Source organism: Psammomys obesus, unplaced genomic scaffold (genome assembly GCF_907164565.1).
Source record: "Psammomys obesus unplaced genomic scaffold, mPsaObe1.curated_primary_1811, whole genome shotgun sequence".
NCBI lineage: Eukaryota > Metazoa > Chordata > Mammalia > Rodentia > Muridae > Psammomys > Psammomys obesus.
The window spans coordinates 30,658,663-30,781,120 of NW_026596051.1; the positions used below are offsets into that span (position 1 = coordinate 30,658,663).

General features: G+C 37.6%; 1 protein-coding gene across 1 annotated transcript; it reads left to right on the plus strand.

Moving 5' to 3' along the window:
- Positions 1 to 14,548: 14,548 nt before the first annotated feature.
- On the plus strand, positions 14,549 to 119,171 carry Slit2 (slit guidance ligand 2). The gene is made up of 29 exons (XM_055624092.1): positions 14,549 to 14,622; positions 16,592 to 16,663; positions 17,115 to 17,186; positions 29,195 to 29,266; positions 31,708 to 31,851; positions 31,963 to 32,126; positions 33,001 to 33,024; positions 36,409 to 36,559; positions 41,727 to 41,801; positions 43,188 to 43,331; positions 46,723 to 46,866; positions 48,616 to 48,782; positions 49,976 to 50,108; positions 53,530 to 53,598; positions 55,692 to 55,763; positions 56,598 to 56,669; positions 58,096 to 58,167; positions 60,676 to 60,839; positions 66,137 to 66,261; positions 66,379 to 66,476; positions 69,310 to 69,449; positions 85,909 to 86,002; positions 92,084 to 92,221; positions 92,313 to 92,553; positions 93,750 to 93,880; positions 108,718 to 108,872; positions 115,624 to 115,912; positions 116,151 to 116,362; positions 117,434 to 119,171. The coding sequence occupies exons 1-29, from the start codon at positions 14,549 to 14,551 to the stop codon at positions 117,673 to 117,675; spliced, it is 3,750 nt and encodes a 1,249-aa protein (XP_055480067.1). The 3' UTR covers positions 117,676 to 119,171.
- Positions 119,172 to 122,458: the final 3,287 nt, after the last annotated feature.

A 122,458-nucleotide genomic window follows, 5' to 3' on the forward strand; every position in this document is an offset into this window, starting at 1 on the left:
TTTATGAAAGCCTTCCTCTACTAAAGTATGAGTTCTAAGAATGCAGTAACGAGTTCTATTCTGACCACCAAAAAGTAGCCAGTAACAAATACTTTGGCACAATTAGGTACTTGATAAGTAATTGATGAATAACTATAGGAAGTGAATGTGTACACAATTAAGAAACCAAACAAGCATTTATTGCTGACTTACCTATGAGAGAGCTGTTTAAACAAGAGTTGTAAACAAAACTACAATGTATTCAGCCTTTTCCTTGCTTGACATAAGCATAAAATCCACAAAAACTTAAATAAATTTGATTTAATAAAAGCTCTAATAACATAGGCTAAAAGAGACTCGACAGCTGAAAGAATTCACCAGTGAAACTTTCTTTTTATACCTACTGCTTTGAAGTCCTCTCTAAGTGTTATAGCTCCTTTACCTGCATTCTTTGATGGCAATTCCAATGTGTTGTAATTACTCTTCCGAGAGATGGATGAATTCACCACCTTAAAGATGATGCATGGACACCTTTCTTTGAAGTCATATTTCTTCTCTAATGCAGGGCATAGACATTTAATCCCTCAGACTGTCAATTTAATTTTGTGTGATTAAAAAAATGAAAAAAAAAACCCACTCAGAAATGTTAAGGAGTCTTACTAGAAAAATTTAACCATGAAACAGCTCACATGGATTTAATTTTAAACTTTCTTAAATGTAAAGCTCACTGTCACTTCTTATAAAAATCTGAAAGAGAAATAGGTATAGCTTTGGTTTGCTAATAAATTATAAAACAGAAAACTGGATAGTCAGGAAGAGAAACTGGCAAATAACTGAGATAAAATGACAACATTAGTAGAAACTTCCTGATAAAGAAGTCATAGAAAGCAGGGGTTGGAGTGGTTCTTAGATATGAGAATATATGGAAATGAAGCCTCTTTCATGTTAGTTTGTGTCCTGCTAATGTCATTTTTTCTATTTGTTTGTTTTATACCACATTTCATTTAGATAAAGCTCACTCTTTTGTTCAAGATGTCCTTAAACTTTTACTTCCCTTGCCTCGGCCTTCCTCGTAACTGGGTTTATATGTATGTATGTGTATGTGTATATATATATATATATATATATATATATATATATATATATATATGTGTGTGTGTGTGTGTGTGTGTGTGTGTGTGTGTATATGTATATATATTATATATGTATATATATATGTATATATATACATATATACATACATATATTGAAAATATATACTTGTCTCATACAATACAACTAAACAACAGTTTCCCCTCCTTGGACTCCTCCTAGTTCCCCAAACCACCACACTTGTCAACATCCAGTTCTGCTCCATTTTCTTTTCAGAAAAGAGTAGACCTCCAAAAGAGGACAGACAAACAGAACAGCTGCAACAAGATAACGTGAGGGAAAAAAACAAAACAAACAAAAAACGCTCATATCAAGGCTAGGCAAGGCAAACTAACAGTAAGAAAAGAATTGCAAGATCAGGCAAAAGAGTCAGAGATACCCCTGTTCCCTCTGCAAGAGTCCCTCAAAAATGCCAAGCTAACAGCCATATAACACAGAGGATCTGGTGCAGACCTTGCCGGGCCCATGCTTGTTGCTTTAGTCTCTGTGAGCCCATGTGAGCCCTGCTTAGTTGATACACGGGTGGGCCATGTTTTCTTGTTGTTCTCCATCCCTCTGACTCCTGCAGTCTTTCTTTCCCCTCTTCTATGGGGGTTCCTGATCTCAGAGGGGTGGAACCCAGTGGAGACTTTCAATTTATACACTCTCTCCACATATGTCTAGAGGTGGGTCTCTGAACCCACTCCCATCTGCTACTGGAGGGTGATGATTGGATAAGGCACTGATCTATGCATATAGCATAACATCATTAGGAATCATTTCATTGACTTTTGGTCTATTTTTGTTTGTTTTCTTTGTTTACCAGTTGTGTTTCCTTCTACCCTAGGTGTCTGGTCTCTGGTTCTGGTCATCCAAGTGTCGATATAGGCTCCCTCTTATAATGTGGGCTTTAAGTTAAATCAGACATTGGTTGGCCACTCGGGAGAGTCCTGCGTCCCAACACATCTTGCAGGCAGGACAGATTGTAGGTCAAAGCTTTCTTTTTTTTTTTCTGACTGGGTTGGTATCCCAGTTTCTCTTCCCGTAGCCCACAGGGCATCTTCTCACGGCAAAGAGGCTAGAAGGTAAGGGTGAAGGTTTCAAGCCCATAACAGTTTGCCTTTCTGTGTACAATGAGCTGAGTGGGAGTTGTCCTCAGCAATGTGGCCCTGCTATCAGTGTTCAAAGTGTGACTTTCTGTCCTAGCATCCATCTGGTTTGTTTATGGATCTCCAGGGGGAAATTTTTCTGGTATCACATCTAAGAAGTAACTTCTTAGCATTTTGATACATTTCAGTGGAGTGTGAAAGGTTACCATAGAATAAAAGTTCGTTCTTTTCTAAGCTCATTCTCATAAGTTCTGTTACAAATTTTGGTGTCTCATCTAGTGTTTTCAGATACTCTATACATTTTAGAAGATGCATGTGATAAAGAGGGTTGTAATGAATTCAGTGTTTTCAGGCTGGAACAGGTCTTCGGAGTGGCTTCAGCGTTCCCAGTGAGGGTCTACAGGCTCTCTGAGATAACATAGTTTCATGAGCAGTGCTCTTGAGACAGGTGAAATGCAAAGGGATTGTATTTTGTGGTCAGCATACTGCTATTTTTAGTAGTATAAATTATGGAAAGGGTACACACTACCTTGAGCATTACTTTAGTTTGCTCTCCTTTTCCTGGGTTATTTGCACATATTAATTGGAGCAAAAGGAGAAATAATTCTAGAAGTTGAATACCTGTTCATAATCTATTTTATATGCTTAGAGTATTTAAGTTTCTTATCTCTCCATTTCTGTTCATGTCCTTTCTTACTATCATGTGGTTTGTCCTTTTTGCATGCTGTTTCTGTATTTGCATACCCCAAGATTTTGATTTCTTTAATTTCATTGATAGTACTCATGCAGTGTCGAGTCGAGTTATTTAAAAATCCTTTTAATGTTTTACATGAAGTATTATGTCATTAAAATGTGCTCAACGTGTGTTTAGTCCATTCTGCATTACACGGTTTTTAAAGGTTACAAGTTGACAATCACAGCTTAGACCTGTAATCTTAACATGTGGCAGGGTCAGGCAGGAGGAGTGCCACATGTTTCAGTCCAGCTTGAACTACAGCAATTTAAAGGCCAGATTTGGCTAGAGTAAGACCCTGTCTCAGAGGAAAAAACTAAAACAATTATAAAAATATTCAACATACCCACGAAAAGCTTTATGTTTACTCTGCACTTAATATCTTAATTGCTTAGTTTTGATTTTTTGTAACTAGCTTATTTTATTCTAATTATGACATTTAAAAATAAGTTATGTGGCAATTGTGAAGGGTGTTTGTTTTTCTAATTTCCTTCCCAGCCCATTTGTCTTTTGTATACAGGAGGGCTACTGATTTTTTTTTTTTGAGTTAATTTTGCATCCAGCTACTTTGCTGAAGGTGTTTATTGGCTGTAGGAGTTCTCTGGGAGAATTTTTTGGGTCACTCATGTAAACTATCAACAAGGACCATGCATGGAGAGGACCTAGACCCCGACTTAGATGTAACCGATTGGCAGCTCAATCTCCATGTGGATTCCTGAGTAAAGGGAGCAGGAGCTGCCTCTGTCATGAACTCAGTTCCCTGCTCTTTGATCACTTGCCCCTGATGGTGCAGCCTTACCAGGTCACAGAAGGAGAGGATCCAGCAGTCATGATGAGACTTGACAAGCTATGTGCAGATGGCAGAGGAGAACGCCCCCTTTCAGTGGACTAGGGGAAGAGGATGGGGGGAGAGAAAGGCAGGGTGAATCTAGGAGTTCAGGGAGGGGCTTCAATCAGGATATATAATGAATAACTTGTGAAAAAAATTAAAATTAAAATTAAAAAAATTAAAATTAACTATAAAGATAAATGAAATATGCAATTATTAAGTTCCTCACAGTATATATAGAATAATTTATATTTACACCTTAGAAAATAGCCAGTGAAGGCAAATGATGTAACTTTTAATGTCATTTGTTGTGAAGTAAATAAATAGGATACAATTGTACTTTTTATTAATTTTAAGAAAAGGATTTACTGTTATTCATGCATATATATGTACGTCTCTGAGCATATACCACGTGTGCACAGGCAACCGTGGAGGCCAGAAGAGGCCTTATGGAGTTACAGGTTGTGACAACCTGCCTGAAGAGGTTTTCAGGAACGAAACTCTGGACCTCTCCAGATACAGTGTCCCTTAATTTTAAATAAGCTAATAATATCCAAGAGAAATTATTTTCACTGTGGAGTTATTTTCCTGTGCTGGAAGAAAATATCATAGAATTGAAGACTGAGGTTACTTTAGTTTATAATGTTAAACCATTTCTTAGTAACTAGAGACTTGGTAGGATTTTGAACATTTATTATTTTATATCTACAGACAAGATCAACTAACCTGTAACATGATTTGCCTCTGAGTTTTATTATTGTAATCTTTTGTTATTTGGACAAGCTAATATAGAAGTAGTGTGTATGACATATATATATGTATATATATATATTCTTTAAAAATCATTTTATGTAACAGCAAACACAACAATGAAGATAATTACAAAAGATTCTGAGGAATACTTCAAATGCAAAGGTTTTGTTACCTGAAAACAACCCAGATGTCCATCAACAGAGGAATGGATATAGAAATTGTGGTACTTTTACACAATGGAATACTACTCAGCAATTAAAAACAAGGAAATCATGAAATGTGCAGGCAAATGGTGGGATCTAGAAAAGATGATCCTGAGTGAGGTATCCCAGGATCAGAAAGACACACATGGTATACACTCACTTAAACATACTAAAATAAGTGCACCTAAAGAAGATAAAAATGAAAGAGGCCCTGGAGTAAGATGATCAATCCTCACTTAGAAAGACAAATGGGATGGACATTGGAAGTAGGAGAAAACAAGAAACAGGACAGGAGCCTACCACAGAGGGCCTCTGAAAGACTCTACATAGCAGTGTATCAAAGCAGATACGAAGACTCATAACCAAACCTTGGGCAAAGTGCAGGAAATCATATGAAAGAAGGGGGAGTTAGTATGACCTGGAAAGGACAGGAGCTCCACAAAGACCAAATATATCAGGGCACAGGGGTCTTTTATGAGACTGTTTCTCCAACCAAGGACCATGTACAGATATAACCTAGAACCCCTGCTTGGATGTAGCCCAGGGTAGCTCAGTATCCAAGTGGGTTCCATAGTAAGGGGAACAGGAACTATTTCTGACATGAACTCAGTGGCTGGCTCTTTGACCTTCTCCCCTTCCCCAAGGGAGGAGCAGCCTTACTAGGCCACAGAGGAGGACATTGCAGCCAGTCCTGAAGATACATGATAAGCTAGGGTCAGATGGAAGGGGAGGAGGACCTCCTTTATCAGTGGACTTGGAAAGGTGCAGGGAGGAGATGAGGGAGGGAGGGTGGAGATGGGAGGGAATGAAGGAGGGGCTAAAGCTGGGATACAAAGTAAATAAGCTATGATTAATATAAAAAATAAAAATTATTTATAAACACAGTTCTTTATAAATAAAAAGAATTAGACTAAAATTTTAAGACAATTAGAAGAAACAGAAATATAAACAGAGACGGATGTGTTAATCAAAACATGAATTGAGCAGGTTCCCTTTTTATTTTTAATAATGTCATTTAAATTTTTTAAATTTTATTTATATATTTATTAAAATTTATTTTATTTTTAATAAATATTTTATTTTTAATAAAATTTATATTATTAAAATTTATTCACTTTGTATCCTCACTGCAGCCCCCTCCCTTGTCTCCCATTCCCACCCACCTTCCCTCTTCTCCTGTGCCTTTTCCCTAGTCCCTTGATAAGGGAGGACCTCCTCTTCTATCTGACCCTGTCTTTATCAGGCTGGCTGCATCATCTTCCACTGTGGCCTGGCAATGCTGCACACACTCAGAGGGAGGTGATCAAAGAGCCAGCCACTGAGTTCATATCAGAGACAGCCCCTGCAGGGACCCAAGTAAGGGTACTTACTAGGAAACTAAGCAGCCAATGGGCTTCCTTTGATCAGGGGTCTAAGTCCTCTCCATGCATTGTCCTTATTTGGGGTATCAGGTCTCTGCAGGACCTCCTGAACCCAGGTATTTTGGGTCTGTTATTCTCCTTGTAGAGTTCTTGTCTCCTCCAGGTCTTTCTGTCTCCCTCTTCTTCCGTAAAGATTCCAGCACTATGCCCAAAGTTTAGCTATGAGTCTCAGTATCTCCTTAGATACCCTGGTGGGTAGAGTCTTTCAGAGATCCTCAGTGGAAGGCTCCTGTCCTGTTCCTTGTTTTCTCCTACTTCTGATCTCTATCCTGTTTGCCTTTCTGAATGAGGATTAAGTGACTTCCATAGGATCTTCCTTGTTGTTTAGCTTCTTTAGGGCTATAAATTTTAGTATATTTATCCTATATTTAAGCCCCAAAGTCTTTGAGAAGATGTGCTGCCTAGCCTGGCATCAGGGGATGAGAATATGCTCAATCCTGATGTGACTTGATGTGCTGGGGAGGGTTGATACAGGGGAGAGGGAGGCTTTCCTTTTCTGGTGGGAGGAGAAGGGAAAGGGGAAGGAGACGAAGGAAGGAGACTGGGAGGAGAGGAAGGAGGGGCACCCTTGGGATGTAAAGTAAAGAAATTGAAAGAAAAAAAAAGATGTGCATGTAATACTATCTTTCCATATATAGTGTACTTGGTTGGTATAAAAAAAATAACCACTTTGCCTGAGACAATAAGGTGAGACATTAAGGTTGAAAGGACACATGGACTGCCTTCAGGCAGCTTACAAGGCAGAAAGTTGAAGCTTTGCCCAGAGTAATTGAAAGCCTCGTGAGAGTCATAAATTCCATCTGCAGAACATGGGGAACAGAGTTCTTGATTTGGCTGGGGAGAATCAACTCCTATTCAGGTGTGAACATCTGCTTTCCTATAGAGAAAACTGGAAGTTTTTAAAGAAAGGAGAAGTCATGTAACAACCCCAGGAAGGTGAGAGAGCTCTGTTTTTTTGCAGGAAACTGAAAGTTTGCAGTTGCCAAAAGGTACAAGAGAAGCTAAATCCTGAGAAATTGCTGGATCATGACAGTCCCACACTGGAGAATTGTTTAGGCAGGAGAGTAGCAGAAGAGTTTTGCCTGTTGTAAAAATCATCCTAATGTTTAAGGAAGAAGGAAAAGAATCAATAGGCTGCCTTGTAACAGACTCGTCAAAGGATGATAAAGGCAGACCTGAAAGCAGGTACTGATGGGATGTTATCCCAATGGGTCACTCTAGCGCTAATGTAGTCGATTCCCTTAACTGGCTAACATGACACAAAACAAAAGGAAGAAGTAAAAAATATGTTTGTAGAATCTGACATTAAAAAATGGGAATATCTGGGACACAAAGTATTATTCATTCTCAGAAGGAGCAAAGCTGCTACTTTAAAAAAAAAGCAGTTACATCATGGATTTGTGGTTAATGAGCTACAGAGATAAATGTTAAGAATTTAGGTAGTCTGAATGCTTATAGTGATCACACTACAACTGATCTTTATAAAAGCCAAAAATAGTAATTGAAAAAGATCCTATTGCATGGGGAGAGGAAAATGGAAGAAGCCACAATCTACACTTTCAATAATATTGTGGAGTACTGATGAGTAAAATTATTTAAACAGTTATTTACATATTTAAATAATTAGCCAATCAGAGATATAACCCAAGGCTTGATTCATGGTAATTATCCAAAAGACTCCAGTTATTATTTTTAAAACAAAACAACAGACTCTTTCTATTGATAAGATTGTAGATTTGTGGATAAATGGATACTACTTAGGTAGATAGATAGATAGGTAGGTAGGTAGGCAGATAGATAGATAGATAGGTAGGTAGATAGAAATAAAAAATATATATAGAGAGAGATGAAAATTTGAGTGTATTGATTTTGTGACTCTGATTTTTTCAAGTTTTTTTATTTTTTACTAATTACACTTTATTCCTTTTGTATCCCCCCATAAGCCCCTCCCTCCTACCTTCCCAATTCCACCCTCCATCCCCCTTCCTCATGCATGCCCCTCCCCAAGTACACTGATAGGGGAGGTCCTCTTCTCCCCCCTTCTGATCTTAGTCTATCAGATCTCATTAGGAGTGGCTGCATTGTCATCTTCTGTGGCCTGGTAAGGCTGCTCCCCCCTCAGGGGGAGGTGATCAAAGAGCAGGCCAATCAGATTATGTCAGAGACAGTCCCTCTTCCCATCACTATGAAACCCACTTGGACACTGAACTGCTGTGTGCTATATCTGTGCAGGTCATCTCCATGAATAGTCCTTGGTTGGAGTATGAGTTTCTGGGAAGACCCCTGTGTACAAATTGTCTGGTTCTGTTGCTCTCCTTGTGGGGTTCCTGTCCTCTCCAGCTCTTACTATTTCCCACTTCTTACATAAGATTCCATGCACTCTGCCGAACAGTTGGCCATAAGTCTCCGCCTCTGCTTTGATAGTCTGCAGAGCAGAGCCTTTCAGAGGCCCTCTGTGGTGGGTTCCTAGGTTGTTTCCTGTTTTCTTTTTTTCTGATGTCCTTCCTCTTTGTCTTTCAGAATGGGGATTGAGTGTTTTAGTCAGGGTCCTCTCTTTTCATTAGTTTCTTTAGATGTACAGATTTTAGTAGAGGAATATCGAGTGGCAGAGAAACACTTAAAGAAATGCTCAACCTCATTAGCTATTAGAGAAATGCAAATCAAAACAACACTGAGATTTCACCTTACACCCATCAGAATGGCTAAGATCCAAAACTCAAGAGACAACACTTGCTGGAGAAGCTGTAAGAGAAAGGGGAACCCTCCTCCACTGCTGGTGGGAATGTAAACTTGTACAACCACTCTGGAAATCAATCTGGAGCTTTCTCAGAAAACTAGGAATAGTGCTTCCTCAAGATCCAGCCATACCACTCCTAGGCATATATCCAAAAGAGGCTCAAGTACACAAAAGGGACATTTGCTCAACCATGTCTGTATCAGCTTTATTTGCAATAGCCAGAATCTGGAAACAGCCCAGATGCCCCTCAACTGAAGAATGGATGCAGAAATTGTGGTACATCTACACAATTGAGTATTATTTAGCAATGAAAAATAAGGAAATCATGAAATTTGCAGGTAAATGGTGGGACCTGGAAAGGATCATCCTGCGTGAATTGTCCCAGAAGCAAAAAGACACACAGGGGATATACTCACTCATATAGACACATAACATAAGATAAACCTACTAAAATCTGTATATCTAAAGAAACTAATGAAGAGAGTGACACTGATTTTTATCTCTGTAAATTACAACCTTGTTTTGGTAACAATGTGGCAGAGTTCCTTTTCCTCTTACACCTATGCCAGTTGACTCTATATTTGATGTGATTTTGCATTTGGGTATGCTTTACATAAACACAAGCAGCTTTTATTCAGGAGTTATATTGTCATATAGACACTGATACACATATTCATGTCCACACATATTCTGTTGTCTTGGGGTCGTTTCTGTACTATTAACACTGAAGTTGAGTATACAACTAGCAGGGGTTATAGGGGTTGTACACTAAAATGACATCAGAAAAAAATGAGATAATTCTCAGGGACAACTAATAGAAACAGCTGATGATCAGTTAGTATGGGCACAGCTCTAAAAGAAACATCTTAACTATATGCAAAATGCAACTTTGAAGCCCAATATTAACTCAGTGTTAGCAACATTTATTAAACTAAGAAAGATCTAGTGACCAAGCTTATGAGAAAGAAATAATATGTCAGCCTATCACATGCTTGGTTGCTTTTAGTAGGCACACATAAAGGAAGTCAGTATCATAAACCAACCGCTATAATTTTCAAGTAACTTTCTAGAAATAAGATAACAACTTTAAAGTCACCGCTAATGGATGAGAAACTCCCCAGTGTAAAGAGAACCTAGTTTCTGCCCTCAGATACTGGTGTTTACTGTGTCCAGACCTCCTTGACTGCACTGAGCAATCTAACTTTCAGAAGATAGTCATTGAGCCTTCCCTCCTTTTGCCTATTAAATCCATGTTCCATTCTCTTGCAGCTGTTTTTACCACTCATGTTAAAAGCAGATGGAGAAAATACAAAAAACGACTCAGTTTTATCGCCATGTATAATCAGCATCTGGGCTGCGTATCACAGGAACAATCAATCCAAGTTCATATCTTACTTAGTATCATAAAACCCTTTTGTAGTTTCTAAAGTAAAGCAAAAGCTAAACATTACTGAGTGTGATTATAGATCTCACAACCAGCTTTTTTCAATCTTGATGGGAACTATATATGTGTGTTTATTATAGTTACAAAATTATCTAAAAACTATATTGCTAATTGATTTCTAAATATTATTTACTACCGTATATAAATCTCACACTAGAGATTCTGTCAGGTGATGGATTTATTGTTTTAAATAATGGGTGTTGATGACCAGTATATTTGCAGACATTTCCGTGTTCAAAACATATTTTCATTTTTTTTTTACCTTTGTACAAGGAAATACAATATATTTTTTTATTCTCTACTCTTACCAGTGTATTGTGGTGAGCATTTTTTCATATTTTTTTTCAAAACTTGAAGCTAAAACCCATAGTGAAGATGGCTTTCTAAGGCCCCTAAAACTAGTCATGGTGGATTCAGATTTAATCCTACTCTGTAAGTGCAAAGTTCATGCTTTTAGGGAACAAAGTAGTATTTTAAAAAAGCCTTTTACTTATGTATACCAATCCATATAAATACCTATTATAGAAGGCTTCTTAATATTTGAGATGTGGATGTTATTTTGTGTTGCTTTTTAAAAATAATTAAACTTGGAAAAACATTGAGAGAGTAAGAAGTGAATGTTAAAATAGACTAATTTGTTCTGTATCTCAGAAATGTATGCATAACTAGTTTGGCAATTTCTTAAACGTTCAATTGTGTGTTTTGTAGAATCCACACATATAACATGTAGCCCATCCTAACCACTGCATAGTGTTTTATGTCACAGAGCAGCAGGCCAGCAAGTGACACAGTGGAACTTCTCTGTTCACAGCTTCGCCTACACACAATTCCCATGTCCTAAAATCGCCAGGTTCACGGGGCAGCCTTCTTGATTCTTAAGTCTTTGAAAAAGCCTGAAGTTCCTGTGATCAGTTGCTGTTAGGAGGCACAGAAGGGTTGTGATTTAGGACATAAAATAGAAAGAAAAATGCAGAGCTAGCTCAAGTGAGGGAAGAAAGATCATTATTGGCTAAATTTCCTTGTGAGGACTTTGGACTTGTCCCACACAGTACAGTTAAATACCTCATCTCACTCAGCATTTAGCTAAAATAGCCTCCTAGTTTTAGGGAAGTAGTAATAGCCACACCTTTACATACATATGTATATACGTATGGTATATATGTATATATAGTAGAATACTGTAAATTGTGTAAATCCATAAAATAAAAATTATACATGAATATATGTATATTTCTATAAAATATAATTATAAAATGTTGTGGATTCAGGCACATAAATCTTGGGATTAAATTTATCCTGGAAAGTTTACATGAAATGAATCATCCTTGCCATATTAAGGCATTGAATATCTTTCCTATTCACTGTGCTAAATCTGTTTTTATTTTCTAAAAGAGAGGTAGCATACTCTCTCAAGGACTGGCATTTGGAAGGCTCTTAATTATGCTGCATTTTATCGTAATCATGCAGATGTGTTTTATCCATTACACTATCTGTTTCGATAATCTTGAAATGGTTTTAATTAGATTCTTCATGGAACAATGGATTCAAATGCGCACTCTTTGAAATTCAGCAGACTCTTTGCTAATATAATAAGCACAGGGCAGAAGTTAACAGAGCTAAGAGACATAAATATAGCTTTCCATTTTCTTAACCTGGAAATGCTGATATTTTTCTTATATTTATGGTTTGGTCAAATATTTTTTGCTTATTCTTTTCTCTGTTTTTTAGGAGATAATACATCTTTTATTAAATTTACTTATATATTTTTTTAATTTTTATTTTTTTCATATTCATCACAGGTTATTTACTTTCCCAGCTGTATCCCCCTCTCTCATTTCCTTTATTTATTACAATTTATTCACTTTGTATCCCAGCTGTGATCCCCTCCTTTATTCTCTCCCAATCCTGCCCTCCCTCCCTATTCTCCTCCCATGCCCATCCCACCACCCAGTCCACTGATAGGAGAGGTCATCCTCTCCTTCCATCTGATCCTAGCCTATCAGGTCTCATCAGGACAGTCTGCATTGTCATCCTCTGAGGCCTGGTAAGGCTGGCCCCACATCAGGGATAGGTGATCAAAGAGCCAGCCACTGAGTTAATGTCAAAGACAGCCCCTGTGCCCCTTACTAGGAACCCACTTGGAGACTGAGCTGCCCTGAGCTACATCTGTGCAGGGGTTCTGGGCTATCTCCATGCATGGTCCTTGGTTGGAGTATCAGTCTCAGAAAAGACCCCTGGGAGCAGATTTTTCTTATTAGGGGTCACCATTAGAGATGAATGTTGCTTAGTTTATAAAATGTATTCTAAATTTTCTGTTAAGTTTAAAAACAAAAACAAAAAACCTGTCACTCTACAAAGCTAACGGAGGTACATAACAGTTTATGGTTTGTCTATTAAATAAGGAAGGGATGAAAATGAAATGTTTTTGTTTGTGTCTGTCCATGACAATATGTCTCCCCATATAAGCATCAGTCTTTTTGATTAAGGAGTGCAATCATGTTTATCCTTAATGGACTGCTGAGACAGGGTGATTAAGAAAAAAATTAGCTGCTAAGTGTAAATAGCAGTACAAGCTTTTTCAAATGCCTTTTGTAGTTATGCCAAAAGTAAGCCCATAAGAAAAGCCAGAGACTCTATCAAGCATGCCATTTAATGTTCAGTGTCTTGCTACGTAAGTTTTAAGTGAGCAGTTTTCAATGTGAAATTTACATTATGGTACATCACTGTAATGAACAATACTATTGATGTCACTGCTTACATTTGAGGTATTACAATTCCATATAAAATCTAATATAATTTCATCATATATTCTCTTTGTTTTATACATTTTATAATACTGAATATTCAATTTCTGAAGGCTGTATTATGATTTATATTTGTGATTGATTAAATATAAATATTTTGAGGAAATTAATATGGATTGAGCATAATTTATCATAACAGTGTGTACTTATGGGCTAGAGAGATGACTCAGCACTTAAGAACACTTCTGGTATCATCATGAATAACTGATATCAAATCATAGAATCCATGTTGCAAGTGGAATGTCCTTCAAATGTCCAGAACTCCAGCTCAGATGGATCCAGAGCCCTCTTCTATTCCCATAGTCACAAGTGTGAAAATCTGCACACATCCATGTGTATGTATTTATGCAGACAAATATTCACTCTTAAATGAAACAACAATTTTAAAAACAAATTTTAAAAGCATACTAAACTGCTTCTGGAACAATTAGCAATTATTATAAGTATTCTAGATTTTGAGACAACATTAAACCATGATGAACATTAAACATTCCATGGAATACCTTAGGTCCTAAAGAAGAATAGAATTGATTGGGATAAATTTGTGGATTAAGAATACTTTTCATCACTTTTCAACTCCAAAACAGCATAATTTCTTAATATCTGTAAAGAATGCATCAGTGAATGACATTTATTGATCCCTTTACATTATTTTCAACAAACTAACATGGTATTATGAAACGTATTATGAACAAATTTTTTATTCTGCTAAAACAACTCAAAAACATTTTTACTTTTTATCATCATTATGTTATTATGGTTCCATAATTAACTGATATCTAAAGTTCCCTTGGCATTGACCAATTATTTCAAACTTCTTGTAATTCAACTTTAAGAATGGATCAAATCAGAAACAAACACTGTTTTTAAACCATCATTGCAAAAGGCACTGATCAATAGTACAGTAAAATAGCTTAGTCTTTGCTGTATTTAGAGCCTGTGAAAAGTATTATTTCTTAATACTTTGGCAAATAATTCAAATGCTAAGCCTGTGTGTGTGTGTGTGTGTGTGTGTGTGTGTGTGTGCGCGCGCGCGCTAGCAGACAGTCGACATCATATGCTATCTTCAGTCACTCCCCACTTATTTAATATTTACCCTAAATTTATTTCCTTGTATATGTAGGAGGTATGTGCAGGTGTTAATTCATCAATCCAGAGTCCAGATGAAGGCATTATATCCCCTGGAGCTAAGGAAACAGTTGTGAACTACCTGACAGGTGCTGATAACTCAACACAGGTCTTCTGCAAGAGCATATACAATCTTCATCACTGAGCCTTCTCCCCAACCCCAGCCAACTCCTTATTTTTAGACACAATCAATCTGGAGTTCAAAGTTCAAATTAGATTGTGGTCCAGCAACCTGGAATATGTGCCCATCTGTCCCACTCCAGCCTTTTGTAGACATATGCTGCCACACTCCACTATTTCCAGAGCTGCTAGGGATGCGAGCTCAGACTCTCATGTTCGCATTGTAGAGAGGTTTGCATTCGGCCTGCTCTCCTGGTATTCAATCCATATTTATTAATGTAGATGTTTTCCTGTATTCTGAGATAAACCTGCCCTTTAGAAGATAGCAACCTGATAAGGGGAAGGCAAGTATATACAAATACAAACATGTATATACATTTGTATGCCAACATATACATATGTAGACATATGGAAAAACACATATATGCATATATATATACTCATATGGACCTTTCTACACTTAAATATGTTCTATGAGTGCATATATATGTTCAAACGAGTGCAAATATATGTGTATATTTTTAAATCCAAATATGAAAATATTATTTACTCCAAATAGTTTAATATAAACATTTAACATCAGAGAATTTCCTGGAACTTTTAGAAAGGTAGTACATACAAATTTTTTTACTCAGTTCTAATTCTACAAAGGCCAAAGAATTTAAAATAATAGAAAATAAAGAGGTGCCACATTTAGGAGGAGCTGAAACAGTGATGCCGGTGAGGTGGCTTCTGGGGCTGTTCCCCTGGTATTTCCCTCTGGTTATTTCACCCTTTCACCCAACTCTCAATGTCTTAACCCTACCCCAGTGGTCCAGTATTCACTGGAGTCAGCTTCAAGGATCCAGAGCAGAAATGATAAGAAAGACTGTGAAATGACTTTTAGGTGCTGATAATATGGGAAAGAGCAAAGATGAGAGATAGCATAATTTCGGTGAACAAAAATATTTCCTAAATGACGTGGTCCAAGCTTCTCCTTTCTGTGGTTAGTGGCAGGGTGTGTGTTTCTCATTTTTCTCCAATAGCAGAAGCTTAGCATAGGGAGTACCCACAAGCTAATTTTGCTGTGATTTTTATCATATCATAAAAACATTCCACCTCTGTTTGGCTGCACTTTTCTGGCATGACTTTTATTGCAGTCACGTATCAAGTTAGCAGATGTGTACTGTCTTCTGAAGATATTTCTATTGTTTATAGTAGATTTTAGAATTTTGCCTCATAAGTGGCTTCAAAATTAATTTTGTGAGCATTCCAGTTTTTCCCGCTGGTGGTGCTTGCTCTCTTTAGAGGGTAAAGGGTTTAAAATTCACTATAGATCAGTATCTTCATATTTGAACTTACAGTTATTTTAAAAAATATTTTACATCTATGACCTGGAGAGGACAGGAGCTCCACAAGGACCAAATACATCAGGGCACAAGGGTCTCTTATGAGACTGTTTCTCCAACCAAGGACCCTGGATGGATATACCCTAGAACCCCTGCTTGGATGTAGCCCATGGTAGCTCAGTATCCAAGTGGTTACCCTAGTAAGGGGAACAGGGACTATTTCTGACATGAACTCAATGGTGGGCTCTTTGACACACACCCCCCACCGCCCCAAGGGAAGCAGCCCTGCTAGGCCACAGAGGAGGACTTTGCAGCCAGTCCTGAAGATACCTGATAAACCAGGGTCAGATGAAAGGGCAGGAGGTCCTCCCCTATCATTGGACTTGGAAAGGGGCAGGGAGGAAATGAGGGAGGGATGGTGGGGTTGAGAGGGAATGAAGGAGTGGTATACAGCTGGGATACAAAGTTAATAAAATGTAACTAATGCTAAAAAATTTTTAAAAAACTACAATAAAAAAGTATTTTACCTCTAAATCAAGTGCCTCTGTATATATCCTTTATTTACAGCTTATTAAAATATGCACCTAAATTTGTTTCTACAAATGCTTCCTACTCTATGTAAAAATTTGGACCAACTCAGGACTGATTAGTGACTGAATAGTACTTTCATTTTATAATTACCCTACTTTATTCCAATCTTGCTTCACATTTAAAAGGCAGCATGTTTAATTTTAGTACTGATTTCCAGAGGAAAAGAAGAAAAGATCTCCTATGAAAAACACTAACTTCCCTTTCTCATGTGAATCTTAGGTTTGAATTTAATGTGTCTAGGAATTTACTTCTGAAAATTTATTTTTAAACTTTCGTTGCAGACGTTTGGAGCAGAACTCCATCAAAGTCATCCCTCCAGGAGCTTTTTCACCCTATAAAAAGCTCAGAAGAATGTGAGTTAACAGTGTTGTACAAAATATGCCATTTTTAAATTATGTAGGTCAAGACTAGGCAAGGATAATTAAGCATGGATATTGAAGAGATTGACAACTTAATAACATGTGATTGCCAGTTGTATAATAGCACTTTAATCTTACTAGTGAAACCTTGTAATTTTTAATGTTCTCTGTAATTTAGTTTATTGATTTCCACAAAAAGTGGTCATGACATCTTTGGTACGGTATTGTCTAATTAAGGCATGCCATCTGTACTTATAACTTAAGCAAATGGATAGTGGCTGTTTTACAGAATGTGATTCATCTGTATATTTTAGGATTGTCCGATGCTTCATTCTGAAAGTTGCACATGTATGTTCATAGAGAGCATGTACAATGAATGCCCTTCTTCTGTAGCCGGGCTCCTGTCAATGTATGTCATTTAACCTAACCTTGTTTCTGATTGCAGCGACCTGAGCAATAATCAGATCTCTGAGCTGGCACCGGATGCTTTCCAAGGATTGCGCTCTCTGAATTCTCTGTAAGTCGACACAGCTTTGCTGGAGGAATCTAGATTTTCTCAACAGCCTGGGGCATCTATGTTTTCAGATCAAAAAAGAAAAAAAAATATCTCTTTTTTATGATGAGTTATGAATCCTTTATCTTCAGTTATTATTAACGGATTTCATCATCTCATGGAGGCCTGTTGTATATCATTAATCCTAGCCAGTTTTTAGGGTATAATTTGTGGGTTTTTTTTTTTCATTTTGTTTGTTTGTTTTTCTTTAAAGGTTTGTTATTAAAATAAGAAGAGCAGTTGCTTTGGGAAATTTGTTTTTTTTTTTTTCAGCTATAATTAGGGGACAGTTTATTTTGAAGTACTCTGGACAGCTCTAGATTTATGGTCTCTTAGTCTATAGCTTCATGTGTCTCAGCACAGTACAGTGTGGGTCCTTTTAGAGTGACAAACCTTGCCCAGGCATCACTGAGAATTAGTAAGCAGAGCCCTGAGAGCCATCCTTTGAGCCTTTCCTCAACACAGGAGGATTGTCTATCCCCAAAATAGCCTCATAAAAAGCATTAGTTATGAAGCTCAAGAGGACTTTCAGGAACATAGCTATGCAAATTGGAGAGCAACTAAAATAAGTTACTAAAGGTTACCATTATTACAACTTATACAAAATTTTCTAACTGTATCAAGTAAAATAATCTTTAGTTGTTTTATAATTTGTATGTAAAGCTTGGCTTGCTCACTTGTTAAGGGTTTCAATCGATAAAAATTATAGCCAGCCTCTCAGGTTTCAGAAATCAACCCCTTTCTCCTTCTCCCTAGAGTATCTTGTAATAAGTAGAGCAAAATCTGGTTTCACATGTTTTTTTCCTACCTCATCTCTTAAGATCTCTGTAAACATCTTCAAGTATATATTTAGGTCAGTTTGATTGATACATCAACTGGAAATGTGAAACACCTCTACAACACCTCTACAAAATGTTCATTAAAAAACTGAAATAGAAACAATTTTAAACTGTATTAATTAATTAATTTCGAAAATAGTGTCCTGTCATAGAGAAGTCAAGGATTAATGTACAAAGATTCTTATGACCACTCTTCATATAATTTACTATTATTAACATTGATACTTATGTCTTATATTACATTTTATGCTCCTGTGAATTAATATGGCATACAATGTATTATTAGCACAATATCTTTTAAAAATCATACACATATAATTGAATGATATTTTTCCATGCGGACAAAACATGTTCACATTTTATATTTATTGATATTTCTATGTGTGCTTGTGTGCATGAGTGGAGATTGGAAGACAATTTACAGACATTCAGTCTTTCCTTTCACCTGTGGGCCCCAGGGATTAAATTCAGGTCCACAGTTTTGGCAGGCACTTTAACGTGCTGAGTCATCTCCCTGCCTACATCATGGATTTTTGTTTTTCTCACTGTGACAACACTAAAATTTCTGAAATGTTTAAAAGACTTTGAGGGAAAGCATACAGGACAGAATACTATGCTCTCTGTAGTTGAATTGATTCCTCTTTTAATCTTGTGGGAGGATATTCACAGACATTCACGTCGGTGTGCCGTGAGTGGAGAATAGCAAACAACTTTGGTTGTAGGTTTCTGCTTCCACTCTGTTTATGACAAGATCTCCTTTTCTCTCCCTTTGGACACTTCAGGCTAGCTGGCCTGTGAGTTTCTGCAGATTCGCGACTCCTGGCTCTCGTATCCTAGACGCAGAGAGCAAACTGCTAGAGATGACAGGCACGGCCGTGGCACATTGCTTGCCTCCTGCACCTCCGTTTGAATGTTTCTGGATTTTAAGTGTTCCAGAGAGTGTCCATGCCCCAAATCCTTAGCCTGTGAGCACCTGCTTCTCTTCATTTTAAACTAGTACATTCAGAACTACCCCAATTCACTGGCAGGGATGGGGAATGGCTGTCTAAACGCCCATAGTACTCTTGTAGAAGACATCAACTTATTCCCAGGGCCCATGTCAAGTGTGGATGTCAGCAACGACATGCACATTCCCCTATAAGAAATATATCTGGGCACAGGGTCTTTTCTGAGACTGACACTCAACCAAGGACCATCTATGGATATAACCTAGAACTTCTGCTCGGATGTGGCCCGTGGTAGCTCAGTAACCAAGTAGTTTTCCAAAGTAAGGGGAACACGGACTATTTCTAACAGGATCTCAAGGGCAGGCTGTTTGACACCCCCCCCTCCAGGGGAGGAGCAGTCTGTTAGGCCACAGAGGAGGACTTTGCAGCCAGCCCTGAAGATACCTGATAAAACAGGGTCAAATGAAAGGGGAGGAGGTCCTCCCCTATCAGTGGACTTGGAAAGGGGCAGGGAGGAGACCAGGAAGGGAGTGTGGGGTTGGGGAGGGAATGAGGGAGCGGGATACAGCTGGGACACAGAGTTAACAAAATGTAACTAAAAAGAAAAATAAAATTTAAAAAAAAGATACTCATATACCTAATAAGATAAAATCTGTAGTTTTATTTTCACTTACTCTAGTTTCCTGTCTTCATCACCTACTTTCCAAGTTTCTTCTCTAATTGATTTGCATCCATAAGAAAAATCTGTATGTTTGGTCTGTGTAAGTGACCTTTCACGTGTGTGGGAAAGCTGTAACACTGGAATGTGAACAAATGCACTGTCTCTCCTTACATTGTGTAGCACCCTGATTTTTTTCTATTCCTTTGATAATTTTCCTCCTACTTAACAGTACATCCCACTCTCCTCTGAGATCTTAAAAGAGAAACAGTAGTTCCTTCATCCCAGGAATATCTTTTCCATTGCATGTCCATCCTTTATACATTAGAATCATATACTGCTGTTGAGCAATTACTCATTTAACCCCAATTTCTCAGCTTTCGTTTATGTCCCTCAGCACTCATCTACCCTTTTTTCTAAAGAGCATGTTTCTGGTTTGAAAATTATGTTTATTGTGTAAAATGCACAAACATATTTTAAAAGGTCCACTAAAATAACCTCTAGAAGGCAAAACACTTTCTACCTAGGTTGTAAATGTATATGTCCATATTTTCAAAGAAATGTATGTAATATTACTAATAAAACTTACTGCATTTAAAATATCTAGCCTTGTATTATAAGTTCTTTCGTGCTACAAAATAGCTTTCAAACTTTAACTTTTAGTTATATCTAGGGCTATTTTCTTTCTTTTTTTTTTTTTTAATGAGACAAGGTTTCAATGTGTAATAGGCCTGGCTGTCCAGGACTTGCTTTGTGGACCAGGCAGACCACATATTTATAATGATCCACTTGCCTCAGCCTTCCGAGTGCTGAGATTAAAGACAGGTGCCACCACTCCTGGTTTGGGTTCTTTTCTTTTTTATTTATTTTTATTTTATTTTTTTATTAATTACAGTTTATTCACTTTGTATCCCCCCCATAAGCCCCAACCTCCTTCCCTCCCAGCCCCACCATCTCTCCCCCTTCTTCTCGCTTGCCCCTCCCAAGTCCACTGATAAGGGAGATCCTCCTCTCCTTCCTTCTGATCTTAGTCTATCAGATCCCATCAGGAATGGCTGCATTGTCATCTTCTGTGGCCTGGTAGGGCTGCTCTCCCCTCAGGGGGAAGTGATCAAAGAACAGGCCAATCAGATTATATCAGAGGCAGTCCCTCTTCCCATTACTATGGAACCCACTTGGATACTACGCTGTCATGGACCACATCTGTGCAGAGGTTCTAGGTTATCTCCATGCATGTTCCTTGGTTGGAATATGAGTCCCTGGGGAGACCCCTGTGTTCAAATTTTCTGGTTCTGTTGCTCTCCTTGTGGGGTTTCTGTCCTCTCCAGATCTTACTATTTCCAACTTCTTACTTAAGATTCCACGCACTTTGCCCATCAGTTGGCCTTAAGTCTCAGTGTCTGCTTTGATAGTCTATAGTGTAGAGCCTTTCAGAGGCCCTGTGTGGCAGGTTCCTAGGTTGTTTCCTGTTTTCTTCTTCTTCTGATGTCTATCCTCTTTACCTTTCAGGATGGGGATTGAGCATTTTAGTCAGGGTCCTCTCTCTTGATTAGTTTCTTTAGATGTTCAGGGTTTTAGTAGGTAGACATCCAAAGTGTGTCTTGAATTATATCCTTTAAATTTAAATATGCCTATGAATTTTAATATATATAGTCAAGGGCAACTTAAGAATAAAACTTTTAACTTCTATACATTTTTCTTTTTTTAATTTTAACTTTTATTAATTGCACTTTATTAACTTCGTATCCCTCCATAAACCCTTCCTTCCTCCCCTCCCAATCCCACTTCCCCTCCACCTTCTTCAAGTCCACTGGTGGGGGACGTCCTCCTTTCCTTCCTTTTGATCTTAGTCTATCAGATTTCATCAGGAGTCGCTACATTGTCATCTTCTGTAGCCTGGTAAGGCTGCTCCCCCCTCAGGGGAAGGTGATCAAAGAGCAGGCCAATCAGATTATATCAGAGGCAGTCCCTCTTCCCATTACTATGTAACCCACTTGGCACTGAACTGCCATGGGCTACATCTGTACAGGGGTTTGAGGTTATCTCCATGCATGGTACTTGGTTGGAGTATGAGTCTCTGGAAAAAGCCCTGTGTTCAAATTTTCTGGTTCTGTTGCTCTCCTTGTGGAGTTCCTGTCCTATCCGGATGTTACTATTTTCCACTTCTTTCATAAGATTCCATGCACTCTGCCCAACAGTTGTCCGTAAGTCTCAGCATCTTCTTTGATAGTCTGCAGGCCAGAGCCTTTCAGAGGCCCTCTGTAGCAGGTTCCTAACTTGTTTCCTGTTTTCTTATTCTTCTGATGTCCATCTTCTTTGCCTTTCAGGATGGGGATTGAGCATTTTAGTTAGGGTCCTCCCTCTTGATTAGTTTCTTTAGATATACAGATTTTAGTAGGTTTATCCTATATTACATGTATATATGAGTGAGTATATACCATGTGTCGTTTTGATTCTGGGACAGCTCACTCAGGATGATCCTTTCCAGGTCCCACCATTTACCTACAAATTTCATGATTTTCTTATTTTTCATTGCTGAGTAATACTCCATTGTGTAAATATACCACAATTTCTGCATTCATTCTTCAGTTGAGGAGCATCTGGGCTGTTCCAGCTTCTGACTATTACAAATAAAGCTGCTGCAAACATGGTTGAGCAAATGTCCTTATTGTGTACTTGAGCCTCTCTTGGATATATACCTAGGAGTGGTATGGCTGGATCTTGAGGAAGTGTTTTTCCTAGTTGTCTGAGAAAACGTTAAATTGATTTCCAGAGTGGTTGTACAAGTTTACATTCCCACCAGCAGTGGAGGAATGTTCCCCTTTCTCCACAACCTCTTCATTATGTGTTGTCACTTGAGTTTTTGATCTTGGCCATTCTGATGGGTGTAAGGTGAAATCTCAGGGTCGTTTTGATTTGCATTTCCCTGATGGTTAATGAGGCTGAGCATTTAGTGTTTCTCTGCCATTTGATATTCCTCTATTGAGAATTCTCTCTTTAGCTCTGTTCCCCATTTTTTACTTGGATTACTTCATTTGTTGCTTTTCAGCTTCTTTAGTTCTTTATATATACTGGATATTATCCCTCTGTCAGATAAAGGGTTGGTGAAAATTCTTTCCCAATCTGTAGGCATTCATTTTGTTTTGATGACAGTGTCCTTTGCTTTACAGAAGATTTTCAGTTTCATGAGGTCCCATTTATTGATTGTTGCTCTTAGAGCCTGTGCTGTTGGTGTTGTGTTCAAGAAGTTGTCTCCTGTGCTAATGAATTCTAGGGTCTTCCCCACTTCTAACCGATTTAATGTGTCTGATTTTATGTTGAGGTCTTTGATCCAATTGGACTTTAGTTTTGTTCAGGGTGATAAGTAGGGATCTATTTGCATTTTTCTACATGTATGCATCCAGTTAGACCAGCACCATTTGTTGAAGATGCTGTCTTTTTTCCATTGTAATGTTTTTGGCATCTTTGTCAAAGATCAGGTGTCCGTAAATGTGTGAGTCTTCTGTTCAGTTCCCTTGATCCACCATTATGTTTCTATGTCAATACTATGCAGTTTTTATTACTGTTGCTCTATAGTACAGTTTAAGATCAGGGATTGAGATACCTCCAGAAGATCTTTTATTGTAGAGGATTGTTTTAGTAATTCTTGGTTTCTTGTTATTCCATACGAAGTTGAGAATTTTTCTTTCCAGGTCTGTAAAGAATTGTGTTGGCAATTTGATGGGAACTGCATTGAATCTGTAGATTGCTTTTGGTAAAATGGCCATTTTTACTATGTTAATCCTGCCAAGCCAAGAGCATGGGAGATCTTTCCATCTTCTGATATCTTCTTCTAATTCTTTCTTCAGAGACTTGAAATTTTTTCATACAATCTTTGACTTGCTTTGTTAGGGTTACACCAAGGTACTTTATGTCCTTTGTTGCTATTGTGAAGGGTGTTGTTTCCCTAATTTCTTTCTCAGCCCTTTTGCCTTTTGTATGCAGGAGGGCTACTGATTATTTTTAGTTAATTTTTTATCCAGCCACTTTGCTGAAGGTATTTATCAGCTGTAGGAGTTCCCTGGTAGAATTTTTGGGGTCACTAAGGTATACTATCATGTCATCTGAAAATAGTGATAATTTGACTTCTTCCTTTCCAATTTGGATCCCCTTGATCTCCTTCAACTGTCTTATTGCTCTGCAAGGATTTCCAGAACTATGTTGAAGAGATATGGAGAGAGTGGGCAGCCTTGCCTTGTCCCTGATTTCAGTGGGACTGCTTTAAGTTTCTGTCCATTCAGTTTGATGTTGGCTGTAGGCTTGCTCTATATTGCCTTTACTATGTTTAGATATGTGCCTTGTATCCCTGATCTCTCTGTTGGATTTTGTCAAATGCTTTTTCAGCATCTAGAGAGATTATCATGTGGTTTTTTTCTTTCAGTTTGTTAATATGGTGAATCACATCAATGGATTTACAAATATTGAACCACCCCTGCATGCCTGGGATGAAGCCTACTTGCTCGTAGTGGATGATATCTTTGATGTGTTCTTGTATTCGGTTTCCAAGTATTTTGTTGAGTATTTTAGCAACAATGTTGATAAGGGAGTTTGGCCTGAAATTCTCTTTCTTTGTTGGGTCTTTGTGTGGTTTAGGTACCAAGGTGACTGTGGCTTCATAGAATGAGTTTGGTAATGTTCCTTCTGTTTCTATTTCGTGGAATAGTTTGAAGAGAACTAGAGTTAGCTCTTCTTTGAAGGTCTGGTAGAATTCTGCACTGAAACCATCTGGTCCTGGGCTTTTTTTGGATGGGAGACTTTCGATGACTGCTTCTATTTCCTTCTGGGATATAGAATTTTTTAATTGATTTACCTGGTCTTCATTCAGCTTTGGTAAGTGGAATCAATCAAGAAAATTGGCCATTTCACTTAGATTTTCAAATTTTGTGGCATACAGACTTTTGAAGTAAGTCCTAATGATTGTTTGGATTTCCTCAGTGTCTATGGTTATGTCCCCCTTTTCATTTCTGATTTTGTTGATTTGGATGGTTTCTCTGTGCCTTTTAGTTAGCTTGGCTAAGGGTTTGTCTATCTTGTTGATTTTCTCAAAGAACCAGATCTTGGTTTCATTGATTCTTTGAATTGTTTTATTTGTTTCTAATTGATTGATTTCAGCCCTGAGTTTGATTATTTCCAGCCGTCTACTCCTTTTTGGTGTGTCTGCTTCTTCTTTTTCTAGAGTTTTTAGGTGAGCCATTAAGTTGCTTGAATGAGCTGTCTCGAATTTTTTCTTGAAGGCACTTAGTGCTATGACCTTTCCTCTTAGCACTGCTTTCATTGTCTCCCACAAGTTTGGGTATGTTGTGTCTTCATTTTCATTGATTTCTAGAAAGACTTTAATTTCTTTCTTTATTTCTTCTCTGACCCAGCTGTCATTTAGTAACAAGTTGTTCAGTTTCCATGAGTGTGTAGGCTTTTTGCTGTTTCTGTTGTTGTTGAGGTCCAGCTTTATTTCATGGTGATCAGATAGGATACAAGGGATTATTTCAATCCTCTTGTATCTGTTGAGGCTTGCTTTGTGACCAACCATATGGTCTATTATGGAGAAGGTTCCATGAAGTGCTGAGAAGAGGGTAAATTCTTTGTGTTTGCGTGTAAAGTCCTGTAAATGTCTGTTAGGTCTATTTGATTCATGACCTCTGTTAGAGACATTGTTTCTTTGTTTAATTTCTGTTTTGTTGACCTGTCCTTTGTTGAAAGTGGGGTGTTGAAGTCTCTCACTATTACTGTGTGGGGATCTATGTGTGGTTTAAGTTTTATCAATGTTTTTTTTTTTTTTTTACAAATGTGGTTGCTCTTGCATTTGGGGCATAGATGTTTAGGATTGTGATGTCTTCCTGGTGGAATTTTCCCTTGATGAGTATGAAGTGTCCTTCCACATCTCTTTTTATTAATTTTGGTTGAAAGTTTATTTTTATCAGATATTAGTATAGCTACTCCTGCTTGCTCCTTGGGTCCATTTGGTTGGAAAGCTGTCTTCCAACTTTTTACCCTCAGGTAGTGGCTATCTTTCTGGCTTAGGTGTGTTTCTTGTCTTCAACTTATTGCTGGGTTTTGTTTACAATCCATTCTGTTAGTCTGCGTCTTTTTATTGGAGAATTGAGTCCATTGATGTTGAGAGAGATTAATGACCACTGGCTGTTAGATACTTTAATTTTGACGTTGGCTGTGGTCGTAAGGTTGTGTGCTTGATTGCTTTTTGTTTTACTGTAGTGAGGTTAATTATTTCCTGTGTTTTCTTGAAAGTAGGTAGTTTTCTTGGGTTGTATTTTCCCTTCTAGTGTCTTCTGTAACATTGGATTTGTGTGTAGATATTGTTGAAATTTGTTTTTGTCACTGAATATCTTGTTTTCTCCCTCTATGAAGACTGAGAGTTTTGCTGAATATAGTAGCCTGGGCTGACATCTGTGTTCTCTTAGTGCCTGCATGATATTCGTCCAGGCACTTCTGGCTTTCATGGTCTCTGTTGGGAAGTCAGGTGTGATTCTGATGGGTTTGCCATTATATGTTACCTGGCCTTCTTCCCGTGCACCTTTTAGTATTTGTTCTTTGTTCTGTATACTTATTGTTTTGATTATTATGTGGTGGGAGGATTTTTTTTCTGGTCTAATTCATTGGGTGTTCTGTAGACCTCTTGTATTCTTATTGGCCTCCCCTTTGATGTGGGGAAATTTTCTTCAATGATTTTGTTGAAAATATTTTCTGGGCCTTGGAGGAGGGAATCTTCTTTTTCCTCTATTCCTATTATTCTTAGGTTTTGTTTTTTTATGTTGTCTTGAATTTCTTGGACAGTCTGTGTCAGGAATTTTTAGATTTATTATTTTCTTTGACGGATACATTGATTTCTTCCATTGTATCTTCCACACCTGAGATCCTTTCTTCCATCTCTTGTAGTCTATTGGTTATACTTACCTCTGTATTTCCTATTTTCTTCTGTAAGTCCTTTCTCTCCACAATTTCCTCCATTTTGTTTTCTTTAATTGTTCTAATTCTATCTTCAGATCTTGAGCCATTTTGTTGATTTCCTTCATCTATCTGACTGTATTTTCCTGTTTTTCCTTCAAGTCCTTTAGCTCTTTGTTTGAACAATCCTCTGTTTCTTTTATTTCTTTCATTGATTTAATTATATCCTCTCTAAAAGCCACAAACTGTTTGGCTGCAAATTCCTGTATTTTTTTAAGGATGGCCATAATCTGTTTTTACTTTATCTTCTTCTATTTCTTTACGGATGGCCATAATCTGTTTGTTTTTATCTTCCTTTATTTCTTTATGGATAGCCATAATCTGTTTGAGTTTATCTTCCTCTAGGTCTTTACACATTTTATTTTTTTCCTCTGTTATCCTCTTCATGAGCATAGATGTTAGGTCATCTTCTTGAATTTCAATTTTGCTGGGGTGTCCAGGGCTACTTGCCTCTGGATAACTATGTTCTTGAGATGCCATATTACTCTGTCTTTTGTTGGTTGATCTTTTACAATGGCTTCTACCCATTGGGCTATCTTAGGTGTTTGGAGTTAGTTTCTGGTCGTTCCTGGAATCCTGTGGTGGAGAGAATCCCTTTGGCAGGGAGATATTTTTTTCTGAAAGAAGCCTCCTCAGCTTTTTGGGTATGGTCACTGTATGGTCGGTGTTTTTCAGGAGTTGCCACAGCTCACCTCAGGCATATAGACCTGAGTGGTAGCTGTGGTCCTTGTTAGTTGAGAGAGCTCTCCTCTCACCCAGAAAAGTCCTGGAGATAGCTGCCCTGCTTCTGGGTTTCTTGTTGTAGATTTAGTGATCTGCTGCTGTAACCTGTGTGTCTTGTGGTTTGGTCAGTTTTGTTAGGAATGACTGGTTGCCTTTTGGAGCAGTATCTGGAGGTTGATCTCGGGGATTCCAGGCTTATGTAGGTTAGAGGTTGGGGCTCTGTCCCAGTACCCCAAGCGGTAATCTATGGCGGGCGGTACTGCTCTCCTGGTAGCAGCAGGCTAGCGGGTGCACAGCAGGTTCCTGGGTTGAACCGGTCAGCATGACCTTTTCCAGGGATATTCTGTCCATCCCCTTTGCTTTCTTCTCTGTGGGAATTTCTGCCGACAAGGACTCCCTGTCTCTGTTGCCCTGGGGTGCACAGCTCTGTCTGTGATGGAGAGCTGGGCCAGTAGCATGTGATAGAGAGCTGGGCGAGTAGCAGGTCTCTTTGCTCATGGCTGAAGCCCAGTTCAGTGATGGCCGCTTGCACCTGGCAGTCTGCGAGACCTTTTCCAGGGAAAGGAAAAGGTCCGTCCCATTTCCTTCCTTCCCTGTGGGTTTTTCTCACGACTGGGACTCCCAGTCTCTGGTGTTTTTGTGCCCACCATTCAGCCTGGGAAGGTGATCAGGACACACAGGCCTGTGGCTCTGGTCTGGTAACCTAGTGCCTACACGACCCGGGATCTCTTCTGGGTTCTGGCTGGGTGACCTGAGAGTGGACCCGACTGATTCCCATGCCGTGGTGGTTTCCTCTCACCTGGGAAACATGATCGCTGTTGTTTTAGGGCCCAGAGTTCAGTCTCTTGGTCGCTGTAAGGAAATCGTTGTCCTGCTCCTCAGACGCAGTGTTCTCCTGGCACTGCCATCTTGTGTCCCTGTATACATTTTTCTTACACTTTGATTTGAGATGCTATAATAGACATTATTGGGATCCTATTGTTAACACTTAAAGGTCTTTCGATCGTTTTCATTCAACTCATTTGCTTTTTATACCACTGTTTCACACTGCTTCAAAAAACGTTTCTCCATTGTTCTCAGCTAATTTATCATCATTTCACTTGTCAACCCAGTACCAGGACACCTAACACCTGTGCTAGGCAGCAGATGTCCTGATTTGATTAAGTCAAGGTCCTTTCCTTTCATATCCTCACTTGAGTGCAATCAGAGGTCAGTATCCCGATGGCGCATCCTACTTCACTCTTGGTGAAGGGTAAATACACACTTGAAAAGTTTTCGAGTCATATTCATAATCGTTATTTTCTCAGATCTTACACATGCAAATTGTACCATTTATTTTTTAAGTCCCTGGCCTCGTAGGGGTTCCTACTGAAATTACAGTGTTATGTACCTGAAATCCCTCATTTAATGAGCAATAGCTTCTAAACTAACTGATCTTCTTTACTATATATACTGTGATCTGATGGCCTGTAACCTATGTGCATGTTTATGTTTGGGGTGTTATATGTAGAAAACTTTGCATTTTGACAGGTACTATTTTCAAAAATGGTCAGATAAATCGTGAATTATATTTTTTATTAATCTTTGTTTTATTTGTATTTTACATTGTGTACAGTAATCCTTTATTTTATCTATAATCAGACAGTGTTTATTTTATTCAATTTTCACTTGGATAATATATTGTCTACTAAACTTCCTAAACATATTTGTATGTGTATATACATATATATTATATGAAATATATACATATATATTACATGAAATAGACTTGTTTGATTTTAATTTTTTTTAATATAATTGTTTCAGTGTCCTGTATGGAAATAAAATCACAGAACTCCCAAAAAGTTTATTCGAAGGATTGTTTTCCTTACAGCTACTGTAAGTATTTGATAACTCTGGATCTTTGGGACCTAATATTATTGTACTTTTTTAAATGCATCATCTGTTAGTTATCTGGAATCTTCAACCCAAAATGACACAGCTTAATGAAACAAAAATGATACATGTAGCACTGCTAACATCGATAATAGCTTGTATGTGGAGATACAACTCTTTAGAACTGTTCAAGAATGTTTCTCTCCACATTAGAGTGGATGATTGTGTTCCATTGCCCCACTGTGGAGAGGTTTTGTAGTGATGTGCACCCCATAAAGGATCTCTGTTATGATGTTACCAGTGTCTGGGATGGAGTTAGAGAAATGGGATGCATTCACCCTCCCCTTATCACAGAAAATCTAAAAGCAAAAATTCCAGATCGCTTCTGCAAACACAGTCTTGGGGCACAGTGAAAATGCCCTGGGTGAAATCTTCTGATTAACCCATATTGGGTTGTCTGTGACTCCCTCCATTGTATTAAATTCCTCTCTGCCTCGACTGTAGCTGCGCCTCGTTTGTACTGAAAGAAAATTTCACTGTATAGGACTAGATTTGATCCCATTTATCTTGATGCCTGACCATTTTCAAAGTAAGTTTGTCCAGGGAATGGGAAGGCAATCTGAGAGTTGAATTTAGTCTGCAGCATCCATTACATAGTAACCTCATTTGTGGCAGGCCCTGATCTGGAAGTTTTGCATAGGGAGATAAGCATACTGTGATGCCTTCCCTTGCCCTTTCCCACACCAGTCTCTCTTACAATTCTTAAATTCAGAATACGGTTTTCCTCTTTTAATTGTATTCATTGATTAGCATTTTGTGATTAAAAACTTATTAGTAACCCTACAATCTTCCTTATTGCAGGTATTATTTCTTTCTTGTGAACCTTACTGCCACTATTACATTCATACCTTCATTCATACATTCAGACATTATCCTCATATTTAAACCCTTTTCACCCTTCTACACAATTGTAGTTTCAACAATCATATCTAGATACAAGCACACAAAAAGACCAATGTGAAAACAACAACAAGAACAAAAACCTTACTGTGTGTATCATTCACCTCTCTAATCTACTTCATTAGTGAGTGATGATGCATACTGCTTTTGTGAGCTAATGTTTTTGAAAAGGTTCTAACTCTGAAATTGATGAATCAGCGTTGTTTTTATTTGATAAAATGATCCTATATACATCATAGGTAACTTTGCACATTATACAGTGTGAGCCTATGGTCAAAGTAGTTACAACGTCGCCGACACCCTCATTTTCCAAGAATACTCTCCATACCTACTATCCTCAACTGTTCTTACCATCATTTTTTTCTCTTTGACACCAACATTCAAAGTGTACTTATTCGTGGTGACTGTAATACATATGTGAGGAAAGCACAGGGATCTGAAAAAAAAAAAAAACCTAATTCATAAAGCCACTGTTTTTAATAGACCATCTCCCAACTCTCAAAGACAACCTGTCCTTCAGCCACATAAAAATACATATTATGTTATTTCAATCCTTTTACAAATAGCTAAGATTATTATGAAACAAAACATTTTAGCTTTGTTTGTATAGATAGTTAGTAGGAGAAAGTTCATTAATGGAAAAAAACAAGAAAAATGACTGCTGATGTATCTCTATTCTTAAATATATATTAGTGTGTGTATATATATATATATAATTTTAGAAAATAGACTTGAAATATAGTGATTTGAAAAAAAAAAAAAAACAAAACTAGGGATTGGAAAGTAGTCGAGAGAACCTGAAAATTCATGAGGCAGTGTATGGTAGAAAAGGAAATTGTTTGTGTTTAGCAAAATCCAGAAAACCAATGTGACTAGCAAGTCATACATCTGGGAGAAAATTCTGAATAGAGGGAAAGATAATCTGATCTAAATAGAAAATAGCAAGGTGTGAAATGGAATAGCCACAGGCTGAGGCTGTGGAGTCTCATGAGTGTGCCATAGACCTCGTGGGCTTTCTGAAGGATGTTGATTGACTAGACTTTTACTCTGATCAGAGCTATTGTGTGGTCCTAAGAGGTCATGATCCTATATCTCTTATAATGACCACTCTGGATGCTCTTCTAGAGACCGAACTTCTGTGAAGTGGCTGGAGACACTAATGTTTGGGTTGTTTTAATTTGTTCTTGACAACAGATACTGAACCTTCCCTACCTTTGTCTATGGTTTTACTTTAATGTAATCCTTTATATTATTTTTATCTTTTTAATTGAATGCATTTATGAATACCACTGGATTTCAGTTGAGTTGACCATATGACTTTTGCTTTTTCATGTAATCCATTCAGAATGCCTATGTTATTATTAAATTCATAAAGTTGGTGTTGGGATTAAATGCATTTCTCTTGCGTTTCCTATAGAAGGGCTCTATTACACATAACTTAATGAGATGCTACACCTTAACTTTACGACTGTTTGATCAAACAGATTATTGAATGCCAACAAGATAAACTGCCTTCGGGTAGATGCTTTTCAGGACCTGCACAACTTGAACCTTCTGTCTTTATATGACAATAAGCTCCAGACCGTTGCCAAGGGCACCTTCTCAGCTCTCAGAGCCATCCAAACTATGTATGTATGCAAAAGTTGGACCGAGTATAATAACGATTACTTTCACTGTGAATGTGAGAGCCGAGTCCCATGCAAGCAGTGTGTAAAACTCTTCTACTGTGTTTCTGAAAGGCATTTGGCCCAGAACCCTTTCATTTGTGACTGCCATCTCAAGTGGCTAGCGGATTATCTCCACACCAACCCAATTGAGACCAGCGGGGCCCGTTGCACCAGCCCCCGCCGCCTGGCGAACAAAAGAATTGGACAGATCAAAAGCAAGAAATTCCGTTGTTCAGGTAATTTCTCACTTCATGAGACATTTCCCCTAGGACTGAAAGCTACAGTTAGATGAGAATTAGCAATAGCAGCTGCCCTCCTCTGATTACCGAGCATCGGTCCAGTCTCATTGCGTTTACTTCTGTCTGGGTAGGGGGAAAGCAGGAGAAATAGAGAAACAACCCCAATAGTTTATCCAGCAAAATGAATATCCGTCAAATGAAGAGGATGCCTGGATCCTTTCAGAGGATTCAGATGTAACCAGGACCTTTCAGATGGCATGAAATACTCTTCAAAAGTGGTGCTACTCCTGCTTGGTCGCTATTCACCAACATCAAATAGTTAGCCATGCTTTTATTTACTCACAAACTGAAATAAGACTCGATCACATTTTTTTTTTTTTTTTTATCAACCAAAGAGAAGTATGGGGTAGAAGGCTCATGATGTCTCTTCTCTTTCTGAAATACCTGTGAAGACACAATTTGTTTGTGACTTTCTTTTTGCATTTGGAAAACAGTTCTTTTATTCACAAAAAGGATTGTATTGCTGTTAACTAGGAAGCTTACTCCGTTGTTCAGATTGGTCTATTGTTATATGTGTTCTGATGGTAGGAAATATTGACTATCATTAGGGGAGTATGCTACCTAACTCTTCTGAGCACATTTTGCATTGTGCAGTTAATTCATGCTAAACGTCTAATACGGAAACAAGATTTGTTATTGTCCATCTTTATAATGAGTTTATCACGCACTGTGTGTTGTTTACTTCTATGTGTATGCATTGCCACTTAGTTATCTGTAGTAACTTTAGTCCATTCTTAATCTAACATTACTCGTATCTCTGCTTGATGACATTCAGGTACAGCTATTTTTTTTCTCTCTCTTTTTTATTTAGCAAAAGAACAGTATTTCATTCCAGGTAGGTTTTGCTCGGTGGTAGGACTAACTGCAGATACCCTTTTCTTGACTTAGCTTCTAAACACTGACGTGCATGCTTTGGGAAGAACGTAAACACTCCATAGATAGAATAACTTTTGCATAGACCACTTGTAGCTGTATCCCAAAAACCCCACCTCTGCATGCAGCTTCTGATATCGAACCTCTTTATTAAACAACCACAAAAAAAAATAAACCACCTTTTTCGCCCTTTCCTTTTCGCACAATAACTGCAGTCTCGCACAGTAGCAAACCTATTTGAATGTATGGCTTTCAACTTAAGTCATGTTTTTCTCTCTCTATGTTGAATATCTAATCTTTCAGCCTGTTTTTAAAATATAGCTTACGAGGCTAGTTTTAAAGACAGCAGCCTCTCTATTGTCAAAGAGCTAGTTCTATGTAATATCAGGTATAAACATGCAGAACTGCGTTTTCAAAAACAACAAAATTCCTTATTTTTTAAAGCTTCTTGCTTTGAAAAGAATACTTTTTGCTTACTTTTATAATTTTTAATGTAAGACAGCTGCTTCATACTGCTTTAGATGCACTTGTGGTTTTTTATTAATTTATTTTCAATTGTACATTCTTGGCTGTCTGGAGTCAGATTATTACTCTACAAATGGAATATTCACATCCATCATGAAGTCATTAGCAGTTAATGGGCACTAAAGTCCTTGAGTAATCTAAGCTGAAGGAGAACATGTTTCTAAAGATGCAATTGTAATGTTTTATTTCTTTACTTACATCGAACACCTTCAAACTGATAAATGTAGAGCTAGCTCTTTAACATGTGTCCCCTACTTAGTTCTTGTGTAAGTGCCTCTTGACTTGTTTGCTTAAGTCACCATATATTAAAATATATATAGTATTGATTTTAATAATTTATTTATCCTACATTCTTATCATTTAATTAGTTGTATATACTTAATAGATTTAAGTATATTGCTTATTTTTAGTTTTAATGCTCAACTAATCATCTACATATTATTCCTGTGTGTACAAGCAGTAATGTGTTGGAAAGAGCAATTGGTTGGTCTTTATAGTCACTGTATAACTTTTGTTATTTTTATCCAGTTAAGTGCAAAGTTATCTAATAATTATGACTAGCTGAAAAAAGAAGCCCTTTGAAAACCAGAGTATGCACAGACTAACATACCAATATTATTTAAATTCTAAAATTGTGGCAATTCATCAAATCATTACCAAATTATTCAATTCAGTTTATTAATAATTTAGATACAAAATCCCAGTAAAACTCAATGCATTACCAAAAAAAAAAAAAAAAAAAAAAAAAAAAAAAAAAAGAGCTGTAGTTGTAATAGTGGTTAAGTTTTCTGCTCTTGCTGAAAGACAGGAGCCAAGATAGGTTTTAAAAAATAACTTCTGTATCAAAGAGCATGTCTCACTTTTTAAGCTTTGATATTCCAATTTACATTTTAAATTTACTTGTAGCAGCCATAGCACATTGATTGCTTGTTCCTCAATTTGCTCTTTTTTTTCCACCGCAAATACTAGTTATGATTTGTGTCTACCTAATAAGCAGTTTTAAAAATAGCCATTGTTGATTGCTATGGTATTAATTATACATTTGATATGCACTCAATGAACCTATTGTCGATACTGTTCTCAGAAAAATGTTACCTTTCTTGTGGCTTAATCTCTGAAGACAGAAAAGAAAAAGATTCGTCAATAAATCAGGTGGCACTTATTGCTGTATTGGAATGTGACCCCTATATAGTATATTTGGCATTTGAAATATTGTTGAAATTCTGATTATGTTCCCACCGAGTGACATGCTTTAAAACTTGAGGGTCATTTAGAAGCAGATGACCTACCCCCTAACTATTAATCCATAACTTCTATCGATAGTCCTTGCAATGTTCCATTATTGGCTTTTCATTCATTTTATATGTATATTCATCTATTGCTATTTGGTATGGCATTCTAAACATCCTGGTGATAATGCAATAGAAAAATCTGCCTCAAATCCATTAAAAAAATCCACAAGCATTCTTAATGCCATTGCATTGCCTGTAAGCCATTATACTTCATATGTGCTAAACTCTTCAAATTTCATTATTTATCTTATTTATTTCTTTATTATTTGCGAAACGTGACAAATGCACCGCACAGTGCTACCCTGATCGCCCTGGTAAAGAAACAAGGAAGAGAACATAGTTTGATATAGATGTATCTATTCACCTTAACTGGGATGATTCTGTCTTTCTTTCCTCCTTGGTGATCTTTTCTTTTTCAGGAATTCACCACTTGGCCTGTAAGTAAAAGTGTCTCATCTGAAATGTAACACTCCCTCTTTTCAATCCCTGATGTATCTTCTTCTAGTCTTGATGTTTTGCGCCTATTTTCCATGAAGAAACCGCAGACTTCTTGAGCTTCTCTGTTGTCCTTGTAGCTTACCTTCAACTTCTTCCCGGATGTTCTTCCCGAACGCTGTGGTTTCCACTCTGCAATCCCGAGGGACATGGGAGGCGCCTTTCCATATAGCCCCTTCTTTGTGTTTCCAGGCACCCGAACCCGAACCCTTCAGTAGTTATGCTCTCAGTATGGTCGTACACATTCTGCGGGAAGAATGCATGTCATGTGAACAGTACGATGCTTCCAGACCGTCCGTAGCTTTCCTCCTCCCTTCGTCTTTCCTCTTGGTCTTCCCTCTGGCCTAGTGGTTGGTGTAGTGATAATGTAGCGAGATTTTCTGTTGTGCTTGATCTAACCATGTGGTTGCGAGGTATGAGTAAAACATGGTTCCGTCAAGCACCATGGAACGTCACGCAGCTTTCTACAGCATGGCAAGCTGCTGAGGCTCAAGGCAGGACGTACTTGTCTTTTCTTATAGACTCAAAATGAAAAAAAGAGGGCTTTTGGGACGTTTCTGAAGATTATGTGAGAGGGAGAGAATAACAAAAGTCCGTAGAAAATCTTAAAACCTAAGTATACAGATTTTACTTAAAAGCCCTACTTCATAATAATATACAGGAGTATGTTTATTACCAGATATGCTTTCAATTTTTGACTCAAAAATAAATAAACTTTTTGTTAACAATTCATAGCCATTATGTGATTATCTGTGAAATAGAGTACCATGGCTCAGAATCGGATCAGCAGAAAGTACAGCTGTGAAAAGCTCACCTCTGTTAATGTTTTCCTGTCATGTGAATCTGGTCCCTCTTTTTTCCAGAAAATTCTAAGCCTTTCTTTTAACCCTCACCTGACATCCATTGACCAAAATTCCCTAAGTTGTCTCCCTGCTGCATAATCTCTAGTTATCCTACTACTTTTCTTCCCATATATTAATGGCTATTCTAACATTCAGACTCAGAATCTTATTTTTGGTTTGAATCCTCAATAGGTACAGAAGATTATCGATCAAAATTAAGTGGAGACTGCTTTGCAGACTTGGCTTGTCCTGAAAAGTGCCGCTGTGAAGGGACCACAGTAGACTGCTCCAATCAAAAACTCAACAAAATCCCAGATCATATTCCCCAGTACACAGCAGAGCTGTAAGTTTATCTGACTACAAAACCCCGGCTTCGAGGGAGCAAAGGACAGAGAGAGACTGCATAAAAGCATTGGAAATTTTGTCATGACATTTTAATTTTCAATAATTGAATTAACTTAATGAATACACATTGAATTGAGAGCACCTCTTTCTTGTCCAAGAATATTGTTCAATGCAATCTTAGTTGACTTTTTTCAGGTAGAGCAACAATTAAACAATCAAATTATTTCTCAAAATTAAGTCACCACTTAGTAATGTTAATAATAATGAACTATCTGATTATTATTGGATATTTGCTTTGGCCAAACATTTATAAGCATTTCACAAATTTGCAATGCATTAAATTCTTAAAAACAGCCAAACGAAACAATTTGAGAGTTTGCAAATCTATCAGGGATTGATTTGTTTTTTTTGTTTGAATATTTCTCTGGATCAAAGGAAAGGACTCAGTGATTGCCAGTTATAGAGCAAACAATAGTCCTTTGCTTGTTTATTTGTTTGTAAACAGTGAACAGCATATTAGAGAAAGCTGTAAACTCAGATATGATCAAATTTACATTTTCAAATTTAGCCCAGGATCCAGAGTATGGAAAAATATGCTTTTGGAATTATTTGTAGGTTCTATGCCCATGTGTGGATCACCTTTCCTGCCCATAAAAGGAAGATTTGTAATCTTAGTTTTCTAAGATCCATGAAAACACTAGTGAAATCTAATCATTTTCTGAACATCTTACAAAGTTTGTTTATGGTACCATCTGGTATTTGTCACTTACTACTTTGCAAAGTTCCTTGGCTCTGTGTGTATGCATAATCCTTCTGTCTGCAACTAGATTACAGTCTCTTGATGGCAGGGATTGTGTATTATCATTTCTATCCCACTGTGACTATGCACATGCCTGTTACTTAATGAATTTAAAGCAATTTGAATAATTAGAAATAATGTTTTTCTCATGGTTTTCAGAAACTAACTTCATTGTGGCTCTGGTGATTTTTTTTTTTAACACTCACTAGTTTATGGAATATTTACTAGGTCAAGAACTTTTTAGAAATTCAGAGAACATGTAGCAAGATCCCTCAACTCCAGTCTGTGTGGCTGCAAATGTATTTCTATTTATTTCTGACAGTACTACACACGACTGATATTATATTGAGCATGATAATGAGTTAAGTATGTTTAAAGGTTAAATGGCTTAAGTAACTTTCAAATTTCTACTGGAATCTATCTTCAAACTTAAGATTCAGTAAAAATCCCATTTAAAAAAATTAATATTTTCAAGTCATGTACATAAAATAAATACTTAAGAGAAAATTTTTTGCAGATCAGGCACTCAATAGAGAATTTAGGTTCACAATTTTTAGTAGTCCTTTACTGACGTGGAATTTTTATCCAGAATATATAAAAATCTCTTAGAATTCACCAATATAAAAGTTATATTGCCTAACAAATTTTTCAAATTATCCATAAGAACTTTCTTGTGGGTTTCAAGACACAGTTTCTCTGTGTAGCCTTGGCTGTCCTGGACTCACTTTGTAGACCAGACTGGCCTTGAACTCACAGATACCTACCTGTCTCTTCTTCCCTGAGTGCTGGGATTATAGGTGTGTGCCACCCAACTAATATGAAAACTTTTTAATCAAGGTATATGATTGGCCAATAAGCATATGAAAAAATCATGTTTAATTAGTGATTAGAAAAATGCAGAGCTAATTTTTTTTTTTTTTATGCTGTGGTAAAATACCAGGACCAATGTGACTTTTAGAATAAAGGGTATATTTTGATGTCTGGTTACAGAAGGAGAACACACAAGAGCAGAAAAAGAATGGAACTGTCTGATCACAATTCACAAGCAAACAGGAAGCAGAGATAAAAGAGAACGTGAAAGGCTATAAACTCTCAGTGCTCATTACATGCTTCCAGTAAGGCCAAGACCTCTAAACAATCCAAACTGCACTATCCACTAGGGACCAAATGTTCTAAAACACTAATGAACCCATAGAGAATCTTCTCATTCAAAGCACCACATTACTCATCCAGGTACCCTTAGACTCATTGCTGTCTCATGATTCAAAATACGTTTAATCCAACTTCAAAAGTACCTATGGTCTTTAATCATCTCAACACTGTTAAAAAATCCTAAGTCTCTTCAGAGACTCAAAGTAATGGTAATCCTCAGTAAATTAGAGAGAGAGAGAATAAATTGTATCCAACATATAAAGGAGGAATGGGGGCATACTGAGGAAAGACTGGACTAAAGCAGGATTAAAACCCTACAGGGCAAACATCAAAGCCTGTAACTCTGTGTCTAGTATCTGGGCTTCATTTTCAAAGTACTAGTTAGCTTCCAGCTTTATAGATTTGCTGCCTTTGTTATACATCTCTCGTGGGGCCACATCTACTTCTTGTTTGCAGCTCTTCTTGGCAGACATTTCAGGGTTCTGGCATCACAACATTGCAAATCACCAGTACAACATAGACTTTCGTCCATAGCTGCTCAGACTCCTTACTGGGACTCCAGCTCTCTCACACATTGCCAGACCTTCTCATCTGTGTGATAACACAGACATAATCACTTCTTTGATTCAACACAGGAACAACTCACAATTCCCTTAACCTTATATAATTCATGTCTCCAAAACTGATACCACATTGATGAAAATGTCATATTCAGTTGACAGCTGGGAATGGATTTGCAAACCCTTGGTAAGAGCAGCTTTAAAAATGCTGTTGATTCTAGAGACAGGAAATTCCTTACGGTCTTTTAGTTCTCATATTGAAGTTTAGCTGGATGAAGCTTTGCCCTGAAAATGTCTCTCCTACTCTAATGGAGAGTAAGAACCTTTTCTTTGATGACATTAAGCTCCTTAACATTTCTAGTTTCCTTTGCAGCCCATCTTTGGGAACAATTTTAAGACTTCTAGCATGCTTTTCCTCTCCATGCTGCACATTTCATATTTATTTGTGTACAACTTTCTCTTTATGATGGTAGATCTGCATGAGAGTAATCAGTAATAACCATTCCAGAGACTGAATTTCAGATTGCCTTGAAATCATTTTATCAAAGAACTTCATCCATTGCCTTTTAATGTAGCCTTAGGCAAGTTGGTAGGTTGTGGACAGAATGGAGTCAGATTTTTTGCCAAAGTATCACACAAATGAATGAGCACAAGCTCTGTTACTGAGACGAGTTTTGTTCTCCTCTGAAAACTGATGATGTAGATCTATGATATCTGCATTGCTCTCAGGATTACACCCTTCCAGATTCTTCCTAGGGTTGTTAATTCAGTTTGTTTATAGCAGTCACCTATTTTTCTAGTCCATAGTTTCAAAGTCTTCCAAATATCTCAAAAAAAAAAAAATCAACACTGCTAGGTTCTTCATAACAACAACACAACCTTTAAGCACAAACTTCTGTATAAGTTACTATATCTGTCGCTGTGTTGTTTTTTCTCTCTGTGTTTCACATTTCATGTCTCTTTGTTCACTACTTGCACAAAGTGGGAACACCATGACTAAAAACACCTTATAGAAGAATGAGTTCATTTGGGCTTAGGGTTCCTGAATGCAAGTCCATCATGAAAGGGAAAGCATGGTGATAGAGCAGGAAAGTGGTTGATGGATCACAATTCATAGGCACAAAGAAAATGAGTTGTGTTTCTAAACCTTCAAAAGCCTACCTCAATTGATATACTTCCTCCAGCATGCCTGTACTTCCTCAAGCAGCACCATCAACTGGAGATCAAACACTCAAAGACATGAGCCTATGGGAGAAATTTCTCATTACCACCATTTGAAAAGTCCGGGGGGGGGGGAAGTACAATAATATGTGGAAAAAAAATATTTTGGTAATTTATGTGTAAAATAGTCTAGTCTCAGGAAGACAGTTTGTTCTTCAAAGTAGTGAGCAAATATATCTATCACCTATCAAAACAATCTACTTCTATACATATAGCCAACAAATTTAAGAGGCATGTCTACACAAAAGCATGCATCCCATGTTCTGCACTGCATTTTTCTAGCAGACAAGATGTAGAGTAGCACAACTGTCCACTAACTGATAAATGGCTAAATGTGGGGTGCCCATTCCATCACTCAGTGATATGCAACGAAACCCTGATACCACCATGACATGAGTAAAAATTCAAAACATCTTAAAGAGGTTGCAGAGACAGGTTGGTATGCAAGAGCACCTTTCACACAGTTCCTGCAATGCACTCAAGGTGAATTTCCAGAACTTTGGCCACCTCTCTCACAGCCACCAGTAATCCCGCTTCAGGGGGTCCAATGCCCTCTTCTGGCCCCTTTGGACACCTCCACATGCCCATAAGTAGATACACATCATTGAAAATGAAATAAAATCTTCAGAGCATCTAACCACATGAAACAAAAGACATATTCTGTATGCTTCCCTTTAAGAGAAATTTCCAGAAAAAGAAAACCAGGGTAGTGTGGTTTGAAAGAGGATGATAATGGGAAGTGAGCTGGCTATGGTAATGGTAAGAGGTTATTATTGCCAATGATTGGTATTGATTTTGGAGTGCTTTTGGAGTGTTGAAAATATATTAATTAACAAAGGTGGCTGCACCTGCCTTTGTTTGAGACAGTTGTTTATGTTCTTTCTTGAGACGGAGTTTCTTATAGTGCTCTGATTTCTTGAAGCACCAGGCAGACCACCTTGACTTCAGATTGGCTGTGGTCCTCCGTCTTTGCCTCCTGAGTACTGAGCCTGCATGCATAACTCATTTTGCCTGGCTCGCAATTTTACAAATATACTAAAATTCTGTACTTTAGATGCATTAGAATTTGTATTGTGTATAAACTGATCTGTGAATGACAGTGATGTGAAGCATTACTTATGGGGTAAAAGTGCACTAGGTTGATAATAGTGAGAAAAAAAGGTTTAGAAACTTTGTTATGGAGATTCCTTTATATGAGCTTGCTTTGATTATTCTTTACTTTTCTTAATATTTATATAGATTTAAGAATTTTTGATCTTTTAAATGTTCAATGAAATGATACAAGGTAAGTATTTTAGTGAGTTCTGTGTTATACTTGTGCTATATTTTACCGTTATCATTAAATAATGTTATAACTCAGTGTAACAAATACAAGTTAACCCTTTCCTACCTATAAGGAAACTTTCAACTTTTTGTTTGTTTTATTTCCCTAGGCGTCTTAATAACAATGAATTCACAGTGTTAGAAGCCACCGGAATATTTAAGAAACTTCCTCAGTTACGTAAAATGTAAGTCATTTGTTACCTATATATTGACTTTTTGCAGTATGTAATTCACATGTAAAATTTCTTGTAAATTTTATAACTCTTTCCATTTTATCCAAATCTCCTTTGAAAGAGGAAAATATATAAAAAAAATCAAGGGAAATTTCCAGGTAATGATTACATGGGGCATGAATCAGGGTACTGATAAAGAGGTACTTTTCCATGTGTTTGTACAATGCCAAGCCAACCCTTTGCATCTTCCTCTAAAGCAGACAGCTGGTCTATAATGCGTCTGCAGCAGGAATTCAGCAATCTAAACACATTAAAATGGGTTCAGTGATGTTTCGTAACTTCCTTTACTATTCCCCAAACTGTGGCGCTATTTTTCTTTCAGCACATTCACGTCAACTGCTTGACTTTTGCTCCATTAAGCTTTCATTATGAGATAGTCAAAATTAATGATTAGTAAACTGGCTGGACTGATCATCTGTGTTACTTCATGTCCACAGCTCATATTTCAGAGTAAGTTTGTAAACTCAGCATTTTCAACAACATTCCATCAGAATTCCATGTCCTTGAGAAGAGGAAAGGGAGAGGCAGGACCAACGCCAAGTGTGCGAGGATCCTGAACAGTTTGCTTGCGAGGAAGAAGCACGGACATCTTCCCATAGCACATGTCACCCTCAATCCCACATACATAGCTGCCACAGCCGATGACACTGTTTTTTAGCAGAGCAGACCAAACCTTTACCTGTTTCCTTCTCCTCCCAAATAGGCTGCCTTGAGAAAATCTCCTGGTATCTTAATTGTTTTTGGCTATGCCACTAACTACACTGCCTTTTCATTAATCAGATGTGAAATTCAACAGACGTTTAGTGAGCAGTTACTATGAGCCGTGCTTTAAAAAGCACAAAAAATATCACAAAACCAATGACATAGTCAACTGGTTAAGTGTTGGTCTTATAAGCCCAAAGACCCAGATTTGGATCTCAGATTGGAAAGTCCAAATATGGCTGCCAGTTATCCCAGTGCTGGGGAGATAATGACAAGTGGATGCCTGGGGCCTGTTGACCAGCCAGACCAACCTTTAGGGCCAAATGAAAAGCTTTATATAACCAAGTAGTTGACCCTGACAATTTTAGACTCCAGGTTATCATTTTCATTTATTTTGACCAGAATTTGGCTAGTATTTCTCTTTCATGCTACTCTTTCTTGATGTTCCTGTATATCTGTTCATATATTAGGGAAATGTCCTGTCCAAGTTTCACCAACACTGGTAGTGACCATCTTGGAAGTTGTGGAAGACGTGTGTGTTTATGCTGGTTATTAAAAATGACCAGGTATAGTTTGGGAGTGCCTTATGTTAGTGAGCAGTCATTTATGATCTGTGTTTCGACACTGTTTACCTAGCAACTTTAGCAACAATAAGATCACCGATATCGAGGAGGGAGCATTTGAAGGTGCATCTGGCGTGAATGAGATTCTTTTCACCAGCAACCGTTTGGAAAATGTTCAGCATAAGATGTTCAAAGGATTGGAAAGCCTCAAAACACTGTAAGTATTCCTGACTGCCATTAAAGTGGATTAGACTTCATTGCTCATTATCATCTGGGGAGATAGGTGATTTTCTCTCTCCTCTTAGACTAGTGACTCACAATTTGAGACATAACCATTTAAAAAGAATAACTGTGTTCACCCAGCTGCAACATTTATTTGTCCCTATAGTGCTTCAGCAGAAGAAAAGCAGTGAGTGTGATCAATCCTTCATTATCTACTACTAAGCAAGCATGTTAAGGGCTTTCTCTCTTTGGTTAGTGATAGGGAGTTTGGAAGGAATAAGTTCTTTGTGTCTTCCAAATGTTGTCTAGGTAGAAAAGATGAAACTTAGATCAAATAGCAAAAGCAACACTTAGTATGATTTGAATTATCTCGGTGATTCTTAATACATGTTCTCCAACAGTAGTGGCTCATAAACAAGAAGAGAGAAAAAACAAATCCTAAAGCTGTTGTAGGAGCACATAAAAGAATCTATTTGAACCAAGAAGCAGCCATTGGCAATAAAATAAACACAGGTTCAAGCAATGGTATCTCACCTTATATTGAGAGCTGTGTGTAATGGGGATGTGGGAGGTCCCTGTTCTTTAAGAGGGGAAGAGAAGGATATTTCTTTAGTTAGCAGGATGTGTTAATGGCATACCAAATTTAGATCTGACAAAAAAAAAAAAATAACAGGAGCAAAAATAACAAAAGCAAAAACCACTGCACTTGAGAATAGATGTATGCTGTAATGCTTTAATACTGCACAACCAGCCTGCAACCCAACAATCTAGCAAGGCCAGAATGTCAGTCTCTACCTTTCTCAGGTACTAGTTTTGAGCCAGTCTAAAATGGTATGGCAACGGTTGCTGTGCATGATTATGGGAAATACCCTGGGAGTTTGAACAATAACAACAACAAAAACATGCTGTAGGGCCTGCATCTGCACTTCCCTAGGCTGTCTCAGGTTACTCAACAAAGGACAATACTTCCCTTCTTACACAGAAGCTGGGCGTCTGTTCATTGGTTTAAAAGCTTTCACACAACAGTACTATGGAGAAGGTAGGGGCACATTAAAACTTCACCCATATCAGCCTGTCTATGCTGCCACAACAAGATGCCACAGACTGAATACTATACATGCATTTCTCATGACTCTGGCCATAGATGTTCACCATGAAGTTGAGTTTGTGTTTCAGCCCATCCACCTGGGTTACAGGCTTCCTTTTTGGATAGTTTATTGCTGTAAATGCATGTGACCTTCAGTCTGTATTTTCATGTGAAGAATGGAAGGGTGAATGAGATGTGTGAGACCTCCAGGGTTTCTTTCTCTTTTTATATAAGTTTATAAAACGGTAACGTCTCTCTCCAAAGGCAGTCATGTTTGGTGAGAAGAGCTTCAGTGTGGGAATTAGGGAAGTTGCAGTTCAGTCCACAGTCCCACCCTGAACAGCATCTCAAAGTAATTATTTTGACTAGATACAAATCAAAGGATACTGCCTGATAATTTTCTGAAATCAGCTTTGTCCATTTTATGTCTACTGATCATTTCCTGCTGTTTGTTCTGTAATACATGAAGAAAGCACCCACAAGCTGTCTACTTGATACAGTTGTCCCGAGTGGAACAGCCGAGAGTCTTAAGTGGGTTGTCCAACTGTTATAGGAGATGAGTCTAGATCGCTCTTTTCTTCCATATCATCTGTGAGGTCTGGTGTCCTACGCATTTGAAACTACTTTCCCCTTTCCCCTGATCCTCTTAACTCCTCAGCACTGGTAGGATAGCTGGTAACACATGTGTATATCTCAGCAAGTTATAAAATGTGCTGAGACATCAGGCAAAGCTTGCTGTTTGCATGTGATAATGGATTTTTTTTTTTTTTTAAGTAAGAGAGGTGTTCTTTCTCTTCAGCTCTCCCCAGGGTCCCATAACTCCAATAAGATAAAGACCACAGATCTCTGTTATGCATGGCAAAGGAAATTGCTGATAAGGACACTGTGCTCTTGTTCATTTGTTTCTGACTACCCAGTGATGCCTGGATAAGAAGACATCATCTTTCTTCTTGTCTATTTCTTAGCAAAAAGAGAATATTTTGGGTTTTTTTTGTTTATTACCAAACATAATTTTAAAGCAACAACCTTTTCATCATCTGCCTTAGTTAGGGTTTCTATTGCTGGAATAAACTGCCATTACCAAAGGAAACTCAAGGAGGAAAATGTTTATTTCATCATATACTTTTACATCATGGTTCATCATTAAAGGGATGTATGGGCACGAACTGCAGGTTATCTGGAGGCAGGAACAGATATGAAGGCCATGAGTGAATGTTGATTGCTTGGTTTGCTCTTCATGACGTGTTCAGTCCATCAACCCATTGGTGGCACATGTCTACAGAGAGCAAGGTCCTCCCACATCATTCACCAATCAAAGAAAATGCCTCACAGGCTGGCCCACAGACTAATATTGTAGGGACATTTTCTCAATGACGTTTTCTTTTTCCAAATGGCTATGGCTTGTGTCAAACTGACATAAAAATAACGAGCACATTATGTTTCTCTTTTTATATTTGTCTCCTTCTTCTGGTGGAGTGATTACTCTGAATGTAGAAAGATCAACATATTAATTTTTCATGAGTATTGAATAGTATGTAATGCAACTATAGATTTGTATATGAGGTTTCCCTCCTTCTTGAGAACCTCCAAATAAACAGCTGAAAAAGGAAGGAACTGGGGAACAAGCCCAGTGCTTTAGCAGCAGTGAGGAAATGACACAAGTGTTAATCCTGTTAATGACAATGTCAAAAACTGGAGTTTATTCAAGGCCAACCTATTTAACCTTTGTTGAATATTGCATTTATTCCTTTTGGGAGTTCTGAACTTGAAACTGAATAGATTTTTATAAACAAAACAATCTGGTACAAGCTCGGTGGATGCTAAGTCACGCTTGGCTCCCTTTGCTCTTGTCAGTGAGTCACTGAGTCCCTGAGATGCCCTCAGCTCTCCATCTGCAGTGCCTATTGATTTTTTCCTCCCTCCTTTTCTTCTACCTCAAATGTCATGCTATTCTGAATACACAAATCACTGGGCTCCAGGGACTCAGAGTAGGTGACTTAGAACATTATAAGGCGAACATAATTATATCATCAAACGAAAGCATGTTACCCTCATCATGAGACTGCAAATCCACACAGACTCATCATGCTTTCTGTGGCTTAATGTAGGCACTGATGATTCTAGGCATTCTGTTCTTGCAGGATCATCTCCAGAATATAGTCATCCCTAGGGGAAAAAAGACATTCAAAATAGTAATAAATGCTATATATTTGCTAAAGGGAATGCTTTTGATTCTCAAGAGGCAAAATTGAATGTTTGATATTTTATCTCCATAACAATATCTTTTTCCTTCCCTCAGGATGCTAAGAAGTAATCGAATAAGCTGCGTTGGGAACGACAGTTTCATAGGCCTTGGTTCTGTGCGTCTGCTTTCTTTATATGACAATCAAATTACTACAGTTGCACCAGGGGCATTTGATACTCTCCATTCCTTATCTACCCTGTAAGTAGAAAAGTATTACCTTCATCGAGTGGTTTTCAAGCTTCCTAATGCTGTGACTCTTTAATACAGTTCCTCAAGATGTAGTGACCCTAACCATAAAATTATTTTCATTGCTACTTCATAACTGTAATTTTGCTACTGTTATGCATCATAATGTAAATATCTGTCTTCTTATGGTCTTAGGAGACCCCTCTAAAAGGTTGTTTGAACTCCCAAAAGGGCCACAACCTACAAATTGAGAACTGCTGCCTTTATCCATGACTTGCACTTTTGTATTATATTTCTGAGCTTAAATAATAATGTTATAAATAAAAACATGGCCACATATATAAGCATTAAAGAAAAAGGACATGCTTACATTAACCTTGCTTTATTTTTTCTAAAATTATTACAACTCTTACTACATAAAATTTTATATATGTATTATTTTTCAGCTAATCATTTTATAACGATATGGCTTAAATTTAGAATTATAAATTTTATTCTAACTTGAACAAGTAAATGTCCCAGATTTCTCTCTAAACTATTCATTCTAAACAATGAATATTTTAAACATAAGTATCATAAAAACAGAATTGATAGAATTATTACCAACCAACCACACTCTAAAAGAATCATCGTGGTGACAAGAGATTGATAAAGATGAATAGACCAACAGTAAAAGCTCTTCGCCAGGGGCCATTTACTATGACTTTGCAAAATATGGAAGGAATGAGTGGAGCCTATCCAAGAGAATATTTTGCGTAGACAACTAGAAACCTGAGGATTCTTCCAGGTCTAGGATTGGAACTCTGAAAACACCTAAAAATAAACTTTGAACAATGCGTTTTAGGACTTTTTTGTGTCAGGTTGTGAACATGGTGTTTGCTATTACATCTCTAATAACTATTGATTTCCCTGTCACAGCAGTTTCTAACTATGCTAACCTCACTCAACAGAATGAGGATTAAAGACAGTTAGAACAGTTCCTAAAGCATGTTTGACTCTGCTCAAGTCACTGAAGGGAGAGAGAGAGAGAGAGAGAGAGAGAGAGAGTAAACCAAGCATCCATCCATCAGTAACGTACTTAATCCCTTTTCCATATGAAGTGTGACATTTTACATGGAGTGACTAATTTGTGCATATTAAAGGTGGCATGTTTATAAATAATGGAATTGTCGATAGCCGTGTGCTTAAGTATGAGATGCCAAAAGTATTGAGATTTGTAGAAGTAAATTCATTTTTAAAACTGGCATTTAATCAACTCAGCTGTCAGTTTAGATAGCAAAGCTATTCTCTGGAGCAAACAAAAGATGGAAATCTTGAGATAACAAATTAAGGGAATAGATGTTGTCAGGTTAAACTCAATAATATAAGGTAATCAGCCTTCATCTTTATATTAAATTACTGCTTTATCAGTGCAGCAGAGTTTGACAATAAGTTAAAACTCTGACATGTTTAAATTATTTGTAAGTAAAGTATCTATCAGAATCTGCTGCATAAAATCTAAATTGCTGTTTTTACTGTCTTTTGAAAGAATTATTTTATGAGAATGCATTTGTTTTTTAGTTCCAAATATACAAATTTAGGAAAAGATATACATGACATATTTTATATATGATTTTTGCATATAAAGAAATGAACATGAAAAAACTAGTGAAAAAAAATCATTGTAACTTAAATAATGTGGAGAAGCGGTCACCTAGGAGTTAGAAAAATAAGAAAATGAACCCTGAATTGAACTGTGCATTGTTTGCATATGCTTCTTAGAAACCTTCTGGCCAATCCTTTCAACTGTAACTGTCACCTGGCGTGGCTGGGAGAATGGCTCAGAAAGAAAAGAATTGTAACAGGAAATCCTCGATGCCAAAAGCCCTACTTCCTCAAAGAAATCCCAATCCAGGATGTAGCCATTCAGGACTTCACCTGTGACGATGGTAAGAAATGCGGAATAAATCACGGGTCATTAGACATTTACTCACAGGAACAATCTGATGCTCTGTTATACAGGGAGTGTGCTCCCTTTAGGACTGAAGGACAGAGTTACAAGCAGGGCTTATGGTCTGGAAGAAATGTTTTTGAAAGCAGCTCTCATGCCATGGCCCAATTCACACCTTAGAACTGTGCAGTGTTCTTTGCTTGGTCCTTTGTTCCTGTCAGCAAGGCTCTTATTTTTCTGAGGTTGCCCTTACACACTTAAGTTTACTCCATGCTTCTTTATAAATGTCCAGGAACACTTCCAAGCTCCCATCTTGTGAATTTTACTCATAGAGCTTAATTTTAACTTTATTTTTCTCTGTGTCTTTTTAGAAGCTACTATGTTCAAATAAGAGAAACAAACAACAATAAAAATTATAACATAGAAGTTCTAGTCAAAGCAACAAGCCAGTTTCCCCCTTTCTATTGCTCTCTGCCACTGCTTTCCATTCTCACTATAGTCCTATGAGCTTAGTGTAGCAAGTTCTGTTGTTACTGCAGTGAACAGGAGATAAATTGAATTATACATTTTTAATATGAAATATTGATGCAATTCTTTTAAAAATTTCAAGGCCAACTGCCCCTTTATGGCCATCGCTTCACAATATTTCCTTAATCCAGTTTATTTTTGGATATCCTGACTGAAAACTATATAAATGCCTAAGCAAGTAATGAATTATTAAGATTAAAATTATGTTGGTTGTACAAAATTGTGAGCAATTTTGTGAAATTCTGCCATAAAGAATTCAAAATTAGTGCATACATAGTGTCAGTCTTACTTAGTGCTTTATATATAAATGTAAAAATAATAGCTCAAGAACCTTGTGTTTGTAAAAAAAATTTCTTTTTATTATCATTTATTACAACTTATTAAATATTTATCCTGGCTCTGGTTCCCTCCCTCATCTCCTCCCAGTCCCACCATCCCTTGGTCTTCTCCTCCCATGCTCCTCCCCTAGTCCAATGATAGGGGAGATACTTCTCCTCTTCTATTTTACCCTAGCCTATCAAGTCTTATCAGGACTGGTTGCACTGTCTTCTTCCGTGACCTGGCAAAAAAGTGTTTGTAAAATGTATCTAAACATATAAACTCCATTTAGTCCTTTCAAAAATATAACTCTTGTGTTTTTCTGTATTTCCTGTGGTAATCTAGGCAATGATGACAATAGTTGTTCCCCACTCTCTCGTTGTCCTTCGGAATGTACTTGCTTGGATACAGTAGTACGATGTAGCAACAAAGGCTTGAAGGTCTTGCCTAAAGGTATTCCAAGAGATGTCACAGAGCTGTAAGTACAGTTTGTTGTCCTTGTTTTTCTCTGTTCCTGTGAGCAAATGCTGTGACAACACTAACATTACAGGAGAAAAGATTTATTGTTGTTACAGTTCTAAGTCCACCATTACAAGAAAATCAAGCTAGGAACTCGAAGCGGCTAGTCACGCCAACAGCCAGGAGTAGAAAGGAAATTAATGTATGCAGGTTCATTTCTGTTCATAAGGTCTAGGAACAAAACGATACTGCACACAGTGGGCTTGGTCGTTCCACAAAAAATAATGTAATTAAAACAAACGAGGTCCAAACAGTCTTACATTAAGATTCTATCCCAGGTGATTCTTAATTGTGTCAAGCTGAATTTTAAAACAAACTGCCTTACTTGTTTTTCTGATAAAGAGCTAACAAAAAATAATCTTTAGGATCTCTTTTACAGGTCACGATCTATTCCTGGTTAATTTCTATAAAGTAAAATATAAAGCAATAATGCAAAAGCCACTTGAGAGACCTTGGGGATTATTGATTGGATATATTTTCCTTTTAGCAAAATAGAACTCCTCAAGCCTTTGTTGTCCCTGTTATGCTCCAATAAGGACAGTCAAACATTTTATACTTATCCTGAACTTATTGCTTCTCTCACCCCTTATTTTTTTTCATGGAGCATTTTATAAAACTAATGTTCCATCAAATACAGTTTGGGAAATGTTGCATAGTTAATTTATTTTCAATGTCTAATGTTCTCTACATAGTTAATTTTTCTCTGTTCCTATGACTTCTGGGATACTATTTAACCATTTAGGATAATAATTATCTGGGAATTAGAAGAAGCTGCCAGAATCCTTGCCTTGTAAAGGAGACATTATCTCTTTAGACTTAGACTTAAGTCAGTGTCCTTTAGATGCAAAAGGACATGCATTCAATTATTTTTATACTTGAATAGCTGATATTTAAATACAAATTTCATAGCCAATATCCACATAAATAGATCTTCAGAAGTTAGTCCTTCAATTCAAAGTCCTATGGCTGCATTCCCACGACATATTTGGAATGGAAAGAACACCATATGCATGAATTAGGATGCATTTATGTCTCGTTCATTCCATTCCTTTATATCTAAATTGTAATGTAATGGGAAAATATTTTATCCAAATCAAAGCGATTCATTTAGTCTGTACTTATTTATGTAGTGTGCAACATAAGCAATTGAGGTTCAAGAATGTGTTACTTATTGACCCTTAGGCTTTGGGCTAAGATCACATGAAGAACATGTTTCTTTAGTTTTTCAAGGGTCTCATTTTCAAGTCATATTTAGTTCATGGATGCTATTTTTGGTCCTAAATAAAACACTTAGAGAAGACACAATCTTTGCACAAGAAGAATGTGTTTCTTAGTTCTATTTTAGAACTAAAATACTGTTAAGTTTTTTTCTCTTTCTCTTGCTACCAAACGCTAGAGTTAATTGATTGTAAACACTGTGTTTTGTGTGTGTCATTAAACAACTGTTGCTTTAATATTTTTTTCCAAATGATCATATGGACCTATAACCCTTTACCACTCCTTATAAGCCTGTATTCTATATGCAAAATGAAATTCTATAAATATCCCACTGAGGAACATAGCATTCCCATCATCTTTGATGCTAAATACTCTCTTACATTTTACCTGACTTTTGTCTTCCCTCATCTAAGAAAAATTTTAATTTCTGTATTAAACTCCATTTCTTGATTCACTCTATCTGTGCCATGTGTGATTTCTTCTCTTAAGTTGAGCCTTCAGTCCATATAAGAAAGCTCATTTTAAAAGAGTTTTACTTTCATTTTATAAGTAAAAGCTTGTTCTGTACAAGTCAGAACACTAACTCATCCCTCGAAATTCAACTTTTACCTCCCAGAGAGATTATTCTCAGACTCTTACCAAGTCAGCAGGAGCTTTCTTGCCAGTCATATATATTCATATATTAGAAAATGTTTTTTTTAATGTGCATATGTGTACTACATTAAATTATTAAAGAATTTGGCAAAATACAATGTATTGGTGGACAAGTTGAACAAATGGAATCCATTAGTTTTAATCAGTTCCGTATACCTTCCCCTTATACTCTTTGCGGAGTAGACATGCAGAGTGTTCTGGGTCTTTTTGTCCTGCTGCAACAACATTTCTCGGCTAAAAAAAAAAAAAGTGTTGAAGTTCATGGAACGCTGCTTCCCTCTAGTGGTACCAAGAAAAGCATAGCTAGAAGAAATAGAGAAAGGAAGCAAAAGAAATAAATACAAGCACTCATCAGAAGTCATATTGCAATATATAATCCCATATCAAACACATATATTTACAGCCTGTGTATTTTATAGATGTGCTTGCATTTTTAAATATTATTGATTTTTTTTTAATCTCAGACAACTTATTGACTTTTCCTATAAACATTAGAATTCTAACCTCAACCTGAGATCTCAAAACTGACCACAGCACTGGAAGAGAAATAAAACCACATCTTCAGTGTGTCACAGTTGGTTTCAGCTGAACATCTGCCCAGATGAATCAAGGTTCTAGAGACCCTTGTACTATCTGTTGCCTTGGACAAGAGAGCTTTGCAAAGAGAAGCATTTTTTTTTTCTTTTTCTTTTTGGTGACATCATGGATCTAACTCCCAACAGCCTGTGCCTCATCAGTAAGCTTATTCCTGTGCCTCATCAGTAAGCTTATTCCTGTGCCTCATCAGTAAGCTTATTCCTGTGCCTCATCAGTAAGCTAATTTTTGTGACTTGCCTATGTTGTGACCCTAATAGACCAAAAATATAGACTTTTATTTGGAAAATGCTTTTTAGTGCATGTAATACTTTTTGTCTATTTGAATTTTTAAATATTACTCCATGAAAGCTCTTGAGACCACTATTACAAAGCAGGTATATAACACAAAAATATACCTTAAAGTTATAGCTAGTTGTACTCAAATAGCTCCTTAAAACTGCCCACTGTTATTTAGCAAATGTGTTGATTATACACAGACAATGAAGAAATTAGTCAAACGCAATAACAAGGGTTGGTTAAAAAAATCTTCAATTGCATGGTACTGTCTTCACATAAATACAAGTAGACTGAACACTGCTTAAAAATATAAATCTTTGGATGGACCTTCTTGCTGATAGAAAAATAGCTAGACGGTTGGCGTGCTTTCTTGGTAAAACCACAAAAAACCTGACCACACCATCTTGTCCTTAGTTTTACTCGTTAGCCTAAGAAGCCACAAAGAGTTCTACTAGATTGAACTACTGTGCATTTTGCCCTTTACTTGTCTTGAGTAACGATCCCAGCTTGGAATATGATCTTAAAGAGAAAACTGCCAAGTTGCTCCTCTTCTCTGTTCAAAGTACCCATTGTTCACGTGTTCTGTGACTCTCACTGTTGCTTTGTGAGCAACCTTGTCATGTCCTTGTTTTTAGGTATCTGGATGGGAACCAGTTTACACTGGTCCCCAAGGAACTCTCCAACTACAAACATTTAACACTTATGTGAGTAGAATGTTTTCCCATATTTAACTTACTTTATTTCATTAAAATGGGGATGGCAAGAGGTAGAAGTTTTAGAGAGCCTTTCGCCTCATGTAAATCACCTACAGAGACCTGTTCCTCTGCTAAATCACTGTGGTTCAGGATCACTCACTGCATCTCTATTGAATATCAATTACAAGATGTAGAGTCTTAGCTAAAGCTCCTCTAGCTAAAGGAGCAAAGGTATAATAATGGCTAAGTATTTTTAAAAAGTATTCAAACAGAAAAACTGGGTGCTTTATTTATACAAAAAGAGACTACTTGTTAGAAGTCATAAATATAGTGGAAAAATATTTTATTTTATATGGCAAACAAAATACTGTCACAACTTTGCTGAAAATATATGTTTTACTTGATTTTCCTTTTTAAGACTTGTTAAAGTAATTAGGGGCTTTAAATACTATAGTTCATTTTATGCAAGCCTGCAGATTTGTCCTGTATATAATTAAGCTATACAAAGATCCTGACGTAATGAATATGAATTTCAAAACATTGATTGTTTCTTTAGCTTAGATTTCTCCCTTTGTAAAATAATTTTCTTTTCAGTAAACGAAAAGACTTTGTGATGATATTTGAATGTAAGACATAAAACCACGGGACATTTAAATCTATAAACAAAGTGATCTAATTTCACACATCGTTTTAAAAACAGACATGATCCTGTTACATATAATTTCAAACTTTAGAGTAACCTTGTTGGTGACTGATAACGCTTCATGACACACAGAGAAATTGGGGAACTATAAGAGATTTTAATGTATATACATCATCATTAGTTTCATTCTATTTTATTTTCTAGTTTTGGAGGCAGATTGTTAAGTTTCATGAATAATTTTTTATTTGTAAGTAGTGAGTTCCAGGAAGCTCGAGAGAAAGAGTTATTATATTATCTATGTAAACTTTATCCAGGTGCACTGAGGCAAGATGCTGTTGGTCTCTACATTTTCCACAAAACATGGGAAATCCAAATGGAAATTATTATGAGGCCATGTATATGAAAAATAGCTTACCTAAGGAAAAAATACTTTGACCATAGCTTATTCTACTTTAGTTATTCTATGATATCAAGAACAGATCTGTTTAAATGAGCTATAAACTAGCTCTGATTTTCAGAAGGTAATTTTAATGGTTTTGGGTCATTTAGGAAAGAACGTGTGACTACTTAGAATGAAATAAAAATGAAATCTGTGGATCCAGAAATGTTTATTCCTACTGACCCATTATATAAATATATATGTAACTTTTTTATTTGGGCATGGAATTTTTTTAAAGATTTATTTATTTATTTGCATACAGTGTTCTGCCTGACCACGAAAGGAGGACACTAGATCTTATTATAGATGGTTATGAGCCACCATGGGGTTGCTGGGAATTGAACTCAGGGCCTCTGGAAGAGCAGCCAGCACTCTTAACCTCTGAGCCATCTCTCCTAGGCATAAAATTTTAACATCTAAAATGTGGAGGATAAAACTCCTATAATGTTCATATCATCCTCATAATTATGTAGGTCTATTTTACTCATATTTTAGAGTTTAAATACAAGAATAGGTGACCCTTATCTCTTACTTATCTTTTAATTATTCTGTGTTATAATTTGCTCTAGGAAAAAGTAGTGGCTAATTATAATGATTATACATATTGAGAAAATGTGTGTCAACAAATATTTATATGAATGAATGTATACATAATTGTGATACCTATCCATGTAATATGTATTATGGTTAAAAACACAAAATGCATTCTGAAATAAACAACAACATTCAGCATCTCTGCTTATCGATTAAATATTTATTGAGAACCTCCTGCATGTCAATGACTCAACCAAGGGTCCAAGCACAGGGGTTTTTATGATGACAAGTTGAATATAACTAAGTCAGGGATTGTTCTAATAAGCAAATCTGATGATGTGTATTAGTGGACAAATATATCAGTGGTGGTACAGAACAGAGAGCTAATGGGGCGATAAAGACAGGTGACTTATTCCTAACTCTAATAATGAATGTTTTGTTATTCCTGTTAATAGCAAGCTCCATGTCTTCCCTTTTCTCTTTTAGAGACTTAAGTAACAACCGAATAAGCACCCTTTCCAATCAAAGCTTCAGCAACATGACTCAGCTTCTCACCTTGTGAGTGTAAAAGTGTGGTACTGAATATTTACTTCTTCCTTGAGTGGGGAGGATTTACTTGGTGGTTCTTGGTGAACAAGAGAGAGTCTGTGACATTATGGAGTATAAATACCATCTAGAGAAACAGACAAATTTTCTATAAACAACAAAGATAAAAAAGTTACTCATTATGTTGGGTTTAACATAAGACACACACACACAAAAAAAATGTTTGTTTAAGATTATGACACAGTTATTAGAAATCCTTAAAGTAAGATTTAAGGGTGTTTTGGTCAGTGTTCTATTGCTGTGAAGAAGCATCATAATGACTGTAACTCATAAAAAAGAAAGCATTTAATTGGGGCTTTCTTAGTCTCAAAAGTCCATTGTCGTAATGGCAGGAAGCATGGTGGCACACAGGCAGACATTCTACACCTGGATCTGTAGTTAGCCGGAAGAGAGAGTCTTTAAGCTTTGAATGGGCTTTTTGAAACTTAAAAGCCAAGGACATGCTTCCTCCAACAAGTGCACCCCGTATTCATTTCACACAGTGCCACTCTCTGGCAACCAAGTACTTAAACCTATGAGCCCATGGGAGCCATTCTCATTCAAACCTCCACACAGTGCATGAGATCTCAGAGAATGGGTGAGGCATGTGTTCATAGGTTTAGGTTATATTTAGAAAATTCATCATAATAGGATTAGAACACATAAATGAACAATGTAAATAATATATAAATATATTAAATTCATAAATTGCTCAAACAACTGTTTTCTGATGTGGTTTGCTTTAAAATAGCATTTGTGTATTATTACATTCTTGAATTAAATGAACTGGCATGTGTCTGTTTACAGAATCCTCAGTTACAACCGTCTGAGATGTATCCCTCCACGGACCTTTGATGGACTGAAGTCTCTTCGGTTACTGTAAGCGTCCTGTATTCAGCAATCGCCTCTTTGGTGACCTGAGTTATGGGGTATTTTTTGGGTGGTGATCACTTTGTTATTCTTGGTTACTTCATGATATATGTGTTAGGGTTTACTGTTAATTTGGAATTGGACAATTGTCATATATGCTATCACTGTACAATCACTTTGATTAAGACAGCATGACCTCCTTTTTGGTAATATGTGTTGCTGTGAAAGTCACTTATCGATAGTCTATAGTACTAAAGCATACATTTCACATAGCTCCAATTAATTTATGAAAAATAAGAAAACTGGATCTCCTTAGAAATCACATTATACTTGAAATGTTTTTCTGTGAAATGGATTTGTGTGGTGCATTTTTTCAGGCTTCGGGGTTTTTTGTTTTTATTTCCTAATACATGTATCCACACAGTTGAGTAACTCTTAACAGGTATGAGTAGGGTCCTATCTTGTAGTAGCTTCTTTCATTTAACACTTTAGTGTGTCCTTTTCCATGTGTATTGGTTTCTCAATTGTTGACAAGGTACAGGATATTCCTTAAACTGGAGGAAATAATTTTGTTAACTATCTTTATCCTCATTATCATTCAGAGTAATGAAAAATAATTCTTATTTCTTATAATACTCAAATGATCCATCCATATTTTTGTCTTGGTGCAAATTTTCTAACATGAAAAGCGACTCCTCTCATGAAGTTCTCTCTATGATTTCAGGATGGTTCCAGACCTGTCAACTTGTCTCCCAAACAATATTTTGTCATTTAGTTAATTTCATTTTTCACCTACAGTATAATCACCTTTGCAGAGCAGTTTTATAAATTTTCATATTAGAGTATTATTAATCCTTTTGCTTTCAATAACAGACTGATTTGTTTTCTATTTTAACTTGTATTTCTAGTGGCTATAGCCTTTTAGTACTGCGAAGGCTGATTGCTTCATTAGCCATAATCTATTAGATACTCTTTGCATTATGATCACTGACATCTGTATAATTATTATTGGTTTTAAATCTTTTAATTAAGGAATTAAATGTTTTATCTTTCAGGATTATGATACTCAGTTTCTTACATGCAATCCTTTAACAGATATTTATTTTACTTTGTAAATATTTAGTACTTTCCTTTCTCGTTCTTGATATATATATATTATACCATTGAAAGTTTTTCTCAGCCTGTGATTATATAAACAGTATATATCTTTAAAGAATTGTTTATTCTATTTTACATTTAACTCTTCAATGTGAGAATTATTCTGGGTGGATGATGCGAAATCTGTGCTGACTTTTTTTTTTTCTTAAATAGATATCTGTTGTTTAAACATAGCTTATGGAATAGATCGTCTCCTTCCACTGACTTAAGTGTTTAATAAAAATTAAGTCCTTGTACATGTAGGTATATTCTTCTGAGCTTTCTTTCTCACTTTTAGGTCTCTACATGGAAATGATATTTCAGTTGTGCCTGAAGGTGCCTTCAGCGACCTTTCAGCCTTATCACACTTGTGAGTACCTGGCTCATTGATGCTCATTGGTAGGGTCAGATGCCCTCTGCCTAACAAGTCTAAATAGTCCTCTATGCTTCCGTTGCTGTAACTAAAAGTCATACTTGATTCCAAATTAAAGAAAATGTACAGAGTTTAACGTTGGGTACCTTGCCACCTACAAGTAAGTTTTAATTTATTCATTTGGCTGTCAATCTTCATCAGTTGGATGGCCTCTGCTTAGCTAAAAGTGTTTTTGAGATGATCACAGAACCCCAGGCCCACTGTCCTTTTTTCTCATTGCTCTCTGATTATTACCCAACTCTGCTTCCCAAAGCTGTGTCTCATGTACGACTTTATCCATGAATCACTCACCGACTTGCTCAACCTGAATTTATATATACCATGAATATTACCTAGCATTGAACATGGTACTGTGCAATAGTGACATTGACAACACTGAATATTTTATAATCTGATAGTGCTTTGTGACATTAACCTTTGTATGTATTCCATTATCCACTTCTACCTCCATATTTACATTTCCAATAAAAATAGAGGTATAAAATTATGTAGACCTACACATATGTATGCATATATACATATACATACTCAGAGCCAAGAAGTTAACACTGTTGAATTCCGTCCTTACCCTGTTACTAGATGTAATAGTAAGACATCTCAAAGCTAGAAGAAAGAGAAGAAAACTGTCTAAGGCTAGAAAGCCTTCTTGGGTGATGTTAAGTTTGGGGCCACCCAGTAACAATTATCTTGTTTTGCCTGGATGTCTGAGCCACTATGACTTCAGAAAAATTCACAAATTTCAATAAAGATTAGAAATTTGGAAAATTCAAAGAGACACTGAAAAAATAATATCCTGTAGTTAGTTGTGTTTCATCTGAATTTGCCTTGTGGAAGCTCTGACATCATATATATACGTTTTTCAGATGGCTTCCTCTCATTCATAGTCATTTCTTTAGACCAGAGGCTGCAAGAGGCAAGACATCTCCTATTTCATTTTTGAGCCTCAGCATCTAGCTCACTAAAGGTCTACATCAAGGCCTGTCTTTGTAAACTCCTCGGATGTACTGTCCATGAGCTACAGTATAAAAGATCTTCATTTTAGGGGTGTGGCTGCTGTTATTTGAGAGAATGCTACATAAAGGAGGCAATGGATTTAGGGTCATGGATCAGAAAAGACGGCACAGCATGTGTCCTGCTTGACTGGAGCAAACAGTTCATTATGTGGCTCTCCCCACAAGAGTGATCCAGTTCAAAGTTTCTTTGTCCTGCCCCTTCTCAGCCTTGCTGCTCAGTTATACATGTCTTTCACTCTGAAGATCATGAACAGCTCTTCTCACTGACTTCTCTCTCCTCTGATTCAGGAGGGCATTGGGAAATGTCAATAGAGAACAAATGAATAAAAAAATGCCATTTTGCTCATGCTTGGATTTGAACTGTTTCAGGCTGACATAGATGCAAAGGAAACATTTACTGCACTGTGGTGCTTGATTAAATTTAGACATTTATTTATACAACATAAGGTGTTGTGACTTTGCAACTATATTTTAGAGGGCCCCTAAAAATGAATGTGATATGTTATGATTAAATCGCACACCTTGCTGCCTAATCAGAAGGTAATTGAGCTTTGAAAAGTTGCGTTACATACCTACCTCTTCTATCCCACTAAAGAACCTATTAATTAATAATAACGAGTTATTTTTAATATTTACCTCACACAGTACCATTTTAAATAAAATAAGATAATTCACAGAAATGGGATAGCCAAGTTCCTTCAGTTTGCAATGATATTACAAATGCTAGCTGCTTTCCTTATAACTCTTCCATTGCTATTACTGTTTGTGGAACGAAATCCAGGATTCCAAAATGAAAGAACAGAAAATGACAGTTCAGTCAGGGTGCAAATCAATGCTAGAGAATGAGCTTGATTTGTCTTTACGTGGTCTTTTCCCTGGAACAATAGCTCTAACCTTTTCCACCTACTTAATTATCCCAATTAAATAGAGTTCCACACCGAACAGCACCTCCTGGAGAGGTTAGCCAGCTCAGTAAATGTTTCTGCTATGTAACTTCTCCTGAGCATTACTAGTGTTTGTCTGTATACCAGTCTTCTTAGAAATGGGAGCTCTTTGAGGTTCAAGAATGAGTCTCTGTCCATACTGCAATACTCAGAGCCTTGCATGGTAACTGAGTTCTGAGTAAACAATTGGGGCATGCAGGAAGTGCTAACCAGCCCTTCGGATGCACGTCTGCCCAAAATAAAAGTGTCTCTCTGAGTGTGAAGAGACCTTGTAAAGCCCAAGAAACTGTTAACATTTGTCCCAACCTTGCAAAAATAAGGAAAGTGGGTATCTGCAGTTTCTCTGATTTTCTTCTAAATTGTTGGCATCAACAAATCCATAGGGATTTTCTACTGAACATCACTGTGAATCTGTTCTGTTAGGAAATAACAATACTTCCATACTTGTGTGTGTGTGTATGTGTGCTTTTGTGATGTTCTTTTTCCAGAGCAATTGGAGCCAACCCTCTTTACTGTGATTGTAACATGCAGTGGTTATCCGACTGGGTGAAGTCGGAATATAAGGAACCTGGAATTGCCCGCTGTGCTGGTCCTGGAGAAATGGCAGATAAATTGTTACTCACAACTCCTTCCAAAAAATTTACATGTCAAGGTATGGCTTTTAATTATTTATACTACTATTGAAACACTCCCTATGTTAATCCCCACAGAAATGGTAGTTTTCTGTGGGCAGACTTCAAAGGGCTAGTTGGGAAAGTTTATATTCTCCTTCCATCTGCTTAAACAAGGTAGGACAATTCCTGTGATTCCCAATTAAACAACTGGGCTTCTCAATTCCACTTTAGGGCCATTAGAATAAATACGCTTTCCTGACAATGTAGGTAGGCATGTACAAATTGGAAATGACTTTCTGAGTCTCTAACCAATAAAATGTTTTACTTTTGCTTTATCTGAATGTGCCCCTGCTCTTAGGGCTGCCAGGGCCCTGTGGCTTCCTAATCCCAGGTAAGGAGAATCGAACCAAGCCTCCCAGTGTTCCAGCCAGGCACTCCCGCTACTGCCTTCCCCATGCTGAGATTTCCTGTGTCGATGTTCCCTCATGCTTGCTTCTACTCCCGTTTCTCCCCTAACTTGCCCCTTTGTTGATGGTCTTGTAGATTCTTAATAGTATTTTTATAATGAACATAATTTTATTCTCTCATCCTAAGAGTAGTATGTGCAAACACTTGGAGTATAAATAGGAAAAATCTAAATGGGTAAATCCAATCAGTAACAAAGTGCTTATTTTTTACAGGAAGAAATAAAATAAATTATTGGTCACAATACACAAATGTAATCTCTATAGACTTACTTTAAGTATCATTCCAATTGAGAAAACCAAATATGTAGATTTAGTTGGTAACTTTTGTTTTTCTTCTTAACTTTTAGATATTTTAAAGACCCATACTATACAGGGTTTACCTTTTCTCATTTCACATTTAGAAGTATCAATATTTTTCTTCTCTAGCAATTATGAGTGGGTTTTTAAAAATATCTACAGGTTAAGAAGAATAACAAAAGTTGCAAACTAAATCTACATATTTGATTTCCCCAAATGGCATGATACAGTCTCCCTTATCAACTAGGTTGCCTGCTCTTTGATCACCTTTTCCTGGGGGGTGAAGCTTTTCTAGGCCACAAAGAAAGAGGATCCAGACAGTCCTGATCAGACCTGTTAGGCTAGTGTCAGATTGCAGGGGAGGAGGACCTCTTCTATCAGTGAACTAGGGGAGGGTCATAAGGGAAGAAGAAATAGGGAGAAATTTTAAAGAAATTTTTATTCAACATTAGCATTAGTCACGAACCAAGGTAAAGATGGTTAAATAATTTAGTCTAAGGTAGAAGTAATGAAAAATTTACTGGTTATACCAGCTTTGAAGCATAATTCATATTCAATGCAAATAATTTAAATTTTCAGATCTCATATCACTAACTTATAGCTATAACTTTGAAATAACTTTAGTGTAGAGGATTTTAAATTTATTCGCCTTCTAAAGAAAAATGTAGATATATATAGCTGTGAAAAGCATCACTCACAATAATAAAAATGGTGATTTTTTTTGTTTTTTTAACTTTTTTATTTTTTATTAATTACACTTTATTCATTTTGTATCCCCCCATAAGCCCCTCCCGATCCCACCCTCCCTCCACTTTCTGCATGCATGCCCCTCCCCAAGTCCACTGATAGGGGAGGTCCTCCTCTCCTTCTTTCTGATCTTAGTCTATCAGTTCTCATCAAAAGTGGCTGCAGTGATTTTTTTTAAACTACACTTATTAACATTTGAGACTTAGAAAGTTTTAGGTTGCCTTTATTTAAATAGATACGCAGAACCAACAGTTCATAATACATCCTTGGATATTTTAAAATCATATTTTTCATGATACACTAAGTATATAAAACAGGTATTGTTTGTTCTAATCCATCATGGTTCAAGAAGCTCTTTACTGGCCAAAGGCACATATAAATAGCAAAAAGGCAAGTATAGTAATCTTCATGATCCTTAGCCTTGGTGTTATTGTTTAACCATACAGCTAAAGCAAATTTACAGGATTTTTTAATTGCCTATCATTAGCTGCCATTTTTATTCCTAAGTCAAAGGTGTTGTAAGACCAATGGATCTGTCCTGCTGAATCCAGTCACATCAATTTCGTTATCCTTATCAGCTCACCTACATGAGCAGTGGCCAGTGTCACTTTTTTTCACTGTTTTTTGTTGTTGTTGTTGTTGTGGGTTTTTTTTTTTTTTTACCTCTTTCTTCATGTATCTTTTTCTGGTACTACTTTCTTTCTTAGCTGTCCATTAAGTTCAGTTCTTCATCTTATTAAACTTTCAACAGATTTTCATTAATGGCCACAAATAATTGGCCATGAATTTTCTCATAGAATTCAGCATCCTATTTAAATTTGCTCCTTAAATCCTCTACCTTAATGGCTCTTACAAACTTAAAATGTGATTTTCATCACATGTGTTATCATTGCCCTTATTTTTTTCTCTAATTAATACATGCATGTATCTCTATTGCTCACCTGAAGGTTTTGAAGAATCTCAGACATTTTATTTGGATTTGATCATCTGAAGCCGCACACCTCACCCAAACTAGATGCCTATAAATATTTGATGAATGAGGGAATGTTGATAAACATGCCTTTGATAACATTGCTTAAGGAATTCTGCAATAACAAAAATAAGATAAATTTTGGTTTTAAACAAGATCTCCTTTCAGTCCAGTTGCCTGCTATCAAAAATTGTCCACGTGCTTCTGGAATTATTTTCCATGTACTTTGAACACAAGTTCGTTTTTGGACTAGTGTTTTTAAATGATTATAGAAAAAAAATACAGATTCTGAGATATAGATAGAACTTTCTTTGTCTTGGGCTTTTGGAAATAAAAAAAAAGTGAGATAGAAATGTCAGGGGTAGCAACAGTGGGGTCAGGCGATTATCTAGTGGTTGGAGTCTTGTAAGCAGGTCTGCATTAGACTTCAAAGTATGCAAAGTCCAGTATTCAGTCAATTAAGGCAGGTAACGGACAGAGTGCTAACCAAACCTTCTTCTCATTTCACTTTGAGTTATTAAGATAAACACATCTCTTCTCGTCTAACTAGTACTGTAGCATTTTTTTAAGTAAAACTTAACGTCAAATCAACCCAGATGGCATACACTCAGCTCGTTCATTTTACTGACACTAGCAAATATCTGTCCCCATGAGGTGAGAGGTGTTTCGTCCTCTGTGGTACACATCTCATAGGGGTTAATCTGTTGGCAGGAAACATCTCTTGAAACCAGTTAGTTTCAATAGGAGAAGCTGAAGAATGTAGTTGTTTTCCAAGGAGAGAGAAAGAGAGAGAAAAGGGGAAAGAGGGAGAGAGAACATCTCATTATTTCTTACGATTGTGCCATTGTTTCTATTATTCATGGTCCACAACAGATTTACAAATCAAACTTGTGTTTCTAGAACATGAACTCATTAGCTCACTAATCTGATAAATAATTAACCTTTTATATTTACTTCTATTTTTCATATTCACCAAAATAGTCTTTATTGTTACCCTGAGTCAGAATCAAGCCATAATTTCCCTTGAGTGAGAGGACATCAGAAGAAGATATTTAGAGATATTTAGATATTTAGAGATATTTAGAGAGGGCACTGAACAGAAAATGAATTCCAAATTGGAGTCAAATAAAAGATATGATTTAAAATGCTTAAATGCGGGTAGGAAATGAATACAATTGATCAAGATACCAGGGAAATATTTCTAAAGGGTTGAAATATAGACAAAAGCAAAGTTGGTGAAATCATGTGGATGTAAAAGGAGCTAAGAAAGCTGCCAATGGGAAAAAGCAATCAATTGCCATTTTTAACTCCATTGACAAGAAACCAAATAATGCCCAGCAAGGCAAGATATTCCAAAAGATCATTAGTGATACCTATATCCTGAGGATAAACAATAGCTACCCAACTGAAATTAAGGTCCATTCAATAGGGTCATGCCTGGCACTGTAAATTTAGTCAACTTCCTGTGGTTGGTATAGTCATGGGACCTAGATCATAACCTACTATTGCCAGTTTTCTGAAGAAGTAGAATCTCTAACTGCATTTCATGTACTTATTCTTATGTCCACATGTAAGTATAGATCTCACTGATCATCACAGAAACTGCTCTTTACGGCCGCTAAAGAGCATTACAGAAAGTCACAACTGGTCAAAATACAGAGATCAACTGTCCACTCTCAATTAATACATTTCAACACAACCCCTACATTTAAATGTCAGGGAACATTGGAGAAGAGGGGTCAAAAGATTGTAAGAGTGACTGAAGTAGAACATTTGCTGTGAAAGACCCTTGTAGGGAAGGAGCACAGAACAAAACATGCTGGGTGATATTTTGAGTGAAATTAACCTGAGAAGGCTTCAAGGTTGACAGGTTAGTTGTGGTTTGGGGGTGCTTGACAACTGTCCCAATAGCAAATTTCCTACTGATTGTGCTAGGAATTTTGTGTAATAAAAGCTGAGAACTGAACCAGCCACTGCTTGTTCCATTGAGTATAAGAACCCATGCAGAGATTGCTATTGGTAAATGTTCATATTTCAAAGGAGTTGTACTTTCTATATAAGGAAGTCCAGTTGTCATAGCCCCATTCCAGTGCAGTTGCAGAAAGGGAATATAAGGGGCGCTCACAAACTGTGCAGAAGTTAGCATCAATAAAACATGATTTATAGAGAACAATTTAATTTCCACAGTTTGGGCCATAGGTCAGATAGTAGGTATGAATAGGAGATAACTTCTGTGGCTTATAATGTGTTAAACTGGCCTTTTACTGATAATGAGGTTTCTATAAACTGTGTTACAAAATGTGAAACTGATAGGCTCATTTCTGTGGAATTTTATGCTACAGAAGACAGGCTGGAAATGTCACCAGCCACAGCCTGCACTAATGAATTAAAAGACTTAAAATGATACAAAGAAGAATATAACATAGGCTACATATTTTTTTCTGGATTTTTGTCATATACGTAAAATAGGACTGGAGTTTTGTGTTATGCATTTCCATTGGGCTGGCTTGGATTGAGGTATATGTCATTGCCATTGGTAGTATCCAGAAATATAAGTCAGTACATAAAAAGAGTCATATCATGACACTGTCATTAATTCCAGATACTTGATACCTAAGCTGCCAACCCAGACTCCTGTTTTCACTCAGAAGTATCACAGTCCTCACAGTCAGAAGGCCTCCTTTGGCCATATTTGATGATATAGATTTCTGGTTTCATCATAGAAAAGATTCATGACAACATGAGTGACAATAATTTTACAAATATTTTACTTTTATGTTAGGGATCATAAATGAATTAGATGAAATGAAAAACGAAAAGTACCCCTTCCTCATATTTTTCTATTGATTTGTAGGTCCTGTGGATGTTACTATTCAAGCCAAGTGTAATCCTTGTTTATCAAATCCATGTAAAAATGATGGTACCTGTAACAATGACCCAGTTGATTTCTATCGATGCACCTGTCCATATGGTTTCAAGGTAAGTAGAAAAAAACTTGCTATGGCATATAATCTTCTTCCTGCTCTTCTCTCTGTGTGTTCTGAGAGATAGCTTGCTTTATCTCTACTTACATTAACATGGGCATTTCTTCTCCAGGGGCAGGACTGTGATGTTCCCATCCATGCCTGTATCAGTAACCCATGTAAACATGGAGGAACTTGCCACTTAAAAGAAGGAGAGAATGATGGATTCTGGTAAGTAACCTGGCTGTGATGGCCTTTGTCTGAACTATTGAACCAAGAGTACCTAAACAATTATGCACAAGGTTTTCTTTTCTTTTTTTTTTCAAATCAGAAGCCATTCTTTCAAGAATTTTAGTGTTCAGACCACATGAATTATTCCATGAGATACATAGCAAATATGAAATATTACCAAAGAAACTACAGTGTTCTCAGATCAAAGTGGTACAAAGTCAAATATTTAAAAGCATACAAACATTGAGTTTATGCCAGAGACAGCCCCTGCTCCCCTTAATAGGTAGCTCACTTGGAGACTGAGCCTCTGGGCTACATCTGAGCAGGGGTTTAGGTTCTCTCCATGCATGGTCCTTGGTTGGGGTATGAGTCTCTGCAAGGCCCCCAGGGCCAAGTTTTTTGGCTCTGTTGGTCTTTGGGGTGCAGCCTTGCCAGACCATGAATCTAGTTGTGATGAGACCTGATAGGCTGGGGTCAAATAGAAGGGGAGGAGGACCTCCCCTATCAGTTGGCTAGGGGAGGGGCATAAGAAGTGAAAAGGGAGGCAGGATGGGATTGAGGGATGAGGGAGGGGACACAGCTAGGATACAAAGTGAATAGTGTAAGAAATAATAATAATGATAATAATAACAAAGGAAAAGCATGCCAACAGACATATTATGATAAATTAAATCATATTATGGCAATACATGGTATCGACTAATTGTGCTCATTAACAGCCAGCTACTCCACTTATGCAAATCCTACATTTACTTTTGACTTCCTTTTGCTTTGATAGACGGTGTGTGATTAATAGATCAAACAATCCCAGCACAAATTGGAGAGAAGTGCTAATGACAACTGATGGTCATATCAAGGTTGTAGCCATTGAGAAGCTGTGCACGTTTCAGTAGGTTTCCCTAGACTCATGCACATGTGGCGGCACGAAGTGGATTCAGTCGGCTACACCATAAGAAAGAGCACATGCAGTGGGCAGGGAAAGCGCTGAGGGGACAATGGAGGAAGTTAATGGGCGGCAAAGGAGATGTACTCAGGCAAAACAAACCAACAAAGCCAAAAGAAACTGGGCCCAGGGGGGTCTGCGGAGACTGATGCATCAACCAAAAACCATGAATAGAGAGGCCCTAGACTGCCTGCTCAGATGTAGCCCATAGACAGCTCAGTCTCTATGTGGGTTCCCTACTAAGAGGAAAAGAGACAGACTCTGACAAGAACTCGGTAACCTGCTCCTTGATCACTTCTCCCTGGTGGGCAATCTAGCTGGCCCACAGAGGAGGATCCAAGCAGTCCTGATAGGACCTGATAGGCTAGGGTCAGAGAATAGGGGAGGAGGCTTTCCCCTATCAGTGTACTAGAGGAGAGGGATAGAGGAGGAAGAAGAAGGGATGGAGAGAATGGGAAGAGATGAGGGAGAGGGCTACAACTGAATACAAAGTGAATGAATGGTTAATAGGAAGAAGAAGAAGAAGAAGAAGAAGAAGAAGAAGAAGAAGAAGAAGAGGAGGAGAAGAAATTCTCAAACAGTAAACACATAACTATTTAAATCAGTTCTTATTTATTAAAAAAAAAAGAAGAAAGTATGAATTATACCCAACTTATCTAGGGGCAGTGAAGAAAATTTTGCTTATCTTTAATTATATTGAGATTTATTGACTTTTAAGACCATGGAGACATTCACCATATTGTAACACTCATAATTTCTTCTTTTTAAACATATTCTAGTTTGTTAGCTAGAACCTTAAATTGCTGTTTAAAGTATATAATTTAAAAGCATTTAAAAAACCAATTTCATATAGTTCTTTGTAATTGTGTATATTTATTCTATTTTAAAATATTCAAGGGACAACACATGATAGAGGGAATGTGGAGAAAGGGGAACCCCCCTCCATTGCTGGTGGGAATGTAAATTTATACAACCACTCTGGAAATCTACCTGGTGATTTATCAGACAATTAGGAACAGTGCTACCTCAAAATCCAGCTATACCATTCCTAGGCATATATCCAAAATATGTTCAAATATACAACAAGGACATTTGCTCAGTCATGTTTGTAGCAGCTTTATTCACGATAGCCAGAATCTGGACACAACCCAGATATTCCTCAATTGAGGAATGGATACAGAAATTGTGGTACATTTACATAATAGACATTGAAAGGGGGAAAAACAGGGAACAAGATAGGAGCCCACCACATAGGGCCTATGAAAGACTCTATGCAGCAAGGTATCAAAGCAGATGGTGAGACTCACAGGCAAATTTTGGGCAGAGTGCAGGGAATCGTATGGAAGACGGAGGAAATAGAAAGGCCTGGAGGGGACAGGAACTCCACAAGGAGAACAACAAGAGCCAAAATATCTGGGTCCAGGAGGGCCTGCAGAGACTGATATTCCAACCAAGGACCATGCATGGAGATAACCTAGAACCCCTGCACAGGTGTAGACCATGGCAGCTCGGTCTCCAAGTAGGTATCCTGATAAGGGGAACAGAGGTTTTCTCTGACATGAACTCAGGGGCTGGATTTTTTATCACCTCCCCCTGAGGGGGAGCAGCCTTACCAGGCCACAAAGGAAGAGCATGCAGCCAGTCCTGATGAGACCTGATAGGCTAGGGTCAGATGTAAGGGGAGGACTTTCCCTATCAGTGGACTGGGGGAGGGGTATGGGAGGAGAAGAGGGAGGGAGAGTGGGATTTGGAGGGGATGAGGGAGGGGGCTACAGCTGGGATACAAAGAAAATAAATTGTAATAAATAATAATTAAATAAAAAACATTCAGGCCAAAAACATTTCAAACCCACCAAAAGATGTTTTTGCCTTTCTTTCACTGATGTTTAGGTGTGCTTGTGCTGACGGGTTTGAAGGAGAAAACTGTGAAGTAAATATTGATGATTGTGAAGATAATGATTGTGAAAATAATTCTACATGTGTTGATGGAATTAACAACTACACATGCCTTTGCCCACCAGAATACACAGGTATGAAGAACAGGAAAGTTGTGTCATCAGTGTATCGCTTTGAAAGCATCATTACACTGTTATGTTTATTTAACAAGCGATGCTTATTCAATAACTGGTAGACTTAATCGTAGTAACAGAAATCCATAGAGATTGTTTTGTCCCATGAAATAAAAGATGCAGCTAGCTCAGTCCAACCCATGCATTCTTATAAAGCCATGATCTGTAGAATCAAAGAGGATGCTGTCATGCTGAAACTTTTGGACCCATGATTCAATGACATTTTCATTCAAACTACTTTCCCTTTACAGACTATTTTGCCAATGTATTTTTGTGCATTTCTTTACATAATCAAAAAAAAAATGACTCTGCCTTTGAGATAATGATGTCAATACTTTCTCCCCAGTAGTACCTCCAGTAAGTTCTGTCGTAAAATGGGATCTCTATCAGAAAGATGAGCTTTTTGGAAAGTCTTATGTGACATTTTTTTTAAGCAATTAAAGAATTAGTTTAGATAAGAACTGGTTGATAAACCTGACCAGACTATTCAAATTGCTATTTATTTCTTCATTTAGACCAATTTTATATAAAGTCAGCGTCAAGTTTCTGCCTTGTATATTTTGAAAGAATTCTGTTGGTTTGTGTGGCTATGCATAAGAAATGTCATAATTATTTTAACAAGTGTCATAGTGTCATAGTTTCAACTTTAACAAAGCATTCAAGGATGACAGAAAAAAGAGGATGCTGCTGTGGTATATCTAAAGAGAAGTTCAGAAGCTCAGAAGCTGTCATTGTTTCTGAAGCTGTCATTTTCATTTTACCTGATGTTTTTATTTGTTGTATTTATTTTAATATGATAATATATAGTTAATTATTTTGGATAGTGAAATAATAATGTTGGTAGCTAAGATTAATATCAAATACGATCATATCTATATAATTAACTTTCCCAGAGTTCTAAAGAAATAATCTTTGAAGTTTTTTATGAAAGATACAAAAATTTTCCTTATACTAAATGTCTTTTTCATAGGAAGGTATATTATGGGAAAGTTGAACATAGAGTAATGAGGTTCAGTTTTGACAACCTATATGTGCCTAGATGTTTCTAAAGTTGACTTTTCCATGGAGTCATACTAGTAGATATAGACACATGAATAAATAGGTAAGTACAAAAATAGATAAATAGATAAGTAAGTATATGACAGATAGATAGATGGGTAGATAAATCATACATACATTCGTATGTACACACACACACACAAAGATAGAAAATTAGATATATGGATACATACATAAATAGCTATCATGCTAGGAGTCAGAATTTGATCATTCTTCACTGTAATAAAATATAGTGAGTGTATTGTAATACACCTATGCCAGACAGACTAAGCTGTTACTCAGGTTTGCCTACCCACCTCTGTCACTGAATTACATGTCAGATTCTTCCATTAGCTGAAAGCCATAGATTTAAATCCTTTATAAAAAACTGGTAGACTGAGCTCTATTGGAATGGCTACTTATGTGTGTAAGAAGTTCAGCATTTAAACAATCTGTTTCTTAGTTATCCCTAGGACAGAGGGGTTTTCTACCTGTTGTTGTTCAGCTGATAGAATAGGCTTTTGAACCCACTTATTTTTGAGACTTCTATAAGCCCACTCCATTTGATTCCACCAGAGAAAATGGCCTCCCAGGCATTGTAAGATAATTAAAGCTCTCCATGTTGTTCTGGGCACAGAAACCAGGAAGTTACATACACTCTCTTCCTGGTGTAACTGAAGCTCGGGATCACATGTGTGTTAAGGTCCTTGTATGTCTTTCTATGATAATTTGCGTAAGGTGTCAACACATCCACGCCCTTTTGGAGCATGTCCTGCTGCATTCAATTTCCTAATTTTCATTCTGGTAATTTACAACAGTTTTTGAGTTTCCTTTTACCTGCTCTGCTTCAGTTCCCAAGGTCTTATATGCCCTCGTGCGGAATTCATTTCCGTGTTCCTTCCTCTGAGAGTGTGATGAAATCTCCCTTCTCCAACTCTGTCATATGTCATTATTTTTACTATATCATAATGATTCAAAGCTTAGCCAAACCAATTTTTGACAAAATGTGGCAAATTGTCAAAAGGTGTCAGCAAGGACCCTATCATGACTATCTGCCATAAACCATCTGGTTTTGTAAGAGCACCTAGACACCATTACTCTTTTTACTTGTAGCTATTACAAATATTACTTTACCTTAATTTGGGCAAAGTCTCAAGACAAATATTGAATTGGAGACTGTGCATGGCATAGAGCAGAGAGATACTAACTTTATTATTACATTGGACTGAGTCCCCTGGGTCATGAAGGATTTGACAGCTTGGCAACAGAGAAGACAGCTAAATGGGATGAATTCCTACGTCATCTCTTAACTGTAGAGTTCTGTGCACATCTGAAATGAGTGCAGTTACAGAATGTCAAACAACCATCTGCAGATTCTGAGATTGGTGGCATATAGGCGACCTTTGCTTACAGTGAAGCATAAGTCAGAATCAAGAATCCCGTGTCATGTTTAATCCATGTCTGCAGTTACAGAGGGATTTCCTAATAATATGACTCTGTTATTTTAAATCTAAGATGGAATCTGATTAATGAGCATGAGTTCAGAGAACAGAAACCCTTCTATACTCACAGAATAGAATAATGTTACCATTGTTTTAAAATCATCTAAGCTGTCAGTTGCTTTTTTTTCCTTTGAAAAAAATTTTTTTTGCTCTGTATTTCAAAGGCATACAATGAGAACATGAATTCTATTTGATAACAGCAAATAAGGCTTCACCAAGAAAGCTTGTAAATCACTGTGGTAACAATGCTTGCCTTTTACATCTATGTCGAGACTTAGAGTTATCAGTGGAGAAAATTCAGACCTAAAGAGAATCTGACAAGAAAATCAGCACATGACAAGGAGCCTGTGAATCTGAGCTAGAATTGCTTAAGATAAGTTGAATACATGAAATACATTCAGAAATGTATAGAGGCATAGTTAAACCCTGAGCAAGGTTTGAGTTTTTTTTTTCGTCCTTACAGCATGTAGTTAATGATTTATTCTCTGCCCTTTCCTGATAAAAATAATTGATAACATAAACTGTATGGGTCAATAGTGTTTTTCTGTTATCTAAACCTTATTGGATCCCACATACACTTTAATACTCAGATATGTTTTTCTCTACATACTAGGTCTACTTCTCTCCTAGCTGGAAGACTCCTCCTTGCTAGTAATGCTTAGGAATTTTTTAATTTAGTTCTTTGTGATTCTACATTAAAATCAGTATTTGAAGTGTGGGGAAATAAGGATTTAGTGATATTATTTTAAAAAATAATTTTGCATCCTTAATTTAGCTTCAGAGATTTTGGGACTTGATTTTTTTCGTTTTTTCCAATTTTAAAAAAATCATAATTGTTATATACTTTTTATAAATCAAAACATTTCTTATAGGAAAGTTTTCAAAGAATTGCTTAAGTTAGATGAACTCAAATTGTATAAACTGAACATTAAAAATATGGTTTGCTTACAGTATTGAAGCCCTGTGAATCTTTTCTTAGATAGTTGTATAATTGGAGCTGATCTGGGGAAAATTGTTTTGCAACAGTGGATATTGGTCTGGGGGATGTGTGTCTTCAATAAGCTTACCTACACAGGGTCACACAGAAGCAAAGACACTGGTCACATTTCAAGCTTTCCCATTAATTAGAATTATTCAGCACAATGGCAGTATCCTTATTAACTGGGTTTGTACATCCTCAGAATTTATCTTATGAAAAAATATAAAGACGTCTTTAACTTTCCCATTGTGTCTCTGGGCCCCTGCCCGGATGTTCACATTACATCTACTAGAGTAAATTGGCAGTATCAGTCACCCAGTTTGGATGCCAGTCTCTGGCTCACTGTGATGGCTTTTACTTTCGCTCTCCTTGCTCCGTGTTTGTGTCTTTAGCCGGCTGTAGGTGAGAAGTCTGAACCCAGCTCCAGTTTGCTTTCTCACCCCGGCTTTTCTGTCGTGAATGCTGCGCTTTGGCTTCATGTGTGCTACTGTTGCCTTGCAATGTAAAAAGTCTTTTGTCTTTTCTGTCTTTGTCGCTGCCAGCTGCTAATCTGAATGAGGTGGAAAAAGGTTAGTTGCTCTTTTTAAGTCTATTATGGTTTTCACTTTAGCTCTCTGTCATTTAAAACTACTGGATTCCTCAGGTGTTCTGGGTAAAAATGTTGACAAGAGACAAAGTCAGAGAGTGCTGTGTCAAATCATTCATGTAGATCCTTGATGTATGTATAGCTTCATGAAATACACTTGCTCAATTTGAAGAAAGCTGTGGTAGAACCCTGAGTGAGAAAAAATGGGTTTAAAAATAAGAACTTATATTATCTACTTGTTTATATGCTTTTACATTTTTAAAGATCATCATAGGAATATATTGTTTTTATAATGAAAAACTTTATATAATCTTTACATATAAATATGAAAACATTATATCTTTACTCTCATGTTCCGTGGAAAAATCTGAAAATGTGTATAGTAACTGAAACATTTTATACAATATGATTGGTGTTGAGGGTCGGTTTTTAGTGGCTTAGCTGGCATGTGTAAGACCTTGGTTCCAACCCCAGCACTGCAAAAATAGTAAAGGTAAAAATAAATGTTATATGTACATATAACATTTGTTTCTAATATACATAGATATTTGTTTGCAATATACATGTAAATAATGTGCTGATAATAATGTGTTTCCTATACTTATATACATAAACAGTATATTATATATGAAACATCTTACAACATAAGTATTAAAAAGCCTAAGCGATTTATTTATATGGTTACATTGTCGAATTGATGTTACTGAATTTAGTGAATTTGTTGAATTTAATTCTAAGCAGTTTTCTTAAGGCATTAGAAAGTTTATTGCATAGTCACTAACGTCATTGTAATCCACTGGGCTCCTAAACAAAGCCAGAACCAAGAAGGGGACATACTATTGTTAGATCATTAGCCATGCTGAACGCATGTCTTGGAATCTTCACAAACATGTACCTTAAAGACTGAGAGTTTCCCCTAAAAGCATGGCTTCTTAGTCATTCACGTTTCTAAAAGATTTTAAGTCCCAAGTGCAGGAGCCAACAGAATATGCTAATCTCGATGGGTCCTGATACACAAGAAACACTTCCAGTATTATAAGGATAATGCAAGGGTATGTGGAGAATCTCCGTCTCATCTGGTGTTGAGCACTTCCTTTCCTGTTGCTGCACTCAAGTGATTTACTGTGCACGTTTACTGATAGTGTGTGCAGAGTGAAGCTGGAAAAACAAACATGTAAAAATCCTCTCACGGTTTAGACTAAAATGTGATTTGCTATTATGTCTGCTAATGTATCCAGTACTTGCTTGCTTTAGTATCATCTTTCCATTTTATAAGTACAAAAGCAATTGATGTTGTGCCTAAGACCAACTGTACCTCCAGATCCCAGCCAAATTTACTCTATCACAGGATATATACACTTAATTAGCAATGTGTATACATTCTCAAAAACAAGCTTGTTTTAAATCACCACGTGGTTTTATGTAGAGACTACATTTTGCACTTATGTTTATAAAAAACTCTGTTATTGCAAAGAATTTCCTGTTGACTTAATTTTCTTTTCAAAACAAAGCTTTGTGGTTGGTTGAAATGGCAGCAATTTGTATGTCTATGTATATGGACAGTAAAATGCTGAGGTATAACATTATAAATCAGTAATTCTTTATGATACAGGTGCTTACTCAAGAGTATACACCTTGTAAGTATAATGTCTACCTGAGTAAATTGGCAGTATCAGTCACCCATACAGCATACATTGTAACAGTACCTTTCGCTAGAACCAGTACCCTTTGAAACTACTTCCAGTCTTGATTGCATCTCACATCACATATTATTGCTAATTGTTTATGCAAAACAAGCTTTCCATGCTGTTCCAGCTGATTGCTAGAGACAATCATCCTTGTGGACTTTTGAAACAATTAGTTATGGTCCCAAAACTCAAGCAGATAAGGGCAATTTATTTTATTAGTTGCAAATTAGAGAAAGGTCCTAATCAGTACCTAAACAATTAACAATTCTGAGAATGAGGCTACACTTTGCCCCAGAACACTTGATATTGGTATATGGGGGCTGAAAATGCTTAGTCCTTAATCTTCATACCCTGGAACCAACATCTATAATAGGTCCTCTATGCTTTACATCTTTTCTGTAAAGCAGGAATAATGACCCCTGTTCTCAATGTAGATGTTTGAGAAAACAACCATAAAAAGAATCTGTAGGAAAGCCTTGAGATTGGAATTTTTTATAATTTGGAAATATTGGGGAGCGGCCTGCTGTGATAGGTTTCACATTATTTAGGTTAACTGATGCCATTCCTTCAGGTGAAAGAGTGGGAACTTGATAGCTCTCCCTGGAAAGTGTAGAGTACATAAAATCTTTCTATTCTTTCACTACATTTATTTTATTTTGTAAGATTTACTTTTTATGCTCATATAAATAAAAAGACTATATTTAGGGATAGGTGGTCATTTCTCTTAGCTCTTCCATATTGACACCTATAGAAGGACATATTGTATTGGACATTTAGTTGACATGTGTTGAAAGCTGAAGAACTCTTGGCAGTATTTTTGGGCTCTGTGATCATTTTCAGAATTTGTGATATCTTCATAATAAGGACTCTCATTGTTACTTTTGTACTGAAATCTACAAAGTCTGCATTTCAAGGTCAATATTGCTATAGACATAGCTGAGGTCTTCCAATAAGGAAAGCTAATGTTGTAGTCTCCTTTAGCCACGTGAACTGGAGAAAGTGCTTTGGCAGTCTTGCAAGGTGGTGTGGTTTCTATTCATATTCAAACCTTTCAGAGCTTTCTCAAATGCATTTGAATCTCAGAAAACCTTTCAGAGAAACTGTTTCCTCTCATCCATTCACAGGCAGTGCCCCCTGAGTTCAGAACAACAGTTTAACTTAACCAGTCTTATTCCATCTCATTTGGATTTATTTACTTTGAAAAGGGAGTCAGGTTTTTTTGTTTTGTTTTGTTTTGGCGGGGGGGGGGGGGGGACTTGCAGTAGCTATTGAAATTAGCTAAATTCTTTAGCCATAGAAATCTAGGAAGGAAGTACTGAAAGGCACCTCTTATCTAGAGTTGTTTACTTGGAGAGGAAAGTGTTTCCCATCTAAAAGTGCATAAGATGTTTGCTGAGAAAATATCTCAGCAAAGCAGGACACTGCTAAATGATGAAAGTGATACCAAACCTACCAAGTACTTTCATGTTTGCCCAGCCAATGCTAGCTGTGTTTCTCAACTGCAGGTTCAAATTAGGTCGTAGACATAGCTGGTAGAAAGACATTGCTTCTCATATCTCACATAGATTCACAACTAAACCTAAAGGTATTTCTAGAGGCAAACTTTGTCACTATGAACACTGGTCACACTGTGATGGAATCAAACATGATTGAAGAGGCATTGATACTTCCATTTAGAAAACAGAAATTCGCAAACAAAAATGTATTTGTTTGTGTGTTCCATCCTATGCAACATGTAGGAATCTGCCTGCCTAGCATGTTCTCTTAAGCCTTTCTATGCTGAACTCACAGGGTGTGCCTATAGCACGACCCCCATCATGCGCAAACTACATTTGCTTCACATTTCACGGAGAAGACAGCTGATAGTAGCTCATGGATCTTCAAGATGTCACAGTCTTCTTCACCACTCCCCTAGACTCCTATATTAAACAGCTGAACTTCATTAAATTTAGAAAATGAAGGCCGTCTGGATAGTTCACAGTCATATATGGAAGTTCACCTAGTTATTTCTAAGTGAGAAGGCAAGGTTTGGAATGGTGGGCCCCCAAAAGCAGTGGATTGTTGAAGGGAGTCCTCAGTAACTTGTTTGTACATCACCCCTGATGGGCAAAAGTAGGGTCACTCATTGCTCTCATCACTACTCAGCATACTAACGATCTCCATGGGAGACTTAACATGTACTGACTTGGCTAATATGATCTGATGTCTAAAACTACAGTTTTTAATGCTGTGTGTATGATGAGTCGGACTTAGACCGACACATAAGAAGAAAACCTAAGTACAGTCTGTCCTTCATAGCTACAAATTGCTTACCTTAACATACAACTGACGGGTATCAGGAATATATCAGGAAAATCATTGCTTGAATAAACACACCTATGCGGTTTTTGTTGTTTATATCCTCTACAGCATAGTAAGGATTTGCTTTTACATAATGTTAGGGAGATTACATAATCAAGAGCTAGTTTAGAGTGTGTGGGACATGTTTCAGTGACTAAAAGTGCTGACTGTGCTTCCAGAGGACCTGGGATCAGTGCCCATCACCCATATCATGTGGCTCACCATCACCTGAAGTCGGATCCAAGAAATTCAGTGCCCGCTTCAGGTCTCAAAGGCCCTGCACTCACAACCACAAACCATACAGATGTGCATATGCATGCATGGATAGGCATGAGTGTGTACACACACACTTATTTAAAAATAATAAAATAAATCTTCATACTTTACAAGGAGGTATGCCTAGGTCATAAGCCATCACTAGTCCCTTTTACATATGGGGTTGAAGATAAACAGTAGCTACTGGAACCATCCCTGAGGGGTTCCAAGGCTGACTGCTTTCCTCAAGTGAGAACTGATGGGGCACCTATAATATATTTGAAATTCTGCTTTTAGTTTTAAAACTTGGCAAAGGGGCCTCTGAAAGACTCTGCCCAGCAGTGTATCAAAGCAGATGCTGAGACTCATAACCAAACTTTGAGCACAGTGCAGGGAATCATATGAAAGAAGAGGGAGTTAGTATGACCTGAGGACGACAGGGGCTCCACAAGGACCAAATATTTCTAGGCACAGGGGTCTTTTCTGAAATGGTTTCTCCAACCAAGGACCATGCATGGATATAATCTAGAACCCCTGCTCAGATGTGGCAGCTCAGTATCCATGTGGGTTTCCTAGTAAGGGGAACAGGGACTGTCTCTGACATGAACTCAATAGCTGGCTCTTTGACCTCTCCCCCACCCCCATCGAAGGGAGGAGCAGCCTTACTAGGCCACAGAGGAGAACATTGCAGCCAGTCCTGAAGAGACCTGATAAGCTAGGGTCAGATGGAAGGGGAGGGGGACCTCCCTATCAGTGGACTTAGAGAGGGGTAGGGAGGAGTTGAAGGAGGGAGGGTGGTATTGAGAGGGAATGAGGGAGGGGGCTACAGCTAGGAGACAAAGTAAATAAACTGTAAGTAATATAAAAGAACAAAAATTTAATTAAAAATATCTTGGCAAAGGAAACACTCAGGTCTGTTCGTCTTAACCGTTCTCAAACATGCCATTTGTGAGTTAACATGCACAGACCTTCTGTCACTGGGCTAACCTTGAATTTCTACAGTTGTCATTTTTTTTTCTGAGAAGTAAATTGTAAAATTATAAAATTTTAAAGATGACTGATGTAGGATAATGTTCAAGACATGTGTACCTCAGAACTCAGTCTCCAGCTGTTTCATTCTCCTTTAGGTCACCTGTGCCTTCTATGCCTTCCTTAACATTTAAAATATATTTTCTCATAAGCAGCCAGTAAGCAAGTACAAATCTTCCACATATTTTTTTTTCCACTGACTACATGATTGATGGGAATGTGTATTTCCAAAAGTGTACCTAAAGGAACCCCATGCCCTCACGTGGTATATTTTAAAGAATAAAATTCCATGTATTTTATAAGCATGGTTGCTTATTTTAACACCTTCCTTTAGTGATGTAATGAAAATATATTAAAATTAGCACAATCTCTCCAGGCTTTTCTTACACAAAGCTGAAAACACAGTGTTTCAAATAATTATGTCTTTCACTTTGCACAAGTGTGTGTCCTGGGGATTCTGTTAGGAATCCAAACAGACTTCCTCCCTTGTTACAATTGTATTTACAAATGTTATAACTGATGAAGTTTGATGTTAGAATTTCAACCCAGTTATTTAGATCTCTGTCCTGTATTACCTCTCCTTTATATCAGTAGTAATAATACCACTCATTCAGCCACAAAAAAAAAAAAAAAATCTACTCTGATCAGATTTAATAATAGCCTCTATTATCATCCTCTCATTCCCTCACATGTATTCGTGTATCCACAATTCTCAGAATGTATTCACAGGCTATATGCTTTTAAGCAAAAGGAGAAATAAATTAGCTGACATAACAGAAGTTTGCCAACGTGGGCACTAACAGTTGATTATCCAACAACACCAGGTAATAGTTTTTTCATTCCCTCTTGTTGGAGACATTTCTCAATGGAATTCATAGTTCTGTATATTGGAAATTTTGAATAGGCTGTCACTCAGCTACCAATTAAGTACTCTTCTCTATTGCCCCATTTTGTGTAAATAAATTAATAGTCGGAATAGTGAATTTGAGTTACAAAATTCCGGACATAGTGATCCTGGCACAAAATGACCAAATTATTTTCTGGAAATTAGTCCATTGTCTTTAGCACACCTTTTGAAATGTTTCTTTTCTTTGTTTTACTTCTGCTAATAAAATTAAGTTACATATGCTTTTGCTGATTTTGTCCTCCTATGGAACCCTGCTATCCCTGGCTCACTCTGTACCCTCTTATCATGAATCTCTTACATTATTCCTAGGCACTGATGACATCTTCAATCTCTCTCATTCAGAAAACCCAGTCTGTTTTTTCTCATAACATTTTCCTTTGAGAGCACTAGGAACCTTTCTTGCTTAGCATTCAAACCAGAGGCATTGTTAAATGTGGTTATAATATAGTGGAATCAATAACTTTTCTCTTTCCCCTCTCCCTCAAGGACAAATTCCATAAGAATTGGAACAAATTTTCATTGTTATCACCATCATACCCCAACCATGTTCATGGGATTCCATACATAGTCTACATTAAAAATACAGGGTGAAACAGATAAGTACAGTCTTCACCCATCAACAAGCAAACTTCTCTTTACAACAGATAAAGACCATTATAAGAAACCACAATCAATCTAAACTCAGAGTTGTGGAACCCTGTCCCAACAGAAATATCTACAAAAAACACCCACACTTAAAGCTTAGGGAACTTTGTAGAAGAGAGGCAAAAAGATTATGAGAGCATAGGATCAGGGAGTTTGAGGCGAGACTGTGTCTTCTACTAATGTAAAAAGCTTAACTCATTAAGTCTCACCAACATCTTAAACATGAGAATAACAAGGACTATGGCAATATGCATACAAAAGCGAGTGAAGAAAAGTCCAGGAGGCCTCAACCCTAATCAAAGTACTGCAGGAAACCAAGAAATGCTAGTAGGAAGACAGTCTTTCCCATGGAAGAGAGATTATCCAATACCAAATGGTCAGCCTTGAAAACAAACATATAAATTAACATTATACAGACTGAACATATAGTTAAAAATATACATTTATATGCATATACATATATGATTGTAAAACTAATTAATGAAAAAAAGGGGCCATGAATTACAAAAGAGCAAGAAGGGGAATATGGGATAGTTTAAAAGGAGAAAACGGAAAGGGAAAATATTGTAATTATATTGTAATCTCAAAAATGAAAGAAAACATTTTTGAAAAATAGAGGAAGAAAGATGATAAGTTTATGTGTCTTAGCAACTCTGTTTTGAGACTAAAGCATCTTTAGAAAATCTAAAGGCAGCAGTCGGTCTCTCTGTGCAAAGGCTGAATCTGATAGGAAATTCTTGTTGCCCTGAATTTCCATAAAAAGCAAATATTATTTATTAAATAAAGCTCATTTAATAAAAACGGGGTAATGTTAAAACTTATGTATTTATTAAGAATTATTACAAACACAACTGGCAGAATGTGGTATAAATATTAAGACTACTTCAATAAGTTACAGTAAGAAATTTGAATAAGAAGATATGATGTGAGGAGAGAATTAATAAGATTACAAACAAAAGATCCCCATTGTGTTTTAAAAAGCAGTAGTAATATCAGTTGAGCATATATATCTAAAATAAAGCAGGAGTCACGGCCCACTCAACGTACTGTTTCCCAGAAAAGCCTTCATTGTGCCTTGACACTTCTTTCTCTCCTTTGCTTTATTGGTACTTCAGGGGCTCTGGGCTCACGCTGACATTTTTCCCCCAACTGAAGGAAATAATGTTGTATTGTACAGCTCAGTGAGTGTTCTCTGTTACTTTCCTATCTACATTATCCATCTCTTTAGAAGTTTTCTTTTATAAAAAGGCTATTTTAGAGACACTTAAACTTTACATCTTCAATTCTAAAACCTCTTTTATCAATGAAGAACAGAGTCCCAGAGCAATAAAACCATCTCTTTTCAAACAGACAATTGTTTCATATTTCATATAGTTACAGAAGACTTCCAGGAAGTAACACACACACACACACACACACACACACACACACACACACACACACGCTTTTTTCACCAATGGGGATAAATTCTTCCCCAAAATCTCTTTATGCTAGATCATTCTTCACTCCAAATGAAGCATTATAAACTCTGAGGATCCAGATTTTACTGCTCCACCTAGGAAGTAACCATCACATTTTATATCCAAACGGACATTTGGCAAGTATAGTGGAGTAGTAGTCTGTAATTATCTTGAAACAGCAGATGTAAATTAGGACTGTCCTGAGTGAGCCAAAATCAATGGTCATATTAACATTGTATCAAAAATATGCAGGGAAAATATTTTCATGGAGTTTAGTAACCAATGATTTACAGCTATTTCTCAAGGATGGGGCTTTATGGAATCATACTATCTTAGGTTCATTCTTCCCTTGCTCCCTCATACCACATATGGTATGACATGATATAGAATTTCTTCATTATAACTATTTTTTTTTTTTTTACAAATCAGACATACACAGAGAAGGTGATCAAAGAACCAGGCATGGCTTCATAACACAAATAATAATAATACCTCTATTTAGGACATTATTACATGGTATGTTGTCTTTGGAAAGTTCTGGCATGGACAGATGTTGTTTGCAAACTTTCTTAGGACTACATACAGCAGATCATTCATCAGTCTTTGTTCTCCTGAGCAACGACCATAGCATCACTCATCATAGTTCAGTCCTTCCTCTCCAGTTCACAAAAGCCACACAATCTGTTAACCCATTCCCTGTTGAAAACTCTCACATGGTGAAAAGTAATTTGCTCATCTAATCAAAGGTGAAATTTCAAATACTGGGAGATCACTGTGTCCCACGCTATTACTTTATTATTGGGCCTTTTAGGAACTCAAAGTAGAAAGCAAGATTCACAAACTTAAAGTTTGTTTGGGTTGCTGTGTCTTGACAATTAGATGGTTATAGCCACTAAACTACAACTCAAGCATATTGCCCTAACCCAAATGGACTAACACGTTTTCTCATGTCAGGTTAGAAATATCAGCTGGGTGCTTTCTCTGCCTCTCTGAACTAGCAGGTTTTCACACCCCATTCTCAAATGTAAGGACATGCTGATTGGTCGGTAGATTACAATCCAAACTATATCATCTTGAAAATGATGCTCTCAAGAAGATGGGCAGCCATGGCTATTAGTTCAGGTTCATGACCATTAAAAGACAAAATTCCACATCCTTATTTTCTGTTGTTTTCCTTCTGAGAACAACTCTGGAAACATATACTTAAAACCTAAATGAGACAACTTTCATATGTCAGGAGGGCCGAGTAACTTTTCAACACTAAACCAAGTCTGGTTTTACTCCGGCTGGAGCACTTGTCCGTGTTCTTCCACAGAAAGGCACGCTGTTCTCGTCCAGTGTCTGCTTGATGGTGTGATGTGCGTGTTTAGTGCAGCACCTGTCGAGAGGATTCATTTTATTTCTCGTCCCAGACTCAACTCCTAAGACTCACACTGCAAGATGGCATTTGTACTTTAAATTTTTCTCTTCTCCTAAATGTAGCAGAATTAAATACAATTAGGTAATAAAAGAAATCGCCTACGAAGGGCATTTATTTTAATATCCAGTCTGGGAAATTTTGATGTACAAACTTAAAAGCCTACCTTCAGTATTAATGGCGATTTAGTTATTACATAGAAAATTAAGAATAAAATATGTAAAGATTAAAAAACTAACCTAACCTGACTATATCTAGGCAAGGTGGAACTCTTATATCGACTGTTGCTTGTTAAGCAGATGGTATTTGAATGTAGCACCTTATATATCACAGCCTAGGAAGGGGTGAAAGCAATGACACCAGGAATTGTGCCCAGTGTGATCAGGCAGTGAAGGAATAAAATGAATAAACAACAATAATAAAAAGAATACATCTACAACAGCGCAACTCCACGGTCTCACCACGTAGTCATTTCACAGGCACAAGTATGAATGAGGAAATTCACCGCTTAAATGTAAGAGGAGCTTGTTAAAGCAAAAGAAAAGTGTTAGCTCAAGCACAGAGAATTAATTTGTAGACTGACAGATAGACTACACTGACAAGAGTCTGGGTAGATGGAGCTTGAAAGGTGAGTTAGCGGTAGTCACAAACAGCAGGTGTCATTTCTCAGTGACAAAATGAACTACTTTATATTTGAAGTAATCAGCCAATCTTATATCAGAGTCATGACTTTAGCCATGTAACAGCCCCCTTATATCAGTCATATGTTTAGCCATGTAACGCTCCCCCCCATACACACATTTCATGTACAACTTTTATAATGACTAACACTACTTTTTTGCTGTTCATGTAATGATAAATGCATGCATGACTTTAGGAAGCTGTTATAATTTAAGTTGGAGTGCTTACTCTAAAATAATTCACAAAAGAAATTAGCAATCTGTTCAGCCAACATTTCCTGAGGCATTTCTTTTGCCTCTTGCCTACACATATGGAATCCAGGGAGAAATTCCTCACTAAGAAGGAAAGTTCACTTCTACGTTTTATGTGTTTTCACTGACAGCTGAGACCCGGTCTGTGCATTCTTTTTCAAGCTCAGCATCTTCTCTGCGTGGACTCTGGGAACCACTTGAAGGCAGATCTGCTGACATTATCTCAGTAGCCACAGCATCTATCACAGTGCCATCGTCTTGATGATCTATGGCTTACCCTGGATTCATTGGCTTGGCCAGGGTTAAAGTGAACAACAAAGAAAAACCTTGCCCTTCCTTAATACTTATAAAGCAAATACATATTTGGGGATTACTAAAAAGTGCATAAAAAGTTAATGCTTTTATTTATCTCAAATGGCCGCTCTTTATGATCACATTTCACAGACTCTTCAATATAGACTATTATAAACTGCCTGGCTCCCCCAGATGATTTTTACATTCCTTTATGTTGGATATAATGAATCAGTTCAACAAAGTTTCTTAAGCAGTAGTCCTTGAAATCACAAACATTAAATAAACTATTTCAGAAGTACATAGCCATGCACATATGTGGTTAAACTCATTTGTCATGGGTTTAGAGACACAGAAATTCTCATGGAAAAAATGACTGATACCTGGCTGAATGGATTTGAAAGAGTAATGGCACAAATCACTGGTAGAATTTTTCTTAAAAATTATCAGAAACACAGTCCTATAAAGAGTACCTACTACCTGGTTATGTTTGTAATTTTTTTCATTCATAAAATTACAATTGTTAGAGAGTGCTGAGAATCCAGTTGGTTATATTCTCACTTTTCATTCATTGATAAAATTTACGCTTATTAACCTAATAGTCCTGGAGTAACTGCTCTTCTCTCTCTCCCTCTCCCTTTTTCTTTATATCACAGTAGGGTGGTTAATAAGTATTTCATGGGTCTTTTAGAGAGAAACAATGTTTTTCAACTAGATTTATAAGACATTAGAGAAATGAAAATTAGTTTTTTCAAACCTAAAAGTACAAAATAATCAGCCAAGCTAAAGGAAAAAAAATACGAAATTATTCTGTTTCAAATCATCCAGTTTATATTAAGATCAAAATAAGTACAACTATCTCATTATCTTGTCAAAATGATAGTCACCCGGGAATAGTAGGGACCACCCAGAACTGTGGTGAGGCAGGCTATAGGCACAGGGATAGATGTGTTTCTGGGTATTAGATCCAGGTCACTTTGAATGGATTACTTTTGAATAGTTTCATAATGCTCATTTATTTGTTGTTTATATGTTACACCTCAATTTAAAAACAATGTATGATTAAATGTAAAAAAATAGGGAGGGAAGAATGAAAAACACTCAAATGTCCTTTCCTAATCCAATAAATTTTAAAGTGTCTTGCATAAGCCACATACCACTTTATCTGTGTTGGCTTTGAACCTGTTAGCAGTCTCAAAGCTAGTACTGAACTTGGGCATGTGATCTTCTGGCCCTGTGTCCTAAGAAGGAGGTCCCTGTTTTTCTTGGTTTTCAACCATGAGCTATCATGCAGCCTGTTTGAAGCATGCGCTCCTTCAGAGGAGAACTAACACTGCTTGTCCTATTGCAGGTGAACTGTGTGAGGAAAAGCTGGACTTCTGTGCCCAGGAGCTGAATCCCTGCCAGCATGACTCCAAGTGCATCCTCACACCAAAGGGATTCAAGTAAGTCCAAAGCCACTTGGGACTCACATTGAAGTTGGGGCTTGGGTTGGGGGTTTCTTTGAGGAGCCTGTCTCCTCCACCATCCCTAGCTTCACATTTTTTTTGCCAAAGATTAAAGAATGGATCGCATATACGCTAGTGCTTGATACAGTTTTGCAAATATTCCTATGCAGCATGGGCCTTTATTAATACAATGAAAAAATAAAACAGGGAATCCTTTTGTTCAGCACAATGGCTAGGAAGTACTCTATGCAATGGAGCATCCTTTGAATCAGCTCCCTTAAGTTTATTGAACGACCAATTCAATTAAATTCCTAACATGCACCAGGTAAGCTCATTTTAAAACAGAGAACTTGGCTTTAAAGTAACTGAAAATTCCATGATCTAAAACAGTCTCCTGCTTGTGTAGGCTGGGAATAACACTGTGATACTGTGGCCAGACTTCTCTGGACAGTCCTGGTTTGTGTCTGTTTTCTTTCTGTAATTATTGAAAAGAACCATTACTAACCTGTTCTTGGTATCTAGTACATCCCATTCACACTGCAAGGGAGCTAAAAAAAACTTATCAAAATAATTTCTATCCCCCCTAGCATTTCGGTATGCTTGCGTACCAAGTTAGATGATACCTTTGCAAAACCTTAGTGATCTAACAGCAGTTTTAGAGCTGGCAGTAACTTAACCATCATCTCGCCTAAATTCTTCATTTCAAACACAAGAAAAGTTTAGCCCAGAGAAGTCTGGTAGCTATGCAAAGGCTGCAAGTTAAGGTACCTGTAGACCTGGAACAAGACTTGATACTTTGTAGTTATGTGGTTCATGGAAGCCATATCCCTACCAACAGGTTTTCTCATTTAGTAATACCACAGTTGGCTAGGAATCAAGGTTAGTTTCGATTTTAGGGGATGACACAACTGTATTCAGGAGTGAAGCTGTGCTTCTATAGACAACTTTCAAAGACATCCTCTACCCCATCAGCTGATGATTAAGTCCCATCTACAGTCACCGGAGCATGTGATGACATCACGTTGGGTTTCTGTAGCATTATGGACCTCTACATATAATTTTCTCTTGGAATGACCAGATTCCCAATAGTTGTACAACTCAAAATTTAAATTCACTCATGTCCAGGAGATATCTTGCCAGCAAATGTAATTTGAATTGTAAATCTAAGAGTTTGACTTAAAAAAAAATGCCAAGTATTCAACCCAAAGTCTTACATTTGCTAGGCAAAGTTCCTCCCACTCATCTGTATCTCCAGTCTGTTGCTACTTTTAATTATATTTTGAGAGTGTCTTACTAAATTGCTTAGCTACGTGCAAACCTGTGATTTGTTCACTTAACCTCCTGAGTAGCTAGGGTAGTAGATAACACTGTTAAGCTCTACAAGGATTTGGTGTTTACAAAACATATTATCACGAATTCAGAGTAAAGCAGTAATGTGAGGTCAGAGCTGCCTTTCAAAGGTTACACTGAATAAAATAACTATAGAATTTTCTTTTGACAATATTATCAGTCAATGTGTTTTAAAATCTAAATTTTTAGAATGCATGGATATAGTTGTAGCACATCCTGATTATCTTCAGGATTATATTTTTGAGGAAAAAAGAAAGGGGGGATGTAGTTCTCAGTTTGTCTTTTATTATATTTTAATTTCCAATTCTAGCCAAAAACTAAAAGTCTTGTTAACTTTTTAAAAATTATTTTATACACAATGCTACATTGCATTTTATTCTACCAAACTCTGTAGGTAAATTGCCTTAACTCCCAGTGGCTTTGATCTGCCCACAGTTGAAGTTGGCAAGTCAAAACTACATCACTTATATGGAGCAAACATCACCACTTTGCAAAGAATTAACAAGGATGGTTTCCTGGGACACCGTATCTAACAAACAGGTTCCACAGGACTTTGTGTCATTCTAAGACAAGTTATTAGTAAGACTTAATGGAAACAATTTTAAACAAGGAGAGGTTGCCTTTAACAAAGGGCTTGATTCTTAAGTATTTTCTAATACTAGCAATTAGGTTGCATACTCTCAAGGGTACGCCTTGCTGGAATCTAGATGGACTGATTTGAAGGCCCACGGCTTTTACCAGTCAGCAATTCACGAGCTCATTTTATAGCTGTATGTAGTTGAGCTGAAAACAGGTTAAGTCAGAGTGTGGGCTATTACTCCCTCTTATAAATAATTGCACACTGTGGGAAGCATAGCTGCAGTAAGAAAATGGTCTTGAAAACCAAACAAGAGGAAGCTGGTGGAGAAAATCTTTACTGAGAATTGTTGTTTGGACAATTGTAATATTACTGCAATTCCATTTTCTTATTACTAAGCTAACAGAGCTGGTTTTACTTTTCGTGCTTTATTATACACTCTATAAATCTCTTGAATTGCTTTGAGATATTTTTAGAGTATAATATGCCATAAGCAACATTTTCAAAAATACATAATTCTTATCAGCATTTAGAGTCCTAAACATTATAGATACATATATTATGTTTATATATTATCTTTTATATTCTACATATCCTCCCGCACTCCTCATTGTAAAGCCGAATTGATATAATAGACTTTATTGGTCATAAAAGATTTGTGAAATTCTTATTTAAATGTTCCTTCCTGCCTTAAAACAAGAGGACAGATTAATCAGTCATGGTATAGTTTCTAGTTCTAAAGGGTTTAAAAAATAGTAGTTGGAGAAAAGAGGGCATAAAATATCTCCTAGACAGCTACTGTGGCAAATGTATGGTTCTCTTATCTTTTACTTTGATTTCTTTTCTCAGATAAATAATTCAAAGTGTTTCAAAGCCTGTCTTCTCCTTTTAATGCTCAGCACTTCAGTGGCGCTGCCCACATTAACACTGATGGAGGCTCCCTTCCAGGGCCCCGTTCATCCATTGGGAATGTGTATGACCACTTAGGGTCCGCTTAGCTTCAGACTAGCTATTTACTTCGCTCAATTGTGATTTAGTATTAAACCCAAGCAGCTTCAGGGCAAGACTGCCTCCAAACGAGCTCATTTGTTTTGAAACCATACGTACCCAGCTGAATGGCTCTCTTAGAAGAGCTGTGCTACCATTTGTTTTAGTACATCAGCTCTCCAGTGAATAACCTGATTTTGCCTCTTTACATAATATCCTTGGCACTCAGTAATGCCACATTCAATCAGGTATTTTTTTTTTTACTATTTTTATTTGCCTAAATGCTGTTTTCTATAGAATACTGAATAATTAGTAGAAAATAGTAATTATTTTTTTAGAAATATCAAGACTCATATTTATGAAAATTAGAACTGCTTATTGATCATGCAGATATCTGAGTAACATGTTAATGATTTTACACATAACATTTAATTTAATGTTTAATGTCCTTGTAAAGCAGCAATTATTATACCATGTTAGAGATGAGAAGGGGGTGCTTAAATGTTAAGTCCCTTGTTTTACAGCATTTGAAATTAGCCAGATGTAGGAAGACAGCTAATGTGAGATGTTACTTACATTTAGAATTTTAAAAGTTGAACTTGGAGAAACAAAATAGAAGGGTAATTCCACAATTTAGGAGAAATGGAAATGAAAGTTCCTTATATTAAGAATATATAGGGAGGATGTGAGTGTGCTCTGAGATCTGATGTAGAGATAGTGACTTCAGTTAACAGCATCATATATTTGCTAAGAGATAAAACCATAATTATTTTTACTACAAAAGTATAAGAAAATAAGGTAACTACTCAAGGTTTTGTTGTTGTTGTTCTTGCTGTGACAAAACACTTTGACAAAAACAACTTGGAGACAAAAGCATTTACCCTGGTCATAATTCCATGTACAATTCATCATGGCCAGGTGGTTAGGGTGACAGGAGCATGAAGCAAGTGGACGAACCACATCAACTACCCAAAAAGCAGAGAAAACGGTGAATACATGTTTTGTTGAATTCTATCTCTTCATCTGTACAGTCTGGGATCTCAGTCAGGAATGTTACCATCCATCAGGAGTAGGTCTTCTTATTTCAACCTGTGCAGTCCAGAAGATCTCCCATAAACACAACCAGAGGCCCATCTCCCAGACTACTCCTGTCAAGTAGACAATACTAACCACCACAGAGAAGTGATGTCCTTATTGAATGATGGGGCATCTTTTGGGTATATACCTAGAAGTGGTATAGCTAGATATTGAGATAGCACTATTTCTAATTTTCTGAGATAGTGCCAGATTGATTTCCAAAGTGGAAAATGTACAAGGTTACATCCCACCAGCAATGGAGGAGGGTTCCTCTTTCTCCACATCCTCTCCAGAATTCTTCATCCCTTGAGCTTTTGATCTTAGCCATTCTTATGGGTGTGAGGTGAAATCTCAGGGTCATTTTGATTTGCATTCCCCAAATGACTAAGGATGTTGAGCATTTCTTTAAGTGTTTCTCTGCCATTTGATATGCTTCTGCTGAGAATTCTCTGTTTATTTCTGTTCCCCATTTTTTTAATTGGATTACTTGGTTTGTTGGTGTTTAACTTCTTGAGTTCTTTATATATTCTGGATATTAGCCCTGTATCACATATAGGGTTGGTGAAGATCTTTTCCCAGTCTGTAGGCTATCATAACAAACTTTTTGAAGGAAAAAAATCAAAAATTAAAAAAAATAAATAAATAAAATTCACTGTAAAAACAACTCTCCCCCCTTTTTACAAGGCACCATAGAAGAGTTATATAGAGGGATTCCCTTGCTCTCAAAGTATTGTACTATGCTCTACCCATCTTCCTTATGACATGTGAGATCATGCAGTGCTTACAAGATATGAGCAATAGGCATGGTGATATTTAGTGAGGCTACTACCGAATAGTTTCCTGAATACATATGCTTCAGTACCCTAAAAGAGGATGTGATTATTAAGAACTTACTTAGTTCTTCTTGGGGAGATAGCAGATATTCATCATGGATAAGCGATTGTAAGGGTTCAGTGCTGGAGAGAGTAGGGAGGATCTGAAGCTACTTAGAAGGCTGCACCTCATAAAGCACATTTTTTATTGCTGTTTATATCTGAAATCTCAGTGAATTACATCACAAGGAGCTGTAACCATGATTACATGAGAACTACAAGAGCCTGAACAGCGTTACATGTTCTGTAAGAAATTTCTCTAGAGAATCATACAGTCCTAGTTCCTTAATGCCACTGCTGGGTTTTCTATGATCATCACAAGAGCACAGTTTTTAAATGGAAACTTGGCCTACTGGTTATCGAACTGTGTGGTCAGCAACTGAGGAACAAGGCTCTAGTCAAATTCATTAGATCCCACAAGAGACACTTCAAAGTGTATAACAGTGGGTAAGGGCTTGAGCTTTTCCTTCCATAATATCTACACATGTACAGGTTCATAACGATATCATCAGTATCACAGAGATGTAGAATGGAATAATGAGTTTACTGAATGTCTTAGAATGAATAGTAGGATGGGAAAGATGTTCAAAGAGTATAATCTTCATTATTCCAGTCTTCCATCATCATTGGAACTGACACTGTATATAGTCTGTGACAAAATAAAACTCTTACTACTTTTAAAATATCCTTAATGGGGAAGGAGCATAGGAGAAGAAGAAAGAGGGAGGGAAGGTGGGATTGGGAGGGGATGAGGAGGGGACTAAAGGTGGGATACAAAGTGAATAATTAATAAAAATAAAATTAAAAATTAAAAAATATATCCTTAATATTCTTTGTAAATTTGCCAGCCATCGTAGCATATGACCATAGTCCCAGAATTCAGGAAAGAGAGGCAGGATGACTCTCCTTCATAAATCTCCTTAAGGGTGTGAAGGAGTGAGGAAGAAACCGTGGCACAGTAAGCTTCTTTGTATTTGGATTTGGTTTGTTCCTGGTCATGAAGGAGTTAATAATTCCTCTGGCTGTTAGTACAGTGTAGCCTGTGCTGTGCTGCAGACGCCCATTCCTGGGAGGACCATACTGCTGTATATAAGTTTTCCTGTTAAGATGGTGCTATTTTATCCAGATGAAATGCCACGGCGCGGCTTTTTTTTTTTTTTTTTCATGCTATTTTGGCTCAGTCACGTTTGGAACCTTATCTCCTCGTTGAAACAGGTGTGACTGCACTCCAGGATATATCGGGGAGCATTGTGACGTTGACTTTGACGACTGCCACGGCAACAAGTGCAAAAACGGTGCTCACTGCACAGATGCAGTGAATGGGTACACGTGCGTCTGTCCTGAAGGCTACAGGTGAGGACATGCGTACACATTTGTGTTTAGGGAGCTATCTCTAGGGCTCTGGCCCACCTAGTCTAATCTAATTTCTCTTTACGTTTATTAGTGGCTTGTTCTGTGAGTTTTCTCCACCCATGGTCCTCCCTCGCACCAGCCCCTGTGATAATTTTGATTGTCAGAACGGAGCCCAGTGCATCATCAGGATCAGTGAACCAATATGCCAATGTTTGCCCGGATACCTGGGAGAGAAGTGTGAAAAATTGGTCAGTGTGAATTTTGTAAACAAAGAGTCCTATCTTCAGATTCCTTCAGCCAAGGTTCGGCCTCAGACAAACATCACACTTCAGGTGAGAGGTTTCTCTCCAGCAAGCGAGCAGAACTGACTAGAGGACACATTTAGCTGCTCAACACCGTGAAGGAAGAAAATCTTCCCTGCGGGAAAAGCTTCAGAATGTTTCATTTCAATATTTGTATTTTAAAAATAAGTTAGGAGGCAGCATGTTAGTTCACTAAATGGTGGGGGCACCAACGTTTCGTCTACACTTTAAATGAAGGTGTTTCGCTTGTTACCTTTTAAGGCTGTGCCATTTCTTCTCCGCCCATGGGAATTTATCACCTGTAACTCTTCACTCAGAGCCTTGAGGAAGAGGCGTGGAATTAACAAACATTTCTTATGTCTTACCACAAAGACATTTACTATTAATCAAATCATTCGCACCCCTGTGGTGTGAATTATACTCGATTAGGGATAATCAGTGTATTGTATTTGGACAAATTGGGGCTACACCCTTCCTTTCCCTGGTAAGCAAAATTATTTAATATATTTTAGGTTTAAGTGACTTTGGGCCACTTCCTATAGATTTCCCATTTCTTTCAGGGTTTGTTTTGTTTTATTTTGCTTTTTGCCCTGACACTGACAGTACCAGCAAGGCTTTTGAAATTATAGGGCAAGAATTCTGGGAGAGAGGCAGGTTTCCTTTGAGAATCTCTCTTCACACCATCCTCCATCTAGTGCTTACCACATTGAGTAATTGTGTGAGGTACACTCTATTGTAACTTTTAAATTTTAACTTTTACTTAAGTACTTTAACATCCCTCAAAAGAAAAAGAAACATAAAAAGGTAATTATTTTCTATTTCTTCCTGCACATAGCATAAGTGTAAATAATTTTGTATGGGCTTTGAGAATCCGTTTTACTTAATATAGTCACAGTTAGTATATGTGAAGAATAAATCTTCGAGTAGGAGCAAAAAATGAAAAAAAAAATACAGATACATAAAACTTTCCAGCAAAGGCAATTCTGTCATGACATTTAACATATTAAATATTTGTTGCTGTTTTTCTTGAGATTTTATGGATTTATTTGCAACAAAACAATTCAACAGAAATGTTGCCTTTAAGCAGTAACTTCAGCAAACATTTTCTCATACCCACAAGTCAAGCCATCGTGGAAACCCTCCATTCACTTAACAGCCTGTTTCTTTGGAGGGATACATTTATTTGGTTGAGTGTGCATCCTGACGTCAGGGCTACCTCCTAACAGATTGCCACAGATGAAGACAGCGGCATCCTCCTGTATAAAGGTGACAAGGACCACATTGCCGTGGAACTCTATCGGGGGCGCGTCCGAGCCAGCTATGACACCGGCTCTCACCCGGCTTCTGCCATTTACAGGTGAAGATCTCTCACTTACTGGTAAAGGTGAAAAACACTTATTCAATGAAGAACTGCTTCTCTTCTCCAATCCTACATGGGGAGGGGTGGGAATAGCTTAGTGATAGCAGATGGCCTAGATTTTTATGAACTGCTAAAGTAGGGTACCTGAGACCAAGTTAACATGAAAATCAGAGATTTAAGTCTTCATATTTTGCAAACTAGAAAATCCAGGATCAGCGTGCTCATATCTTGCAAAAAAATATAACTTATGGCAGTATCATCCTATGGTAGAAAGAAAAGGGGGTGGAGAGACCACACAGGCTAGAGATAAGGGAAAGTGCTAGTCCATCCCTTCATCAGGGACCCACCCATGCTAACGTACCCATTCCCTGAAGCTTCATGCTATTCCCACACGAGCACAGAGCCCGTGAGTCCTAATTAGCTGGGAGCTTGCCTACCTTTCAGCACTGTTGCATTGGAGGTTATATATTTTATAAATGAATTTAATGGCAATACTCAAGCTGTGGCAGTAGGCTTTATAATAAATAACTCTTAGTACCCATAATCCTCGATCAAGCAGAGAACGTTTCTTCACATGAATGAGCTAGGCAAGTCATAAATGTAGGGAAAGACTACACCCTCATTCTTTCATTTTTAAAAAAGTCTGCATATAACAGTGCTGAAAGGTAGGCAAGCTCCCAGCTAATTACGACACTATAACAAGGAGCCATGATATGGGCAGTGCGGTAGAATTTGGGAGGGAAAGAAAAATCAAACCTCTTCCTACTCAGTTCTCCTTGGATATTGTCATGTAAAAATATTTTCAAAGGCTATTGTTTATTTGTTTACTCAGTATGAACTTTTCTCTCCTTTAAATATTGATTCATATTTAGGTTGGTGTTGTTGATGTTCTTGTTGTTGTTTCCAGACAAGGTTTCTCTATTTAGCCCCTCTGTCCTAGAGCTCATTCTGTACACAGGCTATTCTCCAAGTCAGAGAGCCACCTGCCTCTGCCTCCTGAGTGCTGATGCCAGCATTCCCAGCTTGGTTCACATTTATAATACTCTATTTATGAACAACAACAACAAAAACATATGTAGGCCAAATACACTTGGCTATAGGTGACTGGGCGTTAATTATGACATCAAGCATATTTGTGAATATATACAAATATGCTTTAAAAGCAGTCATAGATCATTGGCTCCTTAATAAACAATTCTGGGAAAGTGGATGCCAATCTCAGCTGTGAATGGAATTTGAACAGTCTTTCTAGTGGTGAGCTAGCCCACTTGGGACTCTTTTTTTTTTTTTTTTTCTTTCTTTTTAGTTACATTTTGTTAACTCTGTGTCCCAGCTGTATCCCGCTCCCTCATTCCCTCCCCAACCCCACACTCCCTCCCTGGTCTCCTCCCTGCCCCTTTCCAAGTCCACTGATAGGGGAGGACCTCCTCCCCTTTCATCTGACCCTGTTTTATCAGGTATCTTCAGGGCTGGCTGCAAAGTCCTCCTCTGTGGCCTAACAGACTGCTCCTCCCGGGGGGGGGGGGGGGGGGGGTCAAACAGCCTGCCCTTGAGATCCTGTTAGAAATAGTCCGTGCTTGGGACTCTTTAAGGCATAGAAACAGGCATATAACTATCGGTTTTCAAGTGGAATACAATGGTTATTTCACCTCCACATGTTGATGAATTACTGCCAACATTTTGTATTATTAGGATTTAAATTACATAGTGTTTCAGCCTGTAAAATGACCTCATAAATTTGTGGTTCATTTTGTTTCAATTATTTTTTTTTCCTTTTGATGACAATGGTACAATAGAGAACTCTGCCAAACCATATTAAATATTCTTGGGTTGGCATATTAAATTAACAGTCACTTAAAATATACCAAAATATTTCTATATAAGTTGAAGGAACCCAAGCTATTTTCTCAAATGAAGGCATACTGGAAAAGGATTTTTATATTTCTTTGAGTCTAATGTTTATTGCCATGTTTTTGTCTCAATTAAAAAATAGCACATGTCCTGTGACAGTTATAAAAAAAATATTATGTTGAGTATTCTGTATTTAAAACTAAAAACTTGTGTTCCCTTTAGAACATTATATTCTAGAGACATGTTAACAGGTCTGGACAAACAGGTTCTACTTAATTCCTGTACTTCAAATTGTACAAGTTGGGAGAGCTATTACATTATTTTTTAATTTAATTTAATTTTAATTACACTTTATTTACTTTGTATCCCCCCTCTAGTTCCCTCCTTCCTCCTCTCCCAATCTCTCCATTCCTCCACCTTCTCCATGCATGCCCCTTCCCAAGTCCACTGATAGGGGAGGTTTTCTTTTTCTTCCTTCTGATCCTAGTCTGTTAAGTCTCACCAGGAGTGGCTGCATTGTCTTCCTCTGTGGCCTGGTAAGGCTGCTCCCCCCTCAGGGGGAGGTGATCAAAGAGCAGGCCAATCAGTTCATGGAAAGGATCATCCTGAGTGAGCTATCCCAGAAGCAGAAAGACACACATGGTATATACTCACTCACTCATATAGACATATAATATAGGATAAACCTACTACAATCTGTACACCTAAAGAAACTAATCTAGAAGGAGGTCTCTGGCTAAAATGCTCAATCCCCATTGCGGAAGGCAAAGAGGTTGGACACCAGAAGAAGAAAACAGGAAACAATTTAGGAGTCTCCCACAGTGGGCCTCTGAAAGGCTCTGCCCTGCAGACTATCAAAGTAGATGTTTAGTGTCTGCTTTGAAACACTGCTAGGTAGAGTCTTTCAGATGCCTTTTGCGGTAGACTCCTGTCATACGTTCAATGCACATCCCATTTGTCTTTCTAAATGAGGATTGATCATCTTCGCCCGTGTCTGCTTTCTTGATTATCTTCTTTAGGTGTGTAGATTTCATTATGTTTATCATATCTTGTAGGTCTATATAAGCGAGTATATACCTACCATGTTTGTCTTTCTCCTTCTGGAATACTTCACTCAGAATGATCTTTTCTAGATCCCACCATTTACCTAGCAGTGTTTCAAAGCAGACACTAAGACTCATAACCAACCCCTCGGCAGAGTGCAGGGAATCATATGAAAGAAGGGGAGTTAGTATGATATGGAAAGGATAGGAGCTCTACAAGGACCAAATATATGCGGGCACAGGGTCTTTTCTGAGACTGACACTCAACCAAGGACCATCTATGGATATAACCTAGAACTTCTGCTTGGATGTGGCCTGTGGTAGCTCAGTAACCAAGTAGTTTTCCAAAGTAAGGGGAACAAGTACTATTTCTAACAGGTTCTCCCCCCCCCCAGGGGAGGAGCAGTCCTGTTAGGCCACAGAGGAAGACTTTGCACCCAGCCCTGAAGATACCTGATAAAACAGGGTCAAATGAAAGGGGAGGAGGTCCTCCCCTATCAGTGGACTTGGAAAGGGGCAGGGAGGAGACCAGGGAGGGAGTGTGGCGTTGGGGAGGGAATGAGGGAGCGGGATACAGCTGGGACACAGAGTTAACAAAATGTAACTAATAAGAAAAATAAAATTTAAAAAAAATACTGTAAAAAAAAAAAAAGCAGATGTTGAGACTTAGGGCCAAACTTTGGGCAGAATGCAGATATTTTATAATTTAAAATGACAAGCAAAAATCATATAAAGTTTGGGTATTCTATTACATTAACTTATAATACTTGAATATTAAGAAAATTAATAATATCCTTAGGACAAAAAGGTAAAAAGACAGGGAGGAAAGAAAAAATCGGGAAATATTAGCAAGGAATTGAGAGATTATCAAGTTATAATAGTCCCTTTTAATAAAAGGGGGAGGCCGGCTGTGGTGGTACATGCCTTTAATCCCAGCATTTAGAAAGCAGAGGCAGGTGGATCTCTGTGAGTCCAAGGCCAGCCTGATCTACATAGGAAGTTCCAGAACAGTCAGAGCTACATAATAGAGAAACCCTATCTCAAAAAAAAAAAAAATGTTTTAAAATATGACCAATGGCAGAGAAGAGTAAAGAAACAGTTTTCCCCCTGTCAAGGTGGTCTAACTAGGCCACAGAGAAGAGGACCCAGCCAGTCTTGATGACCTTATAGGCTAGGGTCACATAGCCTAGGGAGGAGGACCTCCCTATCAATGGACTAGGGGAAAGACATGGAGGGGAAAGAGGGAGAGAGAGTGGGAGATGGAGGAATTGAAGGAGGGGCTACAGCCAGGACACAAAGTGAATAAATTGTAATTAGAAAAAGGAAAGAGATATTTGTATTCTATGCAGTTGCATGAGGTAAAGATAGACATAAAAAGGTAGGATGGGTGGACGTATGATTCCTACACAAATGCCATTGCACCTTCTTTTGAGTTCTGAACCATGTAGATGTCATTAGCACTCAAATGGAATTTTGCAGTAATAATAAAATGACTGTACCCTAAAAACTGTCTTAGACACATTTAATCACCTGTCTGGTCTTCACCTAAGAATGCAGACAATAAGTATTTGTGCTGTCTTCTGGGATTATACTGAGAAGTAAAATAAGTAAATAGCCAAACAATTAATATAAGTTAGTAAATAATAATAGTAACCAGCATCATAGATTCAAAATTCCCTCAAATTACTTTTAAAAACATTCCAGTACAAAGATGTTTCCATCACACTTTTTATTTAGGGGCTGTTTTCTTGGCGTCAGTGTTAGGCTGGGTTTCTGTTTAATCCTCTGTTTTTTTTCTTACATGTTCATGTTCACTTTGCAGTTTAATGCTGCTCTAATATTCTGGCTTATCTTCAAAGGTCAGAGAATGGCACAGGCTTCGTGTTTGTTCCTCTCTTTCTGGAAGTCATGAGAGAAAGGTGCTATTTCTGCATTTCTTTAGTAAGAATCCATCAATAGCACCATTGCAATTAGCTCCTGTGAGTTGCTTAATAGTCAGTTAAATTAAATTTTCAAATTATATTTTTATTCAACTCTACATCACATTATTAAAGAAATAGACTGATGCTTTAAAAGTGTAATTAAATATTCTTATTTTAGATAACTGTCTTTTTTGTGTTTGCTTTCCTTGCTGTGATTTATGATATATAAATATTACTTTTCTTTTTTAGTTTTATTTTTTATTACAATTTATTCACTTTGTATACCCGCTGCAGCCCCTCCCTCATCTCTTCCTAGTCCCAACCAGCCTCTCCCTTCTCCCCCTATGCCCTTTCCCCTGATAGAGGAGGACTTCCTCCCCTTCTATCTGACCATAGCAAGCTAAGTTTTCTATATTATGTATTACTTAATGTTCCATGAGAAAATTGCATATGGAAATTAATTTTTATATCAAGAACACCTTATCATTTGATTTCTTTCTCCTCAACTTTGATAAAAGGTGATTTTATTTTGGAATATTAGAAAAAAACAATCCTATCACCAGTTATTTTTCCTTTTTCCTTATTATTATTTTTTACAATTTATTCACTTTATATCCTGCCTAGAGCCCCCTCACTCATCCCTTCCTTGTCCCACCCTCCCTTACTCTTCCCCTGATACCATGTCCACTGATAGGAGAGGTCCTTCTCCCCTCCTATGTGACCCAAGCTTATCAGGTCTCATCAGGACTGTCTGGGTCCTCTTCCTCTGTGGACGGATAAGGCCCCCTCGCCAGGGAGAGGTGATCAAAGAGCAGGCAACCAACTTCATGCCAGTGACTGCCAGTGCTCCTCTTACTAGGGCACCCCCATGGAGACTGAGCTGCCCATGATCTACATCTCAGCAGGGGTCCTAGGTCTTCTCCATGTATGATCCTTGGTTGGAGTATCAGTCTCTACAGGCTCCCCTGGGCCCAGGTATTTTGTTTCTGTTGTTCTCTTTGTGGAGTTCCTGTCCACTCCAGGTCTTTCTATCTCCCTCTTCTTCCATAAGGATTCTGACACTCTGCCCAATGTTTGCCTATGAGTCTCAGTATCTCCTTCCATACCTTGGTGTGTAGAGTCTTTCAGAGGTCCTCTGTGGAAAGCTCCTGTCCTGTTCCTTGTCTTCTCCTACTTCTGATGTCTATTCTCTTTGTGTTTCTGAATGAGGATGAGCATCTTCCCTAGGGGTCTTCCTTGCTGTTTAGCTTCTTTTTTTTGTTTTAACTCAAATTGTTCTGTATTTTAAACATAAAAATTCACTAATCAGAGATGCTATCAATCCCCTTGGCAACACCTGCCCCCTATTCAGACATTTTTTCATATAAACTTACCATGGACTCCAAGTCAGAAGCTAAAGCATACATGGAGAATCTTGGAATACAAAATGTAAGTGAAACAAATTTTCTTGTTTTCCCCTTTTTAAAACTTTAAAAATAATTAATATTTGAATTAATTTTTTTAGTATTAATCACAGGTTATTTACTTTGTATCCCAGCCGTACCCCCCTCCCTCATTCCCTCCCAATCCCACAATCCCTCCCTCATCTCCTCCCTGTCCCTTTCCAAGTCCACTGCTAGGGGAGGACCTCCTCCTCTTCCATCTGACCCCAGGTATTTTCAGGACTGACTGCAATGTCCTCCTCTGTGGCCTAGCAAGGCTCTTCCTCCCTCAGGGGGTGGGGGGGGGCTGGTAAAGGAGCCAGTGATTGAGTTCATGTTTGAAATAGTTCCTTTTCCCCTTACTAGGATACCCACTTGGATACTGAGCTACCATGGGCTACATCTAGGTTATATCCATACATGGTCCTTGGTTGGAGAAACAATCTCCTAAAGGGCCCCTGTGCCCTGATATATTTTGTCCTTGTAGAGCTCCTGTTCTCTCCTGGTCATATTAACTCCCCCTTTTATCATATGATTCTCTGCACTCTGCTGAAAATTTGATTATGAGTCTCAGCATCTGCTTTAATGTGCTGCTAGGTAGAGTCTTTCAGAGGCCCTCTGTGGTAGGCTCCTGTCCTGTTACTTGTTTTCTCCTACTTCCAATGTCCATCCCATTTGTCTTTCTAAGTGAGGATTGATCATCTTACCCTGGGACCTCCTTCTTTTTTTTCCCCCCCTTTTATTAAACTACATCAGTTTCTACTTATAAATTGAGACAACTGAGATGTTCAGCAGAAAGGAGAACTAGCTGCTCCACCAGAGATTTGCCAGCACCCATACTAGGAAAACCTAGAACCACTGTACCTCAGCTCCCAATCTTTACTGCCTTTTGCCTCTGCAGACACCTATATTTGTGAGAATATTGCAATCTACATACACATAATTTATAAATATAAATACTAAAGTTTTAAAAAAATACTAGGAAATAGTTAACATACATTTATGGGTATTGTAAAAGCACAAGATGTAGTACTTTTATTTCTTTTTTCGGTGCAAATAAAGTAACATGTTTTACCATTTTTTTTTCTTACATTATCAAAGAAGACTGTGGCCTCCTACAGGGGTGTGTAGATTCCCACATCCAGAATACAAGGAGTAGGGGGAGACCATGCTGCGGTCCCCACTCATTTCTGACTCTGGGGTCTCCAGGGTCTGAAATTAAGCCTTACAAACTTCCAGGCAATGTTGTGTTCCTTGAGAAAAACTTGTTTGAGTAGAACCATTTAAACTTTGTTTGGAGAGCTCATGACATGCATCTCTTCCCATGCCTTAGACCTAATATATATAAAGCCTGATGGTGTTTTGATATCAGCCAGGTCCACAAGAGTTCTATCACAGCAGTCATCAAATGCTACAAATACAGGTTCATTTTCCCCAAAGGTTGCTTGTTTAACATTTGCTAACACCACACAATCTATCGGATCTGATCTGCAACAATAGATATGAGCTATGTAACAAATGATGAAATGCAAGTTCTGGCCATATATCTGCTTTTTAGATTTAGAGAATGACATATAGAAGGATTACCCAGTTTCACAAGATGGAGGAGAAATAGATGAGACAGAGGAAGAAAAGGAAATAGGGAGGAAGGGGAAAATGTACAAACAGAGGTGAGAGAAGGACTAGAAGAACCTCAGCACGGACGGCACAGTAAAGATGACTTCCTGTGGACATGGACAGAATGTTTGCATCCTTTTTCCAAAGATATACATTCAGCTGTTCTTACATCCCATCTGAGAAGCTCTGTTGGTCTTTTTGAGGAGCTCCTATCACAGCTTCTGTAAGGCATGGTTTTCTTATAACCATCTTCTTTGCAAACTCTCAAATAAACAAAATCTCAGGTAATAGATGATGGAAGTGAACCTAAATTACATATTAACATTAATAAATAAAATTGATGTTCCTCCTTGAATGGGGTAAACTTAAGTGGCTCAGTGGCTACTTTTTGTAAGGAACATCTATATCGTTCCCTTGGGAAATGAAGAAAGGAAGTTTATCAACACTTATCATGACCCCAGAGTGTACTGTGCATTGCAGCTGGGCCTGGAGGGAAGTGACTGATGGATTGCAAAGTCAATGGCAGCTCAGTCAGTCTTACAGTGGCAATGCTGGGTGTCAATCATGCTTTTATCTGAAAAGAATATATAGGTACAGCATTCTTCAGCAGGTCCATTGCATCCCATACTAAAGAAGACAGCATGAAACAACAATTTAAATTTAGAATATTTTCAGACAGACATAGTCTCTTTTGATCCTGTTATACAATACCCTCTTAACGAAAAAATGACAATGAAGTCATTAATTTTATGAACATTTTAAATGGCTGAGATCATTCTTTGCATCATTCTAAAATTATATAAATAGAATTAGCCTCAGTAGTAAATTTTATCAGATATTTATCAAATTAGACACTATACTGATACTGTTAAGTGAAAGAAAAATCTTACTGTGAATGTCACTCATAATTTGAAAATAACATCTAGGCACAGGTTGCAAAAAGACATACTAATATGCTTTTGTGTAACCTCCAGACCTCATGGTGAGATTACTCTCTTTATTTTGTTTTTGGTTTGGTTTTTTACATTTTAGTTATTTTTATTAGATGTGCCAATTTCTACAATCCTCATATAAATTTAAAAGATACATTAAAATGTAACTATCCTTGGTTATTTGGGAGAGCTGAGGATTGCAGCATAACCAAGATGCTTAACAAAATATTACAAGCTTATTATTGGCAAAGTAATTTTCATTTAAAAGGTGTGGTATGCATGTAATTCAGGATAACCATACTAAAATCCACAGACCTAAAGAAGGTAAACGACAAGCGAACCCTAGAGAGGATGCTTAATTCTCATTCAGAAGGGCAAATACAATAGACACTGGAAGCATTTGAAGAGAGGTAAGAGGATGGGAGCCTACCATAGATATCCTCTGAAAGACTCCATCAAGCAGGGGATCAGAGCAAATGCTGAGACACACAGCCAAACTTTGGGCAGAGCACAGGGAGTCATAGGAAAGAGTGAGGGAATAGAAGGACCCAGAGGGGACATGAGCTCCATAGGAAGACCAAGAAAGCCAACAAATCTGGGCCCAAGGGTCCCTGCAGAGACTGATGCAGGATCCAAGGAGCTTGCATGGAGAGGACTAGACCCCCTGCTCAGATGTAGCTCATAGGTAGTAAGGGGAGCAAGGGCTGTCTCTAATTCTGTTGCCCACTATTTGATCACTTTTCCCTGGTGGGAGGACATTACCAGGTCACAGAGGAAGAGGATGCAGGCAGTCCTAGTAAGACTTGATAGGCTGGGCTCAGATGTAGAGAACAAAGTCTCCCCTCTTGTGAGGACTAGGGAAGGGGAAGAGGGGAGAAGAAGGAAGGAGGGAAGAACCAGAGGAGATGAGGAAGGAGGCTACAATTGGGATATAAAGTGAATAAATTATTTTTAATTTTTTTTAAAAAACATCAAAAATGAAAAAATATAAATCGTGCCCTGATAATCAGAAACATAGATGCACAAGGCAAACATCCTTGTTCCAGATCTGTCTGGCTGCCAGCTAGCTGTGTCAACTTTGGCAACAAGATGTTCGGCTCTTATGAGTCTTAAGAAAACTATAAGAATGTACATAATGTTTGTAAGCAGTAATTCGCTCATTCTAAGTGTCAATTATTGCCCTTATTATTAATATCTCTCTAAAGAAGAACTGGTCACACCTACTCTAGTCCAAGTGTTTCATTTTAGAAATAGGAAAAGTGAAGCAAGCTATACCTATAGGCATTATTCTTAATGCTGTCCCTGAACATTCCAGGCTCCTCAATAAAATGTATCTTTGATAAGTCATCTCTAAATATGCCTGAAGCCTACCAGTTATAACCATCACCTAGGGCTGTAACTAACAATTCCTGTTACCTTTAATCTATCTCACTTATGTTTACATAACTTCTGCTTATTGAGCATTTTCAATTTATTATATATTCATGTGACCACTTGAACGTATACAGAAATAAATAATATATGATCCTTACTTTAAAGTAACTTACAATTTATTTTGCATTAAAGATGTAAAACTCAAAAACAAATAGAATAAGGAACAAAAAAAAGAAAATCATGGAGAAGTGAGTTGCTGATGAAATGACCTAATCTCATGCTTCGCAGCTGGAAGACTGCATTAAGGAGCATAAAAAGTTAAAAGTCTTGAGCCACTCAATTTTACTGCACCAAACACTATCATTAGCAATGACATGTCTGGATTGATTGTCTAAAATCAATATGTGACCAAGAGCCTGTTCCTCAGTATATGTGGCCTTTTCTTTGCAATTTTAAAGAGAACATAAAAGTGCTTCTGTATTAATATTTATAATCTAATTAAGGCTAGTGTTTGTAGAGCATCTGTAGAAAACAACCTCAAGTTGTGTGTGACCTCAGGGGAAGCATCAGTTGGCTATGACCTTTGCTGCATATGCTCACTGATTTTGTTATGTTCATCTCTATTTTAGTAATTCAGTTGGATAACTTTTGGTAGCCTGAATAAGATGTACCTCAAAGATGATATTTTTTGTTGTTGTTGGCCTTTTAGCATTGTCTTGCAATTGACATCATAAAATTAGCTAAATTTAAAAAAAAAATAAGATTTGAAACTAGTTTGTTTGCATGTTTTTGCTGCTGAATGTGATAATGATGCTAATATCTGATATTTGTCTGGGTTACGCTACACATGCTTGTAAAGTTATTTTATCTTGACATAGAATTAACTATGAGAGGCGAGAATATTTACAGCACTCACCAGGGAGAACCAGAGTGTATTTTCATAAAGTAACTTGTGGAAGATTTTATAAAATAATTCATCTAACATTTAATAACTACAGAAGCAGAACTCAAATTTAAATTTATTCCACTTTAACCAAGTGCTAAAATTAAAATTCAGCATTTTTGTTTGAAATAGGGTCATTTTCTTAATTATTTTTTATTGCTTGAAATTAAAATATAATTACCAAAATTTCCAGTTCTAGGGGATTCAGTGCTTTCTTCTGACCTCTGCATGCACTAAGAACAGTTTCATGCCAAGATTGACATGTAGGAAAAACAATCATATACATAAAATCAAACAGTTCCTAAAAATGTTTAATAAAACATAATTACATCATTCCCTCCCTTCCCATTCCTACCTAAATCCTTTCCATGTTGTAGTTCCTTGCTTTTCCAAATTCATGGCCTCTATTTCTTTAATTGCTGACATATTTTTTTTTCATTCATAAATGTATAACTACTAATGTATACTTAGTGTGGAAAATGTTTCATATATGTATATATATATATATATGATTCCAGGCTGACCACTTGATATTGGATAAACAGTTGTGAAGGTCTTCCCTGGGGAAGGTTATTTTTCAATCTTTAGTTGCCTGCAGTTATTTTTATTGGGGTATTTGGGTATGGCCATGTGAGATTTTTTAATTAAATTTTTATTTTCTATATTAATTACAGTTTATTCACTTTGTATCCCAGCTGTAGCCCCCTCTTTCCTCCCCTCCCAATCCCACCCTCCCTTCCTCATCTCCTATGCCTCTCTCCAAGTCCATGGATAAGGGAGGTTCTCATCCCCTTCCATCTAACCCTAGCCTATCAGGTCTCATCAGGACTGGCTGCATTGTTCTTCCCTGTGGCCTGGCAAGGCTACTCCCAGATAAGGGGGAGGCAGTCAAAGAGCCAGCCACTGAGTTCATGTCTGAGACAGTGCCTGTTCCCTTTACTAGGGACCCTGGGCTCACAGCTATAAATATAAGAAATTTTTCCCTTTCCATATTAGCATGTCTATTGATATAGTCCTTGCTCCAGTCATGGTCCATCGAGACACCATGTTGTTTAGATTTCATGAGTGTAACTTTTCTATCATTTAAAAAACAATAGTCGCATACTGTTCCTCTGATTTACACTTTCTCTGGCCCCTCCTCTGGCTCCTGTTCTCACAGTCTTAGGTAAAATGTTGCAGATGAATCAGTTGTTGCTTAGCATGACAACATGACATGTTCTTTGAATTTTGATAAATTCTCATTTTTCGTAATGCCTATCTGTTGAAAAGAGAAATTTATTTGATAAGAGGTAAAAGTTATCCATTCTTCAACTGAGGGGCATCTAGGCTGTTTCCAGCTTCTGGCTATTACAAACAAGGCTGCTACACACATGTTTGAGCAAATGTCCTTGTTGTGTACTTGAGCCTCTTTTAGATATATGCCTAGGAGTGATATAGCTGGATCTTGAGGAAGCGCTATTCCTAGTTGTCTGAGGAAGCGCCAGATTGATTTCCAGAGTGGTTGTACAAGTTTACATTCCCACCAGCAGTGAAGGAGGGTTCTCCTTTCCCCACAACCTCTCCAGCATGTGTTGTCACTTGAATTTTTGATTGTAGCCATTCTGATGGGTGTAAGGTGAAGTTTTAGGGTTGTTTTGATTTGCATTTCCCTTATGACTAAGGACTTTGAACATTTCTTTAAGTGTTTTCTGCCATTCGATAGTCCTCTCTTGGGAATTCTCTGTTTAGCCCTGTACTCCATTTTTTAATTGGATTACTTGTTTTGTTGCTGTTTAACTTCTTGAGTTCTTTATCTACACAATGGAATATTACTCAGCAATAAAAAACAAGGAAATCATGAAATTTTCAGGTAAATGGTGGGATCTGGAAAAGATTATCCTGAGTGAGCTATCCCAGAAGCAGAAAGACACACACAGTACATACTGACTCATATAGACATATAATATAGGATAAACCTATTAAAATCTGTACACCTAAAGAAACTAATCAAGAGGGAGGACACAGTTCAGTATCCAAGTGGGTTCCATTGTACTAGGAACAGAGACTGTCTCTGACGTGAACTGATTGGCCGGCTCTTTGATCACCTCCCTCTGAGGGGTAAGCAGCATTACCAGGCCACAGAAGAAGACAATGCAGCCACTCCTGATGAGACCTAATTGACGAGGATCAGAAGGAAGGCAAAGAAGACCTCCCCTATCAGTGGACGTGGGGAGGGGCATGCATGCAGAGGGTGGAGGAAGGGAAGGAATGGGGCGGGAGGAGGGAGGGAACCACAGGGGAGATACAAATGAATAAAGTGTAATTAATAAAAAAAGAGGTAAAAGTTACATTTCTCTAAAGATATAAGGATACATATTTATAATGTAGTCAGGGATTATTATCCTAGTATAGGCAAGTGGAGGTTGTAGAGTCTCCTCTTGGATCCATGATGCCACTAGTCCTGGGTAGTTTGCTAGGTTTCCAGTACCAGGCATTATTTCCCTCTGTGGGGAGGATCTTACAAACAACTAGAGATCTGTTGGTTACCACCACAATACTTACGGCACTATGGCACTTTCAGGATAATAGTGGCATGCTGGTTGTTGCTGGAATCCATAGGCCTTAGATCCTCTGTATCCTGTGTCATAAATGCATGGTGGAAGAAACTCATTTGTAAACGTAATAGCACAGTAAAACCTTATTTAGGCAGTAAATTATCTCCTTTCTGATTTTAATATTGCTCAATGTTGAGGTAATTAAAGGTGGAGAAAGAACAGTATTTGCCACATCTAACTAATTTTTACTTTAATTTCTCTGTGTGTGTGTGTGTGTGTGTGTGTGTGTGAGAGAGAGAGAGAGAGAGAGAGAGAGAGAGAGAGAGATCTATGGTGTTTGCAAGTCTGTGCTCATATAACTGTGTCTGTGTTTATGTTAGCTACACGGTAAAGCCAAGTATCGTCCTCCGTGGCGCTCTGAATCCCTCACTGAACTGTATGTAGCTCACTGATTCAGATAGGAGTACAGAAACTGATGGCATCAGCCAAAGACAATGCCTAGAGAGGTTGTAGACTCCCTGCTCAGATGTAGCCCATAGACAGCTCAGTCTCCATGTGGGTTCCCTAGCAAGGGAGAAGAGACAGTCTCAGACATGAACTTGGTTGCCTACTCCTTGATTACTTCTCTATGTTAAACACTTTATTCAATCTATTAATCCCAGCTCTCAACTGAACAAAGATTTCTTCATGATAATATGGTTCAAGTGGCCTTTCTCCAAAATTAAACATGAAATTGAAAACATATTTATCAAATTTGAGAAAGTACAGAGACCCTATCAAGTTGGTTCTTGTATTCGTCTGCAAACTTAACTCTGATGGGTGCTAACGCGCTGACTCATACTGTAGATGCCAGCAATGCTGTAGTCTCCAGAGGAGGTGAAGGCTTCTTTTTAATACCACTTGGAGTTGTAGACTATCTCTCGATAAATAGAACTTTTACATCCTCCAAAAGTAAAGTTATCACTTGTGATTTGCATAAATGGAATCAGTGTGGCTGGGTAATGAGTGTTCTTCTCCATTTCTCTCAGTGGGAGAACAGATTTATTTTGTGTCCAGATCCTGAGAAATTAATTGTATCTTTAAAAGCCAGTTTCCTTAATATCTGCTACGAATATCTTCTCTGAAGCTGGGTTTCTCAGAGTTTGTATTTTTACTATGTTTCAAGTTGCTTCTTTTTTCTCCCCCCTTCCATTGCAGTGTGGAGACAATCAATGATGGAAACTTCCACATCGTGGAGTTACTGACTCTGGATTCCAGTCTCTCCCTTTCTGTGGATGGAGGAAGCCCTAAAATCATCACCAACTTGTCAAAACAATCTACCCTCAATTTTGACTCCCCACTCTATGTAGGAGGTGAATTCCCTTCCAAATCTAGAGGTCTTCCAACTCTGTGCTTATCCTGCTAGATTAGATCTGAAGTTATTGGTCCCTGGTACCATGATCTTTGACACTTATTTGTCACTGGAATTGACTAATAAGCATAAAACAGAAAGAGGTGGATGTGTCTGTTAAGGGACCATTTGGTCGTCCTGGTTCTGTGTTTAACTCAGTGTGTCATCAGGTCAGAAAGGGGTATTAGTTATTGATCTATGACATGCTAGCTAAGTAATTTATATACAGTGTCATTAATTTTATATCTGCCCACAGAAGCAGAAAAATGGTTAGAGATCAAGTTGGAAAATGATAAAAATAGAAATTGGAAGACTGCTCGGTCTATAAAGTGCTCAATGGCCTGAGCTAAAATACCCGGAATCCACATAAAATACCAGGCATCATGGTATACTACCATCTCAGTGCTGAGGAAGTTCCCAAGCAGATCCCTGCAGTCTCTGAGCCCTAGGGATTTGCTTGCCTACCTTGCCTACCCTGTGAGATCTAAGACAATGGGAAAAAGTGCAGATATCCTCAGAAAGACACCGGAAGTTGTTTTCTAGCCACCGCTCACAGACATGCACATGTGTATGCATGCACACACATTCACCCCCACACGCACACATACACAAAATGATTAAATAAGTTTGGTGCTAAGTAGGGAGAAGAAGTCTCCAACCCAGTACACTTAAGGAGGCAGTTCATATCGGCTCAGCTCAATATTGCCATGCTGATATTTCTTGGGGTTCATACAAATGATCTGACAATTGTCAATGAAACTCAGATTTACAGATTGTACCAGACTGATAGGAAGTGTATTTGCTTAGAGGGCCTTATAGTGAAGGAACAAGAGAAAACCTGGGCAAGTTAGGAATGTTACAGTATAACTCCAAGTCTTGTTTTAAGCAATAAGAATTATATTGGAAAGAGAAAGGAAGGGGGAGTCCAGGGGAGAAAACTTTAAAAGAATGGAATTCTTACCATTGTCTGGAAGGAAAAATGTAAATTGGAATCATAATTAAAAAACTCAGGAAGAAGACAATAACACAAATGATACGGAATTGAAATGTCGCAAATGAAATTATTAACGAGTTGATAAAAGTAACATATTTAACAGATAACTCCTGGCTCTAAATAAGACAACATATCTCATTTCCCAATCAAGAACAGTATTGTCTGTCATTGAGTTCTTAGCTTCTACAAAAGACTGACTTCAGGATGCTATTCAATTTTCTTTATCCTTCCAAACTTTCTATGAAAGTATTGCTTGTCATTGTTCCCTGACTCCAGAATATTGCCATTTTTAATAATTCCAATAGTTAAAAAGATCATAGAATGTTGATGCTGTTTAAAATGCTTAGATTCAATTCTAGCAATACTTATAGGACATCTACTATATCCTGGGAACAAAGCTAGTTAATGACTAGTGTCACAAGCTGAAAAATAAATGTACCTTCTGGTCCCAGCGACCATGAAACAAGCAGGCACATCTCCAAATCACTCATGTGTCATTACAATTAAGTTTTTACAGATTGACTATACTCAGCAAACCGTCTCACCTCATTGCTTCATGGGAATCACAACTATGAGTATTAATGAGTATTATGAGACTTTTTTCAATTAGTTCTTTGAAAATTCTTGCACAATGTGTTTTGATTTTGTTGCATTTCCCCCTCTTCTCCATCGGAATTCATCACTCTTTCCTAGCTACCTAAATCTGTGTCCTTTTTTCCATGATATTTTTATTGTTTGTTGGGGAATTTCACATCAGGTACACCTAGCACCCTCACTCCCCAGGCCACCCAGATCCCACCCACCCACCCTTGGTTCTTTTCTGTGGCTCTTGTTTGTTTGTTGTTTTCTTCTGTGTCCTTTTTGAAAAACAACAAAAATAAAACAAGCAAAACAACAGTCTTGCTGCCCATAACTCTTTTTTTTAATTTTATTTATATTTTTTACTACAATTTATTCAATTGTATATAGGCTGTGGCCCCCTTCCCTCCTCTCCTCCCAATCCCTACATCCTTCCCTCTTCTCCTATGCCCCTCCCCTAATCGACTGACAGGGGAGGTTCTCCTTCCCTCTGACCCTAGCCGATCAGGTCTCATCAGGACTGGCTGCATTGTCTTCCTCTGTGGCCTGGCAAGGCTGTACCCTCCAGGGGGAGGTGATCAGAGAGCCAGTCATTGAGTTCATGTCAGAGACAGCCCCTGTTCCCTTTACTAGGGAACCCACTTGGACACTGAGTCTATGGGCTACATCTGAGCAGGGGTTTTAGGTCCTCTCCCCCATAATTCTTAAATTCTTAAATAGCCTTCTACCAGAGCTTGCTTAATTTATCTGGATTATCAGTCTTAAAAAAAATTTCCCTATCCTGGTAGCTAACTGTTGTCAATAGCTCCTAAGCTGTAGGTAGGACATTGAACCACCTTCCCTCACCATTCTGGGACTGGTTCTAGCTTAAGCTTCTATTTTGATGTTTTCTCAAGTTAACAGAGTTGCCTTGGTATGTATAGCCAGCCCTGAATGCTAGCGACGATGTAAAAGGGATGAGTGATGAGTTATGTTTATTAAGCATTCAATATGACTAATATAGTGCTTCTTTTTTCAGTAATGTTTTTATTTATATGGCCCTGCTTTTAGAAGCTTAACCTTTAAACTTCAGAGAAAATTGAAGTAAAACTAGAAGGTAAACATTATTTTCTCTATTTCATAGTCTCAGAGGAACAGCCTCAAGAAATTTATAAAGCTTTTCCACGTTTGCAGAGCTAAATTGTGGTAGATACTTATTTAAGTCCCAGTCTTTCTCACTCCGAAGCTACTTGCATTGCCACTTACTTTTCAACAAAGTTCAGAAAACAAAATGGCTTAAGTAACGTGGCTTTTCAGTACTTCTGAACTTGTCCTTGATTTGAATTTATGGTGCTTTCATTTGCAAAATTTCAATCTTTTAAAACTGTTTTAGAATATAGTAGTCAGTTTTAAAACCCAGATGAATTGTTTAAGACAGAACATTTCTTAAGGAGGCAAACATTAAACACCCAAATAAAAAAAGTGCTAATCCTTCTGAGGGTTGAGGTCTTGGAAGAATCCAGAAGCACATCTGAATATTCAAGCCTAAAGGATATCATCTTGGTCTCAGCCTTAACTGCCAGAAAATACACTGAGCCCATCTCCTTCCTCTCAACATTGTGGTTCCTGGGGTGGTTGAGATTTTGTAATATAAGGAACCCATAAGACCACAGCACAACTGACACATGGCAGAGGCAAGAATCGCTGAGTCAACAAAAGGGAAGCAAGGCCAAGTCTAATTAAAACCAGAGCTGTCCCCAGGGAGGGCTGTACTAGACATCCTGGGCCTTAGTTTATTGTAGAAGCATTCTCTGGAAAAAAAAAAAAAAAAAAAAGCAAACTGGCGCTAAGTGTGCTCCTGCATTATTATTCATGATATTGTTTTATGTAACATAAACCAGAAGAACTGCAATGTTTTTCCATATAACAATTCAACCAGAATACTTATTACTTAACTGTCGGGTGAAGTAAGACACAGATATAGGCGTCTAGGCATCTAATGCAAAAATAGTGTTTCCTTTGGACAAAAGAGTTCAATGATATCTACCCCTTATAGTCATTATGAAACATAGGCCGTGAAGGCTTTTTTTTTTTTTAATGCTTTTACGAAGTTATTTACTGAGTGATTGGTGAATTAATTTACTTCCAACTAAAGTCCATGAAATCCAAGAAAGTCATAGAGAAAGCAACATTGTGGTTTACCAGGTATGCTAAGGCAGTGTGAATCTGTACCCTCAGGCTGATGCAGCGGTGTTTATGGTTCCAGGACACCCTTGGCTGTAGCGTAAATTACTATGTCAAAGGAAAAAATTATGGATCTGCTTCAGTTTATCAGCTAAGTGCTAGCACTCTGGAACAAATGTATTAAAACCTAGAATAATTCTTGGTGAGAGAGGTAATTCAGGGTAGAACATGTGTGTGTTTGTGAGCGGGTGTTTGGGTCACTCCCAAGGTCCAAAAGTAATCTACAAAGGTCTTGATTTTGATGCTATTGAAAGTTGAGTACTTAGCTCTGTTGTTGTAAGCTTTGGAATTAAGCGACACAAGTTCACCGTTGCTTCTCACTGCTGAGGAAATTTGCCAATCTAAATTAGTCTGGACTTAAGCACATGTAAACATTGTATCTCCACCAAAATGAGCTATTAAGATAGTTTTGGAAGAAGTTCATTTTTAACATTTTCAAGAAATAACCCATAATGAGTGCCATTAAAGTCCACACGTTTGCGATGGATAAACATGATTTACAAAGAATTTCCTGTCACTAGTACTCCTCTGGAATGGTCAACTGTGTGTTCTAATCTTGGTGTAGTAACACATTCTCCATGGCCATACATATGCTGAGTAAATGCCTAAATGAACTTTAAAAACGAAGCACAAAGAATGCAGTACCTGCTCTAGTATGACCATGAGCCTCTTGCATCAGAAACACCTGTGTTGCGTGGTAGCATTTAGAATTCTGCACTTGTCCCACTCCACGTAAGATTGACATCTCAGGGTAGGGAGGGACAAAAAGCCATTCTTTGAACATCCACTTTGAATAGGACTTATGCATTAGAAGCTGATGAACGACTTCTCTGGTCTGTCTTCCTGACCTAGAGACGAGGCAATTAACTGAGAGCAGGAAAGTGACAAGGCAGGTTATACCTGCCGATTTGAGAGTACAGTCTGTCTTAGCAGGGAAGGCATGAAGGCACGAAACAGGAGTCTGTAAGCAGAGCTAGATGAATGCAATCACTTGGTGGTCTTTTTCCTTTATACTTAGCCTAAGATCCAAGCCCAGGGTACTGTAACACCCACATTCACAGTATGTCTTTCGGGTGTTAAACCTTTCTGCAACTATCCTTAAGTGTATTTGCCTGTGAAGGATTATTTAGCCTTTGGGCAGGGGTGTGAGGAACTATGTCGGCTAAGTTAATTGGTGAGGAAGACCATGTTAATAAGTGTGGCACCATTCCCTGGGACCCAGGACTCTAACACGGATAAAATGAGTTGAGTTCTAGCTCTCCTCCCTCTTTCTTTCTGGCTGTGCATGTGATGTGACCCACTGCTTCAAACCACTGTGGCCTTAATGTTGCTGTCATGATGTACTACACTCTTGATTTGAAAGTTGAAATATCCCTTTCTTCCTTGAGTGGCTTTTGTCAGGGTATTTCACAACAGTACTGGGAAGAAACTCAGATACATAGTAATTCTAAATCATGTCGACTTGGAAATGAAGATTAACCGTGACACACTCAACCAATATTAGAGACTCGACCTCTACACTAGTGGCTTTTTTAAACCTACATGCTTGATTTTCGTGCCCGTTAAGATATAAATGGGGCTCTTTGCCCTCAAAAGGGACACAGAGCAAGGACAATAGACTGCAATGGTCCTCTGGAGGATGAAGCCCACACCAGTGACATCTGCCAAGCCTATAACCCCAAGCAGTAGCTCAGAGATCCAGTGCAGTGGAAATGAGCCCTGGGTAGGGTAGGAGGAGAGCAAGTCACTGGCTCAGAGGCTTCCAACTCCCTGCCCTCTCCTCACCCAGTGTCCCATCAGGACCTCTGTGTAAAGTGATGTTAAGGAACTATTTCAGGGTCTGGATCAGACCATGGAAAGATTCCTTGCCTTGACAAAATAACAGTTACCAGATGATAGTCACCTCTGGAATGTATGTGCCCCAAGATTGCAAATAATGCTTGTATTGGAACATATTCTGTATTTTTAATTTTTTACATGAAAGCTTCATTGGAAGTAGCAAGAAAAAACATGGTGTGAATGAGGTGCTATCCTGATAAGAAGCAAAATGAGCATTTTAGGCACAGGCATGCTTGAGTAAGTGAGATCTTGCCCTGAAGGTGCTGGGTTAGTTGCGAAGTCAGACTTTGACAGGGACAAAGTTAGGGGTTACTGTGAATCCCAGCTCTCATCTCAGAGTCTTGATAGACTGGACCTGGGGTTCCATGATTAAGAAGGTTGAGCAAAAAGCCAAATGTTACATGGGTGATATGGAACACGTGGCTCAAGTGCTTTAGGCCCTATTCTTTGATTTAATTAGAGAAGAATTAATCAGAAAATTATAAAGTGTGGCTTCCCAGTGTGCATGGTGTCTGGTACCGACACATAAGAAAAGGAACAATAACGTTGATGTCTAGTTTTTACTCTGAGTAGACCTTCTTGAAGATTATACATATTCATATATATTACATATATATTGAAGTTTTGTTTGAAACAAATTTACAAATTAAAAACTGACCGCCAGGGCTGGAGAGATGGCTCTGTGGTTAAGAGCACTGACTGTTCTTCTAGAGGACCTGAGTTCAATTCCCAGCAATGACATGGCAGCTCACAACTGTCTGTGACTCCAGTTCCAGGGGATCTCATGCCCTCACACAGACATGCATGCATGCAAAACACGAGTGCACATAAAATTAAAAAATAAATCATTTAAAAAATGGCCACCGATAAAATAGGTTTCTTTCTTTTATTTAGAAGTTAGAGTAACCTTCTTATCTGTCCAAAATGAGAACCAAGATACCCATCTCTTCTCTACCTCCTCATCTGGACGCACATATCCCAATTTAATAGAGAGGGGCTGATGAACCTTGCTATTTCTCAGTTGTAAATGCCTGAGGACCCTGTTCAGTGTCTCAACTAACATGCTGTTTCCTCCTAGGCATGCCCGGGAAGAGTAACGTGGCATCGCTGCGCCAGGCCCCTGGTCAGAACGGCACCAGCTTCCATGGCTGTATCCGGAACCTTTACATCAATAGTGAGCTGCAGGACTTCCGTAAAGTGCCCATGCAAACTGGAATTCTCCCTGGCTGTGAACCATGCCACAAGAAAGTGTGTGCCCACGGCACGTGTCAGCCCAGCAGCCAATCAGGCTTCACCTGTGAATGTGAGGAAGGATGGATGGGCCCTCTCTGTGACCAACGAACCAATGACCCCTGCCTTGGAAACAAGTGAGTTCCAGTTAGTTGGTACTGAATACATTTGCTTATTTCTCAAAGTATCATCTAAAAAAAGAAGGTAGGAGTTTGGCAGGGTGGGGTGGGGACAAATCAATGCGTTAGCTTTCTCTTCTCTCTATTGAGACATGTTTTTTTTTTTTTTTGTTTTGTTTTGTTTTTCCTAACCATGATACCTTCTAACCAACTATATCAACCACGTTGACGCTCTTCTGTTTCTTCCTTCCTGAAGATGTGTACATGGCACATGCTTGCCCATCAATGCCTTCTCCTACAGCTGTAAGTGCCTGGAGGGCCATGGCGGTGTCCTCTGCGATGAAGAAGAAGATCTGTTTAACCCCTGTCAGATGATCAAATGCAAGCATGGAAGGTGCAGGCTCTCTGGACTGGGGCAGCCCTACTGTGAGTGCAGCACTGGCTACACTGGGGACAGCTGCGACAGAGGTAAGCTAGGCGACTCCTCATCTTCACAGAGTAGAAGGGCTGCCTCATCCCTGGTGAAAGAGATAGAAGGGTACAGTGAGGAAACTCTTGGGCTTTGTGTGGCTTGTAGATGCTATTGTTGGTTGATTTTTCAAGTGTTATGTAGGTACCTACTGTGAACGGCACTAAACTCCCACTCTAAAAATGTTCCATGGCTATTTCATCACAACTTGATTTTCAGTGGAAAGTCTCCTATTATCTTCTTCAGAGCACAGAGGCACAACTCACCTTCAGCTGCTCCTGTTCCCCTGACCCACATGTATTGTATTGTTGAAGTAGCTTTGGGTACAGACAGACTATGGAGGTGTCACTCTGTTATGGTTTGAGTACCAAATCATCTTTCGCCTTAGAATGGACTGATTTATCACAGTAAATTATGCAGGTGAGACAGATGGAAACAGGCTGAGTTTTCAGACCACTTCTCCCTCCTTCATTTCCAAGATCAGAACTTGCCTGGCCTCCAGCTGGCACCAACTTTGGTGCATCAGACAAATAAAATGAACGTGCCTGCGGAAGCTTTTAACAGATGTCTCTTTTTTGAACTACTTCATGCTAGCGTAATTTATGAAGTTAGTGGAATGTTACTTGTATTAAGTAACATATTGGATAATATTAAATTCTAGGTCTAATAAATTAAATTGCGTTCTCTCTGAAACTGCTCCCCGCGGTAAACAAAACCAGCTGTTAGTCCTGCCAAAAAACAGAAGATGGGTATTATTTCTCCTTTTTTGCAATAAAGGAAAAGATTTAGGAATCCAATTTTCTTGTCAGAACAAACATGTTGTATTTATTGTCTACATATATAGCATTCACTTTGCTGGAAATAGGGATCTAAAAGATACATTTTTCAAGGGGGAGTGGGTCAAGCCATCAGTCCAGAATATGGACCACAAAGCATCTCAATAAAAACAGCAGTCACAAAGTGGAAGGCAGGACAGCGACAAAAGCATGGAGAGCTTGACTTTGGGTTGCTCTACAGAACTTGGAGTGTCTATCCTTTAAAAATGCTCTCATTTCCTTGTTCTTTCCTAGAAATTTCTTGTCGAGGGGAACGAATAAGGGATTATTACCAGAAGCAGCAGGGTTACGCTGCCTGTCAAACAACAAAGAAAGTGTCTCGCTTGGAGTGTAGAGGCGGGTGTGCTGGTGGGCAGTGCTGTGGACCTCTGAGGAGCAAGAGGCGGAAATACTCTTTCGAGTGCACAGATGGCTCCTCGTTCGTGGATGAGGTTGAGAAGGTGGTGAAGTGCGGCTGCACAAGATGTGCCTCCTAAACACACCTCCAGAAGCTTCCATCTTCAGCGCAGGCTGTCCGCTTCTTGACCACATTGGACTAGTTCATGCTTCATAATGGAAATATTTGAAATATATTGTAAAATACAGAACAGACTTATTTTTATTATGATAATAAAAGACTTGTCTGCATTTGGAAAAAAATAGTAATAAAAGACACGCTTGTACTAAAGCTTCCCCTACACTGGAGAAGTGTGGAGAAAAGCCACACTCGGAGGCATTCGTGCAGCGGTGGCAACCATTGCAACATGGAGCCATGTTTGGAACATGCTGTTACTAGCAGAAGCACATATACAAGAGCCTGACATGGGACTGTACACTCATGTGATTGCCCATAGCATAAAACCCCTTTCACATCAGTGCAGGTCTCAAGGACAGAGAGAGCACAAGTATGTGAATGAGACCATGAGGCAAGTGAACGGAAATCCAGAATCTGTAGATAGATACAAGGGATAAGAAATATTTTGTGCAAGATATAAAGTGTCCTGATATCTGGGTTTCATTCAGAGAGAAATGGGTGTGGAGTGCTGCGATATATTTTATTGTCGCTGGCAATGACAGCACACCAGCAGAGACAGCACACGAAGGTGTTTATCTACCACTTTCCAGTATTAAACTTTTGTAATATAAATGATAAAGGAGATGATAAAGAACCGATAGATTATTGATAAATAAAAAATTAGTAATAATATGAATTTTTGTTTCTATGAGTTCTAAATAGCCCTATACAGTATTCATTTTCAATGAGGAATATTTATTGTATTAAAGTACATTGTACTTAACGATTTAGGTCATCACTTTGGACTGTTTCTTGATGCTTTAATATATATTAATTTATAATTGTCCTGATATTTTTGTACATTTTCAAACTTTAAAAAAAAATCAGGATTTTTTTGGGCCATAGTACTAACATAGGATGTTATTTTGTTATCTTGGGATAGGTATATGTTCTGTTGGCTGACGTCGACATCTGACCACTGATATCACTGTACTGTGGCCTCCTTCAGGACACTTGCAGAGGGTTTGCAAACTCTGAGAGTAGAAACAGCAGTGCACTCGCCTGCCACATGTCCTCACAGGAAGAAGGGATTATCTGTAGCAATGGACAGTAAGAAGTAGACATTTTACAAATTAATTAATAAACATTTCCCTGCCATGCTTTGGGGAAGGGTGGGAGAAGAAAGACTGTTATGTCAAAACTGTGATTTTTCTCCAGACAATAAAACTCCTTTATTACCTTACTGCTCCCATGTTAATATGTTTGCTGCTCAATAACATTGTAGAGTTGATAATGATTGATAGTGGACTGTGTTCTTTCTTCATTAAAATCCCGGGGTCCCCTGTGAAGATACAGATGATTCTTCAAAAGAAAAAACACTTTTTAACAATGAAAATTAGATGTACATGTTATGCTTTGTCTTCTGCAGACTAATATCAGTTATGCTACTGATGTTTGTAAATTAAAAGATATCTACTTCACTAACAGCTTGGCCGTTTTCTTAGAAATTGCAGGTGTTTCTTTATAAACATGATGCAATGAACAAGAAAGGCAACCTTTACCTTTACGTTGCCAGAAGTTGCTTGGAAATTAACGCATCCTCACATCTACAGGTCTCAGAGAAGAGGCAGATAGAACAACATATTCTTTGCTAGGGAAATGTATACTAAATTAAATTCTCCCACCAAAAAGAAATGTAAGATAAAATAGTGCTAACAGAAAGGATCTTCTTTAAGCCTCACTGCCTTAGCTAGAACCAGCAATTCAGAACTGCCAACTATTCAGATCAAGAAAGTGCCATTGTCTAGACAGAATATTAATACTTGGCCTCCATTGTACAAGTGATTCATCTCTTTTTAGGACAATCCCGCACATACAAACAGATACAACACTATCTTTTAGGTGTGAACAGCCAATAATTCATTTGTTCTTGGTAAAATGAATTCAGTTGTATTACCTAAGTATTAAATAACCATGATAAAGCATTCATGCGTTCCTATGGATGCCTCCTTTTACAGAAGCATTGAAACATTTATTAAGCAAGGAATAATCTACAAATACAACAAAAATTTCTGCTTGATGTCTCAGATAAACACTATCTTAAGGGCTAGTGTTTCTGGGTTGCATATTTCATAGAAAGAGCTATGATATAAGTTTTTTATAGGTAAAGTCTCCATTCTCTAAATGGATGGAATTCCTGTGTTACCTGGTTTATTTTGGTGTACAAGGCTGGAAAGCAAAGGAGCTGCTTTCATTATTGGGCAGTTTTTACCAGTGTATTTGCTGATAACATAGACAATAGTTTAGTCACAAATTGCCTGTACATGGGAATTGCTAAGGCTTGAAGCCATATTTTCAGGGCTCTTGACCATGAATATTTAAGTAATCTTAGTAGAGATTTGACTTTTTACTTCTGTTTTAAAGTGGAAAAAGATATCATCGTGGTTTTTACATGAAATATTTTATTTTTCCTGATTATGAAGTCACAAAATAAAGTTCTATTTCTCTAGAATTTGAGCAGAGTTAATTTTGTAGAGGTCACATTTGATTTACCTTCCAGTCATGAGCCTATAGTGGAGCAAATTCCACAGCCACATAACTATTAGCAAATCACATAATTTAAAGGCAATTATTCATGTTAAAAAACTGTTCCTTACTTATAAGCCCTTGACTATAGCACGCTTTTAAATTAAAAAAAAAACACTCTAGAGCTTTGGTGACAGAATTTGATTTTTGAAAATACAAAATTGAAACTATTACATACAATAACATACATTTGTAATGAAAAAGATGAAGTTCTTAAGCACTCTTGCTTGGCATGTTTTTTTTTTTAATTCTCACATGAGTTAAACCATCAGAACACTGTATGTACAATCAATTGAAGAATGCGAACACTAAATAATATCCACCTCAGTCTTTGAAATGTGTTCTGACCATAGATTGAACTCGTTCAGTAACAGGGCAACCTTTGCTGAAGAGCTACCCGGAGCATTTTCTTTTATAGATGATATGCTTTGTCAGTAACATTTCCTTCTGGAGAAATGATTAAAAGACTTGAAATCAATGCAGGACATAAAGATCTTGAACTTTATGGTGTCATCTGCCTCATGTACTGACCGTTATTTCTAAAGTGATGCCGGTAAAAGTATATAAGCTATAAAAAGTATATGAAGCTTTATGTGAGGTATTACATAAAGTAGAGAAAGCTATAAAATATAGAAGCTATTTTCTCTCTTAATCTTCTTTGTGTACTCACAAGTCATTTAACAGATGATTTCTGTTTCATGTCTTTTATCAATTACAAGAAAAGATGGCTGATGTTTCACGTAGTTTCAGATAAAGCAGACTATGTCTACCATGTTAGAGCTAATTTTTCATGGATATGGGGCTGAAAATAGACTGGGTAACTGTGCTGGCTTGTTTTATGTCAACTTTACACCAGCTGAAGTCATTTAAAAAGAGAGAGAGAGAGAATCTTTTTTAAAATTGAGAAAATGCCTCCACAATATTGGCCTGTGAGAAACCCTGTGGAGTGTTTTCTTGATTTTTGACTGATACTGGAAAGCCCAGAACCCTATGGCCAGGGCCACTTCTGGGCTGGTGGTTCTGGGTGCTATAAGAAAGGAGGCTGAGCAGTCAATGGGAAGCAAGCCAGTAAGAAGAACTCCATAGCTTCTTTTTTGGTCCCTGCATGCAGGTTCCTGTCCTGTCTTCCTCTGATGATGCTCTGTGGAAGATATTGAGGCATGAGCTAACTGAACCCTTTCCTCTGCAGTTGCTTTTGGTCGTGGTGTTTTATCACAATAGAAACCTAACTAAGACAATATCAGATGCTACACAAATATTCAAACCGACATACACTATCAGCCTGTTGAGGCACCTTTAAGGAAACAATGCCACACTAGAAATATAGCTGAGCTGTGGGTGTTCTCATTTGATACAGTACTTGCTTATGCACAGACCCGCAGGCTTGATCCCCATGCTCTAGCCTGCTTTCAATTATATGATGAAAAAGCCATGACAAACTAATATGAAGAAAGGGTTTATTTCATCTTACAACTTCCAGTTCCTCACCGAGGAAAACCAAGGCAGGAGCGAATGAAAAAAAAAAAAAAAAAAAAAAAAAAAAAAAAGGACCCAGAGGCAGAAACTGCTTACTAGCCTGCGCTAGCTTATTTCACAAGGTAGGACCACTTGCCAGAGGATAGTACTGCCCACACTGGCATGAGCCTTCACACATCAATCATTAATCAGTGGTGGCCTGCAGATTTTCCTGCAGGCTAATCTTCTGGGAGCATTTTCTCAATTGAAGATCTCTCTTGCCAGATGATTCTCATTTGTGTCTAGTTGACAAAAATCAAATGAGCGTTTTCATCACGTGATAAAGCTAATCTTGGTGGTGCAAACCTGTTATTACAGCTCTCCATCAGTAAAGGCAACGTGATCAGAAATTCAAGGTGTTCTTTGGTGACTTTAAAAAATACAAAATTAAAAAACACACCAGAAACTTTCAGTCATATAAGTGTATACCAGGAGGTGGAAGGGTTCTGTGAGAAAATTACTTTAAACTGTGTCTAGGATGATAAAGTAGAATGGAGAATGGAAATAAAAAAAGTTTAGAGCAGGTTATACAAGGAAGACAGCCTGAGCATAAATTTGAGGAAAGGAACTTTGTATTGTCAAGTGCCTCTTTGGTAGGTTTTTCTTTTTTCCTTTCTTTTCTTTTCTTTTCTTTTCTTTTCTTTTCTTTTCTTTTCTTTTCTTTT

What these genes read in the sequence shown, in the direction of transcription:
- Slit2 (XM_055624092.1), top strand. Translation starts at nt 14,549, where the DNA reads ATGCTGCCACACTCCACTATTTCCAGAGCTGCTAGGGATGCGAGCTCA. An exon ending in CATGTTCGCATTGTAGAGAG is followed by an intron (nt 14,623 to 16,591) that starts GTTTGCATTCGG and finishes CTTTCGTTGCAG; the next exon opens with ACGTTTGGAGCAGAACTCCA. An exon ending in GGAGAGAATGATGGATTCTG is followed by an intron (nt 66,477 to 69,309) that starts GTAAGTAACCTG and finishes ACTGATGTTTAG; the next exon opens with GTGTGCTTGTGCTGACGGGT.